The 131,996-nt window shown below is 42.6% G+C and overlaps 9 protein-coding genes across 16 annotated transcripts in view; 7 read left to right on the top strand and 2 right to left on the bottom strand.

Annotated features, from left to right (window-relative positions):
- The window catches only part of CUNH4orf54 (chromosome unknown C4orf54 homolog), a 12,512-nt gene extending 3,877 nt beyond the window's left edge, over window positions 1-8,635 (top strand). The window contains exons 2-4 of the mRNA XM_041484255.1: window positions 1-651; window positions 4,987-5,110; window positions 7,399-8,635. Coding sequence (XP_041340189.1) covers window positions 1-642 — 642 coding nt within the window. The 3' untranslated portion in view covers window positions 643-651; window positions 4,987-5,110; window positions 7,399-8,635. The remainder of the gene's footprint in view (window positions 652-4,986; window positions 5,111-7,398) is intronic.
- A 3,110-nt stretch (window positions 8,636-11,745) lies between these two features.
- Window positions 11,746-38,713, bottom strand: LOC121362604 (microsomal triglyceride transfer protein). Of its 2 annotated transcripts, XM_041484240.1 has the most exons (19): window positions 38,642-38,713; window positions 38,290-38,459; window positions 33,822-34,009; window positions 33,119-33,262; window positions 30,996-31,103; window positions 30,130-30,246; window positions 28,958-29,097; window positions 27,933-28,083; window positions 24,455-24,612; window positions 23,416-23,584; window positions 22,736-22,843; window positions 21,625-21,837; window positions 20,420-20,631; window positions 19,726-19,823; window positions 19,503-19,624; window positions 18,425-18,652; window positions 14,508-14,632; window positions 13,986-14,156; window positions 11,746-13,090 (listed from the first exon to the last, which is right to left on the bottom strand). In XM_041484240.1, exons 2-19 carry the CDS (start codon window positions 38,348-38,350, stop codon window positions 12,922-12,924), a joined length of 2,682 nt encoding a protein of 893 aa, XP_041340174.1. In that variant the 5' UTR covers window positions 38,351-38,459; window positions 38,642-38,713; the 3' UTR covers window positions 11,746-12,921. The 2 variants fall into 2 exon arrangements, with proteins under 2 accessions (XP_041340174.1, XP_041340173.1); XM_041484239.1 differs by having other exon boundaries at window positions 38,290-38,654.
- A 964-nt stretch (window positions 38,714-39,677) lies between these two features.
- TRMT10A (tRNA methyltransferase 10A) lies at window positions 39,678-48,058 on the top strand. 7 transcript variants are annotated; one of them, XM_041484281.1, is made up of 9 exons: window positions 39,695-39,721; window positions 40,789-40,795; window positions 40,894-41,092; window positions 42,079-42,241; window positions 42,658-42,729; window positions 43,171-43,245; window positions 44,219-44,368; window positions 44,924-45,029; window positions 46,330-48,058. In XM_041484281.1, exons 3-9 carry the CDS (start codon window positions 40,911-40,913, stop codon window positions 46,494-46,496), a joined length of 915 nt encoding a protein of 304 aa, XP_041340215.1. In that variant the 5' UTR covers window positions 39,695-39,721; window positions 40,789-40,795; window positions 40,894-40,910; the 3' UTR covers window positions 46,497-48,058. The 7 variants fall into 7 exon arrangements, with proteins under 7 accessions (XP_041340213.1, XP_041340215.1, XP_041340212.1 ...); XM_041484280.1 differs by lacking the exon at window positions 39,695-39,721 and adding an exon at window positions 39,927-40,156; XM_041484282.1 differs by lacking the exons at window positions 39,695-39,721; window positions 40,789-40,795 and adding exons at window positions 41,226-41,278; window positions 41,574-41,707 and having other exon boundaries at window positions 40,951-41,092.
- A 6,800-nt stretch (window positions 48,059-54,858) lies between these two features.
- On the top strand, window positions 54,859-67,126 carry LOC121362602 (alcohol dehydrogenase 1). The gene is made up of 9 exons (XM_041484237.1): window positions 54,859-54,988; window positions 57,865-57,966; window positions 59,148-59,286; window positions 61,366-61,453; window positions 61,562-61,781; window positions 62,517-62,777; window positions 63,265-63,400; window positions 64,662-64,800; window positions 66,195-67,126. Exons 1-9 carry the CDS (start codon window positions 54,971-54,973, stop codon window positions 66,217-66,219), a joined length of 1,128 nt encoding a protein of 375 aa, XP_041340171.1. The 5' UTR covers window positions 54,859-54,970; the 3' UTR covers window positions 66,220-67,126.
- A 2,578-nt stretch (window positions 67,127-69,704) lies between these two features.
- Window positions 69,705-72,863, top strand: LOC121362614 (alcohol dehydrogenase 1-like). The gene is made up of 6 exons (XM_041484254.1): window positions 69,705-69,852; window positions 71,073-71,174; window positions 71,377-71,518; window positions 71,842-71,929; window positions 72,042-72,261; window positions 72,405-72,863. Exons 1-6 carry the CDS (start codon window positions 69,835-69,837, stop codon window positions 72,861-72,863), a joined length of 1,029 nt encoding a protein of 342 aa, XP_041340188.1. The 5' UTR covers window positions 69,705-69,834.
- A 6,019-nt stretch (window positions 72,864-78,882) lies between these two features.
- LOC121362613 (alcohol dehydrogenase 1-like) lies at window positions 78,883-81,136 on the top strand. The gene is made up of 6 exons (XM_041484253.1): window positions 78,883-78,959; window positions 79,072-79,291; window positions 79,435-79,695; window positions 80,000-80,135; window positions 80,442-80,580; window positions 80,993-81,136. The coding sequence occupies exons 1-6, from the start codon at window positions 78,883-78,885 to the stop codon at window positions 81,015-81,017; spliced, it is 858 nt and encodes a 285-aa protein (XP_041340187.1). The 3' UTR covers window positions 81,018-81,136.
- A 4,554-nt stretch (window positions 81,137-85,690) lies between these two features.
- Window positions 85,691-95,184, top strand: LOC121362622 (alcohol dehydrogenase class-3). The gene is made up of 9 exons (XM_041484264.1): window positions 85,691-85,774; window positions 88,452-88,553; window positions 89,433-89,574; window positions 90,194-90,281; window positions 91,073-91,292; window positions 91,808-92,068; window positions 92,810-92,945; window positions 93,786-93,924; window positions 94,882-95,184. The coding sequence occupies exons 1-9, from the start codon at window positions 85,763-85,765 to the stop codon at window positions 94,904-94,906; spliced, it is 1,125 nt and encodes a 374-aa protein (XP_041340198.1). The 5' UTR covers window positions 85,691-85,762; the 3' UTR covers window positions 94,907-95,184.
- A 2,215-nt stretch (window positions 95,185-97,399) lies between these two features.
- METAP1 (methionyl aminopeptidase 1) lies at window positions 97,400-124,499 on the bottom strand. The gene is made up of 11 exons (XM_041484275.1): window positions 124,333-124,499; window positions 114,242-114,293; window positions 112,236-112,348; window positions 110,819-110,879; window positions 109,565-109,656; window positions 108,762-108,845; window positions 107,032-107,170; window positions 104,734-104,865; window positions 102,158-102,301; window positions 99,969-100,034; window positions 97,400-99,799 (listed from the first exon to the last, which is right to left on the bottom strand). The coding sequence occupies exons 1-11, from the start codon at window positions 124,450-124,452 to the stop codon at window positions 99,639-99,641; spliced, it is 1,164 nt and encodes a 387-aa protein (XP_041340209.1). The 5' UTR covers window positions 124,453-124,499; the 3' UTR covers window positions 97,400-99,638.
- A 7,270-nt stretch (window positions 124,500-131,769) lies between these two features.
- EIF4E (eukaryotic translation initiation factor 4E) overlaps window positions 131,770-131,996 on the top strand; it is a 24,227-nt gene continuing 24,000 nt past the window's right edge. Inside the window, exon 1 of the mRNA XM_041484225.1 lies at window positions 131,770-131,829. Coding sequence (XP_041340159.1) covers window positions 131,812-131,829 — 18 coding nt within the window. The 5' untranslated portion in view covers window positions 131,770-131,811. The remainder of the gene's footprint in view (window positions 131,830-131,996) is intronic.

Raw genomic sequence — 131,996 nt, 5'->3', positions numbered from 1 at the left:
GGTCCGCCCGCCGCCCTGTACCGCCCGCCGCTGCCCTTCGCCGCCCTGCCCGGCGCCGCGCCGCCGCCGCTGCTCTGCTTCTCGCCCTCCGTGCCCGCCGCGGCCACAGCGACCGAGCCCTTCCCGCAGACGCAGCGCAAGGTGCTGCTGGACGTGAGCACCGGGCAGTACTACCTGGTGGACACGCCTGTGCAGCAGCCCCTCAAGCGGCGCCTCTTCGACCCCGAGACCGGGCAGTACGTGGAGGTGCCGGTGCCCCAGCAGCCGGCCGTGGCTCCCGTCCCGCTGCCTCTCTCGCCCCTTGCTCTCAACGCCGGTGCCTATGGCACCACGTACATGCTCTACCCCGGGCTCCTGCCCGCCGCCACCGTGCTGCCCGCCGGCGCCCTGCAGCGCCCGCTGTCCCACTCGGGCAGCGACGGCAGCGCCCCGGCAGAGCCTGGCAGCCCCGCCGCGCCAGAGGCAGCTTTTGCCGAGAGCCCCTACTACGTGGCTACCAGCAAGGGGCCGCCGCCGCCGCGGCACGGGGCAGCCGAGGCCAAGCCGGTCATCAGCATCACAGCGCCGGCCACCGGCCCGCGGATCGTCGCGCCGCCCTCCTTCGACGGCACCACCATGCGCTTCGTGGTGGAGCACCGGTGAAGAGCGCGGGTGAGTGCGTGTGTGCTGCCTGTCGGGCCCGGCAGTCACCCGTGATGGGTCAGGGCAGAGCGGGTTAATGTGCAAATGACGGCCGCGCCGCAGCTTCTCCTCAGGGGAGAAAGGGTCCACAGGGGCCCTCACTAGGGTGTAAAATACAGAAAGGTTAGGCACACCACTCCGTGCAGTTCAGTAGTCCTTGGAGCTTCTTTTTTTGGCAGTTTCAGAGAAGCACACCGTAGCCACTCATCACACAACCTGTATTTGTGCAACCCCATGGCTGGGGCACCTCCCATTGCTCCCGGGAATGGCAGTGTGGTTGGGCATCTCTGGATTCATCATCTGGACTCATCTTGCAAGCCATGAAAGAGCCCCTTCACCTTGGCATCACATCTTCCTCTTGTCTCACCTCTTACCTCTTCCTCCCCAGGGGAGGTGAGCACCTCTCTCTTTCCCCTGTACCTATTTCTTCCCAACCTCAAGAAGAGTGGGAGAGGGGTCTAATGGAAGCAAACCCTTATTTTGGGTCCTTCTTGTTAGTGGGGTGAGAAAGCAGGATGCATGGAGCAGTCCCAGGTGTGCTCTCCGGGAGCCGTGGGGCTGCTGGCAGGGGCAGAGGTGCCCACAGCTGCCTGTGCTGTGCTGCAGGAGGGCTCCCCGGGGCTCTGCTGCAAAGCACAGTTTTACACAGCACCTCTGAGCTTGTAGTGCCAGAGTCCTGACAGTGTCCAGCTACCTGGGGCTGTACCCAGGGCCAGCCTCCAAACTCAGGGGTGTGCATGCAGGGACACTGAGCTCCTGTCCTTTCAGCATGCACTGAAACTGGTGTGGTGCAGCATGTCCTGTGCAAAATAACCAAGGAACATTTCATGTTAAAAGACCTAAAACATTGCAGAAGTGCCTTCAGGACTGGTGTCACTGCTCCTTCTGCCTCTTGCATTAGAATGCATGGCTCATCTTTATCACGTGCAGTATTAGGTAGAGCTGCCAAATCTTTTGTGGCTTACCAAGAATTCACAGAGTTGGTTTTTTGGTGTGTATGAAAAGGCAGAGAGAAAGAGTGGAAGAGTGGCGACAGCCAGAAGTTTGGGTTTGTCATCAGTTTGTGCTGAGCTTTGCCCCGTTGTATGCTTGAGGGTAAATTTTGTCTTCCAGCACTTGCGTTATTTATTTTGCATTAATTTTTTTTTGTTTGCATCACCTACTACACAGTAGATTATTTGTTGAATGAAACCTTAGCAATGTGATTTATACACTTACTTCTCTGTTTGTAATTATTTTATCTTGAAAGTTCCTTTCTTTTATCCTGGCTGTGGATGAAGTTGTTTTCATTGGCCCTTATGGGTCACTCAGGACAGGCAACGTGCCAGTTTAACTTGAGCTCTGCTGTGCTGCTTGAGTTCATCTTGCCAGTAAAGTCAGAGAACCTAGATGAAATGGCAGAAAGTAGTTCATTATTTTCCCTTTGGTCTGGAGGCTGAATTGAGATGGCTAGCAGAAGGGATTTGTTAGATTTCAGATGAGAGATTTGACATTTTTTAAAAGGTGGGATATATAGTAGATGTATTTGTAACACTAACTAAACAAAAACCTCCAGCTTTTCTTGTGTCTTTTTCACTCTTTAAAAGTGCAAAACATCATATTTCCTGGTGTGCCCTGTCCCTCAGTTCCCAAAGGATTGTCCTGTTATCATGTACTTAGCTTGCCTTCAGTGCCTGGTGAGGCAGGTGATGCTCTCACCAAATTGCTCTTTCTCACAGGTGGAGTTAAAACAGCAGCCCTGCTTTGTTGTGCTGTGTCAGAGCTCTACCACGGCAGAGCTGTGTGAAAGCTGCCCCAAAAGACTGGTGGTGCATGCTCAGTGCAGAAGGTCATTCAGCAGGGTGCAGACTTGAGTTTCATTTGCCATCCTTTCAACCTTGGATCATGCCAAGGCATTTGCTGTCTCATACAGACAGGGGTGTCTGGGCTGTCCCAGACCTGCTGAGGGAGGTGTCCTGCTGCTGGACAATGGATGCACTTTTTTTCCTTGACCTGTTCTGACAGTCTTAAAAGAAATAAATTTAACTGCATGGTGCAGGATGTGTTTAACTTGTCATTAGACTTTGGTTATTCCTGTATCTTATCTCTCTGTGGAAAATGAGGTAAATGCCAGAAGGGCATCACATCTGTAACCTTCTTCTTCCTGTTATTTTCATTCACCTACATGACTTTCATGTCCCTGTGGATAATTTTTCCTCTTTTTCTCTCTTTTATTATCTGCTTTATCTTTTGTTTTCCATTCTTTTCCTCTATCTGTTGGCATTCCATTCCTGATGAAAAGCATTTGTTTCCTCAGGGTAGTGTTTTTCCCCTAACAAGAACAGCAGTAAAATTTCATGTGAATCTAAGGGTGAACTGTTGCTAACATTTTTTAATTCCAGTTAATTGCTTTCACACCAGACCAGGGTTTTTTGATTGCAGCAATGCTGTGCAGATGCTAAAATGGATTTTAAAGCAGCCAGATTTCATCCTTTGAGTGTGAGAGTTGGATAACGTACTGTCCTTTCAGGTCCCTTTTTTTTGCTAGGCAAAATGAGCTGAATGGATGCTCTTTTTCTCCACTCCTGAATTCCTTTCTGCACTGCACATACTCTCTTCTTAATTTCTTTGCCCAATTTCTTTCACATCTTCATTCACAAACTGTACCACTGTGTAAAGGACTGCTCCATCTTGGTCTCTGTCACCTGTGGGGGTCAGTGTGACTTGAAGTTTTGCTGGTGGTGTGATGCCTGCGGTGGATTGACACCGAATCCCCTGCACATCTGCTGCTCTTCCAGCTCTTCCCTTTGTATCTGGTGCTCTTTTCTGCATAATCATTGGGATGAAATGGATCCCATCAGTTTGTGTTCTGACAAAATCCAAGCCGCCATTTCTGAACTATTCTTAAGTTCTTGATATGCAGAAAATAGTGGAAAATATGTGCATATTTCTGAGCAATATCTTATGCTTGCTTCTCTCCCTCCTCTTCTTCACTCCCAGTAAATGGGGAGCTTTAGCAACATCATCCTTGGCTGCTGCACTTCTTCCTTGATGCTAATTTTCAGTGCAAATAAACTTGCATCCAAGCCTAGACAGAAGCAGCCTGTAGAGAGTGAACTGCCTGACAGGAGCTCATTCCCAGTAGGAGTGAATGAAAATGTGTCTTTAACTTTTGTATCTCTTCCCATATTTTACTCTCTGGAGTTTCTGCCTCCTGTTAGGTAAATAAATGAGAAAAGAAAAGGTAGCAAAGTAGAAAGCAACTGTAGTAAACTGTACTGCCAATATTGGAAAGGTATTTTTTATTATTCTCTTTAAACCATGAGCATAAACACCTTACAGGTACAGGAATACATAAGCAAATATACTTATCAGTTGTGTTTTCTTCTTAATTGCTATCACATAATCTATGCTTTCCTTTGAAAATTAATTTTGTGTGGACAGTATATAAAAATGATTTTAAAGCCTCATAAATTGGTATTTTTACACTTTGTTTTAGTTGTTCCCTGTTCATGAGGATGTATGTTCCTCATTACTAAGTCAAGAAGTCAGCTTACAGCGTAATATGCAGTACAGAGGTACTTATGCTGATGCCTTTGCTGAGAATTTAGTAAAGAATTTATCCAGTTTTAGTGGGAAGTACTGGAATATTCCAAGAACCAAGCAGGCTCTAACACTTGATCTAGTAAATCAGTCTACAAATGGATATAGGTGTGACCTTGTGCTCAAAACTGTGGCTACTTAGGAAACATTTCAGTAATGCTGAGCCTTGGTACCAGTAAAAGTTCGTGGTGGCCTTAATGACTCCTCCTGCCCAGGATGATTTCCTGAGCCAGTATTTAAGAGCTAACTGCACAAATCTTAGAGCACGTGGGTGTGGGTTGTTTCCCTTTTCCTGATGTGTTCCATGCTGGATGCTGTGCTGGTGAGGAGAGCGCCCAGGTCTTGAACAGCGCGGGTGGATCGCTGAGATCCCGCATAGGTGACGTTGGCCTCTCTCCACCTGTGTCCCTGGGGCTCCCCAGGACCTGTGTGCTGGGAGCCGTGGGGTTGGGAGGCACAGCACGTTCCACACCTTGAGCAGCAAGGATGGGTTCTGCTCTAAACACCAGGGCTGCCCAGCAACTGGCTCGGTTTGCAAACCTGGGTGCCCTTGGCTGATTGCTGGCAGTAGCCTAGGAAATGAGGAGCAGGAACAGTGTGACGACAAAGGAGGTATTTATGCACTTCTCCAGAGGAGTAAAGATTGTTCAGATTGTTGTGGCAGTGCTCTAACAATCTGTATTAATGATGCTTTTCTGGTTTTGTTTGTTTGTTTTTCCACAGGGATAAGGAAGAAGAATTGTGCTTCTTTAATTTGAAATACACCTGGTAACTCTTCAACATTAATCCTAAAAACTGCTTCTACAGTTTTCTCAATTTTTTTTGCTTCATCATACAAAACAAGCATGTAAGTTTCTTGTTTTCTCCTAAATGCCCCCCTGTTTTGGAGTATGCCTACATTTAATTATGTGAGCAGCACTAAATTACTGCATTATTTTGTGCAAAGTTCTTTTTGTACTGAAGCCGATCTGCAGGCTTTAGGCATTGCCTCTGTGCTGGTAGCTAATGGTAGTGATGCCACTACAGCTGTTTGTAAAATGCAGGGTGAAAATGCAGCAGTGTTTCAGTGTGGATCACCACACAGCTTCGTTCAGGTCCCTGGAATGTGTTGTGATGATCCAGTGCAGCCCTGCAGCTCTTCAAAAATGAAATTAAGCCCTCAGTTCTCTCCTATTGCAGTAAATGAGGGTCTTCCATACAGGTTTTAGTCACAATTTGCAATCAGATGGTTTTTTGTACTCTCTGCTTCTCACTTGGAATTGCAAAGGAAGAGAGCTGTAGTGTTAAATTTATCCTTAGTGTTTATTTTTGCTATGGTTCAAAACAAACTGTGTAAGTGTCAGAAAACACATTTGATTGCTTTCATTTTTTGTTTGCTCCTCTGTACTGTGTTGAATATCACAAGTTGCCTTAATTAGGACAGAGTTTAAATACTGGGAAACCAGAAATTGAATGTAATATTTTAAAATCCTGGTTCTAAAGGTGAGAAAAGCATTTATTTTCCTTTAAGACCGCAGTCTGTTCTTCCTTAAATTGCAACATTGTTGAAAACATAATCCTAGTCACTGCCCTGTGAGATTCATTTTTAAATGTTACAGCCTCAATACTAAGGAGTTGTTTCTTTAGCTGTTTGACAGGTTCATCTGAGGGCTAAAATTACAATTTTCTAAGAAAATACTTACCTTTTGAACAAAAAAATATGCAATAAGGTTACTGACAGTGCAGTGATTTATATGTCCAACTCTGCTCAAACTGATTGTTTTGTTACCAGCAACTAGTTTGTCTCAGCAGCAGAGAATTGTTATTATGACAGTAAAACTGAAGTTCAATAGTCTGTTCCCTGCCCAAAATTTTGGTTTTGGGAAGCAAAGAAATTTGAGACCAAACCTAAATGATATAACATAAAGCTTTCTTGAGGTAACAGATTAGAATTTTGAAGTCTAAATGCAAATCCCAAAAGTCTTTATTTAAGCATTTGCCCACAGGCAGGATTTTTCTCCACCTGTTCTCAAGGCTTCCTGCAGCTAGGAAAGCTTCCCATTTTTAAAATAAGTCCTGGGTTTTCATTTTCCTGAGTAACTCACGAGGTACAGAAAACTCAGGTAGAACTGTCTTTAAGCACGTGTGTGAGATTGTATCTCAGTGCAATTTATTTGTTTACAGGCACAAATTGTAATTGCCCTCAGGATGAAATGCACTACAAGTGTGCAGATAGCGAGTGATTTCTCATGTACCTTCTCTCTCATTTTCACCCTTGTGGAAATCCAGTGACTATTCCAGCCCTTTCTGAAGAGCTTGGTGTGCCCAGCTAGAGCACAGCTCGTGTGAGGCTCATCCCTGTGCTCTTCAGCTGTGCAGCCTGCATCACAAGCTCTAACTGCCCTCTGGGATGGGGCTGAGTGCCTCTTAGAGGAGACGAATGCTTCTCCACCTTTCTCCTGACTGATAGGTGTTGTGATTAGAGTATCAGTGTTAGACACAACCGTACTTGGGACTGCAGGACAGTGCAGGTACCAGAGTGGATGGCTCCCTGTGACATACACGTTCAGTATAATACTAGCATCCCTGTTCCACAGTGTTCCTGTCCTACCTTTTCCTATATCGGTGCTCGGAGCGGAGTTTCCCGTTGCAGTTTACAAGATATAGGTTTGCACACACAACCTCAGGTTTACAGTTTCACCCGGTGTACTTGAAAGGAAAAAAAAAAAAAGCATAGAAAACAGCTGCCCAGGATTTGAACATGTGTTTGTTGGAGGTAAATTTTGCAGGGTTTTTTTTTCACTGCCTGTGGAGATGAAAGCAATGAAATGAGGGAATACCAACAGCTATTTATTTTCTCAGGGGAGTTTACTTCAGTGGAATGTGTCAATCCTAATGTCAAACAGTGTTTACTTGATTTTGTCTATTACTAAAAAGACTTCTTGTTTGTATCAAGGGGTCAGTTTTGCAAGGTGCTTCGCTTCGCTAACCCATCAAAGCCTTCACATGCATCTCCAACTTCAGACACTTAAGCAGACTCCTGGGGACTTCAGTGGAAGGATTTTTTCCTTCACCCATCTATGCAAAGCTTTGCTGAACTCATCCCAGAGTGCCGAATGCCTTGCAGACCTGAGCACCAGGTTCTTCTCTTTGCAGAACCCGATCTCTGGGCTTGAGTCAAGCCGGACCCAGCAGATAATGCCACAAAAGGTCACCAGAAAAAAGCTCTGGTAATATGGTGCTCCTCCCTGTATACGAGTGGTGAATTTCTCCAGTGCATGGGGTGATGTGTAACCACGTATCTTGGATTAGAGTCAAACCCTCCATGTCAGGGCTCACAAGCTGCTAGTATTATATGTTTCACGGTGCAGTCATAGTATGTTACAGCTGAAATTCACCCCATGTGCAAAGCAGGGCAAAATCCTGTGCACCACTCAAGTTCCCTCCCGCTCCTGCTCTCAGCCTTTTGAGGGCTGCGCCAGCCTACTGTCCATGCATTTTAGGTCAGGATCCAGTTAAAAGTTTGAGGGGAACTGGAGTGATGCACCAGGATGTTGTTCTGGTCTTTTGCAACAGGGTTGGTTTCACTCAGTATCAAATTCAGCCCTTGGTGAATCAACTGGTGAATGATTTGAAATGTATTTATGGGTTGTGTGGGGTGTTTTTCCCCCTTGTCTGTATTCAGTGCTACCTTGATTCTTTAGTGTTGATGGCCAAAGTGTCATTCCTTATGCTTATATATTGCCATTAACTTGTGGCTACCTGAGAACACATACTTCAAAAATGCTTGTGCTTTTTTTCACCTATTTCTTTTTTTTTTGTATTTCTTCTTTTTTCCCCCCTCCCCGCCCCTTTATTTTTCCTCTCATTTTTAAAGGGGTGGTAAGTTTTCAGTGTAAAGCTATTTAAAAGTGCAAGTGTGAAGTAAGGATAATGATTGTTAAGAGGATGTGGGTGGTATGTCTGATGAGAGAGGGGTGGGCTGCAAGGCAAAGGGGAAAACGCCGTGAACGCATCGTGTTGATGATTGTTGCCTGTGGAGGAAGAGTTAAGAAACAGAAGATGTCTAACTGGAGAGAAATGGACTCTTTGAGCTGCTCTCAATGGAGACAACACTGTGGCAAGTGTGTAGCTGAAATCCAGAGTGATCCCACTGCAGGGTGCCGCGGGCCTGGGATTGAAGGACGCGGCGTCGCTCTGGGAATTGCGGTGGGAGCACTTCGGAGCGTCACAGCCACGTGAGAACAGAGTGTCTGGAACTGCCAAGTACCAAAGTTTGTAACTGAATGAGTTGGCATTTGTATTATGTTGGGGTTTGTTTTTGTTTTTGTTTTTTTCTCTTGAATGTTATGATAAATAAAATGTATTTTTCAGTAAAAGACACACTGCAAGTAAGCCTGCAGTCCTGCTTGGTTGTATATTTGCAAAGTTACCTTGGCTGTTGTGCAGAACAAGTGAAAACAGAGGCACTACTTGATTTAACATGTAAACAGCAACAGGAGAAAGGATTACACCAGAGAGCACATCAAAAACCCTGCACTCAGAGTCTCCCTGAGTTTGTCCCCGCATTGAAAATCTCTTTCTGACCTGATCTCTCTTTATTCTTTCCTCTTACGACAAAGGGAAGTTGGCATTGCTTATTTTTTTACCCAATTATAATTTAAGAAAGAACTCCCCAGTTTCATTGAACTGTCTTTGACTGGTGAATGGGTTTGGGTATCCAAAGAACTGCAAATTTGTCTGTTGTAATGTGTTCAGAGAGAGCAGTTGGTGGGGTGAATAACTTTTGTATGCCCACTCTCTATGTTATCTTCACTGCCTAATATTGCAATACAAGCAAAGATAAGAGGAGTTTATTAGTGGATAGCATTGTTGCTTGAACTATTGCTAGGAAAAAGTCTTTTGCTGCTTTAGTGTGTTTCTTCTGTCTTCATGGAGATTGAAAAGGTTTCTGTTGTTAAGTCCAAGTGTTTAAAAGAGCATGAGTTAAACACCAAAAAATCCCCAAACAGACTTGAAAACAAAAGTATTACTTTTGCAGTTTAAAAGAACACTTTTGCTTAAAGGAAAACTGAAGCAAGTTGGGTTACCAGGAGATAAAGGGTGACCAAAACAGACACAAAATAATAGTGAGTGTGTAGAGCAGAGAGAAAGACCTTGGATCACTTTATTAAAATCAGAGAGGTCTGAAATTGCAAAGGGACCTGCAGTTGTGAACTGGAAAATTTGGGAACTCTGCTTTTCTTGAAGGAGAACTCCTGGAGCCTGATTTCAGTGGAGCTCTGTTGTAAGATTTTCACAGCACTGCTGGTTTCTCACAATAGATGGAAAATTGAAGCTGAAACCTCCACAAAAGAGAGGTGAAAAGCAAATAAACTGAGAGACATGAACTTGAACCTTTCCTTAAGAAGCCCAGTAATGCAACCAGTGTTTGTCCAGCCACAAAGTGCCTCACACCACACAAATCCACTGAAATTAAAGTATGAGGATTTTTTATGATACCTTAAATAAACTGAAAAGTGGAATATGTCTGGGATTTTCAAGGATTGTTGGAGAAAATCTTGTAAGTTTCTACATAGCCATTAAAATATCACTGGTAGGAGTGATGGTAAAAGTGCAACTGTATTGTGAAAAGGAGTAGGAACAAAGTAAAAATGAGAAGCAGATAATTCCCTGATTAAAACTTAGTCAGATCTAAACAAGCTATCCAAACATAGAACATAATACAAAAAAAAAAAAAAAAAAAAAAAAAAAAAAAAAAAAAAAAAAAAAAAAAGGCACCTATATTAAAATTGCTGACCCCTAGGCTTGTTGCTATTGAGAACTTGTAATCTGCCTGCCAAACCCAAACTCTATCCCTATATATATGAATATTTTTTAAGAGTAGATGAAAAACACTAAAAATTAGCACTCCTGGAAACCTGTAGGGGAAAGTTTCCAAGTCTCTGTTGCTCTATTGCAAGTGGCTTGATTTTTGGACTTAGCTGGATTATCATTGCACTGTTCCTTCTGTGGCTTCCAATTAGAAAGGACCAAGCATTTGTTTGCTTCTCTGAACTTCATGTATTAATTATTGTTTAATTGCTACCGCTGCTGGTTACTTAAAAGTAGATGTAATACCATTACTAAATACATATTGTACATCTTGATTAACCCCCACTGACTGGATTAACAGAGCATTTGCTTTGTTTGTAACCCTAAATGTGTTTTCCCTTCAAATGCAGGCTTGAGCAATGTATTCATTTCACCTTATTTTTAGAAGTTTGTTACTTTTGTTGTTTCCGTAGCTATGGAGCCCAAGTAAGGAAGCCATGGCCTTCCATTACCCAGCTGCTGGACTAAACCTCTCCTGGAATCCCCATTATGTCCAGCTGTTGGGGTCAGATGGCTTCAGAAGCATCTGCTGCCATGCCAGGGGGTATCCATGAAGACATGTATCCCTCCTGAAGGAGCGGTGTGGGTCTCAGGGGCTTGTTTAAGTGTCAAAGCTGTGGGAGGTCCAATTGCCCTTACAGGCTGGTTCTTCAATTTGACACAACTGAGAAGGGGTAAGCCTTGCTGGTAAGGTGTAAGGATTGCTGGTACCAGACAAAGATCTTACAGATATAAATTGCATTATCTAGAACCTTTTTATTCTGATCTTGGGTTGTAAATTGATAGGCAAGCCTGGCAGAGTGGGGCTGAGGTGTCATCTGTTGATATCTCGACTCTTTCCAAGTAAATGAGTGTTGGCAGATATTTCATTGTCCACCTTCTGTGTTTAGGGTGTCAGGTCACCTCAGGAGGAAACTGCCTCTTGCTGGTATGTGAGTAAGTATCTCTACTTTTATTTTTGTTTTGTGTGACACAAAGAGCAAGTATTAATAACAAATGCAAAAGCTTGTCTTCAGCTTGTTCCTGAAGCAGCAGTGGAGGCATCAGAGTGTCTGCAGCAGGGAGCAGACTGTGAGTGGATGCTGAGGGCAGTACTGACCCTGAGGAGCAGTGCCTGGGTCTTTCCTCTGGGCAGAGGGCTGGGGCAGGCACCTCCAGCCCATGGTGCATCCTCGTCTGAGCAGGAGGTCTCCTGATTAGAGAGGGAGCCCGGGATGTGAGTGCCAATTTAAGTTATTGCTTCATATTGTGAAGGTGAGTAAAATGGTTCCTCTTACTCCAATCAACAGCATTCCTTCCCCAATGAGAGGCTTTCCCTACCCAGAAATAACAGACAATAAGACTGGAAACAATTTCTTCACACTGTATTTTTAACCTGTTTTATTTAGGCTTTGACTAGAAATGTGCCAGCATTTTCAGGAAAGACAACAAGCAGACCATTTCATCCCACTGACAGTTTGATTTTTGCAGATTTCTGCACTCTTGGTTTTTTACAACACAAAAGAGTTTGGATTTTTTTCTTAATCTTGTAATAAAATTTTTTCATGACAATTTATGAGTTTTTCCTGCCTGCTTTTGGGTTTGGGTTTTTTAAAAATAATCAATTCTTCTTGGCTTTTAATTTTACTTCAGCATTTGCCCACCTTGTCCTATAAAAAATTAAATCAGATGGATCAGAGGTCAGCTGAGCTGGGATGGGGTATATTCTTTTTTAATCTGTAATGCTGATGTAAAACTTTTTTTTTTCCCACAGATCCTATGAAGACACTGTTTGAAGTGTCTAAGTAATTTTAATCAGAGGACTTCTCTGAGTAGTGATTATAATTTGCATTGAAATACAAGCCTAACTTACCTAGAAGAAAATGTTCTGGCTCAGCACAAGCTTTGCCAGACTGTGCATGCAAAATCTATTTCTTTGAAGATCCTTTCCTTCTTCATAGTTCAGAATTGCCTTAGTGCATGCTCATTTTTTGAAATGCCCCTGCCTTGATTACACACAGGGAGACAAATTTTTAGGAGGCAGCCTTGATGAGCTGCCAGTATTGGCTTAACTCTGCTCCTGCTTCTGGTAGCTACAGAAATTACACCATTGATTTCAATGAGAACAGAATTAAGGCAACTGTAAGTTCTTTCTGGAAACATAACCCCACACTGTTAATCAATTGTATTTAACTACAGCAGTTAATAAAAAAAAAACTCCAAAAGATAAATAATAATAATCAAGTTCTGCCTGCTTAAAAAAAACCCCACAAAATCCTTTAAAATCATGTCAAATAACACCTGCTTTTTTGTAAACAGGCAATACTGAGTAAGCAGGAATTCATGGTCCTATCTGGATGTTAATTGTACTTGGATATTTGAATGGGGTTAGGTCATAGGCCTAAAACACCCAAATACTTTAAAATACATTTATAAATAATCATTCTTTATACATCATAATTGTTCTTCCCACACATCAAAAACACAGACTTCTGTATTCCCCAAGGAAAAAAAAAAATGAAGGGTTACTTTTGCTTTTGGCCACAAGAATGTAAAAATGAAGAACAAGCACCACCCTTACGGGAGTGCACGGAATGCTATCAAATTGGTCTTTATTTGCCTTAGGGCTTTTTTTTTACAAAAGTTTTAAATATAGTTTGATATGTAAACACTGTGCACGCACTGAGAGCTTGATCCCGGCCCGTTGAAATCAATGGCAAATTTCCCATTAAGTGCAGCAGTGCAAGGTCAAGCTCCACGTTGGTAAGGTGTCTGCAGGCCTAAGTCATTGAGGGACTCAGGAAAGCAGGAGCCCAGGTGCTGCTTTCAAAACCAGCTGCCAGCAGAGTCAGACTTTGCTCCGAACACCTTCTTGCACATGTTGGAGTTTTCCTGGTGGAGAGGGTATTCATTCCCTGCCAGCGTGGCTGCCTTCCCCCTCCTGGCGGTGTAGCGCCTGCCAGAGGGCAGGCTCTCATACTTGGTCATGTGAGTCCTGCAAAGACACAGCAGCGCGCTCTGGCATCAGCAGCTCTGCGCAGAGCTTGCACCCCGTTACAAACACCTTGCACACAGCCTGGTGGCCCTTCCCCAGTGAGCAGATGTTCTAGTAGCTGCAGAATAGCAGACACTGTTTTCGTAGGATTTCCTGAAGGTTCTCAAAGTCTTTAAATCCTCTCAGGTTTTTAACCATTTCTTGGATGAGAAAAACCTGAATGGAAATCTGGCACAGGCTCTACAAATGTTATCTTCCTTAGGTCTTAGCAAATAGGGATTAGGAGAGAGCAGTATGCCCAATGAAGGCAATTTAATTACTATTATTTGGCTACTGAAGAGCATCTTTTAAACCTTACTACACAGTTGCTTAGTTTTCAGGAAAACTGATGCCTTAATAAAGCATGATGGAACACAATGGCTGCAGGAGTACCAGACCAGGTACTTTTGTTGACATGAGTAAATAGCAGATGATGAAGAGAACTTTCCACTTCAGCTCATGTATGGCTTTGCACTTCCTTTCTCAAAAGTATAATAGAGAACTACTGCTGGCAAAGCCTGAGATCACCATCAATCAACACTGATTGCACACAAGGGCACTACTGTCCTGCCACTTAAGTTAGTTCACTTGCAAAATCAAATTTAAAAATTGAACTGAAGTGCACATTCAGGGCTGATCAGTTGTGATCTTCAGAAAGGTTATTTCTGAATCTGAGGGGTGAGGGACAGGGAGGAATGGGTTAGCAGAGAGGTCAGTGTGTGTAACAGCCTGCACTGCACCTCATCGTGTTAGGCTGGAATTTGGCCTCAGTGGTTAATCTCGTGTCTGTGAAAACCAAAAGTTCCAGCACCTGGCTGGAAAGACACTTCAGAAAGTGTGTACTCTTAGTTCTTACCTGAATGGAGAGTCCACTCTATCCATCTGCATGCAGACCAAAAATGGGTACTGTGAAAACTGCACCGTGGAGATGAAGTCTAAAGCTGTTTCTGTTTCCAAAGTGGTATCCATACCAGTTTTTACAAAGAAGGAATCCACCTCGGTGTTACCAGCTATAAACACGGCTACCCTACAAAAAAAAGTAGGCATTACAATTGTTTCAAAACACATTAAAAAAGAGGAAATTGAATTATAAACAGTCCTAGCATACATGCATAAAAACTGCCCTCAAAAGAGCCTGTTCTTCACGTAAAGGCACATAAATTCACAGGAGACCAGTGGGAACTGGTATTATCCAGGTGGAAAGGAAAAGAGAAGTACAGACATTCTCCTATGCACATAACTATTTAATTATATTTATTTAATTGCTAAATTTTAACTCATTTACTAGGTCTTTTATATTTAAATTCGTCTCATTGGTGCTACCTTGGCTCAGAAGCCTGAGCTGTCTAAGCTCCAGCGTGTGCTGGGAGTATCTCACCGGTTCTTGACGTTGGTTTTGGATTCCCGGTACCACAGGCTGAACTCCATCCCTCCGGAGATGTCGATGGCCAGTCCACCCATGAACTCTGCACTGGCTGTGGGCCCAGACTGCAGCTGGATTTCCTGGAGACACGGGAAAGCACAGGTTACTGACTGCAGACCTCAGAGGTCTCCTCATTCCCTTTGGTCCTGCACTCACAGCACTTGCCATTTTGCAGGAACAAAAAGGAATAGAGGGATTTTCCGAAAGGATGGACAAAACATCCTGGTGCACCTCCCTCCCTCAAAAATGGGATGAAGCTACAGCAAGGCACCTTGCACCCTTCCCCTCTCCCTTGTGTGCCAGCTGGCATGATTTCTGCATGGAGTGTCACTGCAGGGAATATCATGTCTCCAAGAGGTACCACGCAAGCCCCACGGAGGCTGTGACGGCACTCCTGCTGAATCAGATTGAAGTCCTTGCTGGAAGCCCAGCACAGTGCAGTGCAGTGTGCCCAGCACCCCTGAGCAGTCCTGCACTGGCACAGTAGGATGCTGCCACTTGTGCAGTGGCTCCAAACCCACCATATGACAGGAATTATGTCTTCAGTGGCTGGGTGGCCAAACACATCAGCTAATGCGCCTTAATTCGCATTAAATGCATTTCCTGTCAAATATCAAATGTGCTCATGGCTTCATGAAACCTGTAAGGCTGGACTGGAAACACATCCATACAGTCAATTTCGGAAGTGGTAATACAGCTCAGGGTCATGGCAGTTCATTCCTTTTAAGGTTTGACACACAGCCAAGATTTCAAGGTTCACCCAGTTTGGCAATCTAGCTCCCTTTATATAGCTGTCCTGCTTCCCTAAGAACTAGTGGATTAATTCACCATTTTAAAAGAAATATTCATTTGGGAAAAGTTTATTTTGGTCATGTGCCTCACAGGACACCTTCTCCAGTCTCACAGATGGTTTTCTCTCTCCTCTCAGGTTTCTGTGCCTATGGCACCCTCAGCACCTGTAATGTTGCAGGCCTTTATAGGACACGTGGGAATGTGAATTTCCTGCCCATTTTTGATGTCCAGGCACCCTAGAAGTCTCTATTCTCCTCTTAGCTATTCAGTAGTTCAGTGGCTCCAACTAATGCTATTCCAAGATTTCAGAAAGAAGCAAGTAGAGAGTCAGCCTAGCTTCCTAATCCCTATAGCAAGGAGCAACACCAGGGAAGGTTTTTGTTCAGAATATTAAAGTTATCTGGCTGTAATAGAAGACTCGGATAATTATGGTAGCTGTACATGGTTACTTCACCTTTTAAGGTAAGTTAATTATCCTTGAAATTATTTCCTTGACAGAACCAGCTTGGCAGAGCCACCTTGGCAGTCAGTTGCTGCTAAAGTGGGCTTGAGATTTAAAGAATGCAGTGGGCTGGCTGTGGCTTATAAATCCAATGTGACCCCAGCAAGTGTGGTCATATGATGCTCTGATTTCTTATTTTCATCCAAGTTAAAATCATGGATTGAAATCAAAATCTTTCTGAAATCAAAGGGAGTTTTTATACTGACTGCAATGGGGCATAAAATACTTCCCTTGTTGGTCTGTTTAGGTGTGGACATAAAGCTTGTTTTACTTTATTTTACTTTGCTTTTAATTGGGACTGGATTGGTGGGCAGCTGCTAATGAGTGAGGAGGTAACAGTATACATGCTGGCAGAGATATGTACACACAACCAGAGGAGCAGATATTTTTAGGTGTATTGTCAAATAGCACCCAAGAATATTAAAGTAGGCTGGGTTTACAAAGGCTGCATGGTTCAAGACTTAAATGCTACCTAGAATTAAGCTGTATTTGTCACTGCAACCAGCAGAGAAGTTAAGGGGCACTGGTCTTGTGTTTTTACTAGCTCATCTATTTCCTTATTTATAGCTCAGCCCTGTCCCTCGTCTCATGTGCAAATCCAATCCAGGCTGATGGGAGGTGTAAATCACAGGGACCCAGCCTCCTAAGGAGAAGTATTTTCCTTTGCTTTCCTATTTTAAGCTTTGTGTTTCATTTGCAGAGGAAAACGTGACCCAAAAGATCAGAATCAGTCATTTGTTACTGTTTAAAATGCTGAAGTGTGCCATGTTTCAATAAGAAAGTGTCTTTATGTACTGCACTGCAATGCAACCTTATTGTAATGCAATGCAGAGATGGCTGCAACAAGCACTTCTCTGGGAACTGGCTACCTTCCACTGGGGTCTGGCTTTCAAGAGGCTTCTCTGACCTATCAATACAGTATTTAATTTCTCTGGGCTTCTGGCAGGTGGGTTGTCTAGGAGAACTGTTAACACTGCTGAACTTTACTGCAGGTGACTTAGGAGTCTCGAAAACAGTTTTATGAGAGCTGTTTATTTTGTAGCAGGAATACAACTTCTGGTTATTCTTAGCGCTCAAACAACACTGTGGCCACATGGAAGTGCCAAAACCATGTTGATGTGCTGTTGAGGTGGAGTGTAGCTATAAGACCACTCTGAGAAAGATGGGCTGTGCTTAAAAGGCAGCTCAGCCTGAAGCCGTGTTCTACAGTGCTTTAAACCATTCCTGCCCTTGTGGGGTGTGGAGGTAAGACACTGCTGCCAAGGCTTCCAAAAAGGCAGTGACTGACTGAAATCACTGCACCCTGATATTGTTAAAAATGGCACACAGTCCCAGCCCTGGCTGCCCCAGACTTTTGAGAGGTTCTCCAAAGGCAAGGAGTGGAGAATTTGCTGGCGGACAGAGCTCTAGGGGTGCCCAGCCAGCTGATTCAGCCAGAGTATGTCTGGAGCTTCGTGCATGCACAGCAGTTGGAAATATTTAGTTCTCTAAATGCTCCCTATGCTCAGGACTAGACATGATTATCTTTCTCACCTCTGCGGTCTGTTTGTTAAATAGGTCACAGTAAAGTTTTTGCCCATAATCTGCGTGTGAACTGTAAAGCACTGTTGGAATGAGCTTTAGTTAGCCAATTTGGGCACTACTTGGGTAGCCCTCTGGACTTAAAATACCATTAGAAGGAGCTGAGCTGGGTTCTGGATGGGGAAACCTGTTATGTGCAGAGGGTGTTTCTGTGTAAATTTGAGCACAGTGGATTGTCTCATCATATACTTGTGGCATTTTCTTTTGCCAAGAATTAAGTGGGAAAAGCCAAAAGTAAAGTTTGAGACCGCAGATGTTTTGTGAGCTGAGTATAGCTGTTAAATCCACAGGTTCTAAGGAGATCCCAGCTTGGGAAGAGCAAAAATATCAAACTAAGTGCTGACCCTGCACTTTGAGAGAGATGTCTAGATTCTTAGTCCTCCAATAACACATTATGTAGCCAGTTATATTTATATGTGAATCTATTTAAGCACAAAATTAGCAAATCATTTGGAGTGACCGTTGCATAAAAACTGTGTAATCCTCATTTTAATTTCTTGTTTTGCCTAGAAACAAACAGTTGAAATTTGGACCTCTTATCATTGTTCTTTGAAGGATAGTTATCTGATTCATTCACCTGACAATTATTACCTAACTGGACACAAGGTCCCTGGACAACTTGTGAAGAGGAAAACTTAGGTGGTCACATGGGACAATACTGTATTACAAGGAACTGTGGGAGGGGAGGTCATAGCTGAGTGCAATATGAGTTTTCAACAGGAAACTCAGCTGGATTTGCTTTTGTTAAGTTTCTGCTTTATTTTCCAAAATATCTGTTCTCACCTTTGTCCTAGGTTGCTTTTCATGTAATTTCATTCCGGTTTTTAATACCCATGACTTTTCTATTGCTCTCCTAGTAAAGGTAACCTGTGTGACACTGGTCAGGTTTATCAGCATTGAGAATAAAGAAAATAAGCTGTCCTACAATAGCAGTGTGGGGGAGGAACCATCTGTGCTTAAGAGACAGAAAAAGAAGCAAATAGTGTGCTGTTAGTACCTGTAAGAAATCTGTGAGGAGGACAAGTCCTTTCACCACATTCATGGGATCTCCAGTTGCTGAGAGCATTTTAGACATTAAATCACCATACCCTTGGAAAAATGTCACTGGCCTGAGCTGGAAATCGAACAGAATGGCTGACATGCCAGCAAAGGAGTCCAGGTTTTCCTCGCCTTCATCAGGAGTTGCAGCTATTATGGACTCCAGACCCTGAGCTTCGAGAACCACCTACGAAGGAACAGTGATAAAGAATCAATGAAAAAATCCTGCCTGACTCAGACTATTAACAACACCACATATTTTCTTAATGTCTAAATAACTAATTCTGTGTACTTGTCGTGGAAAAGGTATGAGGTTAAGACTTAATGGAACTAGGAAGTGCATATGGAAATATGGAAAATAAAATAATCTCCCGCCATGTTTTTGCCCTTTGGGTGCTGAGCAGAATTTATCCACATGCAGACCACAATCCTGAGACTAGTTTCCTTTCAAACACATTTTCCTTTATTTCTTATATAACTATATAGGAAATATATATTCCTATATATAACTTTACTTCTTATATTTCATAGATAACTATTTTTCAGGGAGAGCTGGGAGGAAAAGCCAGAGATGTTCCACTGTACAATTTTTTGTCCTGCATAAATTTAGGAGAATTACAATACTGAAGGTTCTTGCCAATATTAAGAAAAGTGTAAAACACAGACATGAAAATCTCTTTGATTTGTACATTTGACCTGCCCCTTGAAATTCCATTTTATGACATACCTTAACTGGCACCTGATTTTACAAACTCACAAAGCTTTTACTGATTACATCAGATAAACAGCATAGGCTTTATACAGACACAGACCACGATGTATGATGAAGGACAAAACACTTGTTTTGTTGTTTTGTTTATGGCAAACATATGCCACATTGTGGGATTTTCCCCTATTATTGGTTTTCCCCTGTTATTGGCTTCTTCTCTGCCCAGTGCAGCAAACCTTATGGTCTTAAGCATTAGCTGAATTCACTTAGAAGCTGTAAGAAAAGGACCACATACTGGCTAAGTGATTATGCACAGTGTGGCAGTTACCTGGATGGCATGAAGGTCAGTGCTTCTGTCAAAAACACGGATGTTCATGTTACTTCTCCGTAAAATGCCAGAGCCGGAGTAGAGGATGTCAAGGCTGTATGTGGACGATACATCAGGACCACCTTAATTAAAAAAGAAAGAAGGTACCTGTGACTACACTAGTGGATTAATGAAATGTTTGGGAATAGAAAGAGGGTTCAAGGGCAGCTTCATGGTTACATACGTGTGATATATCCAGTGTAGGCAGAGGAAGAGCCCATCTTGGAGAAACGATCGTAGTTGTGGGAACGCATGTCCTTCAGAACTTGCCGAACTGTTTTGCTGTGGGATTTCAAAACAAACAGACAAAACCACTGAGATACAAAAATGTTACAGTACTACATGTATTACTTTTTGGTAGAAAGATAAAATTTGAGAGAGGGTGAATTTCCCAGTAGGAAAGAGGGTCTTCAAAACCTTTACCTTTTCCCACTAAAAATCTGCCCTAACCCAGAGTCTCTCAATTTTAGGTACTCCCTCCAGGCATAACAAGAAAGGCGAAGGTCTTACTTGAAAATTAATGGTTTTAAGAAGAAGATATATATTGATTACTTTCATTCTCACACTGTGATGTTTAAAATTTTTCCGCATCACTAGTTCTGAAAATATAAAAGCAAGGGACCAACTGAGAGAAGGGAGATCAACAGAAGACATTTTTCACAGTAATGCAAGTCAGATGCCAAATTATTTTTTTGTACTTGTGAAAATGTGAATACCTATTAAAATAATTACATTGAAATTAAGGGATTTATTCTGAAATAACAAGTCAAGGGCCATAAAAATAAGTTATCCCTTTATACTCTCTTTTAGTAATTAATGAGAACCTGTGTGTTCTTTGTAAGGAAGGGCTGTGTTTATTTACACTGAACTTAATGTACCTTGAAGGCATTTCAAAGCGCAGTATATCTTGGATCATGGAGAGCATGTACTTGTTCATTTCCATAGGCAGCTCCCCAATGGAGAGCAGGATGTTTTTCACTTCCATGTAGGATGGGTTACTGTTTAAGATGATGGCAGCTGCTGTGGTTCTCACTGTCTTTTCGTGGATTTTGCGAGTCTGGTGGTATATCCTGTTCATTGTTTCCTTCACCTGGTCAGGAAACACATTATTCACGCAGTGCTCATGCAGATGACTGGGCAAAGTACAGGTTGGAATCTCGTTTATAATATCAGCTTAAGTTAGCTTAGTTAGCTCCATAGCTAAGGCTAATACATAAGGATATATTTTCAGCATCATGTTTTTCATGGTCCTTTTGGAATGTTGAGACATGTATAGCTCAGTGACCACAAGGACAAGTGGGACATCTGTTATGTTCTCTCAGCCACAGACCAAATACAGCCTTACACACTGGTTTTCAAAGCAGGGCTGTAAATAAGTAGCAGCACTAAGAACAAATGTGGCAGCGGTAAGACAGAGATTTTCTTGACTGTTAAGGAAAAATGTACTTTAAAAACCAAGAATTATTTAAATTTCCTAGTAGTGCCTGTGGTGGTGTGTCCCAGAGAAGATTGTGACACATCTTTTTTACAGGGGAGTCTATGGAAAGCCATGTAGTCCCACTGAATGGCTCCAACATGCTCATTGCAGAGCAGCACCCTGACAGCCTCAATCCTAATGGCCAGCAGCAGGTGAAATTGCATGAAATGAAATGCAAGGTAATGCAACAGAGGCAGGACCTCTTGTCCCACTATTTTCTATGTCTTTTCCTAGTCTTAGAGGCTGCAGGGTAAAATGCAGCTATTTTACCCTTCTCTTACTTTGTGTGTGAAAGCACAAGAAAGAAGAGGGGCTGCACAGGTGCCCAAGTGCTCCCTCTGGCGAGCAGAGCCCCGTTTTTCCTGCAGACTGCATGCGACCTTTGGTGGCTGTGTGTGACCCTGGAGCCGAGGGCTGACTAGCACGTGTCCACCAGTCCATTCCTTGCTTTCAGCATGGTGACTGCACCACACAGCTTGGTGCCATCGGCAAACTTACTGAGACTGTACTCATCCTCACTGTCCATGTTGGTGATGACAAGAAATTTACCCTCTGTCTTTAATACAGTCTCCTGCACCTCTTTTCTTGGGCAGTATATTTTCTTACCTCTTTGGTGAGAAAAGAAGGATCGTATCTCTGCAAGGCAGTGGCAGCAAGGCTGCTGATGGGCCCTTCTCCTGACTCAGCATACTTCAGGAGCACTGGAATTGCCTCGGGAAGGAGCGCGTTCTTCAGTGCCAGCAGGTACATCTGCACATTGTCATCTTTATTGGCCTTCTCCAGCCTATTTAGAATCAACCTTTTGGCCTCCACAACAGCCTAAGAAAATCAACAGCACATTAAGTGGTGATCATAAACCTCCCTTTTTCCCCTCGCAGGAGTAGAAGGGGCTGGGTTCTGGCATGTTTTTGTGGCACAGGGTTAGCAAAGGTTTAATTTGTACATTGGTGGCTCCCTTCAAGCATAACCAAAGTGACTGCAGCCACAGTGACACCTGATCCAGAGTTTTATCACTTGCCAGCTGCTCCTGACCTGATTCAGGGACTTCAGAAGTCTTCCTCGTAGGGCCAACAAGTCCCCACATAAAAAGGCAAGGGAAGTGTTCTTCAGTGCCTCATAACATAATGTTATAAAACTACTTGGCAATTAACAAGGGAGATTAAAAGGGCCTGTTCAGGTAATTAAAAGGGCTCTCTATCTTTTCAGCAGTGTGCTGCAGTGCTGAACAACACAGATCCAGCAGCCTTGTCTGATCGTTCTCATCCTCTAACACCAGTATCTACTCAGCTCATGCTCACAGTAAAAGTCTTCCTCCTTCTCTGCATGTTTAGGGCATAGATGAGTACTTGAATCAATGAATTTTCTTCACAGAGGTGAAATAACCTAAGGTTATTGCAAATAATAAACAGATCCTGAGTTTGCCAGTGTTTCTCTGAGGATATGCAAAGCTTTTGGACAAGGCAGCACAAGCACTGCTTCTGCTGACAGGTTCAGCCACAGAAATGGGAAGAGACAAGATTAAAGCCTAAATCTGACAAAGTAGAAGTCACTATTAAAAAAAAATACAATCCTCTATCAAACATAGGAGTTCATGGTCTTATTTTAAGTGGGAGAATCTGCTTCCCATGTCTGTCATGCTCCCCCAGTAATGTCACCAGGTATCAGCCCTGCGTGTTGCAGACCAGCATTTGGGCAGCAGTGACCATCAGATACTCACTGGCAGCTTGCAGCCTTCCCTGTCACACAGCTTTCTAATGAGTGCTCCCATGACAATGACGAGAGTTTCTCTGATTTCTTGACTGGCGACATCCCCCTTGAACTTCTCCTGTCATGCAAAAGCAAAGCTGTTTAGTGTCTCAGTAAACATGACAAGCCACACTGCTGTGGGTTCAACAGGCTCCCTTATTTTCTGTGAACATTAACACAGTGATTACCATGATGGCCGGGGCTCAGGTTAAGCACAGCACAGCTCTATCATTACATATATATTACCTATAATAACTCAGTGCCATTTTCACCTTGAGTTACATTCAGTGTCTCAAGTAGATTCATTTGGGGGAAAAAAAGAAAAAGGGATTTACAGTTCTGATTGCAGGACTTTCATAAGGCAACAATCAAACAATCCTCAAATTATTTTCCTAACATTCAGTATTATGTTTCTTTTTCAAGTAATGGATTTTGGTAATATTTCACAAAGTAAATAGACTTTTAGTCTGGGTATAGGAATGTTTGTTGTTTGCAGGCTCTACGTTAATAGCACACTTATAGGAAACCCTGGAAGGCATAAAGAAAGGAAAATTAGAAACAACAGCAGTTGTTTCTTCTTCTCTTCCCCTTTGACTGGGACAAGGCATAGGAGAATTAGCTCTGTTGTATTTGGTTTGTCCTTGGACTTACAGTTAATGACTTCAGGAGCGTTTCACTGGGGCGAGAAGCAAATCCACAGGCATACAGGAACCGCTCCTGCAGGATAAAAGTGCTTGCATCCTTAAAGTCAAGAAACTCCAGCACGGCCTCCAGTGATTCTGGGGTCTGAGCTGAGGTTACAGCATCCACTACCTGTGGACTACAAAGAAGTGCAAATTAAATGAACATATCCTTGCAATGAGCCAGTCAATACTGAAAAGACTTGGTTGCATACTGAGAGAAAGAAGCTAATGTACTGAAACAACTCTTCATTGCCAGCAAGAGAATCTTTTTACTCTTATTGGAAAAAGTGTCCCTGAACTTTCACCTCAAAATGGTACACAAACTCATATCCACGGATAGTATTTGAATTTATGCAAATAGGGGACCAAAAGAAGTTTAAAAACCCAACTATCACAAGTGTATTAAAGTTTACAGGAAAAGGTTGTAAATATAAAGAAGTGTTATAGTATTGCATGCACAATAACACATAGAGAAAAGGCTTCTTTCTGTGCTACCTGAGTGACTCTCAGGTTTGTCCTCATTGCTAACAACTGCTACAATTTATTTGAAAGATCCTGACCATATGACTCAGAAATGCTTTTCAACTCTCAAGTTTCAGTGTTCATGCTGCTCACAACCAAACTCTAATACTAGGACAATTCCCAGGCATCAATGTTCCCCTTTTTTGTTGTATTTCCTATTGAAGGAAACAAATGGAAGTCAAGAACAACTTATAGGGTGTTTGAGAACAACCATTTGGTTTGAGAACCTTTGGCTAAACTACAAAGCATGTGAGCCTTGCACTGTAGATACAACCCTGGTGGCTGAAGGGTGTGCTGAAAATTTATTATATTACAAGAACAAACATAATTTAAAAAAAAAAAATCCTTTTCCTGTAGACAGTACTGAACATTGGGTTTGCATTGCTATGACATCACTAGTAGAACTCAATCTCTTTGTATGCAATTTGCCCTTCTGCATTATTCAGTAACTTAAACCTTTTAAAAGCTTATTCATGGTAACTTACAGAAATTCTTTATTTTCACTTTTAATAATTTTCAGTATCTCCTCCTTTGTAGCTTTTCTAATGTTCTGAATGAAGGACAAAAAGCTTTTTGCTGCTTCAGGTTTGGAAAGTTTGTCAGGATGCATTTGTTCTCTGATGTTCTGCCAGTGCTCAGAAAGCTGCAAAACAATTCATATTATGTCAAATCTCTCAGACTGTGGTTTCAGTTCTCAAAATCAGACTATATAAATGCAGATATATAGGCCAGCTGTTGCTCAAAGTAGCTGAAATCCAACAGACTGATGATACTTTAGCTCAGTATTAGGTAATTTATGATATCCCAGCACAAATATCTTAGAAATCTTTCTATAGCTGTCTCTCTTCCAACTCCTTAGTATTTTCCTCATGTCATACATGACCTCAACCGCAATCTCTTTTGAAACAATAAAATTTATTTATACTGTAACTGGAATAAAGTGAATTCTCTTCTCTTGCAAATTTCCTGTGCTTTCTGATGAATATGGCACTTGCCTTATGTTCCAAATTTTTCCTAAGTAGATTTTTTTTTTAAAAAAAAGGGAGATGCACAATCCCCAAATCACCAATTAATCATGTTTTTTGAGAAGATGGTAATTTTGGGTTAGTATAGAACATGATTAAATGTCCAAGAAGTTATTCCCACTTTTTATTCATAAACTTTCATAAAAAGGGATTTGTAGCTATTGCACAAAATGAAAGGTAAGATGGTGGTTGCTGTATTTATTCCCACATCACATTTTTTACCTGAAGGAGTCAACATGGTAGCAAAGCACCCATATCTGTCCTTCCAGATACACTCCCATAAGAAACTGGTGCCAGTATTTTGACCTTTCTTCTCTCCCTCGCCTTTGCCTCTGTTATCTCAAGTTATCGAGAACATTCCTTGGTGAAAACTCAGCTGTTCTTTGCAGCAGTCTTTACTGCAGTTTTCCTGAGTGGGAAATAACAGTAGCACCCATCTGACCTTCACTAAAATAGTTCCCCTCTGTGGATTTTGTGTTGGGCAATAGCACTTGAACCTGCTGGCAATTAGAAGTATCATTCATCAGTACAGAGTGCAACTTCTATTGACTGTAACAAACAATAATTAGGCAACAATGATTGAGACATAGGATATTTCCTGAGGATTAATGACCAGCTGGGAGGAGCTCATGTTCTGAGGCACAGATGGGTCTTTTAACCTCAACTGGTAATTAGTTCTTAGCACCAAGGTCAATGTTGCTATTATTAACTGAAATCCGATAAATATATAGGTCACTTTTTATTCCCCCTGTTGAAGTTGCATCCAGCAAAAAAAAAAAAAAAAAAAAAAAAAAAACAAAAAAAAAACCTCTAACCTCATTACTCCTATATTTTCTCCTGTGCAGAGCCCAGCTGTGTGGGCTGCTCTTAGTCAGTTTGGCCCATACCCTACAGACAAGCAAGGTGGGAGATGCAAGCTGGACCCATCTCAAGAAAAAGAGAGTGGAGACCAAGCCTTCCTTTTGGGGGGTGCTCAGAAGCAGCTGCCATCTCCTGCAGTGACCATGGCATTGAAAACACCATTCACAGTTGACTTTTCTGAGTGCCCTCATTCGCCTGATGTGCATGTCAGGTAGTTTGGATTTAATAACTCAAACATTCAGGCACAAGATGCACACACTTCCACATGGTAGCTCAGCATGGACATGGACCTGTGTTTCTCTGACAGAGAGATCAGAACAGAGGTCTTATGGGCAAACTAGGAAAACTCCAGCCAAACCAAGAGGTTCTAAACTGAGCAGGAGTTGCTTTTGAATGTCAGTGCATGACAGTTTACCAATGTACAAAGGGTGGCTGCATAAGACAGAACAAACCCACCTCACCTTCAGAAGGGGCAAGAATCCTTCCCCGTAGGAACCATGAGCATAAAAGAGTGTAAGATGCATGAGCTCTTCTGAAAAGAGCATGCTTTATGTTGTCTAAACACAGAAATCTAGACCTGATTTTAAGTGCAAACATTTGCCATAACCTCAGAGAAGCTAGTGCTGCTAGGGTAGTAATGGTTATTTTACCAAATTCATCAAGATAGAGATAATACCTGTTACAATTTAAAAAGGGCTTTGAGAATGTAAAACTCTAAGGCATAGCATGTCAGCAGGGCATTAATGTATACTATGAAATATAAGTACCATATGCTATGTTGCTGCTTTGGATACAGTGTTCTGTTTATAGAGCCCATCTTTTCATAGCAGTTACTGAAAAATACAGTGAGAAAGCAGAACTTCATTCTCATCGTGCCATTAGGTTTATAATGACATAGCTCAGTCCCCAGGCAGTGCTCTGGAATTATACCCTCTGTTTGTTATCTTGGTCTGAAAATTGTAACTGTTATGACAAACTCAGTCCCAAGTGACAAATTGGTCAGCACAAACCCCGACAGGCAGAGTCAGGGAAAAACTTGTCCCTATTCTGTTTAGGATGCCTCGATATTCCCTGCTCAGGACTGCTCCAGCACACATGCAGCATCATTTCTATATTCCCCAAATATGTGGTTTTGGTCTTCCCTGTGGCTCAACAAGCATTAGACAAGAAAAATTATTACAGTGTAATGCTACTTCCAAATAACTAACGAAAGTTCCAATACAAGAACAGATTTGTGCTCATAAGGAGTATCTCTGGAGGACTAAAATTATGTGTGCTGAATAGAAGCTATATCTTGCTTATCAACCCCAGAGAATAAGGATCCTTAAATTAATGTTCCCATTGATTCCTCAGTGGTAAGAGCATTAATATTGTTTGCTAACAGTCACTGTAGTAATCTAGTTTATGATGAACATCATTAGTAAAAGAAAAGATAATGCATTTACAGTGCCCTGCTCTTAGCCTTCAGATGTCTTAAATATAAAAAAACAAGGCAATTTTTTTCCCAGGGAAAAATGAGAACATTATTGGACTCCCCAAGAATACTAAAGCCCCATTTTATACTTGTAAAATACCTATAAAATTTTTTAAACAAAAGACTTCCTTGGGGTCAGGTAGTAAGAAGAGGTTAAATATACTACCAACAAATGCTTAGCCTGCCTGAGAAATGGCTAATGAACTTGAATTCCTAGGAACAGTTCAGTTCCTCCATGACAAAACTGTTTACAAACAACAGTCAGCCATCTTAAAATTAATTTTCCACCCAGAGGAAATAAGGTGAACCCAGCTCAAGGCTGACAAAAGTGAGATAAAACAACAGGGAGTTGTATTTTCTAGTGATCTGGAGAAATATTGCAGTCTTTATAAGAGAGCAAAAAGGTTGGTACTTTTAGTGGTAGATCTTACTACACTCTTGTGGGGTGAGCACCATTGCAACACTTCCGTATTCCCTACTCCAGGGTGTATTTTTTATTGATATGCTGGACCTGTCCTAGTTCTGCTTAGACAGAAAATTTGCTTTCACACTTGTCCTGCTCAGCTAAGCAACCCAATGTCCAATGAACTTGTGTTTACTTACTGAAGGGCACTTTTTGCATTCAGATTTCACTGGCTCTGCTTCCAGGGGCATGGCAACATAATTGGGGTCCAAGGTCTTGATCACACCAGCGACTTGCTTTGCAGCGATCAGCCCCATCCCAGCTTGGACTGACTTCAGTTCCAGCCTCTGCCTGTACATCCACACAGTGAGGACACCATTGGAGCCCAACCATCAGCATAGCGATGCACACATCACACCAAGAGGAAACAAAAAAACCCCTCCACAGACAAAAAAATACAGAATACAGACTGACTGAAGTCTTATTTTAAAATGTTCAGAACATGGCATGTCTGTGTGGTTATTAAGGTAACAGAAATAGCTGATACCAGTAAAATTACTGCTATAGAGTTATGTGCAATAAAATACCTGTATGAGATACTTTCTAAAGCATAGATTTATAACACATGATAAGCAGCCTTCAGTATTCACATACATTCTGAAATGTTTCATATATTTGTTCTTAAAAAATCTGGAAAGTGAAATTTTTGAATGTACTTTTTCTTTTAAATATCTACTATTACTGAGATGCCTGAATAATTTATCTTGTATGAGTATCTCCACACTTTCAGTGCTTTGGAGTCTGGATCTAACACAGATCTAGGTTTCACGGTTGTTTCCTTTCTATGCAGTAGATTTTATTTTCTATACTTCCAAACTCTCACATGCTAGAAATGGAAATCCATCAGAAGTATTTCTTGAGAAATGAGAAGACAGAACACCTATAGCACTAATGGGTAGATTAAAAGGGTTTGGCCAATTCCTGCTGTTTCCTGTTAACTTCTTATGAATGCCATTATTTATTATTTGCGGTGTGGTAGAATCTTTAATCAAAGTTGGACCTGGTACCTGGCACAGCTGGAGCTGTATATGGATAAAAAAGAGACCTAAATCCTTACTTGGAGAGTTCACAGCCTTAGATCTCAATTCTGTAAGACCTCCACATGTAACCTGACTTGAACCACTACTCCTTTTACCATCAATGACAGTCCAATTGTCCAACTTACTTTGAAACTATTTTGGCACCTGTTTTTCGTCGGTAATTCAGAACGAAAACGAAATTTTCTTCTGCCTTAATGGATTTGATGAAACTGTCTTCCAGCACATAAACTGTAGCAGATGTAGCTTTTGTACTGACATCCAAGATCTGAAAAGAATTTAAAAATAAAATAGAAAGAGGGTTATTCAACAAACAACAAAATAGGAAAAGAGGTCACTGTTCCAAATGAGGGCAAGACCTGTAATGAAGTAGAGCCATATGAGGAAGGTGCATACAAGCTGGCATCTCAAATTAAGCCTATGAACCAGGTTTTCAAGTATTCCCTCTGCAGTAAGTAGTCACTCACTTCTACACCATGTGCTTCAGGTTCAGTATATACCAGGGTAAAAGACAGTAGGAGCAGGGCAGGAAGTTATGGAGCAGGCTGCAACTGAGAAAACACCCAGTACTACATTTAGTTTAAGATATGCTTTAAATAAGACAAGAATGTTTTCCAGAGAAATGTCTTGTAAATGAGATTGTCATGTTCACACTCAGATCAAACAAGGTGGCTGGCTTTGCTTCTTGTTTTGTAAACAAGATGATGTCTTTGTGGTAGGTGTGAAAATTGAGAACCCAGTCATAGTATTAAGGCAGTTTATTAAGAGAGTGTGTGCTGTCTTTGTACTTCTCTGAGCTGAGAAAGTTTCTGATGTGGAGAATCCCAGTGCCTTCAGCGGGTGTCCAGCCTGCCCTCAGCAGGGGCTACTTAGAAAGACATTTACTAACAGAGGAAGACACTAGGGCTGTAGTAGGGCTTCAGCTACCTTTACGACATATCTCCTGTATTACACCTGTGCATTAGGGAAGCCTTTGACCTTCCAGGCAAGCCTGACCAGGCTCCATTCAGGAGTCAGCATCTTGCCTGGCATTTACAGCAGATGGGGAAAAGGTTAGTATTATCACTATGACTGCATCTGTATCAACTGGGCCAAAGTGTTTTACACCACAGGAGAATCCATTTCCTGTTCTCTCCATGGGAACTACATATGACATTTGGGCTAGTAAAACTGCAAAATTTACTTATAGAATTTGCTTCCTCTAATACTAGAAGGACTTCTAAGAAGATGAGTAGTAGCTGCTAAGAATATATTTTATGTAGGAAGAATAGATTTTATCTTGTTAAAGAAATCATCATACCCTGTTCTGGCTGGTAAATCTTTTCCTTTCTATTTCACAGGAGTCCAGGTCTTTTACTTTAGTCACTTGATCTTGACGCACATGGTAAGTAGTATCGCATTTCCCAGAAATGTCCACCTTGGAAAAGAGAGTTAGATTAGGACAATTTCTTTAATTTATCTTTGGAACCCCCCAACACCTTCCAAAGATGAAGCATTTTCTCCATTGCTGGAATCCTGTACCTGAGACGCTGCACTGCTTGGGTTTATTTAACAGTTTTGAGGATGTCAGTGGTTCTAACTATCTGCTTTGGATTGGCAGGGGTACTGTTCATTAGATGGCTAAGAAGAAAAGTAACAATGGCTGTTTAAACAAAATAATTAGGAAATACCAAGTAGCTCACACTATACTCACAAATTTGAGTTAAATTTGAGCTTTGTTCAAGGGGACAGGTTTAGAAATTTAACAATGGAAGGCAACTTAAATGGATGCAGTTAAATCAGTGCTGGCTTTGTGTGGGTACTCAGATTTAGAATGGGACTCCACTGAATTGAATTTAGGAATCAACCAACTTTAATCAGCAGTATAATCACTTTTATAGTGACCTGGTTTAAGGTGGTTTATTACCAAATTGTGCTAAATTCATAAAGGCATTTTAAATCAAATAGATTGCACTACTTCTTTATGCTAATTGCAGCGATTTGATTTGTGTCACCAAATATGCAGAAGACTGTCTTTATGTCTCTAACCTCACACGTTATCAAAGGACTGATTTCTATCATAGTTTACTTTCTGAAGTCAGCAGGAGCACAGGTCTGCCTTCCAGAGCAGATCAGGCTCTGCCTGTTCCTCAGGTGATGATAATCTTGCCTGATAGAACACCATACCTCACGGGAAGAGCCAGAATGCAGCTGTAGCTGGAAAAGGCTAGCCAGACCTCTCTTAATGTTCTGAGTAAAACCAGGTTCATTTTGATATGAGTAGAAGGTTTTGACCTGTAGGAATGAAAAAAAAAGTATATAAAAACCATTCAAAAGTGTATAAGAAATCTGGGTAAATGAGAAAGGAATAGTGAGGAACCACTCTAGCAAAACTCCCTTTACTTTTTTTCTCATTAGGAAGTTGAATTTGTATCTGTTATTTGCTTATTTTGAGCAAACTACAGAGGCTACAGGAACTGACAATAACAGTACAAACACGTTTTGGCCTTCAGCTGAACCTAAGTACAGTTTCAGTGCAGTGAGCATCTCTCCTCCTGGAATTATAGAGAATTTAGATGGGAAATGGGAAAGTTTTCATACTTTCACAGGCGACTCATTTTTCTGCATAATCCTCAGGTAATTGCTCCCCACAGGGGCATAATATCTGCTGCACTTTAATCACAGGTTACAAAAACTCAGGATGAATCATAGATAAATCACAGATAGAATGAACAATGACGTGTCAAACATATCACAACCTTTGCACTTCATGGGTCAACTATTGTGCTTGAGCCTCTCCTCTGGTAAAAAGACTTTGCACCTCCACTTTGCATTCAAGGTGCTTTAAAAGTGCCCCTTTATCTGGAACTGTAAGTACAATCAGTCTGTTATCTTGGGGTAACCCTGAAAAGTGAAATTACTGTGCCAGGGATGAAATTGTCATACCACAAAGAAATCATAAAAGGAGCATATAGACCCTACTACCTGAGAAAAAGGCCAAGCTTCTAATACTACATCTTAGCCTTAGCATGTGAAAGTGTGCAATGTATGAGGAGCAGATGCATGCTGACTGTGTTCTTCTGGTACCTCTTCTGGTTCTCAAGTAGGGATGTGTACAGTTCACAGCCAGCGCTGTCCTGTTTCTTTTTATGTTGTGTAAAACTGATGACAAGGCTGAGTCTGAAAGTTACTGATAGCAGCTGCAATTCAGCAGGCTGAGCTGGCGGCCAGGGTATGTGCTCAGTGCCTATTTACAGCAGGAGGTAAAGATCCTGCTGGGATAGAGTGTCACAGCCCTCACTGCGCTCTGCAAACGGGAAAAGGGAGTGTGACCTTCAACCTTCCTCCTTTCTCACAGCCCCTCCTGCCCCACCTGCCGAGCATTGCTCGGGCTGCAGAGGGGAAAATGGGGCTCTTGGCCTAATGCCACAAGCAACAGGAGGATGAAGGACCAGGGGCAGGAGGCAGGAGCAGCCACGGCTTGAGCCTCACCACTCCCTGGCAGAAGAGTAGGCTGAGTACAAGGGCAGCTCTCATAAGCAGCTCTGCAGAGGAAAAGAGAGTGGGATGGATGTACTTGAATCCCCTTCTCAGAGAAAGTGTGTCAGAGAAAGGGGGACACTGAGAGCTACAAATGGACATGGGTGCTCCTGAGCTGGCACAGCGCTTTGGTGTTCTCTCAGGGCAGGATATAAAACCCAGGCATGTGTTGAGACATATCTGCTCTCTGACCCTTCTCTTCTGATTTTTGGAGACAGTCTCCCAGTGGAGGAAAAACATGTAAGGCTGTAGCTCTTTCAGCATCAAGCTCATTAACTTGGCATTACTGAAACTGCAGGTGACACAGAAGTAAATAAGAAAACCAAAGAGCTGGGAAAAGCCATCCTGGTAAAATACTTGATAAGGGTTTAAAGTGATTAACAATGTTCTTCACAGACTCGGTAGAACATCCCTCATAACAAATCGTATCTCCTTTTCTGCCTTTAGATCTTGGACAAAATCCTGCCCTCGCTGAAGTCAATAGCACAAATCCCACACAGCAATTGTGCATATATCCCCACGTGTACCTATCTTTGTGGACAATCTGCTCTTTGCTTCCTCATTGTGAGGTGTTCTCAACATACAATAGGCTTGGGCTAGAAGGAAAATTACAGTCTGTTCTAAACTACTGCATTTCACACAGAATGATAGGACACAATGTCTTGTTAAAAACACTGAGTGAACAGTGAACTGGTAAATTCTTCAAGTCTGTTACAAAAGATATGTGTCATGTTTCCTCAGGGACTGAATTTTAAAAGACAGGCTCTTACTTTTCCACGGACTAGCTCAACTATTATGGGCCTCTGTAAAGCCTCCAGATACTCTTTCCCGATGATCTTCTCTGTGCTTTTTCCCTTGAAGATGTTTTTAGCAGCTGGACGTTCATTCACATTTTCAACTTGAACATCTTTCATCTAGCAAAGTAAAAGCAGAGAAAATTAATGTAGACAGCAGTGTAGAATTGGCCTGGAGTAGACTAGATAGAGTAAATCACATAATAAATGTTCTTTATTTCTGCATTTCTGGTTCTGATTATTAATCTTCCATGATTACTATGTCAAAGTTTACAAGAAGCCAGTGCTCTCCCCTGGGGAAATAAGTCCCAGAAAATCTCACCAGAAAGCTGAGTACCAAACCCAGTTTCCACTTAGAAATATTTGCAGCTACAACTGAGAACAACATATTGCCCCTCAGGTAAGGGCTTGCACACCAGTTGTTTGAAGCTATAGATGCTGTATGAAGCAATTTCTAAATACAGGAGATATTCTGAAATTCTGGCTAATGATGTTAGATAGACACTTGTGAAACCTTATTCTATAGGAATTAAATCATCAAAGCAGCTGGGTTTAGTTGATGAGACTGGAGAATAAAAGGTTTACCTCATGTTCTGTGAGTTCTCTGAGATTAGATTAGCAGCTAGATAGGTGCAGAAAAGATTATGTATGTTTTAAGTTGTCTGATGGAAATAATTACCGCAATTTTGACCAGCTGGTCATCATCATTGTCAGGATTTCTCCATAAGAGGTTGACATCCACACCAGAAGAAATCCGATATCCTGCACTTTTTTGCAGCGATGCTTTCACCTGATCAACATAGACTTCAGCTGAGTAAGCAAACTTATATAGCTTGTCATTATTTAGGCTTGGCCCAGTAGTGTGCCCTGTTTGGAAAGCAAAAACAAACAGCATTTTAGAATTTACTAACTCTCATAATTTACCATTTTCTCTAAGAAACCTTTAAAAAAAAAAATTTAATTACAAGCAAAAGATTTATGAGACTGATCCTGCTACTTTTGATTACAGAGGCTGTCTCACTGAAGCGGCTGGGGTTTTTTTGTGATTAAATTGGCACTGATCATACATATTTAAGAATGGTGGCAAAATCCTTTGTTCTAGCTCTTCACTTTAAGACTGTCAGATTCTTTTCTTCACCTATATTAGCATTACAAATTAATTCAAAATTATTTGCAACTCAAAATACTGTTAATAATCACGCAATCTGTGTGCTTAGCAATGTGAAATGCACTGATGTGATTTTTTGGACCCAAATAATTCTCTGCATCTCTTGCACGTTTATTGGAAATCTTTCCATTGAGAGTCTTGCCCAAGAGTGACATGAATGTGATGAAAACATTAAGAATGTATGTTTTAGATAAAACAATTAAGCTCTTGTTCTTTCAACTAAATAATTGTCCCCATAGCTGTGTCTCTGCTGTTAATTTATATATTTTAAGCAATGTAAAAGGGAAGAGAAGGGAAAATAAGCTGGCTGTACACTAAGTGCTCTTAACATTTTCAAAGCAAACACACACAGAGTGACCTTAGGTGCTATCTGTAAGCAGCCCAGCACCAGCCTCACACCCCCAAATGCACTGGAAATTTCTTCATGGAGTTCAGGAGGTACAAAGCAGAAACAAGCTCACAACAGAGTTAATCTAAGAAACACAAAGTGCTGTCCTCAGGGAGATGCATCTCAGTCTTATGACAAGTGCAGGGAAGGGCAGGGGAAAGAAGAAAAATCTCTCACAACATCTCAGAAAAATTCTTAAGCATGCTGTAATGGAATCAGTGTCTTCAAAGTCCCCTGCAGAGATTCATCAGGCTATCCTCATTTTTGTTATATCCCTCTGTTTTATCTGACTCACTTGAATAAACTTCAAATCACTGCATTGATAGAAAGGAAAATCAGTCTTATTTCACTTTAATATTTTAAAGCCCATTTAGGTGGGTGCACAGGGTAGTTCCATCATGGCTGGGTGGATACATTCTGCAGTTCTTAAAGAGTCCAAAACCCCTGCTTCATTAAGACTTTGCTCACATTGTTTCCCTGTTCCCTCAGATACCATGGCAGTGGATTAAGGTCAGCTTCAAAGAACTTTTCCCTGAGCAAAATGGACACTCCAGCAAGTTTAATCTGCAAATTGTGTAAACTGGCAAAGTTACAGAACTAAACAGACTTTATGCCAGCTGGGGATGTGGTGGCAGCAAGTCTGGTGATCCCAGTGGGCTCAGCCTGGTTACATCTGAGAGGCCAAACCTGTAACTACTGATTTTTTCCCAGAGAGGTTGAAGGATTCATGTTGGCACAACGGGGCTTGTCTGGTTTTGCATGTCTTGTGTGTCTGTTTCAAAACAAAGTCACCAAGAGGCATGCAACCCTTCCTGGAGGTTTACTGTGAATTTCCTAGCCAATTTCCTTCCCCAGTTCCCTGCTTTGAAGCTACCTTACCCTTGAGAGCAGAGGGTGCTCAGTGCCAGCTCAGAGGTGGCTATGCCTTTCAGGGACACCCCAGGCTCCCTGCAGTCCCTTGGAGCCAGTTGCTTCCTGGTTCAAAATGTCCTTCATTTGCAGCAGAAACTGCAGTTCAAGGACATAGTATTGGCTGAGATTTTAGGAATACCACCCGCTAGGTGCACTCTAAACACAGTCCCATCTTATGAAAAAAAGTAGGGGAATAGCACATCCAAGAGAAATTACCTAGATGCTCAGAGACAAGTCTCTTATTAGTTAAGGTGCATGTCATGGTGTTGCTCCCTCCCTATTTTCAGTTAAAAGCACCTTTCACCTACCCTCTTTCCTTTCCCCACAGCTGAACACATACATGGTTTTATTATTTTTTGTAAGAGTTCCTTCCCTTCTCCTCCCTTTCAGCATTTGCTTGTCCCCACATACAATAGAGATGTTCCATCCTAAAGGAAACAGAGGAGCAAAAGATGCAGGAGCTTCTTGCAAGTGTCATGGAAGAAACTAAGAATTGCAAAGTATTCCTGGGAGCTAGAAGAACATGAGGTTTTGAAAACTTTCACCCATTCACACATAGAAAACACTGCAGGAGCCAGGGCAGAAGGCACCTTTGGTTGCCAGACTGGGAAAGGGTAGGTCAAGGAGTGGATCGTGATAAGAGAAGCAGCAGGAATGAGGCAGTATTGAAAGCAGTTCCAAAGAGTTAGCACTTATCCCTGAGGAAATGGGGAACCCCAGAGACAACTGAATAGCATGGTCAGGCTGAGAGGCAAGGGGGATCTTGACAGATGACAGCAGAGGCACAGGGTCACTGACCAGAACCAGTACTCAAAACAACACAACTAAATTGTCATGCCAACTTCCATGAAGAAAACACCAGTACTATTTTGAAAGGAATATTGCAACACCTTTCTGATAGAAACTTTTCCTAATAGCAAGTCACCCTTTTAGAAGCTCCTTCCTTTGTATTAAGCACAGCACTGGAATCCTTGCTGCCTGTGCAGCCATTGACATTTCAGATGATGGCAAGTGTCCCACCACCTGAGAAGGGAGGAGAGACGGACACACAGACTGCCACCAGCCCAGCCAAGCTCTCTGGGGGTCAGAAGTGCTGCTTCCAAGGTGGAGTGCATAACACATAGTTTGACTAGTAATGTTAAGTGTCTGTCATTAAGGGTAACATGCCAAGTCTATAATTAAATCATGATACTGTATAATACAGAAGGTTACACTGCATGAGTAGAGACAGCTGTCAAGTCCTGTGCCTTTTATTAATACATATGGCATGCACAGCATGTGTGTCTCTAACTACTTGCTAGCTCTACCTTCATAAATCATATTTGCCACTATCTCTGACACCACATAGCTTTAAAAAGCAAACCCCATCCGCTTATTTGAAAACATTTTTCAAGTGGAACTGCAGTAGGAAAGTTTTACTTGTGCTGACCTACCTGAATTGAACAGAATAATGTTTCAGTATTTCCAAAAGGCCATGTGACCTGATGAAAAGGTAAAACACTAATCCTAATCCCAGCTCTCGCACTGAGCCCTAAGTGGCCTTTGGGCCAGAAATTTAGCTCTCAATCTCTCGGCACAAGAGAGAAGAAACATGGCAGAGCTGAAGGGATGACTAATTAAAGAGAAAATGCTTGCTCAGTATCCTAGGGAATGTGACAAGCAAATATTACTTCACATCAAGAAGCTTTGTTTAATTGATATTAAGGGGAAGCTGGGAAGATCAGACACCAGAAATGTGGCACATTGGTACCTAGCCATAAACTGAATGTGGCAGTCTCATGAAATAAACTCACAGGTAAAGGCACTGCTTGCAACTTTCTCTCCTTTATAACTCCTGTCATGAGGGTGTATAGAGGCAGGGGAGAAGGAAGGTTGCTGCTCTGTGCTTTTACACAGTGTCTTGGATTCCCTGCAGGCAGCAGGAGGTGGCACCCATGAGAGCATCTCTACAGCCTTTTTAACAGCTGAACCCAGGATGGCGTGCTCCCCCTGCTTCCCCTCATGATGAAGACATCCTCATTAAACTAAAAACTCAGCTTATGTTATAAGGTTGCTGCTCCTCTAAATTTAATGTGAAGTTGTACATGAAGAGTCACTACTATAGGCACCTTTCCTTGCTTCACACATTGGCACTGCTGAAGCAGACAGTCTCCAAGATTTCATACCCTTGACTTTGTCAGGACACCAGAGTAAAGCTCTGCTCACAGGGTTTCTGCAGACATCCATATTTTCAAGACTTACTACAGAGCAACGTTCTCATGAAATTAACAGGATGCTTCTTACTGACTTCAGTGGTAGCTGAGTCAACTGCTCAGAGGCTGAAACCTGGACAGCCCTGAGCACTTCCTGGCTCTGCTCCACAGAGCACTCCCTGTGTTTAACTTCTGAGCGTCTCTTTGAAGTCAGTGCCCCCACAGTATGTCCTGATTAAGCAAGTTCAAGATCTCTGATCTCCTGGCCACACCACTGGCTCTGTGCACTTGAAAACATCATCTCCTCCAGCACCTCTGCTGAGACAAATGCCACAAGCACTTAAACCTAGCTAGTAAATGCATCTTGTATTACTCAAGCATGTCTGAGTAAAGCTGATAATTTTTGAGGCAAAACAGAGATCTGCATACACACACTGGTTTTGCCTCTGCTGAGGCAGAAGCTGAACCAAGCCCAGTACAGACCTACCTTTCACAGAGGCTGAGTAGGTGGAAATGATGCAAAGGAACAGCACGGTAAGAAGAATCATGCTGGACTCTGCCGAGCTCCTGACTGCAGCATGAAGTGCGAGAACCTCCAAGAAGTGAGCTGAGACTGGAGCTTGCAGAGAGAGCCACAGGCTTGGCCACACTGTTTATCTAGATGTAGTAAAGGTCAGATTCCAAATTCCACACTCAGGTACTAAGTTCATTAAAGGACTTCCAGTTAATTATTAAGAACTAAGGTAACTGGCAGCTTCTGCCCCATTTTATCAATCACCTCGGCTTTCATTTTTTAATACTGAGCCCACACATCCCCATTTCTGAGCAGCAGAGCCCACCTCCAGTGCTGGAAGAACCAGGAGATCCTGCCACCACTCCTCTCTCTGAACAAAAGGACCATCAGGTCTGTTTCTGCAGGGGCCAGATCCTGACCACTGTTTCCACTGTCTTGCATCATCTGTCATCATCTCTGAGCAACCACAGAAGCAGAGGTTTTTTAAGGGTCTTCCTGGAAGCAGAAGTACATGGGATTTATCAGTGCCATCCCAAAATCTGATCCTACTTCATTACAGACTCAGATGTGATGTCAGTGCCTGCTACATTGTACCATACTAAACCAATGTTCTTTCTTTCAGCATCCCCAGCCCCCACCTCACATCATTGCAGTGGCAGAGGTTAGAGCCTGAAAGATGAGATAAAACAAGACATTTTGTGTCTCTGTGAAGGGTACCTGCTTGGCAAGGTCTGGGAGCAGGGCAAACCAAGCCCTTCTCCCTTTCCTTGTGCTTACTTCACCACCTCCCTTGGAAAGGCCCTGGCTAAGCCAATGCTTCCCTTTTCCTCTGACAGTAAATCCCAGGCCCTCTCCCACTAACCTCATGGCCACAGGGCTGGTTAAAGGATGTCCTTCAGCTGTCCCTCAGGTGTCAGTGGGGCAGCAGGCCAACCCCCCGTGTTTCTTGGCACGCCCTGGCACACAGCCTGCAAGGCTGCCTGCCTCTCCCCCAGCACACAAAGCCCTCCCAGCTCCGTGAGGAGGCAGGATCTGCTCTGCCAGTAAAGGAAACACACAAGTGAGCCATCAACACAGTCATCCACTTCACTTCCACAGGTTGCTTTCATGCGACTGTGATCTACGAACACCCCAACCCAGCAAGGGCCAGCCCAGGCTGCAATTGCACGATCCCAGAGGGCCCCATCCTCTGTAAGGGATGGTAAAGTGAGAGCAGCCTTCACCTTGAGTGGTATAAATGCCTCCTATGGGCTTTTTTGTGGTAAAGAGAAGTTGACTGGGGAGCGCCATGCGCGGCGGCCTCACGCGACCGCCGCTCTGCGCTTCCCCGCCCGGCTGCGCGTGCGCGGCTCCGCCCCTTCCCCACGCCGGGCGGGCGGGCGGGCGCGCGCGGGGCGGCTCGCGGGTACGTTGCGGCCCCTGGGGGGCGGGGGGGAACATGGCGGCCCCCAGGGGCCCTCAGCGCGGGCCCGCACCGCGCCCGGCACTGCCGCCGGGCGGGACACGGCCCTCCGGGGGCCCGCCCCGGCCCTCTGCAGTCATGAGGGGCGTATGGCGTGTCCGTGTACAGATACACGTGTGCTTGCGTGTGTGTATATGTATATATATATATATATGTGTGTATGTGTGTCTGTCTGTGCGCCTGTATACGCGCACGCAGGGCTCGGTGTGTGAACGCCCTCAGACAGGGAAAGCGGGGTGTGCCAGCAAAACCTGCGCTGGATTTCTGGTGTCCTGTGAGTTTCCTGTCTCTGGTGCCGCTGCAGGCAGCCAGGGGGTTGCTGTTTCCTGCCTGTTGGAGATGCAGTGCTCTCCGGTGAAGTTGTCCTTGGGGAATTGTGTAGGTGTCGGGCACAAAGGAGCTGCTAGGGCGGAAAAATCGTGCTTGCCATTGGAAAGGAGTGGTTATAATTGTACTTGACTTGAACCGAGAGTGTTTTGCCGAATAGCAATTGTTCATCCTTTTACTTGTTGTGTTTGTCTACTGACAGTGGCCACTGTCTGTTACTGTCCAGTGTCTTCTGTTTCCAGGAGAAATAAAAATAAATTTTGAGGGAGTACAGCTCGTTCACACTGCTTTTTTTCCCCCCAAATGGCTTTAGTCACTTTAAAATTACATTTCTGTAATATGCTGCTGTAGTTATATTGCAAGATACGTCTTGAATTTTTTGCTAGTGCTTTTTTTCCTATTACATTTGATTCAGTATGATTCTCTAATTTTATGCTGTTGTTCTTTTGCAAAGTTTTTAATCAGAAACGATTCGCTACCTGCAGATCTAGCCGGCAGAATTTTAGGCTCTCAGAATACAGGTTATAACCTTTCTAGAATGTTCTATGTTACTATTTGCAGAGGCTTTAAACAAACAAAAAAGGCCTTCTCTTATTCTTTATTCAGGCTTATAGTAGGTGTGGAGTGGTGTTTGTTCTAGTTGAGCATCTTGTTAATGACACTCATATCACTTTGTTTCCTAGAGAACTGGTGAGCAGAAGACTTGCTTTTAATGAAATATCCAGCATGTGTTGAGAAACACATCAGAAAATCAAGCCAAAAGCCAATGTCATCTGAATCACCCACAGACAGTCCAGAGGTGCCAATGGAAAATACCCCGTTCCCTGAAGTTCCTGATGTGGAAGGAAAGGCAAAGTCAAATGACAATCCAGTAGAGAGACTGGAGGCAGGCCCAGGCAAGGAAGAATGCCTTGAGTCCATGTCCAAGAGGCAGAGGAAGAAGCTGTTGAAGCAGAAGCAGTGGGAAGAACAGAAAGATCTACGGAGGTATGGTTTGCAAAGCAGCTTCCCATGGTTCCCATGTAATATTTAGTGCTAATAATAACGACGTGCCAGCAGAATGTGTTTGTGAATTGCTTCATCAAATCAAGGCAGTTGAACCAGTTTTCTCCCACACCAGGTTTAAAGCAGTAGCCCCAGGCTACTTCGTCTGCACTTGAGGAGGCTGTAGAGGTAAGCATCCCCTCCTCATACTGGAATTGTTCCTCGGCTTCAGGAGGGATTCAAACGTGCATGTTGTTCATTTGTCAGGAGGGAGACAGAACGTGTGGCCTTGTTCCTCTTTTCCTGGTGCTGTCAGACTTGAGATTCCTACAAAGACACTCAATAAAAGCAGCTACATTTGACACATGAAGTGCTGTGCTACAAGTGACGCTGACTTATATAGAGCTTCTGTTTTGTTGTGTTGAGAGAAAGTGCATCTGCAAATGCACTGATGGTGGTTTATTCTTATCCCACTGACTGCCAGGTGCTCCTTCTCAAGACAGTGGTTGTTGCTGTCTCTGAAATTTGATCTGCCAAGTGCCTGCTCCTATCAGGAGGACAGGAGGATGGAACAATTTCTTCAGAAGCCTTTTGAAAAACTCTTCAGTGAAACAGGATGTGAATTGTCTTCCTGATTCTGATCCTGATACTGTGATTGCTGTTCATGTGTAAACTAACCACTTTTTGGCTAGTTCTGTTGCAAGACTTGACTTAGAGCACCTTTAAATGCATGAGACTCCCAGTGTTGAGTTAGTTGAGTGAATTTGTGTCAGGTGTCTGTCTTTGTAGGTATTTACATAACTTCACAAAGGTGGGTTGTTTTTTGTGCTGGCCTCAGTGTGGCACAAATGCAGGCAACAGGCTGAGTTTAAAGTATCACAGTCGCAGGACAACTGCTTTGGTCCTAGAAGTCTGCATTTGTGTGCGTAGCACAGTACCTCAGCAGACTTGGCAGCACTTTTTGAGGATTGATTTGTTTGTTTACTTAGGCAGAAACGAAAAGAAAAACGCCAGAAGAGAAAACTAGAACGTCAGTCAAAATTGGATTCCAGTAGTGAGGGGAATGACAGGAAGTGCATGCGCAGGGAAGTTGTTCCTAGCACACTTCGCCTCATCGTGGACTGCAGCTTTGATGACCTGATGGTGTTAAAGGTAAAAGGAACTTCAGATTAACTAGGTATATTTAATTTTCTTAAATACAGACTGTATGTTCGCAGGATTTTCCCATGGGTTCAGACCGAGTGTTGTCACAGTGATAAATCTGTTTGATTCCTCAGATTAATTTTGTATGTTAATTAAATGCCTGTGATTTTTTTTCCCTAGAATAATGTAAATCATGCACATGCATAGAGGTGTCTAAGTACACCTGTGTGGAAGATGTGTGTGCCTCCCAGTCAGCAAAGTCCCTTCACAATGGGTGTTTTTTCTCTGCCCATACTCTCTGAGTAGTCTCTTTAGCCAGTTGAAAGCTTCCTTTTTCTCTCTTTAGCTTCTGACTGGCTCATGATAAAGCGTTTTGTGATGGTCTGTGTGAAGGACTAAATAAAAACAAACTGTGTTGTGTACAGGATGTTAAGAAGCTTCACAAGCAGATTCAGAGATGTTACGCAGAAAACCGCAAGGCATTTCATCCTGTGCAGGTAAGTTTGAACACACTGAACACTGACTGTTGCCAAGTACCAAACATGAGAACTGTAGTAGGAAAAGAAGACATTTAAGCTGCCTCTTCCATAAGAAAATTACTTCTATTGAAACACCCACGTTATAAATATACTCCTGTATATGGAACAGTATGTGCATGCAGATGAAAAGATCCAGGTGTGCCAGTAAGAGGCTGTTGATACTCTTGGTTTTAGCTGTGGCAGATATTAAAAAAAGTCACTATAAGTCCAAATTTGTCTTTTAAACGTATCACTAAGTGATATATCACATTCATATCACATATGAATATGGTCCTAGTACCACTTCCATCTAAAAAATATTAAGTGTTTTAGCTAATAGTTAAGGATGGAAAGAGAGGAAACAGATTGTGGCAAATTGACATTTCTGTATTTTGTACCTCTTGTTTGTTCTGTTTGAAGTTTTACTTGACCAGCCATGGGGGACAGTTGAAGACCAACATGAACGAAAATGACAAAGGATGGGTGAATTGGAAGGTGAATAATTGAGTATTTCTGTAAAAAGTTAAAGGCTTGATTGTAATTGTTAACTATATTGTTAGTTGTGAAGAACATGATTTTTTTCCACGTGTGTTTTTGTAATGCATGTGAGCAATAGTATATTTGAAAAAGTGTAGCTTTTTGTCCTTGTAATTGATTTAACTTTAATAAGCCAAAGACTGCTTCTCTTGAATCTAGATTTGAATTTTGCTTGAAAAACTACACACAAGATCCATTTTCACTTATTTTTATTGAACAAATTCTATTCTTGATAGACTAAGCAGGACTCCTTGATTTAGGCAGTTCCAGTTGTCTGTCTTGACAGTGCTCTTTTATCCATGTCCAAGATAAGACTTACCAGTTGGGATGTGATTCTCTGGTGTGCACTTTCACTTTCATCACGTTGCCTCTCAGGTGTGAAGTGTTCTGGAGAGAAGTAGCTTCTCTTATGGTTAAGCTCATGTTGGTTTTCCTTGTGGCTCCCTGTTAAGCCACTATTCCAACAACTGCAAAGGAAGAGCACTTAGAACAAATAAAAGCAGTCCTGTTTCCAGCAGTTCTTGTGCAATAGCTGCTTCATGAGAGCTTAGCATAAATTTCTCTTACTGAACAATTAATGTTAACTAAGCGTTTGCTTCTGGGTTCACTTTTCTTAATGCATTTGAAAATTACTTGAATCCATAGGAGAAATATGACAACGTTTGAAGGGAATCACAAGAGCTTAAGGATTTGTAAAGTTCTTTTGGGGTTTCAGAAAATTTCTTGCTGATTTTAAAAGTCAGTGCTCTAGGGACTGGATTGTTCACACAGAAAATCAATCTGCACTGTGCTATGTATTTGAACATGAAGGGAGGAATGTGGAATGACCACATACTGTTGGATTTATTTTGCCAGTCCCATCTTGGTTCTGTAAAGCTTGGCCAGCAATTCATCAATTGAATGTAACTTCTTTTAACTACCTTTTTTTGAGGATATCCAAATTAGAACAGAGCACTATAGTGAACTAATAAAGAAAGAAGACCTAGTATATCTTACCTCAGATTCCCCAGATGTTCTCAGAGAGCTTGATGAGAAGAAAGCCTATGTGATTGGAGGACTGGTGGATCACAATCACCACAAGGTAAACTGTGGGTCTGTTTCTTTGCAGCTTTTTTTTGGCACCTTATTGAACATTATTGCTGTTCATGTGTAAACTAACATAATAATGAGAAATCTTCTTCAAAAAAGAATTCAAAAATGCTGAAGAAATGTGAAAAACACTTGTAGTGGTAGCAGTGGCTTGTGTTCCAGAGTTTTCTTATTCTTTACTCTTCCCCTGAAAAAATACTGAGTGACTGCAACCTGAATAACTTTGTACTTTAACATAAGCTCCTTTAAAACAGGCAGCAGCTGATGGTTCTAGAGCTGCAGCTGCATGAACAGGTTTCATTTACAATCCTTTTGACCACAGGTCGCAGTGTGACATATATAGAAAGTAGTGAGTTTTCTAGAGGTAGTAGCCCTTGAGGAAGGTGCTGTCCAGTGGGGTTAAGTTTTTTTTTGTAACCAACTTCTAAAGCAACATCATGGCAGCCTAGGCAAAACTCTTGCCAGAAAATGATACTTGTAGTGAATCTGTATGGGCTGATCTGAAACAGTAATTCTCAATCCACTTGTTTTGGTATCTTTTCCCCAGGGAATTACTTACAGAAAAGCTGTAGAGCAGGGAATTGGTCATGCACAGCTCCCACTTGGAAACTTTGTCAAAATGAACAGTCGGAAAGTGTTAGCTGTCAATCATGGTAAGTTCTGAATCATAAAATAATTATATTATTTTAGAATATACCTGTAATAGTCACCATTTGACTCTCTGCACTGTAGTGCAGATGCCTAAACCTTGTTTTATTATGTTGATATTTCTTGAATTTAGTTGCCTTCAGAATACACTAATTGCCCTGACCTTTAAATATTATAGATATGGTTAAATGTAAATGACGGTGTCTTAGCCATTTAGAAGTTCACATTGTATCCTGTTGGCTTCTCTGAGGATTACTTGTGGCTTTCTTACCATCCTGGTCTTGTTTCCAAGTTTACTGTATAAGTGAGTAAAATGCTGGAAACTATCCGACTTTGTATTTTATTGTAGGGTACACATTTTATGCCAAGGGAGGATGAATGTTTGTGATGTTTTCACCTCTTTCAACAGCTTTGCTCAGCAGTAACTGTCTCAGTACCTGTAAACTTTCCTCAGTTGGTATCAGCAGTGCTCCAACTACTGAACTTTCATAACTGTATTTTTACCTGATTTCCTGGTTCTGATTGAAGTATTCAATTGCTTAACCAAGCCTTGAATCCTGCTCCTTTAAAACTTTTAGCTTTATTATTAGATTGTCTTTCAGTGTCATTACACAAAAATACACGCAAAATGGAGCCTACTCAGACCTTCATGGAAATTTTTGACATGGTGTCAAAGTCTTTGTTGTGCCCCACTGCACATTCTTTAGCTTATCTTACCTTGCTTTATTTCAAGTGTATTTTTTTATGTAACACATTGTTCAATGATAACTTTATTTTCTGAAAGCACCATAATAATGAGGCTGGCATTTACATGATAATAAAGATTATTTAAGCATGGAGGAGAATATAGTATGGCACGGGACTTAACATTATCAAACACTATGTATTTGTACGATGTTACATGTTCCTAAAATTTGATCTTTCACTGTTGCCTTATATAGAAAGGAAGAGCTAATTATAGCAGGGGTCAAAACCTTTATTAAAGTGTATTCACAGCAGGATTCCTGTCCAACATGTGAAAGCATTGGTGCCTGTACAGAAGGCACTGGTGAGACTGAAGTATTTGTCTCAGTCCCTGAGAGAAATATTGTCATGCAGCTGGAAACTCGGGGTGTGCTTGACTTCAGGCTGCAGCAGTGGCAGAATTGCAGTGTCTGTTCCTGCCTGCATTTCATCAGCTCTGCTCTGAAGGTGCCACAAGAGAATGCACATAAACCTCTGTAAAGATGGATTTGGGGGTCTGTTGCTATCAGCAATTCACTTACCTCCCTGTAAAAGAGCTGATGGGCTTTTCTGATGTTGCAGTGTTTGAGATCATCCTTGCATACCTGGAGAAGAGAGACTGGAAGGAGGCCTTTTTCAGTGTCCTGCCACAGAGGAAAGGGGCTGTTCCTTTGGGAGAAGCCAATGATTCATCCAAACATGCTCTGTCTGGAAAAGAAGATGAAGACAATGACTCGGACAGCAACTAGGCTTCAGAATTGGATAATGGGAAGGACAAGACATGCAGTTCAGGGAATAAAACTGGGACATGAAGTAGTTTTACTTCAAAGACCACCTGCGGCCCTTGTAATGCTGAATTGTCTCGGTGCTTGGTAGTCCCAGAGCTGTTTCTGTGCATGAAGGGTTAAGTTAAATGCAGGTTTTTACCCTGAAACTTCAATATAATAGCTTTTTAAAAAGAAAAAAAAGAAATTAATGCAGCATTTATTTTTTTCCCAGGGAAGCTGTTTAATTTAATTTTTTAAATGTTGTTTTTTATACATATCAAGTTGGGTGTAAATGCCAAGAACATTAGTAGTTAATATTTTAATGTATACATTCTTGTCTCCATTTCTGTTCATAAGTTTTCTTAAAAGCAATGAATGACAAGTGTTCCTTTGGTTCCAAAACCTGTACCACTAGTGCCTGCTGCAAAGTTGTGCATGAACACTCAAAACAAAAATTCTGATTTTCCTGAGCATCTCAACAGACAATCACAAGCAACTGAACTGCCTGATTTCTGTATTGTGTTTAGTTAGCTGGGGTCAGTAGGTGAAGTATGAATGTGGGGTTAAGCCAGTGCTTTATACTTGAGCTCGAGAGGGATGGGTGTTAGCACAGATGCAAATCATGTGCCTTGGTGGGCACATGGTGCACACTGAGGTGACTCAATCTCTTTTTGATTATTTCTTTGTATTCTCAGCAAAATTTATCACACAGCCTCAAAACAACACCAGGAGAGAGGAACTCCTCCTTACAGGTCACTCAGATTCAGTATTACTGTGTAATCACAAGATCCTCTATGTATCGTATTGTCTATCAAATATTTTTCCTTTTAAAAAAAAGTCAGTCTTGGCTGGATGTTCTGATTCTGATTCATCAACTGACTTCACTGCTGTGGCAGAGTAGTGAAGTGGACGTCTTGGAAGTGAGGCTTTGCTTCAGCCCTGTGAGCCTGCCTATCCCTTTCTTCTCCAGGGAGTAGCCAGGTAGCTGCAGTGCCTGAATAAGTGCAGCTCTCACACAGGTTTCTCATGCCTGAAGAGCTTGAGGTCATGGCATCCGAAGTGTGCCTCTCTGCTGAGCTGCAGTCAGAGGGCTGATTCAAGTATGATTTGCCTTGTGCCCATTTTTCTTGTTCCCTTCGTTGTTACTGCTTTCAAGTGGAGACTGCAAGTGGGTCCCCATGGTCTGTAAAGGCTTGGCACCCAACTGGTCATGACTGACACACTTAGTGCACTTCTCTCTACACTTTCTAATAGAAAGGTTTCTTCTGTTAAAAGGATGGATTGTGGTTTGTTGCTGAAGTTCCATGGGGCTTTTCTTAGGCTTTACAAAACTGTGGTTGCTTTGTTGCAGAAACTAGATCAGCCTTTTCATAAAAACAGTGCTGGTTTTATTTCTGTAACAAAAAAGGCAGCATAAGTGTATCCAGCATGTATTACACTGATTCTCTAACTGAAATGTGTAAAATTTCAAGGAATTACACCATAACAGCTGAGAGCACCTCACATTACTGCATGTAGCACCTATTAAACCTGATCTAAGACTCCTCAGTGTGTCCAAGGTTTCCTTAAGACCATTTCATTCATGTGCCTCATTTACTCAGGCTTGAGAGTATAGGAGCAGATGGCTCAGACAAACTGGGGACTTTTAGAGACATGCTGAAAGGGTTCCAAAGCATCCTACAGAAGTGTTGTGCAACTTAAAACACAGCCTTACAACCTTACCAGTGAAATTAGATACACCCACACACATACAGGTGTTTCTAAATCCAGCTGTTTAAATCTGAAGCTTACCTGTCTATGGAGAAATAGAAGGAAAACATGGTCTGGGATGTGTTGCTGTTCAAAGGCTGCTCTTGCCAACTGCACTGTGTCACAACAGCTCAGTGGCTGCTGCCTGTTCATCCATGTTGCTTGTCTCACCCACACACTGGGGTCTTCCTGTCCCCCATCATAAGAAATGTGGCCAGCAGCTCAAGGGAGGTGATCCTCCTGCTCTGCTGATGAGACCCCACCTCGTCTGCTGTGGCCAGAGCTGGGGCTCACGACATATGAAGCTCATGGACCTGTTTGAGCATGTCCAGAGGAGGCCATGAAGATGCTCAGAGTGCTGGAGCACCTCTCCTGCAGACAGGCTGGGAGAGCTGAGGCTGTTCAGCCCAGGAGAAGAGAAGGCTCTGGGGAGACCTTAAAGCACCTTCCAGTACCTGAAGGGGGCCTACAGGAAAGCTGGAGAGGGGCTTTTAACTGACAGGGGTGGGTTTAGGTTAGATATTAGGAAGAAATTCTTCACTGTGAGGATGAGGACTTTTAATTGTTTCTCATTTTGGATTTACATATTGTGTACAAGTTATAGCCCTGTTTGGCACTCTGGTGTTCTAGCTTGTGGCATGCTACTTAAGAAAGCACATTTATTCTTCATTTTCAATCTACAGACCTGACTGCTCTCAATGTTTTCAAGATGGTCACTTGCATATTTCAGGCATGGCCTACTAATGCATTACACTGGAAGCAGAGATAAATCACTGTACTGTTTTATAAGAAATGACAAGGAATTTGTTTCTGATAACAGTAATAAATATTTACATACAGTGCTTTAGGCACTTCTTACAGAAAGATCTTTCTTTGAACCAGCTTTAGCTGTACGAAGTTAATGAAACTGTGGGAAAACACACTGAGAAGTTCTCTGCTTCACCGTGCTGTGCTCAGGGAAGATCAGCTCTGACCTGCTTGTCTGACCAAGACTTAGAGACCTCTGATGTGATTTGTTCCCAGGCCACGATGTTGAAGAACAGAACATTAAAAAAACAATCTGCACAGAAGCTCTAGAAGAACAGGATCCCTGTGTTTCACCACCAGGCGTCCTTGTTGAGCTTAAGAAAGCTCTGACTTTCATCACTAAGCTTTGTAAAGTTTCAGGTACTGCCAGAACTATTGCTCAGCCATGCTGGGCAGCAGACTACATCCAGAGATATTTAAACCTAGGAAAGCATTAAAAAGGCAATAAAGGTACGCCTCAAGGAACCTGAAAAGAAAGAAACAGAAAATAAGAAGGGGATATAGCAGAAAGTAAAACCTTCTCACTGAAATGGGCAAACTCGCTTTTAGTTGCATGCAGTGGGGAGGTCACAGCAAGGTGCCATAAGTAATCCTGTTGTTTTGTCCCCTTCCCACCGAGCCTCAATCTCCTTGGTTCAGATTTCTGAAGTCAGGAACCTCAGCAGTGTTTATCTGCATCCATGTTGTGACAATTTCCCAAACACTGTACTGCTACAGGTTACTGTACTTTCCCCCTTCTTGTCCATTTCCTGGATTCAGGTCAATTTGCCTTTGCTTTGGCTTCCACATGTCCCATATGCTCATTGACGCTATGTTTGCTTATAGAGCAGTAGTGTTTGACTCGAGACACGACTCTGCAGAAGAGCATCTGAGTAGAAACGAGCCTCTCTGAACTGCCCCATCTCAGAGGCTTTTGGTCACAAAGTTGACAACGATGGTGGGTTTTGCAGTGCACACTGGCACGCTGCACAGGGGTGTAGCTGTCCAAGGGGATCCACACTGATGGTTATTCCAAAATCCTGTGTGCATGACAAGGCACATGTACTCAGGGCAGTTTTGGGGCAATGTGACTGCCAGCTGCAGGAGTGCAGGATGTGGCATTCCTAAAATCCTTAGAGATTGAGGATAAGGTCAGGGAAGTTTGAAGAGTTCAGTGTTCCTCTGATTTAAACAGAACTTTTTATTGCTCAGGCTGTGCTGTAGATCACACTGAAGATCACAGGTTCACTGCATCATTATTGGTATTGGTTCATATTATTGTAAAGTATCCATTTATTCTGCAGGAGGATTTTAAAATAAGCTATCAGTAAGCACACATTCTTATCATAAGTTATTTTGAAAAGCAGAGATGGACTTCAGTGTGACTTCCAAATCTAAAGCTGAATAAAGTTGGCCCATCTTTGAAATGTGTACCTTAATTGTCTCTCTTCCAAGAAGGTGGCTTTGTTAGCTGGAACAACAGCATCTACTACTGACAATCCTAAAGCCAAATAATCAAATGTTTGATTCATATTTATTCCCTTTTGCTGCATTTTTACTTCAAGTACTGTAAGATATGCTTTTTAATTTCCTGTTTGCCTTGTTTGGCTATGATAAGAGACTTAAAATGAAGAAAAGGCATTATTTAAAAAAGGGTTGTTCATGCTTGACTGAGTACTCTCCTTGGACATTATTTTCCCTTTCAAATTCTTCTAATACTTGCTCAAAACCCACAAGCTAGTTTGCACCTTTCACCTTTAGCATTTCTTCAGCTTACTAAAATGAATAAGGCATTGTCCTGTGAGCAGTTGATTTACTTCCTCTGTGTGTTTGGAAAGGTGTTTATTTCTGGATGTCTTTGTTCACATTCTCACAAAACTGGACGTCATCCTGTATGTACTTAATTCAGCTCCATTGCCGTGCCATGCACATTTGTATAATCTTCAGATATGATCCCTAAACTTTTTGAAGGGCATAACGTGCCTTGCCTGCTAGTTCTGCTCAATCCCTGTGCTTCCATAATAATGAACACTTGCAGGGTTTGTATTTTTATATACCTAATCTTTTGGACATCCTTAAATGTGCAGGTGGAAAAATACAAAGGAAGCAGTCACAGCTTCTATACTGTGTAAGGTGTGACTGCAAAAATGTTGCTCTTTTTTCTATCTTCTACTAACGTGTGTCCCAGAGCTTTTGCGTTACCAACTTCTTCAGAAGTGACTCATAAGAGGGTAACTTGGAAATTGCCATTACACAGTAGGAAGAAATGCTGGATTTTCAATATAAACACCCTCCAGATGGTTTATTTTCTTAACAGCTAAGTTCACTGTCTGAAAGAAAGAAAGGTACCTTGGTGGGCTTAAAAATCAGCATGGTAGATAAGGAAGAAGTAACCTATTTTAAAAAATGCTAAAGTTTTAGCTAAAGCCAGTATGCATTTTATTATTTGTCAGTAAAATCTGTGATGTATAACTGCTATTAAAAGCTTTTTTTTTTTTTTTTCTCTCTAAACAGCTAGGTCACTTGAGCTGTGGTTAAAATAGTCTCCTGTTAAATAGATCCAGGTTCAGTGCAGAACTAACTCTTCGTTACAAAAAAGCTGTTTCAGAAAGCACTAGCTCTCTTCACCTGGAGTCAAACATCATGCACTGCTTCAGGCAAGCAAGCAGTGCAAGGTTTCTCAGCCCTGGCAGGAGTAAGGAGTGGGAAGCAAGCTGTGCTGCCTGTGAAGTGGCAGCAAAGAACCACTTTCCCCTACAAGTGCCTTGTAGGCAGAAACTGTAGCTATGGCTACAATCTGCTCAGCATGGTCAGTGTTTCATAACATTTGCCCAAGTTACGGTCCCCAAGTGAAGATAACCTGGGGTTGCAAGAACAGGCCTTTGCCCACTGCTTCTAACTTGTGTGTGCCGGCTCACCAGCCATGAACACCTCCAGTAGGTTCTTTGTCTTCAGCCTCTGACACACATTTCACTGAGGTTAATGTGTGGTTATCTGCTGAGGTTAATAAATCACTGGAGAGGGGATATTACTGCATCATTTTCAGTTGGATAAAGTGAGATAAAAAAACGATAAAGGAATTATGCATCATATTTTCCTAGAATTACAGGCTATCCCTGGAAGGGTCCTGCATCAAAGTCCAACTCCTGGCCCTGCACAGGGCAGCCCCAAGAGTCACACTCTGTGCCTGAGAGCATTGTCCAAACCCTTCTTGAATTCTGTCAGTCTGGTGCTGTGACCACTGCCTTGGGAAGCCTGTTCAAGTGCCCAACCATCCTCTAGGTGAAAAACCTTTTTCTAATATTCAACTTAAACCCCCAACACAACTTCATGCCATCCCCTTGGGTCATGTCACTGGTCACCAGAAAGAAGAGAATTGCACAACATATAGATAAACATAGAGAAAAATTCTCTTTACAGTGAACAGCCCTAGAAGTGGAGAGGTCTAGGGAGCAGCTAAGTATTTTCCGGCAAAGGGTTCAGCAGAGGGCCTGTGCAAGCAAGTTGTAAAGGGGTGACACTGTGGTTTCCCTGCATGCCAGGGCCACTGTATGCCCTGAGCTGGAGCCTCACCCTCATTTATCTTTAAGAATGAGGCAGAGCAAGGCAAATAAAGCAACTTCTGCAACATGGTTGTGCAAGTCTGCTTGTGCTTCACTGGAACCCTGTGCAGTCTCTTTTCTTGTCACCTTTTGCCTAAAGACCACGACACCTATCCCTGCACAGGCTGCAGACAGGAACCAGTGTCTGATCCAGTGTTCTCAGTTGGAGAAAAAAAAAAAAAAGTTATGGCCTGGATATGCATATAGCTAAAGATGTGAGGAAAGTTTTGAGGGGAAAGGAAACATAAAGGGATATGAGAAATAAACCAATAAGGAAAAGGGATGGGATTGGTTGGAAAAGACCTCTAAAATCATCAAGTACAAAAGAAGGGAGGAAAGGAGAAAGATAAATATCAAGGAATAGAGTGGACTAGAAATACTTCATTCTCACACAAGTTATTTTAGGAAGTGCAAATCACTAGGTTGTACCTCCTGAGAGGACTGGAGAGCTTTGGCTGGAGCTTGAAACAAAAAAGGAGAGTTTATGGCCTTTGGAAGAAAGGGCTGAGAGCTCAGGAGGATTACAAGGACGTGAGTTTTTGCAGGGAGAAAATTAGAAGGGCCAAAGCCCAACTAGAACTTAATCTGGTTACTGCCATTAAAGACAATTTAAAAATGTTTATATAAACACATTAACAGGAGCAGGCCCTATCATGTGTAATGGTGACTTCGGAAGACAAATGCCATCACTCCAAATGTCCACGCCTTCCTCCTTCTTCCCCCACTTTATATACTGAGCATGATTTCATGTGGTCTGCTACAGCCCTTTGGTCAGTTTGGGTCACCTGTCCGGGCAGTGTCTCCTCCCAGCCTCCCACGCATCCCCAATTTCCTCACCAGTGTGGCCATATGAAACACAGAAAAGGTCTTGGCTCTGTAAACCATGCTTAGCAATAATAAAAACATCCCTACATTATCAGCCCTATGTTCAGCACAAATCCAAAACCCAGTCCCAAACCAGCCACAGTGAAGAAAACTAACTCTGCAACAGCCCAAACCAGCAGAGAGCTTCCACTAGGCCAAGTGCCAAGTCCTGCCCTCAGTAACATCAACCCCAGGCAGCACCACAGGAAAAGCTGCCTGGAGGAAAAGGACCTGGGGTGCAGGTTGACAGCAGCTGAACATGAGCCAGCATGTGCTTAGGCGGCCAAGAAGGCCAGTGGCATCCTGGCCTGGATCAGAAATAGAGTAGCCAGCATGACTAGGGAAGAGAAGAATCTCTTGTTGAATTAATTACAGTCATACAGGTAAACATGAGAGAGTGCTATACTTAGTAATTACTAGTCAGGTTATATGCAGCATTTTATCTTTTTACTTGTTTATGAAGGAAAAATCTTGATTTCAGGATGCTGGGCATAAATTAAAAATAGATGGGGCTTGAGGTCCCCAGGAAAGACATGCAGTGCTGACTTCCACCCAATCCCTTGCACCAACGTGTAGTGCCAGGAGAGGGCAAGTGTGTGGGCATGTGAGCAGTGATGGGGGCTATGCTTGTGGGTATTGACAGAACCAACAGGTCAGGCACTCACAAAACAGGCAGGGTGTTGCATGTGATAAGAAACATTCTGTTGCAGCACTTCTGACTTACTGATTTTTGTTCTGCCATCAGCATGACTGGCACATTGTCCTTGGACACAGTGAAGTGAAAGCCATTCCAACAGATTAATGAGTAGCCAGACTGTAACACTAAGAATTCAGGAGCACATACAGCCACAGCCACAGTCACATACACAGTCAGTGTATGTTTCTTAAGCAGCTTGCATAATCCCATGTTTTAATAGATGAGCTGGGCTCTTACAAATGTCACCAAAGTTCATCAGCAATGCCTTCATGTTCGCACTGTGCTGTGAATTCAAGAGCCACTCTCTCCGTTTCTCTTTGAAACTACAGTGCCCCTGAGAGTAGTGGGTTGGGAGATCAGCTTCCAGGGAGGTGGAAAAAGGGAAACAGCTTCCAGCCAGGGCTGTTGCTTTTGTCCCATGATGTTAAGGGCAACCACAGGTGAGCTGCAAAAAAGGGAAGGGAGGAGCATGACAAAGGAGTCAGGAAGACGGAAGCACTGAAAGAGTGAGGTTTCATCAGATGAGTGATTCACTCTCATTCACTCTCATTCTAGCACTTTTTCTGATTAAGGGGTGGGACTCTGAGCTGGGAGGCTTGGCTAAAAGATCAGAGCAGTCCACTTGTGGGAGCACTTCACACAACCAGGTTGCAGTGTGCTGGAGAGGACTTGTGGTACCAGAAACCCAGCTGCTCTGGGGGTGACTGAGTTCTTGGTGCAAGAAACCAGCGGTGGCAAGATTCGAAACACCCGTCAACATGAGCACGGCAGGCAAAGTAAGCAACAGTTTGTATTAGGAAAATTTCTTTGCTGCAACTGAGTAATGCATTTTTAAAGGTGAATTATTTGCAGGGACACTGTAAGTCCTGGTGGTATAGCACAGATTAGAGTTTATGATGAAGCTGGTACAGAAGAGCTGCCTTTATTTGCAGGCTACTGTAGTTTCCTAGGAAATGGTTGTTAACTCTTCAAGGCAATAGTTTATTTGAGGCAACATAAGGTACCAGCACCGCAATAAGTATAACATCCTGTCTGAGTTAGCAAACTTTTCAATCTCTGATTGCATAGTTTAAAATATGATAGAATGTACTGAGTGTTTAGACCAATGTAATGATCTATCAGTTTCTATTCTGAGATCCTACTATTTAAACTATTTTTAAACTATTTTTAGCTTATTTATAATTCTATCAGCTTGTTTTCTAAAAAGAAGATATAGCTAATATTGTGTTAAATTTCAGGGTGAATTGTGCTGGCATTAGGACAGTCATTAAATTTGAATATGCATATAACAAGTCTCAAACTTTAGTTAATGAAGACCAGAAGTAAATTTCACATTCAATGCAATACTGAGCTGGGATTGAAGTTACACCTTTGCTAGAAATTAGATGACAAGAGAGATGGAGGTTGATACCAATACATGTTCCTTCTTGCACTGCTGGCAAGATGCTAACAGGCACCCAGGGACCTGCAAGAGGGATTAAGGGACAAGCAACTAGAAATGGAAAACAATTGAAAGCATGCACCTTGCTAGAATGTGCCTTAAGATAGTACCAAGATCATTTGCTGTTACTGCCAGCTGTCTTCACTATTCTAAAACCAAAAGAGAAAGGAAAAAAAATGCTCTTTTAGTTACTGCAAGTGCAAAATTAGTTGTAGTCCACTCTAGGTAGATTCACCAAGTTCAGTCCTCTACTCAGCATTAGATGGAGCACAGTAAATGCAGTGTTGTGATATAGCTTAACTGCTTTGATTTCACCATGTTTATCTTGGAATAACACGGGAGTTACAGGGCAATTTATGTAACCAAGCAGCATAATCCTTGTGTCCTGCAAAAGGGTGTGTTTCTACACCTGCCCTCCCCCACTGCAGTAACTCACACGGCTGGTAGAACGCACGAGCAGAGAAACAACTCTTAAGACAGTGCTTTTTTAGCAGATGAAGTGGGTGATAGTGTGCTGTTGCCGCCTCTGTGGGATCTTGTGGCAATCTGTAAAAGCTCACAGGGATTAAGCAGTCAGAAAATTACATAGTTAAGTAAGGTCTCATTATAGGAGAGATTTGTTTGTTCTTGGCAATGCACACTTCTTGGCCACCTTTGTTATTAGAAACACTACATGTGCTTTGCATGAGCAAGTCATGGAATCATCACTGTGTTACATGGGATACAATATAAATAAATATACTGCCTTTTTTTAAAGCAAGTTGGTGCCCTTAGAAATGTGATCTTTGACCACACTTGTGATTTTTTCACTAATCACACTTGCATCTAAACATTACATTGCAATTTAGTGCAAATATCTCTTGATGCACTTTTTTTTCAAACATTGTGCCCATCCCACTTCTGTGTCTAGCTGCTGGAAGTCTGCTGTTTTATTTCATATGTTTAGTATTTCCTAGTAATTATTTTCTTTGTTACCAGTTTTCAGTTTGTGGATAATCAGACATTATTTCTACTTCTACTTCAAAAGCTTTGATACTAAAAATTTCTTTGTTTTCTGTTTTTCCCTGTGACTTTGGCAGCATGCTGGTGTTAAGTTGTCCTGGTCACACAGGATAAATATGCATGTGCTAAACTTCTTGCATCCTGGATTTGATTCCCCTCCATTTCCTTCTCAAGATAATGCCATCTGAACACTTGCAGTCAGTAGACTTAACAGAAGGACTGAGGACTTTATAGCTTGTCACCCAAGAAAATCATATTTCAGGGACTGGGGTTATTTAAACACCCAGGATGAGATCTTTAAACACCTCCAAGGAGGATCAGCAATTATGGGGACAGAGAGGTCCCACTGCTTTTGAATACACTAGGATTGCAGGGAGGAAACCTGTTAGAGAGCCTGGGATGAGGTGTGAACAATGATCTTCTCTTTTCTGAGGGGATTTTTTTCGCCCAGTGGCAGATGGTCAAAGGAGCCCTAAGGCCTGCCATTACCAGGAACAAGCCTGAAGAGTTCATGGACAAACTTCAGTCTAAGAGATGAGAGAAAAACTGTCTTGGATAGTTGGGTAGTAAATCCATCTGAGTTATATATGCCTTCTGAGAAGGGGGGTACCTTAGCATGGATAATACTGCACTTAAAGGGACTGCTCAAGATTACCTCTGTGTAGTGCTACATCTATTTGCACAGGTGTCCTTTCAGCCTCACCTCATGGCTGAACTTGGGCTCTATTAGAAGGTTTATAAATCTGTACTAGGCTCGGAATCCCATTTTTAGCAATTTGTCAGTTCCCAACACAGTTCTAGGCAATGCAGACTTCATCACAGCCTGATAAGTGACATCATTTAGTGTGCCATCTTCAAGAAGATACAGACAAGTACTCCAACACAGCAAAAGAAATTGACCACGGGAATTAGCAAAGGGCAATGAGAATGGGTAGGGTATCCCATTACCTAGGACACTATTACACATGCAGCTGAAAACTTGATAAAAGCGACAGAATGATGAGCAAAGTCAGACATGATCTTGGTGGGGGGAAAACCAGGCTTACGCTGACCTTTGGTGTTGACTTTTTTGTTGTTTGGTTTTCTTCCCTGTAGTTTCCCTCTTGTCTCCACAAATATGAACAGGAGTTTCACATGAAGAAAGGGAAGAATCTGTGTGGTGACTTGAAAATGCAAGTGCCATTCCCATTTTCTTTGCTCTGTTTGCAGGTTATTAAATGCAAGGCAGCAGTGCTGTGGGAAGCCAATAAACCATTCAGTATTGAGGAAGTGGAAGTTGCCCCACCAAAAGAACATGAAGTTCGCATAAAGGTACTGAAAATAAAATTTGAAACAACTCCTATGACTTGCATTCTATCTTGCTTTTAATCAGAATTAGTTATATAAATTTTTAAGACCCAAGCAGAAAACATTCTACTAGAAAGTAGTTACTAATCAGTGAGCTCCTATGTAACATGTTTAAAATTCTTTAAACTTCCTTTTAAAAGGTTCTTTTAAAAAAACTTTTTCAGGGTTGTGTTTTTGGGTCACTAACATCTGTTTTTCTAATAGGCTGAAAAAAATTACAATACAAGGCAAAAATGAGAAGTCCCTGTAGTGTGGAGCAAGAACATGTCTTTTACTTTGTTTGAATCTTTGCTAGGAAATAGCTCATTAGGCCTGGGAGCTTCCTTTTTTACCTGGGTATTGGCCTCAGTTGAACTCAGCAGCTGCCTTAATTTTTGAATAGCTTCAAGTGTTACACACATGAGGAAAACCCTCTGTTGGGGTTGACAAATCCATTTGTCAGAATAAAAGTTGTAAACACATACCTGAATATTTCAAAAGAAACAATGCTGTTCTAGCTGGGAGAAAAGGCAAAATAAACCACTATTTAGCTTAATTTTTTTAATGTAATATATACAAATATTTTAAATATATACAGATCACAATAATGTAATTATTGTGTAATTATATGTAATAGAAAATAATTCTTTAATACATAATTTATATAAAATATCTATTATATATTGTCATATAATCTAAATGTAATAAATACAAAAAATACACAATATTTCTATGTTTATAATCTATGATGGTTAATTTGTATTTACATAATTTTATAATATTTATATAATATTTCACACTTCCTTTTTAAGTATTTGTATCTTAATATTAGGAATAATTTCATTTACCCTGTTCTCCCTATATAATTGTATTGCTAGAACATTGGTTCTACAGAAAAACTATCAGACTCCCTATAGAGCTCAGTACTGCATAGCAAACATTCACAAAGGAGCTTTGCCCTGTAGATTAAAGACTGAGAGACACCATGAAAATCTTAAATCAGACAACTAAATTTGTTTTACCTGTAGATTTATTCTGTGCAGATTGGATTTGGAGAGAAGCAAGTGGCTTCTCCAAATGTAGAATATAATTTCACTTCCACTTTCACTTCCATATGACGTGACACAGTTAAATGCAGAAATATTCTTGTCTTCCCTGTGAATCAGATCGTGGCCACTGGGATCTGCCGCTCTGATGACCATGTGGTAACTGGTGCAATGGTTATGCCTTTTCCAATAATTCTTGGGCATGAAGCAGCTGGTGTTGTGGAGAGTGTTGGGCAGGGAGTGACTGCAGTCAAGCCAGGTATGAAACAGCACTGAAAACAAATCCTGTGCTGAGTTTCCAGACTCCTCAAGTCAAAGATTATTTCTTTCATGAGTATTTTTACTGCACAGGAAAATATTCCAATTTCAGTTTTTTCAAGGATACCTCAAAGGATATAAACCTGTTGTTTACACCCTTCTGTGTCCCCAGTATACTTTCAGATTTTCTATTCAATTTCTTTTGGTTTTGGCAAAAAACATCTGCAGCTTGCTTCCCACCTACATAGTGTTTTTCCTGTTGTGGGACTAAGAACGTAGAGTCTTTGCTGTTGCTCATATGAAATCAGGCATTAGCTGCAGGTTCTCTGAACACAGTTTATACAGCTCACCTTTCTCAAGGATAAGGCAAAGCAAAGCACTAGATGACAAACAAGTCAAAGCACCTTTTAATTCTCTTAACAGATAAATAATCCATTGACTTCAGTTGACCAGAACTTAGGTCTTACTTCACTTTAAAAGCATCAGGGCACAACTGAGATGCCCACCCTGCTGCAGGCTTTGCATGTGGGCAGCACCAGTGCAGGTGAAGCAGCAGTGCTCCCTGAGGGCTGGATTGCTCTGAGGACACTCATCTGGACCAGCTGCTCCTCTCCCTATGTTCTCTTTGAGCCACAGTGCACAGATAGTCAGTGAAAGATGACAATTTTCAGCCAAGTGTTGCAAGATGAGATGGGATTCCTCCACACTTTCATAGGACCAAAAAAATTCTAACAAGGGGTAAATTCTTAAGAGAAAACATGCAGTGAAAAAAAACTACACAGAATCACTCAATTTCCAGGCAGTTTGTTATGATACCTGAGTAACCCACTTTTAACACCTCTGTACTTCCAGTGTCTTTGTCCATACTGACAAGTATGAAGTCTGTCCAAAGCAGGTTTGTATGTATAAAAAAAATTATTAGAGGTATCTGCTTTACCTCCAAACAAGTATGTATATTGCAAATTTCAGTGACAGCTCTAGCTGCTTTTTCTGTTATGTCTGGGTTCAAAGATCTCTCTGTTGTCTAATTCTAGCTGCCCTGTGTTTCCAGGTGAGCTGAAATAGCAGGCCTGAACACATACATGCACAAAATCACATTTCTCAGATGTTGCTTAATTTACATCTCCAAGTTCTGAAAAAGGGCTTCCACTTGTGCAACATTTCTTTAGCAACATGATTACTAAGACCATAACACAGTTCTAAGTTAACTCAGAATCGAGGCAGTGGGGGCATTTAATGTTCGGTAGGTATTTTTCATTTTTTGGTGGAAATCAAAAATTTCCCTTCACTTTCAATGTGTCAAGGATTAGCCACAGTCAGTTTTAAAACTGACAAATCATAAACTGATAGGTATTAGGAAATACCAGTTTAGAGATTATCAGGCATTTACCATATATCCTTGCTGTGGAAATTGCATAGGAGTAAAAAATTGCACTGGGGAGCTATGTGCTTCTTTGTTAATCACATAATTGTGCTAGAGAATTACATGAGAGAATGCTGGCTTAGACTGTGTGTGCCACTGCTTCTCAGACAAGTATTTTACCTACCTTTACTCAATGCAACAGTAATAGGACTGCTATATAGTAAAGATGCTCAAAAGGACTGGCAACTTAATGTTTAATTCCCCCTTCTTTGTATGCACAGTTTACAGCCCCGTTATCTTGGCACTCCAATCTACAGTCCTAGTGGATGTCAACTTTTATCTCCATTTCTTTACTGAAAGAAGGTGTATTACCACCTTATTTTTACACAGGAATATTCAGCAATAAACTGCTGAATAAGTACTTCAGAAGTGTCAGTAGGTAACATGGTTTTATGACATAGGTCTGACTCAATTCTGTGGGAAGACACCAGAAATTTTGCATATCAAAATTAGTTGTCATAACTTTGCCCTAATTATGTCTTTTATATAAAACACAAAGAGATGGTTCATCTTAAAAATGCAGCAGAAGGAAATAAAACCATGGCTGCATTCCTAGTGCATATTTGCCTGGGGATTAAATACACTTGCTTCATGTTTTTACCTGCATGCGTCTTGTTTGCCTTTTTCAATCCTCTGTCATTACTGCTTTATTTCTAGGAGACAAGGTTATTCCACTCTTTGTTCCACAGTGTGGGGAGTGCAAGAACTGCTTAAACACCAAGGGTAACTTGTGCAGTAAAACTGAGTGAGTTTTCCTGGATTACTTACAACCCCAATTTGATTTGACTTTATCCAAAACTGATTACAAACAACAAATTTCACTTGCCATTATTTCTGGTCATCTTTCAAACAGCCTTGGTGCAAGTCCTGGATTAATGTCTGATGGCACCACCAGATTCACCTGTAAAGGAAAAGCAATTTACCATTTTCTTGGTACAAGTACCTTCAGTGAATACACAGTACTGCATGAATCTGCTGTGACCAAAATTGATTCTGCTGCTCCTCTGGAAAAAGTCTGTCTAATTGGCTGTGGATTTTCAACTGGTTACGGGGCTGCTCTGCAGACTGCCAAGGTAAATATTGTGATGAGTGTTTCTGATATTTTATGCTGTCTGTTCAAGATTGTGTAGCCTTCAAGTGGGTTGTCAGCATGGCAGCCAGGAGGTACAGACTCTGTTCAGTTCAGTGTTGAAAGAAGATACTAGTTCTTTGCCTACTTCAGATTCTCTCTCTAGGGTACTCAGAAGTCTTCAATTCAAAATCCAGTAAAATTACTTATTACCATCTATATTGTTTTCCCTCATAGCTTTACCACCCCTAGAAAAATGTTACAATAGAGTTCATTTTTTTATTGTAACTGAAGTCTAGGAATAGATAGAAGCAACACATATAGGCAACACTCACAACTGTAACAATATATGAATGTGAGTTTTAGAGCTAGCAGTGTCAGGAGTTGAGTGACACTACAGAACTTAACACCACATAAATATAAAGCAATAAATATAAAGCATCATAATATAAAACATCATAAAAAAAGGTGAGTCTAAACATGAAGCTGAGACATATAATGAAAAGCTGGTCTCAGAAATGTATTTTAGGGAGAATTTCTCCTAGTCACATGTAGCATTATAACAGCATTATACAGCTGGCTACTGCACTAGCAGGTATCCATGTGCAAATTCCTTCTCAGAAGGTAATCTCTAAATTGCAAGAAGTGGCTTAAGTGAAATCCTGTTGATAATGAGGAAATGCATGGTACTTTCCCTAGCCCGTAACCATATGCCATATTTACATGGTTGTTATTATAGGTGGAACCAGGCTCCTCCTGTGCTGTCTTCGGCCTCGGAGGAGTTGGCCTCTCCGTTATCATAGGCTGCAAGGCAGCTGGAGCTTCCCGCATCATTGCCGTGGACATCAACAGCGACAAGTTTGCCAAGGCCAAGGAGCTGGGAGCCACCGACTGCATCAACCCTAAAGACTTCAATAAGCCCATCCACGAAGTGTTGATGGAAATGACTGGTGGGGGTGTGGACTACTCCTTCGAGGTCATCGGCCGTACGGATACCATGGTATGCAACCAGAAGATGGGGTGAGACTCCTTAGCACTCCCTTCACCAAGCCACCAAGCACTGAGGAGGAAGAGGAGCTGGGAGCCACTGGCAGAGTACCAAGCTAACTTCAAACCTGTTAAGTCCAGCTGTCGGCCACTGAGATGCCGGGACAGAAGCATGCTCAGAAATTTAGGAAAGGGAACTTGACTGTAGTGCCCTGGCCAAACCAGGGTGGTTACATGTCACATATTTCGCAGGCTCTCCACAAGTGGCTTATCACTAATAGTTTAGATAAAATGGGTGAGAAGAGCAAAGCTAGTATATACTTAACCAGTGAGAGCAGATACAATGGTGTGAGCAGATACAATGGACAATTTTTTATGTGGTTTCAGTTACAAAAAATTAATTGCAAGCAGAGCCCTGAGAGGAGGAGATGGAGTTCAAACTTCTGTGCCCCAAGGACAAATCTTGCCTGATTCTGGGTGTCCCTCTGTTTCTAATGCAGACTGCAGCCTTGGCCTGTTGTCAGTATAACTATGGAGTCAGTGTGATTGTGGGAGTGCCCCCTGCAGCACAAAAGATTACTTTTGATCCCATGCTCCTCTTCACTGGTCGCAGCTGGAAAGGCTCTGTCTTTGGAGGTAAGGACTTGGAAAGATGTGATTTAACTGGCTTGAGAAACTTGCAAATCATCTTGACATCCTTGAAACAGGATACATCAAATTAATTGCTGTGGCTGTGTTATTGGAAGCAGTATTGATGGCTGTTTTTTGCTGATAAAGAAGTTGAAAGGGAATTAATTATGGGAACTATAATGGCAAGTGAAGGAAGAAAAAAAAAACAGAAAGGGAGGGAGGGAGGGAAGAAGAGACAGAAAGAAAGAGGAGAGACAAAAAAAGAAAACAGAGAAAAAGAGGGAGGAAAAAGAAAGAAGAAAGAAGAAAGAAGGAAAATGAGAAAAAAGGGAGAGAAGCAAAAAAGAAATGAGGGGGAGGGGAGAGAGTACATTGGATAAAAATAAAGAGGAGGAAAAAAGATAAGGAGAGAGATAAGAGGAGACAGAAGGATAGAAGATAAAGCAAAAAAAAAAGAAAAAATCATAAAGAGGGAGAGAGGACAGAGAGGAGAAAAAGAGCAAGTGCAAAAAAGGAGAGTGAGAAGAATAGAAAGAGAGGAAGAGATAGCAGGAGAGATGGACAGTCAGGACTGTAAATGACATCAGGGCATACACTCAGCTGATTTCCACCAAGGTCAGATCTCAGCTTAGCCCCTGGCCAGCTGCCAACAGTCCCTTCCCATTCTTTCTCTTTTTGGAGCTCTCTCAGCAGTCCCACACTCAGCAAGTCCTAGCTCGCTCAACACAAAGGCCACAGAAAACTTGTTTCCAGTAACAGGTTTTCTCACTCGTAACCTGTTCCTCTCATGTATTCAAAAGACACCTGAATAAAATAGCACAGACAAATCAGGCTTCTCTGGAAGGGCATTCTACTGTTTATGACAGCTTTATCTAGTGGTGCTTATAAGAAAAGAGAGACACATCCACCACCCACTCCCCAGTTTTGAGCAGACAGTCACGTTTCAACTTACCAACATGGATGTCAGCACTCTGGCTTTTGTATGAAATGTGATTAAGTTGAAACAGTGTTTGATGTGGGGGAAAGTTTGGATTCTGTAAAGACTGACATTTGTACTGGTGTTCTGCATCTGTCATATGTGGAATAGCTGCACTTTGTCCCGTGTTTTCTGCTGGCACCCCGTGTTTCCAAGGTAAAGCCATGCTGCCACATTTCATCCTATTACTGTGCTATAGAAAGTTGATTTAAAAATTTAAGCTGCCCTGGGTTTTATGTATTTTCAGAAGCATTTAATTTCATTATGCATTTTCTATGGGGTTTTTTTCAGGCTGGAAGAGTAAAGATGCAGTTCCCAAACTGGTTGCTGACTACATGAAGAAAAAGTTTGTTCTGGATCCATTAATAACCCACACACTACCTTTCACAAAGATCAATGAAGGATTTGATCTTCTAAGGACAGGAAAGAGGTAAACATAATTTCATTGTAGAGGTTCTGTATAAATAACCTAAAGGAGATGTATGGGAAGACAAAGTCTGACTTCATGGCAGAGAATGGGCAAGGCAGCCCAGTACGCCCCTTAATCCCTCCCAGTGTGTTCCCATGAGCTGCAGCTGGAGTCATAAAGCCAGCAAACCTTCAGCCTCTGAAATGCAGCGGGCCCTTGCAGAGGAACTTTCAGATTCTAGTTTGAGCAGAGACACTGGGTGGCAGAGGGAGAAAAGACTACACAATTGAGGAAGTCCCAGTACTCAGTGGAAAAAAGCACACAACCAAGGGAGCATGGGAGTGCCAAGCTGTAGAGTGCCAAGTGTTAGCTACATCATATTCCAATAAACATATAAGGATGAGGAGCAGGAACACAGAAATAGCCCACTCCCTCTTGTGAGTTAGGAACAGAGTCCCAGTCCAATTGGTCCTAAAGTCGCTGGGTACTTTACCTTGAGCATCAGAGCTTTTAAAAAAGGAAAGCACTTGGTATAAATATGCATTGCAAACGCAGAATTTAGCTCTTGTGCTTTCCTCAAATATTGTGAAAATTCAGCTCAGACTGTTTTCACAGGGTAATGAAATTGGAAATATTTTTTGACAGAGACATTTAACAAGACTCACCATGGGAATTGAAAATTGTCCTTAGCAGAAGTAGAAAATACATTTGTATATCTTAGTATGTGTTAAAGTTCTAGATGTTTATAACTTACAGTCTGGAGAATTACATTCATATTTTCTTTTCATTGTCATTTGCTAGCAGTTATTTTAGATGTTCCTCACTCTGAATATAAAAAGCAAGTAACAAAAGGATTTCAGCCCCTGAGGTTTGTTCTCAGGTTCTAACGATGCAGCACACACTTAATTTTTTGATTGTCCTTAATTTACATAGGCTATAAATGTTAGTTTTAGTTTTTAGTACAACAAACAGGAAAGTGATGAGGACAGAGATGCCCGCAGCTTTGCTAAGATACTGATAGTCAGCCTGAAGAGGGAGGCATGTTGCAGCTGATCATTTTTATGGAGTATAACCCTTCAGTGTTTCAGAGCAGAATAAGCTGTCCCAGTTACTCTGTAATTGGAAAGATGTGTCTAAGCCCCTCTCTGAGGAACTTCTCTGGCTGTAGCTGGTAATTAATTACCAGGAGCCCTGGGCTTCATCAGTGAAGGCTTCGCAGTCTTCTGTGAATTTTGTTCTCTACATCTGCAGCAAAGTTTGCACATCTGTTCTGTCATTTTGCTGCAAGCTGGGGCAGGCAGGGAGGGGGTACCTGTTTGACAGCAATAGCACAGATTATCAGAGAAAACAGCAGTGTTCTGCTGATGCCAGCCCAGGGGATTTTCTAGTCACTAACTTGTCATTTTATATTGCAGCATCCGCAGTGTCCTGACATTTTAGGATTCCCAGACGTTAAGCAGCAGATGGCTCAGCACCAGTATGAACTTCACCATCCTCCAATACAACTCACATGAAATGCAAACCAAGGCTTTTCTGAAAGACCTACCACTACCCTGGAATAAAAGAATTAAGCTCAAACCCCACATTTCAAGCACAGAATTTATAAATTAAACCATCTTTTTCCTTCTACCTCTTTCTCCTCATTCTTATTTTAAATCCTTTATATTGTGCTGTAATTTTTCTTAATAGCTAGTTTTGAATTACAAGACTTGCTCCTGTTCTAAAACAGCTGTTCTAAAAAGCTTGGATTTTAAAAAATTACTTATAATATGCAATCTTTTAATACAATAAAAAGGAAGGAAACTGTTTCTTTAGGCTTCCATAACTCTGCAAGCTTAAGAAATTTATACATGCAGTTCAGCATAGTGAAACTCTAGGTTAGAACTGTGTATCCATCCTGAATGACTGTATCATTCCAGTGCCTAATAAGAAAGGAATGGTATAGCAGAAATTAAACTTTATGGTGACTATGTGTTTGAATTAATAATTTAAGTAAATCATAGACTTAGGTACTGGAGAATGTCTCACCACTCAGTATTTTACCAGATTAACACTCCCAAATATTGTATGTAGAATTGGTATATTGTTGTTCTGTGTCGTGGTTTGTATTTGGTACTTTGGGGTGTTTTTACCTTTATGCCTCTTCCTTGCGGTTGTTTTAGTTGTTGATCAGTGTGGTTTAAGACCTTTGGCTAATTTGTACAAATGCCTCTGATGTTTGGGAAGCAGTGTGAAGAAATACGAATGTGCATCAATATTGTTTTTTGTTTCCATTATACAAAGGGGAGGCTCCTTAATTTCTTAGGTATGAATACAGAATAAATGGGAAAAACCAGGTGACTGGTAACAGTTTGCAACAACACAAACATAAAGCATCTTACTGTTTTCTGAATTTGCAATGTGGAAACAGAAACAGAGGCTATTTCTATCTTGGCAAATATGGTCAACATTGACATATCTTTAGCATGGACTAATCAGAGCTCACAGGCACTCACACGCATGGCAGCTGGGTAGAAGGGCTGCCATGTGAAGCAAGGGGACTGTGCTATGGATGGCTTACCTGTTTGTGTCAGCAGAAAGAGTCTTTGAGTGGCCCAGCTAGTTTCATGATTTGAGGACAAGAGATCACAGTTTAATGATATGGGAATCAAGAGATTACAGTTTAACCTTACACACATATAAACTAAATTTACACAACAATTGAGAGCTGAACTTCAGTCGTCAGTGTAAAAGAGCTAAGGTACAACAAACCTCACTTCTATCCTCTTCAGGATGATGCAAAGCCCATTTTTGTGGTTGTCATCTGCCAAGCATAGTAAATGCCAGCTGTTAGTATCTTTAGTATGATAGTTGCTGGAGTCCAAAACAATAAACCCATGAAATAATTTTTATTAGGGACATTTTATAAGGCAGCCATCTAGATCTTTCTTCACATGGAGAAATGAAGTGTATTCTGACTGGGAAACAACAAAAAGTTCATACTTTCCTAGAGTATTTTGCCCTGCAGACCCTCATCAACACTCAGCTGAAGATGAATTTGTTTATGTGATTGTATAGCTCGGACAGGAGGTTTCTGATGGCCCTTCCTAATGACTCTCTGGCTCTGAGGTACTCCTGGGGGATCCAGAAGCATTGGACAGCTCTGGACAGCTCTTGCACAGCTCCGTGTAAGCCTCCATTTAGGAGCTTTCCTGGCAATGAGTAGAGACCACATGCCCCATAAGAGCACCAACTGTCCACTAGCACATGATGACACCACAAAAAATCTACCAAAAACATGAAAAATCCAGTAATTTCCCAAGAAGCAAACAAAGTACCAGACAAAGCACAAATGGTGTTTCCTCAGACCTTAAACTATGGTAGAGTTTGAACATGACTTGGCTTTGGACACAGCTGAGCACTCCCATGTTTCTGCCCTCCCACCAGACCCCACCCACCCAGACACTCCCCCAGGAAATGGCACATGCTCCAGTGTGCAGCTCTATTTTCACATGCTTTTAAGATCACGCTCCCTGACAGTTCATCAAAGCCAAATGATCATTCCCACACAACATAATTCCCTCCAATGCTTCCAGGTTATCAGATGGAGACCACAGATCGCAGTAATAAAAACTGTGCTACACAGATACCTGGAAGACAACAAGCCTATGAAAATTTTTTTCTCTAACAAGATACACACATCATACTAGAAGTCATGATAGATTTATTTCTTTTTTAATGCAACAGGTTGACCAGGCTGCATACTGAAAATCTTTAAAACTTTGTTCTAAAACTCCTTATTCCTGGGAAATTATACATCATCATCATTCATGGTCTGATTGAGGCTACCAGAGGTGTGCAAGCAAATGTATGAAAAAGTACAACTTCTGGGGGAAAAACTGTTAAACATCCCTGTTTACCTAAAATACAGATAAAAATGATCCACAAGTGCCCGTATGCTCTAGAGCCAGCTGCTCTCCTCCAAGACAGGAGCATGTCTTCACCTAGAGGTTGGGTTGACCAGCCGGGCTGGAGAGCTGCATGCCAAGAAGCACATCCATGTGGCTGGGACCACTGTCACACCACAGGGCTGCCATGCTCTGTGCAAGAGCTCAGACAGATGTTGGGGCAGGACTGCATCCTTGGAGCTAGAGATAGGTTAGGGAACTTGAGAGCTGGGGGCTTGGCCGGCCAACTCTGAGTCCTGCAGCTGCAACCAACCTCCCCCCCAGCCCATGAAACAGGGCTGGGACATTCAACAGCAAGCACCAACACAAACCTCTGTGGGCAGTCCACTGAACACGTAAATGTGGGGCTGACATCTTCCCAAACACAGAAAGAGCTCCCAAACACACACAGTGCTCATCTTAGCCTGCCCCTCCAATAAGCACTAACTCATCCTGTCTCTCCTACACATCACTTTTTCCAATGCCTCAGCAGAAAACAGCTCTGGAGGAACCTGAAAAGCCCAGGGGGGGTGAACCCACAAACTTGGCTACACCGGAGTGAAGCAAACCTGTCCGTGACAGAAGTTCCCCTTACTAATGAGGTGAAAATAGCTCCAATACCACAGACAGTAAAGCTTCAACACAGACAGTGATGTGTCTTTGTCATCCACACCACGTCTTCACTGTCTTTATTTCGTTTTTGTTTTTTTATTTTTTAAACTCTTTGCAAATATTGTGGTGTGAATGGCCACCAGGTCAAATGCTCCAACCTGACAAAAAGGGGACTCCGAGGAAGCCCCAGCAATGATGCAGATCTCATGCCTCCACATCTGCCAGTAGCAATTGGAAGGAAAAAAAGGATCTTTCTGAGCCTTTCAGGCAGGGAGGGCAGGGAATGACCCAAGGTCAGAGTCACTGATAAAAGCCTCTCTGGAGGATTTCTGCTCCCATCCAGCTCCTCCCCTCAGCACTCGGCATCCAGCACCCGGCACACATTAACCAGCGCTCTCCAGAGACGGCGTCGCACCGGGACTGCTCCCGCTCCACGCCTGGGGAATTCTGCAACACGCCGGGGCAGCAGCTTCCCTCCAGCCTGCGACAGCCACAGCCACAGCTCTGCTCAGACCACATGGCCACTGCGGGACAAGTAAGGACAAGGCACTGCCCATCCTCCTTTCCGAGGTGCCCTGCTCTTGGCCAAACCCGCTGCAAAAGGCTCAGCCTGCGCACCGCTCTGCGTGCCCTCTTTGCTCCGACCTTACTCCCCCAGCTCTGCCAAAGCCCTGTGCATTTCGCCAGACTCTGCTCTCAGACAACTGCACGTGTCCATAGCTGCATTCGCTGTGCATTGCCCCTCTGTGCTGCCCAGCTGCTCAGGAGACAAAGTATGGAATTGTGCTGCTCTGAAAAACACCCTCCTGCTCAACCCCACCCTGTGCTCCTGCGCTGGCAGCAAACGCAGCTCTTCAGTGGTGTCCTGTCGCCCTGATTTTTTAAGATTTTGTAAGCCTTCTGATGTTTGCATTCTTGTAGCAAACTTTCTCACACGCTTTCTGAAAACATCTTATATTTTTGCATTCTTTTATGGAGGAGGAGAAACTTGATGGACTGTTGGTTTGTCCAGTGTCATTGGAGAGGAGGCACTTTCACCCTCCAATCCACAGTCACCTTTGGAAATCTATAAATGTTGGAGTCAGAAAGGAAACTTCCCGTTTTTTCCCCTTGAGAGCAGCAGCGTGTCTGCGTCATGTTGTTTCGTATCCTATAGTGATAGCGCCCTCTTCAGCCGCTCACCTCCTGCACTCAACCTTGGCCATGGCAATTCCCTTTTCAAACTGCAAAACCCCCTTTTTGCTGGTGCCAAACTGCTTTGAGTTGATCGGGGAAGGGTTTGAGCAATGTCACACATAAATCATGCTTTTGGCAAGGAGAGAAATTATCCAGTCTCCAGCCAGGCTGTGACTGTTTTGCAACTGCTTTTTCGATACCGTCAGCTCACTAAAACAAAAGTTCTGTCTTGCTTGCCTTAAGCTGCAGAAGCGCTCATGCTGCTGTCACATCTGCCCCAATGAACCAGCCACTTCATTTGGTATTTCACACTTCACACAGGGCCAAGTGTTTACTGAACATTGTTTGGGTTTGTGTACAGCTGAGCACTCCAATGTTTCTGCTCTCCCACGGAATCCCACCCAACCAGCAACTCTCAGAAAACAGCACAGGACAGTTGTGTAGCTCCAGAAGCGTGTGCTGCAGTGTGCAGAGACATGTGCTGTGCAGCCCTGGCTTTGCTGATTGTAGGACAACTGTCCTGGGCTGCTGTCAAAGGTGAACCTTTGCCTCCAATGTATTCCTCTCACTTGTTTCCAGGTTATCAGGTGCAGGGCTGCTGTTGCCTGGGCCCCAGGCAAACCACTCTCTGTTGAGGAGGTGGAAGTTGCACCCCCAAAGGCAGGGGAAGTCCGGATCAAGGTAAAAATATATTTCAGTAACTTTTTCTCCCTTGAGAGAGCAGCTCTTCTTGTGGCTGTAGCTTGGATATAAGCATGTGATCTGTGTCCACCCATGTGCCTTAACTGTCCAGAGAAGGATTCTCTGTGGAGAATCCTTCCACAAACTGAAATAAACAGCAGCTGGACTATTTCTAGACATCACCTCTTTCCTCTCCAAACAGATTGTGGCCACGGGCATCTGTCACACAGATGATCACATTTTGAAAGGTTCCTTGCCTAATGTGGAATTCCCAGTTATCCCTGGCCATGAAGGAGCTGGGATTGTGGAAAGCATTGGAGAAGGAGTGACCTCTGTGAAACCAGGTAACCAACACACACTCAAATGCATGCCCAGGATTCAGGCCGCAAAGCTCTGCCAAGAGCTCAGAAACTTCCCCCTGCTACTGAATCACAGGTTAAAAAACTAAGTGCAGACTCAGTGCCGTGGATTCTCATGTCCATTCTTCCACTCTTCCAATCTGTCCCCATGTAGATGAATGAGGTCTGGAGCATTCATCCTCACAGGGAAAGCAGAGGGCTCGTGGTAGGTTTCTCCCATCAGAAAGCTCAGGAGAGGTGATTCAACAGGCAATGCCCTCAGGGACTGCGGAGCTAAAGGCACCTAACAGAGATCCACTTTGTTGCAGGAGACAAAGTCATCCCCCTTACCATCCCTCAGTGTGGGGAATGCAGCTTCTGCCAGAATCCTGAATCCAACTTCTGCCAGAAGTCCCAGTAAGTTTACTTTGCCTTCCCCTACACCTACATGGGATTGACTTTATGACAAATCTGACACCCCCATCAGTGCTTCACTCAATCAAATACAAATACTTGTGTCTCCCCACAGTTTCTATGAACCACAAAACCTGCTGCCGGACAAGACCAGCCGCTTCTCTTGCAAAGGGAAGCAGATCCACCACTTCCTGTGGATCAGCACCTTTGCAGAATACACCGTGGTCCCAGAATACGCTGTTGCCAAGATAGATGCTGCAGCACCTCTGGACAAAGTCTGCTTGTTTGGCTGTGGGTTTTCCACAGGCTATGGGGCTGCCATCAACACAGCCAAGGTTGGAATGTTTAGCACCCCACAGTTGCCCTCACAACCTCATCAATCCTGTGCAAAAGAAAACTTCTCCTCCTCCTTCTCCTCCCCCTCCCCCTCTTCCTTCTCCTATTCCTGCTGGAGACTCACAGGCCCCCATCTGTGCAGGTAAAACCAGGCTCCTCCTGTGCTGTCTTCGGCCTCGGAGGAGTTGGCCTCTCTGTTGTCATGGGCTGCAAGGCAGCTGGAGCTTCCCGCATCATTGCCGTGGACATCAACAAGGACAAGTTTGCCAAGGCCAAAGAGCTGGGAGCCACCGACTGCATCAACCCTCGAGACTTCAAGAAGCCCATCCAGGAGGTGCTCACTGAGATGACCGGGCAGGGCGTCGACTACTCCTTTGAGGCCATTGGGCTCGCGGACACCATGGTAGGTGGCACTTCAGCACCTCTGCTCCCTCCCAGATCACCACAGGCTCCTCTCAGGGCAAAATTCACCTCCATGGGAAGTTCCCTGCCTGCTACGTGCATTACTGGGCATATCTTTGTGAGAGAAAATAGCATGAATCTTAAAAGATTCTCCAAGCTGCCCAGGTCTCCTCCACAAGGGGGGATGTGCGGAGAATGAGCAACTCGTCTGTGCTGGTGGCACTGCTGCTCCTGCTCTGCCCAGACAGGACATAGAAGGATGTCTCTCCCAGGAAAATGCTTGTACTAATAAAGGTTTTTAAACCAACTCACCTGACACAGTGCACTCAATCAACAGAGACTCCAGGGCCTTGGGACAATTGCTTTACCGATCAGGAACACAGGTAGTGATTTCCTTGACCTCTCTGTAATGAGGAATCATACTGGTAGGAATAGGCAGATCCATGGGGTCAATGCATCGCTCCAAGGCTGCTGTGAGCAAAAAAGAATTGGGTTTTTGGCTTTGGAGTGATCCATTCACCACCTCGTCTGCAGACACCTGACAGGATGAGCCATTCTCAGAGGGGAAAAGGAGCTCTAGCACAGGAGCAAGAAGAGCTCATTGACAGAGCTTTAAACTAATCTGGGAAGGGGAATGGGAAAATACCAGGCTGGCCAGTGACGAACAGTGGGATTGTGGGCCAAAATGTGAGGAAAGGAGCAGTAAGAGGATCCCTCCATCTGCTTCACAAGTGTTGGCTACAAAGTACCACTCGTGGAAATCTTGCTGTACCAATGAATGCAGCTTGAGGAACAACCAATGATGACCTGGAAACTTTCGCCAGGTGCCAGAGACTTGATATCCTTGGCATGAGTGGAACTGGTGAGACAAGTCCTGTGACTGGAGTGCCCTGTTGGATGGTTACAGGCTCTTCGGGATGGAAAGGCAGGGCAGAAGAGGCAGGGAGGTGGCACTGTATGGAATAGAAGGGATGGAATGTATGGAGCTGAACTGACACAGTTCAGCGCCTCTGGGTGAGAATCAAGGGGCAAACAAATAACGTGGATGTCACCATGGATCTCTACTATAGACCCATCACTGTGCTCTGTATTATTCTCTCCTAATTTTTCCTTCTTTGATTCATATTTGTCCTCTTTAGAGCCTGATCTTAGTCTGGAGGCTTTTCTCCTGCTCTAGTTTTCATCTTGGAACAACCTCAGAGAAATGCACAGACTGTAATGGGGAAGAGACATTACGTGTGCAGTTGTGTCCCATCACACACAAATGTGGGTGCTAGAGGTGCTATCCCATGGCTATCAGAAACCATAAAGTAAAATTCCTCCTTGGCAATGAAATTGCAGTGTGAAATTCTGTAGGATGTACTATCCCAGCTAGACTAACAAAGGAATTTGTTCTGAGCAGAAAAAAAAATAATAATAATAATAGAAAAATAAAATAGGCAAGGCTATGATCTTAATGTGCCCTCCCCAAGCTGAGACATTCCATCATTCTATGATAGCATGGGCTCAAAATCAGCAATTGCTGTAAGAGTCCTGTTCTCTAGTTTAACATTTTTTTTTTTCCCTCAGCCATTCTCCTGCTCCACTAGGGTGGACAGAATCAATTGCCCATTTTAATAGATCTTTATCAGAATTTTTTTCTATATCACTGCTGGGTACAATATATTAGGGTGAATCCAGCTCCCACTTTCTGTACCTCATTTCCCTCCTACTGCTATCATTTTTGTAAGAGGGCCACAATATTTCTATTCTTATGGAAATTAAGGCACCAGGGCAACCTAAAGAATAGTGAATTATCAATACTGCTAACAAATCCTGCTAGAATATGATCTAGTTTGTCCTTCACAGTAGAGTGCAATAATTGACTCTGAAACAGGTGCCTACTTACACTGTGGACAGAAATTTAATGCTGGGTCATTAATAAGGGCACTCATATCAGACTTGTAATTAAAAGACTCTGACTTGTAATTAAAAATTATAGAAGCCTGCTGCAGGCAGCAGAAAAGATAAGATTTGTACTTAGCCCTCATAAGTGCATTTCAGCATCTGTTCCACAGAGATTTCTGTCAAACATTCCACCATCTTCCCACCTCTGATACAGGCAGCAAACAACCAGAACATAAAGAGGGGGACAGAAAAGTGTCTGCCAAGATGAAGACACACACCTTGAGGTCTGTGCCTGTGTGCACTAACATCTGACCTCACAGATCAGCTGTTAAAACCTATAAAATACATGACTCTATGCAGCAAGTCAGGATAGCACATATTGTAGAACCTAGATACACAGGATCTGCCATTAAAAAGTCAATCATTAAATCCATGCCTGCTGACATGCAAGTTTGATCTTATTTTCCCTCTCTTACCTGGATAAGATGAAAACAACAACCTCTTGTCTGAAACAGACACAAAAAGCTGTACAGCAACAGGATCTCAGAATCAACTCCCTACAACAACTGCATGCATTTCAAATGTTTGTCAAAGGTATCAGCTCCCCTCGGCCCTTACACAACTGCAAGCAGGAAAGACTGAAATTTGCATTTCACAACAGTGTGGGGGAAGCAAGTTTGGGGGACTAGAGCGTCACATTGATGTTCTAAGGAAAAATAAGAGCACACATTTGAAAGATCTTTTTACAACTATTGTGGAGGTTATACACTCAACAGCAGACACTGGACACACGTCTTCAGAGCCACAAAGTGCCGGCACAAGTAGCACGTTTATGTCCTTAGGTGTGAGATGAAATCATAAGCATCTGTATGGAATGCTATCTAGGAAGCAGGTGAATGAATTCATTCTTTGTTACAGGACTTCTGAAGTTTGTTGGTTTCAACTTTAAGCACTGCCATCCCTACGGGATATCAGCCATATAGCAGTTGTCCTCTGGAATTGCTTACCAGCCCTTGTGCAAGGCAGAAAACAGAATGGGAATCAAAGCCAACTAACCTATGTCCCAGGAGTTCTGTAAGGTGGGTCTGTCTGAACAGCCTACAGAGTATTTTTGGTTTTAGCTGAGCACTTCAATCAGCCCACATTCAGGCTGAAGTGAGGATTGCAAGGCACAGGGGAGTACATGAAAATCTTGGAGAAGAACCGTATTTTTGTTCCATGACATCTGGTAGGTGACCTGCTAGGACAACAGGCATGAGGGAAAACAGGTTTAAACCAGACATTAGGAAGAAATGCTTTACAGTGACAGTGCTGAGGCACTGGAACAGGCTGAGGAAAATTTGCCAATGGCCCATCCCTGGCAGCATTTGAGGCCACTCAGATGTGACTATGAGCAATTTCCTCTAGTCAGAGCTGTTCCTGCCCATGGTGGGGGTTTGGAAAGAAATGATCTTTAAGGGCCCTTCTAAGCAAGGCCATTCTGGGATTTTGTGGAAGGACATGTGAATCAACTGTACAGCTGAATGTGCCAAGATTGAGCCTACAGAGTAATGCCCTCCTAATTCATGAATGTTACATTTTTTCTGGTATCTGGCCCATTTTTGCTAATCCAAATGCCAGGAGATGTCTTCTGATGTAAGAAATATATGTATTTATTTATATACACACACATATAAACGTTCTCAATAGCCAAAGAGCTAACTTCTCCTCATTATAGCATTCTAAATGGCTAGTGACCCAAAAAAGGGGTTTCTGTCATTAGTGGCAGTCTTCAAGGAGATTATGCCATTCCTTAGGTTTGCAAAAGTGTCCTTTCAGAAGGAAGATTCCTTTTGAACTGTGGGGGTTACATCACACTCTGGCTGCTCATCTTAGCCTGGTCCTCCAACAAGCTCTTGCTCATCCAATCCCTGCAATACAGCACCTTGTCCAATGCCTCAGCAGAAAACAGCTGTGGAGGAACCTGAAAAGCCTGGGTGGACTGAACCCACATACAAACCTGGTTACACTGGAGGGAAGCAAATGGGTACTTGGGGAATAAAATCCTCTGCTGACACGTTCTGCCCTTACTCCTCTGGTGAAAATAGCTCCAATACCACGGAGATTAAAGCTTCAGCCCAGGAGGACATGTGTTTTTGTCCACCACACCACATTTTCACAGAATTTGGTTTTATTATTTAATTAATTTTTAATCCATCTGCAAATATTGTGGTGTGAATGGCCACCAGGACAAATGCTCCAACCTGGCAAAAACGGGACTCCAAGGAAGCCCCAGCAGTGATGCAGATCTCCTCCCTACACATGTGCCAGACAACTGGAAAAAATAAACCCATCTTTCTGAGAACTCTGAGCCTTTCAGGCAGGGAGGGCAGGGAATGACCCAAGGTCAGAGTCACTGATAAAAGCCTCTCTGGAGGATTTCTGCTCCCATCCAGCTCCTCCCCTCAGCACTCGGCATCCAGCACCCGGCACACATTAACCAGCGCTCTCCAGAGACGGCGTCGCACCGGGACTGCTCCCGCTCCACGCCTGGGGGATTCTGCAACACGCCAGGGCAGCAGCTTCCCTCCAGCCTGCGACAGCCACAGCCACAGCTCTGCTCAGACCACATGGCCACTGCGGGACAAGTAAGGACAAGGCACTGCCCATCCTCCTTTCCGAGGTGCCCTGCTCTTGGCCAAACCCGCTGCAAAAGGCTCAGCCTGCGCACCGCTCTGCGTGCCCTCTTTGCTCCGACCTTACTCCCCCAGCTCTGCCAAAGCCCTGTGCATTTCGCCAGACTCTGCTCTCAGACAACTGCACGTGTCCATAGCTGCATTCGCTGTGCATTGCCCCTCTGTGCTGCCCAGCTGCTCAGGAGACAAAGTATGGAATTGTGCTGCTCTGAAAAACACCCTCCTGCTCAACCCCACCCTGTGCTCCTGCGCTCCGTCGTTTGCGTCGAGAAGTCACCACATCTCTTCAGCCGCTCACCTCCTGCACTCATCCTTGGCCATGGCAATTCCCTTTTCAAGCTGCAAGCCCCATTTTGCTGGTGCCAAGGAGCTTTGAGTTGACATGGCCAGTTTGTGCCATGTCACACACAAAGCAAACCTTGGTAAAGGAAAAAACTATCCAGGTGCCTATCAGATGGGGACAATTCTATAACCCCTCTCACTCCCCATCAGACCAGTGTGTTACAAGGCTGATGTCAAAGCTCTCCAGAAGCATTTCCACTATGTAGGATCTGCAGTCCCCATGACAGCTCAGTCTGGCCAGTAACACTTGGGGATATTATGAAAAATCCACCAAAGCCATCAGAACCCAGTAATTTTCCAAGGCTACACCTGACACTCTTTGGGTCCCAAACCACAAATGGGGTTTCCTCAGAGCCCAAACTATGCCAGTGTTTATTGGACAGCACTTGGTTTCAGGTTCAGCTGAGCATCCCAGGTTTGAACACCTCTGGTTCCGTTGATTGCAGGATGACTTCCCCCAACCATGTGCTAAAGGCCAGTGTTCCCATGCAATGTATTCCTCTTGGTTGTTTCCAGGTTATCAGGTGCAGGGCTGCTGTTGCCTGGGCCCCAGGCAAACTCTCTGTTGAGGAGGTGGAAGTTGCACCCCCAAAGGCAGGGGAAGTCCGGATCAAGGTAAAAATACATTTCAATAACTTTTTCTTCCTTCCTAGTGGGAATTGCTCTTCTTGTGGTTATACCTTCAGTAAAACTCAGGGATCTTTGTCCTCCAAGAGGCTTTAATTGTCCAAAGCTGCCTTGGCTCAAATCTGTCAGGAGCTCCTTTTTGGACTAGTTCTTGTCTAAGCTGTCACAGAGGAATTCCTGTCTCCAGCCCTTGCTCTGCTGGATAGGGCTCTGGTACCCACAGTGTGGCCTCCCTTCAATTTCCACCTCCAGCTCAGTGCAGAGGAAAGCCATATGGAACAACCAGAGTAAGCAGAAGGGGAAAGCCCAGCCTGGGCTCTGTGTGCTGCCATAGAGTGCCAGCACTGACTGAGGGGCATCATAACACCCCTGAGAAAATTGCTTCCATAAACTGAGTAAGACAGAAGCAAGGACATCTACTTGTTCCTCTCCAAATAGCTTGTGGCCACAGGCATCTGTCGCACAGATGAGCACCTTCTGCAAGGCTGCTTTCCCAACGCAGAATTCCCAGTCATTCCTGGCCATGAAGGAGCCGGAATTGTGGAAAGCGTTGGAGAAGGAGTGACCTCTATGAAACCAGGTAACTGATACACACACACAAACACATGCCAGGAATCAGCTCTCACACAAGCAGCATCCTTACAGCCACCTAACACAGGATATTGTTTTCTTCCAGGTGACAAAGTCATGCCCCTTTGCCTCCCTCAGTGTGGGGAATGCAGCTTCTGCCAGAATCCTGAATCCAACTTCTGCCAGAAGTCCCAGTAAGTTTACTTTGCCTTCCCCTACACCTACATGGGATTGACTTTATGACAAATCTGACACCCCCATCAGTGCTTCACTCAATCAAATACAAATACTTGTGTCTCCCCACAGTTTCTATGAACCACAAAACCTGCTGCCGGACAAGACCAGCCGCTTCTCTTGCAAAGGGAAGCAGATCCACCACTTCCTGTGGATCAGCACCTTTGCAGAATACACCGTGGTCCCAGAATACGCTGTTGCCAAGATAGATGCTGCAGCACCTCTGGACAAAGTCTGCTTGTTTGGCTGTGGGTTTTCCACAGGCTATGGGGCTGCCATCAACACAGCCAAGGTTGGAATGTTTAGCACCCCACAGTTGCCCTCACAACCTCATCAATCCTGTGCAAAAGAAAACTTCTCCTCCTCCTTCTCCTCCCCCTCCCCCTCTTCCTTCTCCTATTCCTGCTGGAGACTCACAGGCCCCCATCTGTGCAGGTAAAACCAGGCTCCTCCTGTGCTGTCTTCGGCCTCGGAGGAGTTGGCCTCTCTGTTGTCATGGGCTGCAAGGCAGCTGGAGCTTCCCGCATCATTGCCGTGGACATCAACAAGGACAAGTTTGCCAAGGCCAAAGAGCTGGGAGCCACCGACTGCATCAACCCTCGAGACTTCAAGAAGCCCATCCAGGAGGTGCTCACTGAGATGACCGGGCAGGGCGTCGACTACTCCTTTGAGGCCATTGGGCTCGCGGACACCATGGTAGGTGGCACTTCAGCACCTCTGCTCCCTCCCAGATCACCACAGGCTCCTCTCAGGGCAAAATTCACCTCCATGGGAAGTTCCCTGCCTGCTGCCTGCACTGCTGGATGCACAATGGCAGGCTGCTGCCTTAGGCATAAAACAGTGTACAAATCTTAAAGAGGTCCCAAGCTATCCAGGTCTCCTCAACAAGGGGGGATGTGTTTTTTCAGATTAGCAGGGAGGAGCAGGAGATTGCACCAAAAGAGCACTCTCATGACTAACCCATAAGGTCTTTCTCTCACTCTCCTGCCTGTCCCATCAGATTGCTGCCTTGGCTTCCTGCAATATGAGCACTGGTGTCTGTGTGATGGTTGGAGAACTGGATTCTGGATCAGAGATTTCCATTGATCCCATGCTTCTGCTGATTGGGCGTACATGGAAGGGGACTGTGCTTGGAGGTAGTGAACTTAAGAAGGCTGTCTAAGTATTTCAGCTTTTCTTTTCATGGTAGTTGACAATCCATAGTAAAAGAGGGTTTTCACTAAAGAGGAGCACTGCATTGCCTATACTGAACATTAGCATTAGACATGCAAACAATCGTCTACCTGTTTCATAGAGTAACCCACTCATCCTAAAGAACAGAAAACATCTCACAAGTGTGTGGCACCAGCTCTGGTCACTCAGTCCTGACCCTCACAGTAACACTACCTTACCAAAACAACCTTTCTACCATTATTCATGCAGCTGGTCTTTCCTGTTTCTAGGCTGGAAGATGAGAGAATGTATCCCCAAATTAGTTTCCAGCTATTTGGAGAAGAAATTCAATTCAGACTCGCTGATCACGCACACGCTGCCATTCGCTAAAGTGAACGAGGGATTTGAGTTGTTACGTGCAGGAAAAAGGTGAGACCCTGACCAGCAGGAGGTTCAGCAAACCTCAACACCTCCTCCTAAAATTCCAACAGGCAGAGCATGCAACACTGGCTTCCCAAAGAGCACACCTGAGCCTTTTGAGGAAGCAGGGCCTCACAGCTCAGTGCGGGCAAGATCTGCCATAGCCCAGAGGGAAGAGCCCGTGTTCAGCACAGGGAACCCTCCTGCCCATGGTTCAGCTCTGCACAGATCCTGTGACCTTATCCCGTGAGGGGTTCCCCTCAGCAGGGATTTGAAGGATGCCCCGCTGCCGCACACCTCATGCAGCTCAGTCAGGAAGAGGCTGCATGACAAAGAAGGTGGCCGGTGCCCAGGCACACCTGCCTGCCACACTGCCTGCTCCTGAGCTGCAGCAAACCCTCCCTTCCCTTCCACTTTTCAGTATCCGCACTGTCCTGCTCTTCTGAAGGACACGGCCAAGGAAGCCGAGCAGAGGGAGCAGCGCAGCAGCACGTGCTCTCCTGGCCCGGGCCCTTCTCAGCCAGCAGCTCTCCTTGGGAGGCACCAGGAGAAGAGAATGAGCAACTCGCCTGTGCTGGTGGCACTGCTGCTCCTGCTGTCCGCGGACAAAATCCAGAAGGATTTCTCTCCCAAGAAAATGCTTTTACTAATAAAGGGTTTCTGTCAAACTTGTCCCATGCAGTGCATTCTATCAAAAGTGTTTCCAGAGGAGAGGGGGAGCTCCCCCTCACATCGAAGGCCCTTCCACCCCACCCTTGCTCTCAGCAGTGACCAACAGCCTTTGTCCCTCCTCTGCTGCCACCTCCCACCTCCATGTCCCTCAGTGAACTGGGCCCTCTCCTCTCTGCCCCATCTCAGCTGGGTGAATGCTGTAGATGCTATAGCTTCCAGCAAAGACCAGCAGGGAAACCATCCCTGATGCTGCTGCTCTGAAGCATATTATATAAAGCAGTAGATAACTTTCTTATAGTGATGTAACACTCGTACATGATCCATGGGTCCTGTTTCATTTTGGCATATGCTAGTGTACTTTCAATACATTTTTCACACCAAGTTCCAAGGTATGTTACAGTACACCTCTGAAAAATCTTCCCCAAAGAACAGGATTGTCAGTCCAAGATGGTCATTCTGCTAAACAGATCCTTCTTTCAGTGCTGAACATCGGACCCATAACACTACCATGCCTTTTGACCTCTTTTGTGCAACACTTATCACATCCCACAGCCCTTTGAACTTCTGGAAACCCCTCAGCAAAATCAGCAATTACACAGAATATCATGAACACACAAATGAGTTATCGAAGGTAAACAAATCCCATCCTGTCCACCAATTTTTAGTACCTTCTGCACATATCACTCTGCCACGACATAAAGTTAGCTATAATTCTCCTAACTACTTTTTAAACATATGACAACAAGAGTGATGGTAATGAGTCAACACCAATATAATTCAATAAATGTTAATTAACTGAGTTCTAGCACTTCCCTACTGATAAAACTCCAAAAACTTCCAATAAACCATGTTTCCCTAATACTGCACCTGCATTTGCACAGTCTTAACTTTATACAGGTGACAAGTCTCAAAAATGTAATCAATTTGCCAAGTATCTGTCTAACAAATATAAACACATAAATCTGTGCAGGATTGGGACAAAAGATAATAATTTTTTTTTCCTTTTTGGAAAAAATCTAGACCTAGATGAAAAAAAGTTCGATCCGTATAAAAAAAATCTGCCTAAAGTAAATTGTAACTTGCACTTTACCAATTCTTTTGATCTGCTGTTACGTGAAAAGTTGCATAAGCTCTTCCGAGTACTGAGGAGCTCTCTGCTACAGCAGGGCCACCTGGTGGTCATCGTTCCCTGCTCGCCGGGCATGCTGCCTTGGATCTCGGAGATCCTCCTGCCCCTTTGCCAACAATCGCTAACTGGGCAGGACTTCAGATTTTAGCAGATAATAAGAGAGCTCCTCAAATTCTGCTTGATTCCTAAAACGTCACTTGTTTCACAGCTGGCCAAATAATTACATTTGAAAGCAAAGACATTTATACAAACCAGAAGAAAATGCTGCCGAGTGCAAAGAAGGAGGTGACAGCACAATTCCTTCACCACTTTCATCTTTCAAATGTCCCTTGCATAGTTATTTTAATATTAAAATACTAAAATCACCACTTACTAGATCAGCTTTTTGTGTTTTATTTGGTTTTCAGTGAATGCAGATACCTGAGAGTATTTAATCACAAAACTCCCCAAAATACTTATTTCCATATCTAAAATATTAAACATCTTTCAGCATCCCAACTTCATGTGTCTCTACTGCAAAACTGTCATGGTCACTTTCACACTTATTTTGAATACACCAGATTTGTTTTGAAAAGTTATTTTACTCCAGTATCGTTTAGAATTATACTAGGATCAATTAGTGAAATTATTCCTAAAGTTTTTCCTTTGGAACCAACCATTTCTTGAATTACCTGATAATATTTATATTTATATTTATATTTATGTTTATAAAATATTGCAATTACCTAAGAATTATGCAAAGAAATACCAACCGGTTTTGAGCATTTTTGAGCATAAGTATTATCCTCCAGTACTTCACAGAAAAATGCAGGAAACTTAAATCAGAATTCAAAAGGATGGTTTTGAGAACAATGCCCAACAAAAAGAGAGTTCCACTCAAGCATCCACTGCAGGAACTAGTGCACAGGTTATCCCAGCTCTAAGAGGGTTGCTCTAATGAAATATTTCCATCAAAACTACTGGTTTGATTTGGAAAATTAAGAGTATTAATAGAGGGGAAATTACCTGTGGGTCAATGTAGGACCATATCTGCCTGGGGAAAACAAAGCAGGCAATGTTTGTATTAATGCACTTCAGTTTTGCTTCTGGGTAGACTTACCAGTCTGCTCCAGCCTCCCTGTGCCCTGCCAATCTGTTCACCAGCGTGTGAGGCTGCAGCCAGCAGCTCCAGTGCCAAAGCACCAGCTCCTCCTTCTGAGGGAGCCACACTGCCAGCTCCTGCCACTGGCACTCACACTGTCCCAGGATGGGCACCCTGGCACAGCACTTGCATCTTCATTCAGCCATCCACCGCCTGCCAAGCTTGCAAGTGATTTCTTCCCCCACATCTTCTTGTGCTTCAAAGTTAAACTAAGGCACAGAAAAAAACTTCACTAAAAAACTAATGCCTCCAGGGTAGGCATAATAATACAGTTTAATTTTTTTTTTTTTTAAGGAAAACAAAAGGAATACAGATCCCTAGTTGTTTTGGACTTTTCTCCCCACTTGACCACATCCACCAAACAAGAACATGATTGCCAGGTCTCCCTCCCACATGCTCAGAGTGCTTCCAAGCCCTCCTCTTTTCTCCATCCAAGCTGATGTTCCTGATTAACATATAACACCTGAAAGAACAACACCAAAACCAAAAAAATGTAAAATTCAGAGCAGCAGCGTTAGTCCTCTGCTACAGAACTTATCTACATAAACCTGAAACATGTGACAAAGCATGGATAGTTTAGTCAAGATCATAGAGTGGTAACTTGATTTGTTTGCATGGTGCTGAGAACAGAAAGAAAGTTGCAAAGCCACTTACAGTGTCCAGGGGCTTCCAAAAGTACACAGCAAGATTGGGGGCAGCATCACAAAACTGCAAGGGAAGGAAAGATGAAAAAATAAACATCATCTCTGAAACTGGATAGAGTGTTAAAGATGCCTGATTTATGTATCTGTCCCTTTGTCCACCAGAATCAGTGCCTACAATGTTCAGAATATCAAAGATACTAAAAAAAGCAGAGCATCTGTGGAGTTTATCTAAACATAAAATGCTTGGAGGCTTTTTGGAAGCACTGACAAACCAGGGGTGGCCAAGAGCATGAAATTAGCAGGAGAGGTTGGCAGAGCTGAATTTAACCAAGGAAATGGACAAGGCCTGTGTTGATTTCAACAGGGTGTGGAACCTGTATAGCACCCTCACTGGCCAAATTACCTTCCAGTTCCACGTCAGCTTTCATGATCCTACAGATTTAGTTTCTCATTTTAGTTTTGTTATTAAATGTTACTTTCATGTTATTTACTAAATGTCATAGTTCTTATGTCCTGTTATTAATTTTCCACACGCTTGTGCTGTTGTCTATCTGAGGTATTTGCTAAGCTTTTGTTAGCATGTCACTGGAAAATAAAAATTCCCTTTCTTACTGGGGGGGACTCAGTTACATCCTGCCATTTCTCAAGCACCATCACCTCTTGTGGAAAATCCCAACAGCTCACAGCAGAACTGTTCCCTTCATCTTACACAATCATGTCTGCAGACCTCACAAGAAGCCTTTCCTACCCTACCTGGAGAAAAATGGTTTTTTTGGAAAATGAAACAGCATGAACCAGTGAGCGATCCCATCTTGCAGCAATAGCTCCTTTGCTTCAAAGGCTGCTGGATGGAATGTCAAGAAGCCCAGTCATAATTTCCATCCCACTGCAGATCCCTTCACCTACCCTGGCAGCGGGCTGCCTTCACCCAGTCTGAAGTCACGTCTTCACACTGCACCCAGTAAAGCCTGCAGCACTGCAGTTTATCCAGCCAAGAACAGATTCAGGCACAAAGGACATGGCTCTGCAGACACGGTCAGCTTCCCCGTGCCCAGGTGGGACACAGGCGGTACTAACACCTCCAGAACGGGAGCCAGGGCGGCATTCCCGGGCCTGGGAAAGGCAGGCACATCCAGGCACTGCTGCGGCCCTCAGGAGCGGCGCAGAGGAGGCCGTGGAGTCCCGTTAGTTGGGAGGGAATCTGGGCAACCTGGTGTGGGCAGGAACAGGCCCATGGGCCGGGACAGCGGGCCTGCTCCCTCACGGGCACAGTAATATCCATCTGCCGGCCGGACTAGAGGAGCCGCGATGGAAGACACCGGTGCGGCCGTCAGCAGCCACAAACCGAGCCGCACGGCAAGGCAACACTGCGGGCACCCTCAGCAAACACAGAGACCCTGGCCAGCACCGCGCTCTGCGGGAAGAAAAGCGCCACAGCGAGCTTGGGACCAAGCCGGCCCACCTCTGCCCTGCAAGGGTGGGAGGTGAAAAAGGGAGGAAGGACCCAGTCCCTTCGCCCGCCCCTGAGAGGGAGGCGGGGAGAGAGGCAGCGGGGAAGGAGGCGGGCTGTCCTTCCCCTTCCGCTGGCAGCCGTAGGCGTGCGCGATGGCGAGCGGGGTGAGCGTCTGCGTTCCGCGGCGGGAAGGGCGCCCGGGGCCGGGCGGAGGGTCTCGCACCGGACAGGAGGAGGCGGGCGAGCCCGCCCCACCCTGCCCTGCCGTCGCTGCCGGGGCCGCGGGCCGGGGTCGCCGTGGCCGCTGTCGCCGTGGCCGCTGTCGCCCAGCGCTGGCGAGAGCCGAGGCACGGGGGCTGTCCGGGCGCCTCCGCGCTCCTGCCCCACGCGTGTGAGGCGTGGGAGGCTCCCGCTGTGAGTGTTTGCAGGATTAGGAAGGAAAACACGCGTTTGCTCCCCGCCCTGTGTTGCACTCGACCCCCGTGCGTGTCCTGTGGGTCTGAGGGCTGCGCTCCGGCCGCTCCTGGGTCGCGGCGGTGCGGGAACGAGCAGAACGCCTTGGGGTTTGCGTGGTTTCCTGTGGGCTTGGGGCAGGTGGCACTGAATCGGCTGGAAAGAAGGGGTAAAACGAGACCCTGCCTGCTCACAAAGCCATTGCTGGCACGTTTGCTGCATGGCTGTAGGAACAGAGCCATAGCCCAGACCTTCTGCCAATCTTTCCCCGAATTCTGCGCAGGCGGTCAGTGCCCGGGGCCCGAGCGGGGTCGGTGGCCGCGCTTGGCCGGACGCTGAAGCTGCTCCAGGCTGGCACTGGGTTTGGAGCAGCTTGTGTCACTGCCAGAGCTCGGTTTCATCGCCACTGGGATAGCTGATGGTGTGCATAGCCACAAGCAACCCAACAGCTGTGCTCCAGTGCTAGCATGGTAGCAGAGGAAATGAACTGCTGGAAGTTGGTGTTTTGGTTTTTATTTCCAGTTTTTTATTTCCAGCTGTTGGCTTCAAGATTTTCGGCAAAGCAACAGTGGAAAGCTGTGTGTAATAACAGAGCAGAAAAAGATGGGGCTTTCCTGAAACCCACTCTGAATAGTCCAGGGGCCTTTGTGGCTGTATGAACTGGATCAGAAATTACTATTTCAAAATGTGCTTCCAGATGCATACTGTTAGTTTTAGATGATCAGAGTTTATCCTGTAAGGAGACTTTTATTTCTCCTCTCTGTCTTTAATTTTGTGTTTAACTAAGCTTGTGGAAATCACATTTTAGGAATGCGCAGTCTCCCATGCAAGAACAAGTGATGACTTAATGAGGGGAGGATGAGGGGATGGATTGAAAACCAGTAAATGATTTACTGAATGATGGCTCCCCTTGCACTTTGTGCTTTGAATTTAGATTTTTTAGCAACATCTTTGGTAGATTTAGAGATTATGACCGATGGCTCACACTGTGATTCCACAGTTAGTTGCTATGGCACATTCCGTGCATTTGTGTAACATTTACCCTGGTATTAAAAAGCAGGACAAGAAGATTTCATGGTTGTAGTTCAGGGTGTTTCTGTCTAATTTAGACCGCTGCTGGCTGTTGGAATAGGTACCTGTTTTCTGTTACAAAAACAGGGTCTGTAGTATTTATTTTACCAAATTTAAGCCAAGGTAAGTATCTAAGTTCTGCTGTCACAGGTACAGTGAGGATTTTAACTGGCTCTGGCAAAGCCTAGTAATGTTTATAGTACAACAGAAATACTGCAGAAAGGCACAAACTAGCCATTATTTTCTCCTGATCGCAGGTGATGAAGGAGAGCTGGCAAGCTCAAAAGATGGTCTTGGCACTGTTACTTCTTCCAGCAAGTGACATTTCAAAAAGGCAGAGTGACTGTATTGCTGATCTTGGGAATTTACATTAATCCTCTCTTTCAAGCATTCCGTGGGAACACCACTATTTTGAACACACAAAAGCTATTTTGAACACACAAAATGTCATGTTCTTCTTTTGGTTTATATTTCTAATTGCAATGGCTTAGACCTTGCCATCTTCATGAAACCAACCTCTAAGGGTAATCCAGATGCTTATCCTGAAGCTGCTCTAGAGTGTATGGCTGTAATGCTTGCTGATTTTCTCAGTCAGTGGTGTGTATGTGCCTGTCAGCAGGGTTTACAGGTCCAGAAATCCTGCTCTCTTATCCAGGCACTCACCGTTGGGATTGAAAAGCTTCCCAGGAGGTTTAGGTGTGCTTGCAGAGCAGGATTTGTTGTGGCACTGGGAGCAGTGAGGGAAGACAGCGATCCCTGTGGCCACTGCAGAGGTGTTAGAGCCTTATAGCAAAGTCCCTCTGCATCCCTGGGGGCTCTGCATGTCAGCTGCATCTCCTTGCTGGAATCCTGCTTGGAAACCAGCCTGATGAGGAACAGGAAATTCAGTCTTGATGTGGGTCCCCACAGTTGCCTTTCTGAGCTTTCCAACTTCAAGCACTGTGTTTAGTGAACATACCTGAAATGAATGGCAGTCTTGGATTTTAAACCACCATTTTTATTATGCAGCCTTTCCATTCATGTTGCTCCCTTCACTGCAATGTGTCTCCCAAGTACTCCCAGGCTTATTATATTTTTTACACAGGAGAATGACATCCAAATTTCAGATCTTGGCTTGCTCATTATTGTTTAGCTTCCTGAAGCAAATGTGGGGCAATTAAACCTTTGTGTTGAAATTATGAATTTCAGATCTGGGATTCTTTCCAAAAGCCAGTAGTGCTGCTTTTATTTTCTCACTTGGCTGAACAAGAATTATTTTAAATGAACCATACAACAGATGTCCTCTTTTTTTTTTTTTTTTTTTTCCTTGTATTTTAGGTTATTAAATGCAAGGCTGCTGTTGCCTGGGAGGCAGGTAAACCTCTCTCTATTGAGGAGGTGGAGGTTGCTCCACCAAAAGCTCATGAAGTTCGTATCAAGGTAATTCCATCAATTTTTACTACATGTTTTCTATTTTAGGAGACTGAATATTAAAGATAAATAGTTTGTTTGCCAACAGAAGAAATGTTGAATAGATATCATTAGTTCGTTAGTATCTCAGCTGGCTTTACAGAGAAGAAAATGACAGTATTTAGATCTTCTGTTTTTGAAAAACACTTTTCATTTCTACTAGTCTCACTTCACAGTCTGGTCTGAAGATAATGGTTATTTTAAGGATCAATTCCAGTTGTTACAGACTAAGTTTCCTCAAAATGTCTGAGCTGGGAACATCTTTATCTTGTTTGAAGGACAATTTGTCATTTGTGACCATAAGTTACTGGCTGCTGAGCTGAGATTGGTCTCTTGCATTCGCCATACCCAAGTTTCTGATTTTGTCAGGACTTTCCAGGAGCCTGTATCTGCCAAAAAGTATACATTAATGCGAAATTTATTCCTGTGGAAAGGATTTCTGCGTGGTGCTAAAGACTTAAGCAGGATTTATGCAGTACTGAGAGTTCTGCATTGTCTCTCTGGAAATTTTACCTCTGAGTCTTAACTTATTTCAAAGCTGAGGTGCTAAACTATGATGAGATGACTCGGAGCACTAATTTCTAGCTATAGGAAAAGACAGATCATCTTTTACCCCTTTCAGTGTCACATTTTGGTTGATGAAAATTATAAAAATGTACTGTCGTGACTTTGCATTTTCGAAATAAGAAAAACTGCCTTGCCAGGAATTGAAAATATGTTGCCCATATCCCTAATGCTGCCAGAACTCTGACCTGGCAATTGTTCTTAATTTCTGACTAAAGGGAATTGTTTAGATATGTGCTAGTATTCTGTTCTTCAGGGTGTCTCAGATTATTTATTTCTTCACAGATAGTTGCCACTGCTGTCTGTCACACTGATGCCTATACTCTGAGTGGTGCTGATCCTGAAGGATGTTTCCCTGTGATCCTGGGACATGAAGGAGCTGGAATTGTAGAGAGTGTTGGGGAAGGAGTAACAAAAGTAAAGAAGGGTAAGGAAATCCCTTACAGTGAGGAGAAGTTTTCTGCCTTCCTTGAAAGTGTTACTTTATTTGAAGAGTAACTGTCAAATTGGGCCACTGAAATGCCATATTGCAGGAGTTAATACACTATTTTATTCTGGGGTGTATGCCTGTGTAGATTTCTGTGGTCTGTGAGACAAAACACAAATCTATTCAATGAATTCTTGATTTAAAGCTTGAAAGAGCCCAGAATAGCATTTTTTTACTTGAAATCAGATCAGTGTATAATTACAAGAAGGTTGGTTATAATTTTTTCAAATTAGTTTTTATCTGTTGGTTTAATGAAAAGGCTTAAAGTGTTTAGTCTTGTTGTTCACTGTTGATTTGGGGTTGTTTTGTTTCACATTAACATTGCTACTTGTTCTGGAATGATGAATTTCAGATGGGTTGTCTGCTCAGCCAGGATTAAAGTGGTTTGTTTGTCTAGCACTCTATAATACCTCTGTATACCATAAACAGCTTTTAGTACACAAAGGTTTTAAGTGAACTCAGGCTCACAGAAAAAACATGCAGAATCAAGTAACTTCATTTTTTTTTCAGAATGCCTTGCTTGACTCAATAACTAGACACAGAATATTTTTTTCCTTAGGGGACACTGTTATCCCTCTATACATCCCTCAGTGTGGAGAGTGCAAGTTCTGTAAGAATCCTAAAACAAACCTGTGCCAGAAGATAAGGTCTGTATAACTTTGACACGTGCCGTGGTATTTGTCCAATGTATACCTGCTGTAGTTAGCAAAAGTAATTGAGAAGAGTTTTCTTTGAAGAATAAATCTGTTGATGCATCATTTAATGACTTGGAAAGTCGGTGTTTCACTAGTCACTTATGCAAATTTTTTGCAGTCTTCCTTAAAATTACTATTCTTCCCTTAAATAAAACTGTTTCTCTCTTTTCAAATATGTGAAGGTGCAAACTACTACCTCGTGTCCACAGGCTGGAAAACATAAATGCTCTGACTCCATATTTAATCCATACTTAAGGGAACAACTCAGGGAATTTAGCTCTTGGGAGTGAACACCAAAGCTTTCAAGTGGTACAAAATCATACAGGCAGCTCTTTTTTCCTTTAACACCTGCTTCCCAGATAAACTTGCAGCTCCTGTTCTGAAAAAAAATCTCCCAAACTCAAAAATAGCCCCAGTGACATAACTGACAGGTGTCATTCAAGGGGAGGATACTGAAGGACACCAAGACAGTGGTGTGGTGCTGTGGCACAAGCAGTTAGCATTGGTAACTAACAAGGTCAGCACGTGAATAAACTCCATTTCTTTCAGTTGTTCCCTGGAGGAATTAACGGCATGAAGTTTTAGGAGTTTAGCATCTCACTTCTGTGAACTTCTAGGTTTATTGAAGTGGTCAAAATATAAAAGTGCAAATACACAGCTGCCTCTCTGTGCTGCTTAGTGGATTCTGTCTGGTGAGAATATTTGCTGCGTAAAACTCTGCACTTCCCTGTCTTTGCCTCAAGAATTACTCAAGGGAAAGGAGTCATGCCTGATGGTACCAGCAGATTCACCTGCAAGGGAAAGCAGATTTACCACTTCATGGGGACCAGCACCTTCTCTGAGTACACCGTGGTGGCTGATATCTCCGTAGCCAAGATTGATGCTGCAGCACCTCTGGATAAAGTGTGCCTGCTGGGCTGTGGCATCTCCACGGGCTATGGAGCTGCTGTCAACACCGCTAAGGTAAAGGCTGGGCTTGTGGCACACACAGCTCAGTGACTACACTAGGACTGTAAATGGGATGTACCAAATCTGTGTTCCTTCTTCCTCTTCAATTGATTAAGTTTAGCTAAGAATTTCTAACTTACCCATAAGAGGCCAGATCAGGTTAGAAGAACCCATTGCCCTTTGGAGGAAATTCAGGTGGAGTCTTCTGCATCCCTTTTGATAGTAGCTATATATGAATTACTTTTCTGGTTCATGTTCATCTTGCTGCAAGTCATTCTGATAATGTGAAGCTCAGGGTCAGACAGAGGTGGTAGGTGTGTGGGCATGAGTCTTCAGGCAAAAGAAAAGGCTTAGTGCCTAAAGAGCTTTTAGAATTAAATTTTTATATAGTTTCCCTTGTCTATAAAATCTCATAGCCATGTATATTTGCTTCCTTTTTTCCTTTATTACAGCCTCCTTAACCTGCATTTCCTCTTCCCCTGGAAGGATGAATTTTTTTCTGCTGCTCATGACTCCTTTCTTACTCCTAGGTGGAGCCTGGCTCTACATGTGCCGTATTTGGTTTGGGAGGAGTTGGGCTGGCGGTTATTATGGGCTGCAAAATAGCAGGAGCATCCCGGATCATTGGCGTCGACATTAACAAGGATAAGTATGCCAAAGCCAAAGAGTTTGGAGCTACTGAGTGCATCAGCCCCCAAGACTCCAAGAAGCCCATCCAGGAGGTTCTGGTTGAGATGACCGATGGTGGCGTGGATTACTCATTTGAGTGCATCGGAAATGTCGGAGTCATGGTGAGTGCTTGACCAACAGCAGCATGTGCAGGGAGGGACCCGTTCAGCTCAACAGCAACATCAGCTGCTTTCTTAACACAAAACATGCCACACTCACTAACCTTTTTTTTTTTCTTAATAGTAATGATAACTGCTATGACTCATAAGGACAATTTACACTCAATCCTAATTATATAATGGAAGCAGCTGCTACTTCTTGGATTGAAAAACATGTTTTGTCCCTAATCAGACTTTTTTGAGATCCTGAGTTTCTCTGTTGACAGTTGAAATTAACAAAACTCAGATAAAATGTATCGTGCAATGAGCAGTACAATCTTAGAGATCACTCAGCATTTCCCTAATTTCTCAAGTAATTAATTTCACCTTTGGAAATGCAGAAGTATTATTAAATGTAATACTAAGTTTTTTAGTATTACTAAATGTAATGCAAGGTTTTCAGGAATTACGGTAGCATTCCTAACTGTTGGTAATATGGACTGTGATTACAGTTTATCCCGACTCTCAGTGGGAGTTCAGAGTGACTTCTCTGAAAGCTAGATAGAATATAAAAAGTGCAAGGTGAACCTTTAACAGTGTAAGGGAATCTGAACCAATGGAAAATATAATGTAATTTTCAGTGTATTTACTGTTCCTTGAATGCTGATGTGGCGATTCATTAACTGGGGGAAAGGAAGTGCTACCAGTCCAGGCAGCGTAAACCTTAGCAATAAACACCCTGCTTTGTCCTGTCTGTCCATGAAGAGGGCTGCCTTGGAAGCCTGCCACAAAGGCTGGGGACTCAGTGTGATAGTTGGAGTGGCTGCTGCTGGCCAGGAGATCGCCACACGGCCATTCCAGCTCGTAACTGGGCGGACGTGGAAAGGAACTGCGTTTGGAGGTAACTCTCTCTTGCTGTGGGGATAAAAATAATTTACTCTGGGCTAAAGCTGGGAAGATCACACCCCCTTGGCTTTGCTTGTGCAAGAAATGTACTATTGACAGGCTATTCATAAATGCTACGTTGGCTTTTAAGATAAAGACTCTTAAAATCTGTTATTTCTACAGACAGGGTATGGATTGACACATTGGTATGAGATCTAACTTATTTTGAAGAGTGAATACATCTATATGCTACTCACTATGTAAGGAGTGGGATAGGGAGACTACTTTGCCACCAGTTGAATGTTTGGTCCAGTGAAAGGATCTAGTCTCTGGGGAGTGGGAACTCACATCAGTATGTTTGTGTTGCTTAACCACTAAGTAAATTGTAGGTCCAACATCATAATGTGCTATAAGGACCTTTAAAATAAAAAGGGAACAAGTTCTTGATACACGTTTTGTTCTGTGAACTCAAAACCACATTGAGTTCTTTTTTTGGGGAATTTAGTAATTGCTGAAGTTGATGGAAGTTCAGTTTCAGACTTTGAATTATTACTGCTCTTTGTCCAATACAAAACTTACTGGATTGGGGGGCCTGACAGAGATGCCTTGTGTATACTTTCCTAGGTGTGGGCTGCTGTTAATGTTGAATGCTGGAACAACTAGTGAAAGATTTTTCATCAACACTTGTGTGTGTTTGGATGATGTGCGCTTTTGCCAGCCCTCCGTAGGAGGGACAAACACGTCACTCATCTCTGCTCCTTTTCATATTGCTGATACAAGTTCTGTGTTAGGGCTGTGTTTTATATTTTCTGAGACGGGTGGGAAAGGGAAACAAGGCATGTTTTCCTTCTTTCAGGCTGGAAGAGTGTAGACAATGTACCAAAACTGGTGACAGAATACATGTCCAAAAAGATCAAGGTTGATGAATTTGTAACTCACACGCTGCCTTTCGACAAAATCAATGAGGCTTTTGAGCTGATGCATTCAGGAAAAAGGTAATGTTCACAGTACTGAAAGGTATACAAGACACTTCTTGATCAGACACTGTCAAAGTACAGGTTCCCTGCCCACTGCCATGTTTTAAACAGGGAAGCTAAAGGGTGACACATACCACATGCATTCATTCTGATAGAAACACACTTCTCTGAGCTTTCAGGCGTGTGCCAAAACACAGGCACACAGTAAAAGCAAGCAACAGTGTAGAAGAGAAATACAGATACAAAGCTGGTAAAGGGAATAGGTCAGTCTCAGGCTTTCACCATTGCTAAAACATTCTCCCTTATAATAAGGAATTTAAGGAGACTGAAGATTACATATTCAGTAATATTTAGGTTCCTCTGCAGACAGAGAATTACTTATGACCATTCTCTCCAGAAACCAGCATGGTCTTTGTTTTTGATCTCAGTCTATATCTATCTATTATATATAACTTTGGAGAAAGTACTAGCTCTATCTGCTTTAGCTCATACGGATTCTATTTTAGATAAATCAGTTGACTGTTTTTGTTACAGTTGGAATCACTGCATTTATGCAAATTTCATCCAGCAGTTGATCCCCCTCTCAATTACGAACTTCAGCATCATTTCAGCGTTTTATTCATACATGAGCTAGGAAACTAATAATCAAAGCTACCTAACATTTTCCAAATAGACAAAAGGGAGAATGCCTGTAAATATTACTGCTCCTGGTCAATCTTGGCTAGCTGCTGAAAGCTGACAACTAGTTTGAAAAAGAGTTCATTTGCAGTTTATTTTGCTGGAGGAGAGACAAAAATCTGAAGAGAACAAGCATTATCCTAGATTTTTAATAAACATTATAGGCATAAGCATGACTTCATTTGTTACAAAAGACAGAAGGTAGAAGTTAAAATATGTCTCAGCAATGAAAAGTGACGGGAGAGATGGGGAGAAAATTGACTTCTTGGTAATTTTTATTTTCTTTTTTATTGCAAGCATTCGAACTGTCCTGAAATTTTAGAGCCTAATGTGGATCTTCTAATTGGCCAGCACCATGCTAACTGCCTTTTTATAATGGAATTTTTGATAGAAGATAGAATCAAGCAATTGAAAACTCACTGGGACTAGGAAGACCATGTATTTTAGGGTGAGCATTCTGGGTACTAAGTAATAAAAAATTGTTAACCACTGAATAGCATTATGGAATTAGTCCTGATTATGGAACTTCTGTTTCTATACTCATTCTTCAAATTCAATAGTGGCTAACTCAAATCTACTTAATAAAAGCTTATTTCTAAACCCAGTGTTGGAATTATTTAGCATTAAGAGTGACTGTGATTGCTGTGTCTTACTTGTTTTCTTCAAGTGATTTCACAGTGTGTGTGTGACAGAGGGAGTGCTCTGCAGAGTCTGCAGCAAATGATGTGGGATTCACGGCACAAGGCACAGCTGAGCACAGGGGTGAGAAGCAGCATACATTTGCTGCAGCTGTGCTGAGAGAGGGGCCAGAACTTGCCAAGTTTCTGAGGCTGTTCTGGGACTACAGTGGATTGTAGCATCCAGCTCAACCTTGAAGCCACATGTGGAGCAGAGACTTTGTTGTCCAGAGGTACCCATGTTCACTGGGGTGCTCCGTGTTCTGCCTTATTTCTCACTGGTCTCTTTGGCAGCCTCTTGTAAAGATCATGGCACAAACTGCTCTGGTCACTTGCTCTAGTAGTGTCCTCCAAGGCTTCAGTAGGACAGTTGTCCCATTTCCTTAACTTACAAATGAAGCAAACTTTGCAGCCAACACTGCAAAAAAACAGCGTGGGATTGTCACGTCTAGTCAGAAACCTGATCATGCCATTGAAGCAGGAAATACAACTATTAGAGCAAGTCTGCTCTTGAGGGCTGCAGGGGAGCAGGAGAGAGCATTGCATGAAGATGGCTTCAGGGTTTTCTGGGATTTTTTTTGTTGGAGGAGGAGAGGTTAAGTCTCAGTTTTGGAGTTGCAGGTTTTCTTAACTCTAGGTGAAGTGAGCTGTCTGGATAAGGTTCTTTTTGCATTGAAACCTGCAATCAGTGCCTCACATCCAGAAAAACATAAATAGCAAAAACAGACTGCAAAGCAGAGACAGCCAGCCAATTAAAAGTTAGCTACATAGAAACTCAGTGTTTTTCAGTGAATCAAGGACACTGATTAAGAGAGAAGTTTTATGTTTTAAAGAACCCTGGTCAAAACAACTTCTAGCAGAAACACAGAATGCAAACAGTAATCTTACTCCCTCTCACCACCACCAATTACTCCAAGCCATTGCTATACAACTGGTACAATTACATCTTTTCCATCTCTCATTAAAAAATATCCCCTACAGCATTCTGAAAATAGTTGAGGTATGCATTTCTACTTCATTTCAGACAGTAAAGAATGAATGTGAATGTCATAAGAACTCAATTTTGAGCATCAGGAGGAAATAAAAACTGAATTGGTAACAAAACTGAGCCCTTTAGCCCAGCAATGAGTCTCAGTACCTTGTAGCTCCAGGAAGGCTGGCTGAACATCAGAAAATGCAGTAGAAAACTTGCTATTAAGCTATTCCAGTGAGAATACTCCATAATTAGAAGATGGTATCAATACAATGCTAGCTAACCTGGCAAACCACCCCTCAGCTGGATCTAACACACATAACATACTTACACTGGAGCAACTGTTCCTCTATGTTGCACAGACTAAATCAAGAACACACAATCTTGTCTGCATTACATTATTACTTCAGAGAATCTGCATCTCAGAGTGTTTGTGGGAAGCCAGGCTGTAATACCAACAACAAAGAAATGTAGTGATACCAGAGTGCTTGGGTCAAAGACTTGCAGCTTCTTCCCAGCCTGAGGAGTTGATGTCCCAGCCATTACTTCATCCTGCAAAGCTTTTGATTGAATGGAGCGTGTTTGAAATAGGGTTTTTTTTGAAGTTGTTCAGCAAACCAAGGGACTCAAAGCCAAGAGCTTCTGCCCCATTTTTGGTGATCAAGGTACTGTATTGAACTGCACATCCACTGTGAATGAAATGTGCTTGTCCTCTGCTGGCTGCCATGTAAACCATGCAGGCTGGCCAGTCCCCTGCCGCTGTTACTCAACACCATCTACCAAAACTTCTCTCCTTAAATATTCAAGTCAAGTTGCAGAAACAGCATGAAGAATTTCCACACTGACTTACAGTAAAGTAAGTCATTTTAATGTGTTTTCCCTTCACAACAGTAAAGGGAAAATACATTAGAGATTGATTCAGAACTAACTTCAGGATTGTGTTTTTGGTAAAAGTGCATACAATTGCTAAAAATGTAATTAAAAAGTAGATTTAACTTAGGATCTTTTAAGTGGATAGCAACTTAGGTAAGAATAAAAATAGTTAATTTCCACAATCCAGTCAGCACAAGTCTAGTATGTCATGTTCACGCAAAGACACAGCTAAAGACGTGAAAAAATAGTTTTCCTTAATATTTTTATTTAATAAATTTTGTTCTCAAGGCTGATGTGCCCTCTTACGTTGCAAGATCTGGTGAAGATGCCAGCTAAGCTTTCCACTCATTTAAAAATACTGCACTAGTATGAACTCACTACAAGCAGTTACCATGCTGTGATTTCAATTTATAGGCAGAAATGCATAGTGTCACAGATTACCTGCATTAAAAATGTACTAAATTTGGTTGTATCAGTGCAACAACAAAGAGGTATCCACGTGGCACATGTGTGGGTTGAGTTCTATCTGGGTGCATGCATCTACCAGTGGGGCTTGCACTACTGCAAGCAAACCTGGGTGTAATTGATAATTCTATGTCTGGGTTTGGATTAGAAGACAAAAAAAAAAAAAAAAAGTTATTTCTGTTAAAAGCAGCTGCAACTTTTATTTCGTAGACCAAAAATGAAGGCCCCCACCCCCCGCATCATACACACACACATAGAAAAGGCAAGACCATTGTAACCATTCAAGTGAAGGATAATGGTGGGCAAACCTCCAGGACAGGCATCTCCTCAACACAGCCCATTCAGCACAGGTAATCCCACTCAAGTACTACAGGCTGTTTTGTTAAAAATCTCTACACATACACGCATACGCACGCACACGCGCTCTCTGTGCATCGCTTCAGGTCACTTTACTGCATAATTAAAACAAGAATAAAGTAATGAAAACATTGCAGTGATACAGCAACAGAGGTCTGAGGCACTCAGGGCAGAGAAGACGTTTTCTGGCGAATTTGGAAGTAGACGAGTCCAGTTCTGTGAAGCACTAACCCCTTTCCCCCATCTAAATTCTGCAGTGCCAAGGGGAGCCAAGGGTATGCAGCACTTCTTATTCTTGGATCTGTGGCAACAAATTCACCAGACATTTTGTAAGAGGTGTATTTTATGCCCATGATTGTATGATTTTTAATGTCTGTGTTGGCTTGTGTTAACAGTGGTGTAAGATGAAGTCTACAATGGGGTCTGAAAAATGTTTCATTACAATTCAGAAGAAAAAATTAATTCCCTCAGCAGAGACACTAAAGATGATGGAAGGGAAATGGCCTCGGTAAAAAAAAGGGTAGAGAAAAAAGAGGCTTAATCAATCCACACTCTTTAACGTAACCATTTTCAGCTCGCCATGACCCACTAACAAAATATAAAGGGGTATATATACCAACTTTGCCCACTCTATACCCTGTCTGAGGAAAAAAAGATTAGTTTTCATAGCTGCCCCCCTAAGACTTTCCCAAAAGCCTGAAACTCACTCAACCAAGGGGGAAGAAAATGACCCGTTTAAAAATTACCAAAAGAAAATGAATACAGTGTTGAACGTGTTTCATTTTCACACACTCAGACTTGTTTTGAGATACTTCACTGTAAGTCTTGCAAATCCAATCCCCCACAGCTACTGTGGATGTACTTTTTAAAAATGCCCCACAGTTAACAGACGTAGGGATCCCATGAATCATGGGATCTTTTTGGTTCTTGTTGCATTCCTTTACCTAGGCAAGTCTGATACATCAGCTTCACCAAGCTTTTGGTGCAGGAGGCTGCCTGCAAGTACTGCTTTGCCAAAAAGCAGCTTATTCCAGGCAGTTGCATATAAGACAGACTTTGTTAACTTCCCATCCTGTCAAATCTCCAGCAAGAGAAACAAGTCCTGCCATTAACACAGTGTGCCACCCGCAGTGGCAATCACCACCAGCAGAGAGATGGGGGCAGAATTAAAGGTAGCCCGTTCTTGTACGTGCGTGTCTTTCTCCCTTCTGCCCCCTTCTAAGCTGAAACAAACAAGGCCCAAAATAGAATCTGCAGAAGTAAGAGCAAGTCTTTGGAATAAGAAATGCTTAAAATCTCAGGTGCCTCTCACAAAGCAAAAGTGACAGGTCACACTGAAATGATGAAAAAAACCTGGATCCCAAAATATCAAGTCCCAGTGGGAAAGCTTACCCACGCTTTTCTAGCTAATATCATGGCAGCAACAGAAGCAATTGTGGGTCTAATTGGAAGAAAGGTGCTAAAGAGATAATTGAAGAAAAAAGGAAAGTACAGCGTGAGTGTTGTAGGTAGGAGGAAAGCAGGAAATTCTTTAAATTCTTCTCTGCTTTTGCAGACATTGGGTCAGGTTCTTCGAGATATTCCTCTTATCTACAATCACCAAGAACAAACAAAATCTTTCTATTCTGTACTCTTAAAAAAATGCATAGTACAGGGGCAAAAAATAGATATATATTTCTTGTTCTGATGCACCTGCTCAGTGTGGACTATCACTGGGTCATGAAGTGGGGGCGAGTGCTGTCCAGGCGGCGGGTCAGGATCTCGCAGCCCGTGTCTGTGACCAGCAGCGTGTGTTCAAACTGCGCCGAGCGCTTCCCGTCCCTCGTCACCGCAGTCCAACCGTCGGGCCAGGTCTCGTCCTGCCAGCCACCTGGAAACAGAAAGCATCCCTTCTTGCCAGCTTTTAAATAACAGCTATCAGTCCCCCAAAGAGAAATGAAAAATCTATCAGCTCCACAGGATAGAACCAGCATCCTGTTCCATCCCTGCTTAGGAGCAAACGAGAGTAACCATTTTAACTCTAGTGCGAAACTGCTCACCTTCACAGATCATTGGCTCAATTGTAAATACGTGACCTGGCTTCATGACTCCAACTGCCTTGTTTTCTGCAATAAAATAAACACTCAAATTAGAAAAAGAATACCATCTTAGTAAATGACCGAATCCTTGTCCTAACAGAATACAACAGAAACACAGTACAGTCAAAGAAGCCCTTCTGAGATGATCTGTTCACTTCTCCACTTTTATGTATACATAAAGATTTCCCTTAGCTCTTTCCTTCTCCCCATCCACCAACACTGTAATACTTACTCAAACAGCTTAAAATTAATTGCTGTCTTTCTCTCCAACAACTGGAATTTCAACTCTAGTTCTATAAAACACTGAAAAAATATAATACAGGAATTTCTGCACACTTCTATAATGGAAAATCATAATTAAAAAACAGAAGTAAGAAGCACTTAAGATATTCAGAGAAGGCTTGGAATCTTATTTGTTTGCACTGAGCCATTAGCTCCAATAAATTGTCAGAATGTGACAATGGTTAAATAATCCCATGACTCCATTAATGAAAGACACACTGCCTCCTTATTACCTGGATAATGGGGTCATAGCAGTGTCAGTGATAATGCTGTGTTCATTAGCTAACATAAAATAGCAGAGCATTTTGAGCCATCCAGGACAATAACACAGGAACTATTTGATGTTAAATGCACCAAAAATGCTTATGTGGAGGCACATGAACTGAGGGACAGCATGACTCCAGGAGTGCAGTTTGACATGAGAAAGGCTTCAGCCCATTTCCTCTGTTCTGTTTCACATGGAAGGACAGACAGTGCAGCTCAGATGTAACTGAGCCTGAGAGCTGGAACAAACTCCAGAACTGCACAGGAGCCATTAGCTCCAAGCTACTTTGCTGCTGTAGACAATTTGCATTCATTTTACATCCCCCTATCTAACCTTAATTGTGTTAATTTATTACACTGCCTAAATCACCTAGAGGCTTTAAAAATCTCAGACATCAAGCTGCCACAACAGCAACAGAACATTTTTCTTAGAAAATTATCTTTTTGCTTTTCAAACTCCTTTCATAGTAGACTAGAAATAAGCAGCAGCATTCTTTTTTCTCCAAGAGGCTTTAAGTCCCTCAGATCTCTCCACTTAGCTTTTGCTGTGACTCTTATTTAAAAATACCAGGAAAAAGACCCAGCATCTTTCCTTCTGGGAACAGACATATTTGCCCAATAAAAAAAATTTCAAGGTTCCAAATAGCCAGGAAAGATAGAAATTTCCTTTGTCTTGGATTGGATTTTAATGGGTATAAAAAGCTTTCCACCGCCAAAGAACCCGTATTTTCTTCATTTTACACAACAAAAAGTACATACCAGGAATTGATACCCTTTTACCCTGCAATTAACAGATTTTCTCTGTTGTCAGAAAAAATAACTTGGGGAAATGATGGCATGGAAAGTCAGGAATTGCTAGACTATATTCTATAACCAGAACATGTGTTAAAGCTCATTAGGAGATGGGAAGATGAAGGCACCTGTCAGGCCTGAGGAAGTAAGTGTCCTTTATCAGGGCAGCTTTACAGCTGAAGTGAGTGTGAAGTGAGAAGCATCAATGCTTCACAATGTTTACTCTGCCCTTAGTTGTCCACTGGCACTTAAAATTCCATCTTCTACCTCTGTTTCTTAGTTTTGCTGGAAAAACTGTTATGGCCACCATGGACATTTCCAAAACCTACCACTACTGGGGGAATGTTCATTCCTCCTCTGCCACACACTAGGATGAAGTTTCCAGAAATACCTAAATCACAGCACTCAAATGAAGAAAAGTGAAATAAACAGGATTCATATTCAAGCACAACACCCATCTATACTATTCAAAGAGCTTTTTATTTGCATCTGTAAATGGCAGTAAGGTTTGGCATAGAACTTCTAAGGAGAGAAACATCTGGCAGTTCATGTCAGACAAGAATGTCTAAGGGAACTCAGCTGGGAATTCAGGCAAAATCTTTGAGCACTTACCCAGTACTGATGAGAGCTAAGACTAACCACGAGTGCAGGCAGATAATGCAAGCACAGGTTCATAAAGTATGCTACAGGCCAGAGTTAAAAAAATATTATTTCTCAAGTAGCAAAATGCCCACTTGATGGCCCAAGTAAATTGGGTGCACTGACTGCAATTCACTTGCGTACAGGATAGCACAAAGGGAATGAATACTCACTGGCATAATGGGGCACGTTGGGAGCTGTATGGAAAAGTTTGTGGATTCCATGCCCGCAGTAGCTCCGAACCACTGAAAATCCATTTGCTTGAGCGTGTTTCTGAATTATGTTCCCCAGTTCTCTGTACCGAACACCAGGTTTTACTGCAAAATTAATGAGATACAGAAAGGAATTCAGAGAGCTTGCCTTCAACACAACTAACCATCAAACACCATCTCTGCAGCACTCATGGCTTGTGTGTCCATCTGTTCCAGTATGCAACTTCCTATGATCACTTAATCCACTGAGTGTATGTATGTGAGTGCAATACTTGAGAGAGGGAGGAAACTATCTCATATTAAAAAAAAAAAAAAAAACAACACAAGAGAGACAGAAGAAAACGCCTTTTTCACAAGAATACTATTTTCTTCCTTTCATGGATGCAACTGCTCACATTAGAAGGATGCTAAAGTTTGAAATTAAAAGTAAACAATTTTCAAAGTACTTGGTGAGCTCTCACACCCTGAGATGCAGTGCTTTTTGCAATTAATGTAGGAACTATATTTTAATGTACACTTATCCCTCTACTATGTGAAAAAATGCACACAAAGGACTGATATTTAGAAAAATAAAGGAAAATGGGTATCTCTAGTCTTAGAGAAGATTCTCAGTGACAATTCTGCAGCAAATAAGAATGTTCATATTCAGGCTTAACTTTTTTGACAATCCCTTTAGGAAGCCTTACAAGTTAGAGAGTTTGAGACACATGAAAATGCTGTGAGAAATTCACTTTGAGCACTTGGGACAAGGGAGTAATAACACCATAAAAGCAACAATGTTTCATCATTCAGCTAATGAAGATTCATCCCAAAAACAACCTTGAGTCCCTTAAAACAAAGTATCAAGCTTTTCCAAGACTATTCCCAACTCCCTGAATACATGCTGTTCCTTCAGGAGCCAGATGTGTGGTTTTGTGGAGGCATCTTAAGCAGAGTTCACATAAAGCTAAAGCTTTATGTGAAGCAACCATTTAGTTCAATTCTCTGCTAATATAAGTGACTACAACTGAAACCCCGAAGCTGAATTTACAGAAAATAACAAAAAACTTATACTACTGGAATATACATGCTTCTCCAAAAATTAAAAAGGACATGGTGGGGAAGAGATTAATCTGTTGTGTTTGTGCTAAATAGCTGTGAAGTATGGGCCTGACAGCACAAGCAACTCATTTCAATGGAGCAAGGAGCCCTCTGCCTCTCTCTCATACAGCTCTCCCAGCTAGAGCTCTGCTGGTCCAACAACATGACATTAAGAGCATTTAAAGAGGGGAGAGGTGACCTCCTTTTAACAGCTGAGACACTTGCTGCCAGAATTCCTACTCACATGCAATGTCTAAAACCCTTTAAAACACATTACAGCATCTAAAAATTGGTAAAAAACACTTAAAGTGAGAATTCTAATCTTATTGTAATGAACACAGGGAAATTTCTGTCAGTTTCTACATCAAAGCCAGGATACAAAGGATAAGAGACAACACATGTAACATTTGCTATAAAAAAGTAGAGGACCAAAGATACACACTGTTCTGTTTTAGCTGTGAAAAACAAAGGGGTCATTTCAGAACAGCAATCCCACATAACCAAGAAATCTCTATTCTTTACAGCTCAACCTGGCAGTATTTTCTCGATCACACAACAGATACACAAGACATCAACCTTATGGATTTTTGTCTTTTCAGCTGCACTAGCTATCTCCAAATTATTAACCCAAATTGTGTTAATTTTAATTTCTTTCATTTACATTTACTTTTCATTAAATGCAAGTTTAAAGCATATATATATATGCTTTAAACTTACTATATATAGCACTTTAACTTCAATCTTTAGAGGCCAAGCAGTGATTAAATTATAATGGAGACTTTAAGAAGCTGCAGGGTATAAAAGATACAGATGGTACAAGTACTTCCAGGGACTTAAGAAATACTTTTGTTTTCGGAAGTTAAACATGCAGCTACCTTTCTATCTCATTGTATATCTTGATGCAGCTGCCCTGACTGTTAACTAAGCAAGGTAATTAAAGTTCTCTAGGTACTGGAAGATATGGATCTGTCTTCTCTGGCACACTCCCAAAGAAAATCAAGAGCTCATAACTAGCTTTATGAAATAACCATCAGGTTTGGCAGGGCTGAAGAGACATGTTTAGGTGCTCACACAGTGTTTTACCTTACCAGTTCACTGTGTAACACCATACAAATTATAAAAGTAGGGATTTCCAAAACATAATTTGCTTGTTGCATTCTCTTAAGTTACTCAGATCAAGGATGTCTTACTCATCAATGGTCAAAAAAAGGATGTTTCCATGTCAATATCATCCACAGATCGGCTCAGCATCAAATCCATTTTCCTCATCAGCCCACATTTAAAAAGAAGTTGCAGCCACCACTCACAGAAGCATCACTGCATTACACAGCACCCATCATCAGCTGGTGACAACACACCAGTGCTTCTGCGTGCTGCACCAGAAGTCACCCTGAGCAGTGGCAATAGGAACAAACACGTTTGAGAACCAAAGGCTTCATGCTGCAGGCGAGACTCACCTGCATCGATGGCTTGCATTAGGCACTCATAGGTTGTCTGGACAAGCCTCCTGGCACCCTCGTCCACCTCCCCGACATAGAAGGTCTCGTTCAGATCTCCGTGGTAGCCATTGCGATAGACGGTGATATCCACTGCAAACAACAGCAGACAGGGAAATTAGCGCTCTGCTCCTCACCTGCTGCCTCTCCACTGGTCAGAGAACACGTACAAATGGGGGATTCCAATTGTGAAGTGACTACTTCACAGGAATTCCCTAAGAAAACTCTTCCAACTTATCCTATAGATTCTATACAATAATTTATAAGTTAGTGTTGAACTGGTAAGCAGTTTGATTTAATGAAATAAAAGGAGGAGGGGGAGGAAAAAAAATCCCCCAACAACGCAACACAGCAAGCTAGCATTGGTTTTTTAAATATAAAAATGGGAAAGAGAAGCTCTTTGCTCCATGGGGATTTACCTGGTTGCAGTACTTTCTCAGAATTAATTCCAGCACTTATAGGGAGAAATTAAATTTTAAAAGATATGTAATCATGGTTTTGCATATCAAGTTGTCTTGCTATGGCAGAATGGGAACTCTTGATTCTAAGTCTTTGTTGGTCATCTGGTAGGTCTAATATCTGCTAGATCACCAAACCCTCTAGAAAAGTTATTGATCTTCTATTCATGAAGAAACCCACACCCAAATCCTCTCACAGGTAAACAGTCTTGAAGGGAACTGTAGTGATCAATAATGCTTTAGGAATATCATACATGAGCTGCTGAGAGAGACCAATACGATCTTGATAGGAAGATGTGGGAAAACAGACTTTGGTAACAACTAGACATCCCTTGCTAGTACCCTCTGGATTACATGTGCCTGTGATTAAAAAAAAAACTGTTTTGGACTTTGGCATGGCTTCCAGGCTAAAAAGTTTTAAATAAAATAAAAAATGGACAATTCCTTTTAGTCGTTCATTGGGTACATGCCCTCCAAGGTACCTTTTCTATCCCTCCTTGTAAACTGTTTTCGTCTTCCTTTTCAAGAGGCTTTTGAGCTTCTACTTTACAGAAAGAAGCCCAGTTCTTTCTCATCACAACAAAGCAGAAGGCTCCAAGCTCGATCAAGTGCAGGAATGTGGGCAAAGGTAGGACCAAAGCCTCTTCCAGAAGGTGTTATCTAGGGCTGAGGTACAGCCTTGGCATGCAAATAGCAGAGAGGTAAGGCACCATGTAGATGAAGGCAAACACGTTGATTAGAAGGCTGGAGTACCTCTTGAATTAGAAAAAGCTGAGAGAATTCAGATTGTTCAGCCTGGAAAAGGCTTTGGGGTGACTTAATTTGTGGCTTTCCAGCACCTGAAGGGAGCCAAGAAGAAAGATGGAGAGTAACTTTTACAAGAGCATGTAGGGACAGGACAAGGAGGAATGAATTCAAACTGAAAGGTTTAGATTAGATACTAAACGAAAATTCTTTCGGTGAGAGTAGTGAAGCACTGGAAGAGGTTGCCCAGAGAAATTGTAGATGCTCCATCCCTGGAAATGTTCCAGGCCAGGCTGGATGGGGCTTTGAGCAACCTGGTTCATACTGAAAGTGTCCCTGAGACAGCACAAGGGTTGAAGCCAAATGATCTTTAAGGTCCCTTTCAACCCAAACCGTGATTCTATGATTAGGCTGGACTCCAGCAATGCCAGAAGAGCTGGCAACAATAAAGATCTGCACAAAGGCATCATCTTTGAAATTAAAGTAAGATAAAGAAGCTTTGGCATACATTGTTACATGTACCCTACAAGTTCAGAGCTTTCAACCAGACCACACCTTACCTAAACGGGGCAGCAATCATGAGACTTGTACTGAAAAGGCTGGTACCCACAGCACTGAGCTGTGTGCAAATTGTACAGTTCTTACAATAGCAAAATTGTAAGAATCTAGAGCCATCTAATCAAGAATTCACACGGAACTAATCCAGTTGAATAATTCAATATACACTCTATTCACTATATATACACAGTCTGGAACAACTGGAATCTAGCCCACGAGTGGAATACTCAGGCACTGTACTAATGCACAGATCAGCGCAGAGAACTATAAAGCTCTTAAAGTGGACTGAACTTTTGAAATCATTTTATTAAAGAAATACATTAATTAAAGTATGTAAAGAGCAGAGGTAAATGAAAACAAGCTAACTGGTCAATGAGAACAAAAGCCCCTCTTAAGAAGCTATTCTAATGATGTTGCCTGCTTCTGAAACCTCACCTTACTGCATCGTTTAAGTGCACACAAGGTAAAAATGCTGAAGGTTAATTTTCACAGCACTTACCATTAACAATATCTCCCTCCTGCAATGGCCTCCTGTCAGGAATTCCATGACAGATCACTTCATTCACTGATGTACAACACGACTTGGGGAAATTATAATAATTCAAAGGGGAAGGATAACAATTCCTTGCAATACAAGCCTAAATAGACAAAATACAATTTACACTAGTAAGTTTTGTACCAAGAAAAAACACCATAAAAAACGTATGTGCAACAGCTGTACAGTAAGAATGACAGGCTGAAAAGCAGTGACTCCAAAAAACAAGATTCTTCAGCATTTCTTGGCAATGTTTTTGTTATATCTTGCATTTTTTACCAGGAAGAAATTAAAGCTACTTTAATTTTGTTTCTACTCATTTTCATGTTTGACTGTGAACGCTGAGATATTCAGGTTTGAAACAATACATGGCAATATTTACTCAGTCTTAAAAGTAATTTTCAATTACCGCTTTTAAGAGCCCAGTCCGAGATTTCTGCAAGACACACAAACTAAACAAAATAATATTTAGCACTATTTTTCCCCCAGCATTAAAACCTTAAGCTGCTTCCCTTGAAATGCAATAACCTTTCTGTATTTTTGCAAAACTGACACATTTCATATATACTTACACATACAGACATACACATACTTTGTGACATACTGAGCAAAGTACCAGAAAAAACCTATTGTGTTACCTTTTTAATTATTTTATATTATATAGTATTATTACATATTATTAATATTATATAATATATTAGATATATTATATTATATAATTCATTTTATTATTTTTCGAAAAATAATACTGTTTTTGAAACTGCAACATATCAATTAGGGATATCAGTCAGTACCAACAACTTGCCAAAGTTTCCATAAACTGTTGAGGAGGGGTAACTCCATGTTACCTACTAGCTGTTCATACTACACATTATGCCTAAGCAAGTAGTTTGGTGTTTAATGTAGTAGTTTGTGTTTAACAGTTTTGAACTGTTCAGTGCAGTTCAACAGAAGTCTCCAGAAAGCAGACAATCTTCGTTCAACAGCTGCAGATGCAGATAAAAAAAAAGCTCTCTAACAAACTTAACTATACCAAAACTGTTTCCTTTCCCACAACGCACAGAAGTAGCCTCAAGTACCAGATTACATGATTCATAGAGAAGACAGCAAAGCAAAAAAATTACACAATATCTATGGAAAGTTAAGGCAGGAAGCATTCTGGAACAGGTTTTTTAAACACTTCACTGGACTGTGGCTTTATTTTGTCAGACTGCATCAAACATCTTGTTTCAGTTTTCTCTGAGGCACCTCAGTTCTGATTCCCAATCATAAATAATTTATTTCTCCTCTACATGTCCTAGCCAACCACAAAGTACAAGAAGTCCATGGCCTACAAATGTTGTGCTTTATATAATGGTATCTGTGGAGCAAAAAGGGTTTAGAAGAAAGAAAACATAATATTAACTGAGAAAGCAAAAGAAGAAACTTAGAAGAAATCTGAAGCCAGAAATATGGAAGCAACTGATACAGAGAGAGGCCCAGGAGTTCCTGAATCACGTTGAACCTACCAGTGCACTGTAGCACGTTTCTCCCATCTGCACTACCCACCAGCTTCAAAGTGGGAAACAGTTTGACACAAAGAAATGGAATTCATGCAACAAAGAAAACCAAGAAAACCACACAATAATAATTTAAAAATAAAGAGATAGAATAAAACACTTATAAACACCAGAAGAATAATAAACTAATCTTACTAAATGGACAGCATGATCAATTTCTTCAGTAGTTACTCCTGGTTTCACCATCATGGCAGCAACATCCAATACTTCTCTAGCAAGCTGCAAATGAAGCAATTTAAAACAGATTTAAAATTGATCTATTGACTTAATTTAAGTTGATTTAAAATAGGCCAGGACTACTCTCTACAAGATTTGTAACCCATTTTTTTGACAGCTACACTGAGATCACCAGAAAAGCTGTGTGGAGTTGGGCTCTAGAAAGACTCTGAGATACCTCCAGGTCATGTAGTCAGCCACCTCTGTGAGAGCTGAAAATACTCCAGTTAAGGTTTGGACCACATTTTCCTTGAATGCCATCATCTTAAATCAGACTACCTAAATGCATTTCAAAGTTTGACTCTATGCACAAGGAAGTGGCTACAGTTGAACAGCTTTTTTTCAAAAGCTGTTTAGGGCTTTGTTTTGCTTTTTAGTTTTTACTTAGTACCAACTCCAGGAGAGGAAAAAGTTCTCATTTCTGCACTGTAAAACATATTCTTAACAAACAACATGTCAGGCACAGATTGTCTTACTACTAATAACAAATGCAGGAAACAGATAAAAGTCATACTTCTGCTTGTAAAATACTTTACTGGGCATTGGAGTCACAAGAAGAGAAAAAAACAGAAGATATAAAGCTTCCCAAACTATTTTTCAGTGCTTTAAAGTGGTTTGAAAGTTTGTACTCTCAAATGTGGTATGACAAAGTGGTAAAATCATTACAGCTTTTTTTTAAATACTATAAAGGCACCTTGCAAGAAAAATCAAAACCCCCTTACCCTACACACTACTCGCATCCCTTCTATATCCTCAGATGACAGTATTTTTATTTGAGAGGTTCCTTTTAAAGCTTGTTCTGATTCAGACATTCCTGAAAAGAGAAAAGGAAGAGTATTAAAAAAACAAAGAAAAAAAAAAACATGTTATACAGAATGATGATCGCTACACATATCCAATCCAGGAATTTCCTTAGCTTATCAAGGGCAATAGAAGTACAGACTTTCTCACCACAGCCTAAAGAAAGAAACCCACCAAGCCATAGTATTATTATCATTATTCAGATTAATTGGAATTCATAAGCCTTCCACAATACCATAATGTCCCATGTGCTCAGGAAGCCCATTCACTTACTGCATAAAACCATCATGTCCAGTTAGTCAAAACACAGCCTTAAATACCAGGTTGACAAGGAAGTTGTTTTATTCATAGAGAAGCATTTTTCAGCTGCTCTTAGAAAATACTTAGTGAGAATTACATTCATAAAGGGTTACATGAGCTTGGGAATATATCTGGTTATACTACTGCAATAATCAGCTGACAAAAACACATAAATTCTTCCTACCAAATTCTGTGCAATCTCAGCTTTAAAGATGAGCAACCCCATAAAATCCAGTATTTTGTGTTGTTTTAATATTTACACTTTTTAAAAAATAACTACGGAATATCTTAAGATTAAAAAATAATGCTAACAGACTTTATAGCAGCCTTTTGGGGAAATGCAATGCCCCAATACTGGTATAAAAAGAGGAAAATATCAAAAGTAATTTTGAATGCATTCCCTCTCTGTCCAGAAACAGCTGAAACTCATACCCCAGTTTTCTTTTGGGGGTTGCATACTACAAGGTTTTCTTGGTTTTGTTATAAAATAATACATTTTCAACAGATACACTGATGCCATAGAGAATGGTTTAGTAGAATTCATCTGCAACAGTCAACTCATTGCTGTTTGTTATCAAATTAGCAACAGAACTAGGACTTGTATGTTTGAGATTAAAAAAAAAAAACCCAAACCAAATAAACTCACTCTTAATTTCCTGTACACCTTCGAAAGACAATCCATTACAAACTTTGGACTCCCAAAAAATATTTGCAACTGTGATTTTTTTAAAAATATGTAAGTTACTGTGGAGAAGTAGTAAAGTGAGAACAGATAAAAGAGGTTCCCTTCTCCAGTACCTCCTTCATGCTTTTTCAATGGAAAGGAAAATAGAGAGCATGCATAACACTCATAATTGTGATTTGTTTCATGTTACCTAGTGGGTGATCAGCATAATCCGGTCTCTGAATATAACTTGGCACAGGTCTTGTGGGCGTCTAAATAAATCACAGGCAAAACTGGTTAGGTTGCAACACCACTTATTACAGTCACAAAAACAGTCACACAGCAAAATTAAATACAATATTAAACATTTCATGTGAAATATGGCCAAGTCCATTTAGAAAAAGTTGCAAAGTATGTAAACACTCCAAAAGTTCCAAGTTTCAATCCCAGACACTCTGCTGTTACCCTCTATTGCTATCATATTATACAACTTTTAATAGCCAACTGTACAGCTTTGTAAAAATCAAATTTTTATTGTCAAGTGAATCAAACTGGTTTTATAATGTATTATGCCTTATTGTAGCATTTTTTTTCTGCTGCTTTCCAGACTGCAAGTGCACTGGTTCCAAATGCATCCCTCTTCTCTTTAGCAAGACTGCTACTTCTAATCACCACCTTAGTCAAAATCTCTAATTTAATTTCCATCAGTCTCCCAGCAGTCACAAGACAAAAAATAAACATGTTCAGAGGTTACACAACTAATTACTTAGCCAGTGAAATGTCCCAAACACCTTTTTCTCCAACAACACTAACAAACACACATGGGCTCAGGCTCAGCTAATCTGCTCTCTAGTGAGCCTGTAACATGGACAAGACTTAGAGAGAGGATGCCACTGGGGCACCTTTTCTAGCACAGGCCAATTAGAAAAGACAAATGTAAAGAAAATGCCATTACTGCTGTAAAAAAAAACTTCAGCTTACTCCATGTACAAACTTGTACCAATTGAAAAATACACCTATGTCTGTATGTCTGTGTGTGTATATATATATATATATATATACACACACACACAGAGTTATATATCATCATCTTCTAAACCCACCTTTCACAACCAAAGATCTTACTGACCTCTGCTGTTCTTCACCATTCCAGTGCAGGAGATTACTGTAACCTCTGTTCTTTCAGCTGTTCACCAGTTCACTCACCAGGTTATTTTAAACCATTTACATAATATAATATAAAATAATTTATTTAAATTCTAAATTAATTCACCTGAACATTTAGAAACAGACTGCTCCATAATGGGTGAGGACAAAAAACAGCAGGGAGACAGCATCTGAACTAGCAGTAGCTTTTTTGCAGAATAAATGTCACAGTGTACATCCAAAGGTATAAGCCTGTTACTGATGCTCACAGGCACTCCCTTAATTATAAATATACCAGAAGATAGAACAAGTCAAACTAAAATGAACCACGATAAGGACAGCCATGCATGTCCTTGCCACTGGGTTCAGATCAAGAAGCTCTTTTCTCTCAGCAAAACTGTGGGAGGTCATCAGGTCAGGAGTGGTGCATTAGCTGCTACAGAATGTAGCAGCTCTGGAGTGGAGTGGCACCTCTTGCTTACCAGTGGATAGTGCGGCCGGAGCTTCCCAGTGTATCGATAACCAGACCAGGGATTTGTGTTAACATCGCCTTCCAGGCTCCAGGAGGAAACTTCACGCTTAGCTTTTTCATCTTCTGAAAAGAGAAGAAAAAGGGGGAAAAAAAGTTGCAGCAGCAAAATCTGTCCTACTAAGAATGAGGACTGTGGGGTCTAGAAAGTGACTTACAAGTGTGTAAGTCTAGACCTGACTCCTTCTGGAATTTCAGATACTGATATAGTAAAGTGTAAGTAGCAATTATCATTTTGTATTGTCCATTCCAAATTCATATTCTTCCCGCCCTATTCAATAGCAAACTGGGGAATGTCAGGACTGAATGCACAAAGGAAGTGTAGTAATTAAGTTGTTCTTCATTTGTAGTTTTATAACACAGCGCTTGTTTTCATTCCTGGGAAAAAAGCCTGTTTCTACAGAGGCACTCAGGATCCCTTCAATTAATTCCCTTGCACTGCAGGGGAACATTCCGTCCTTGTGATCTCCTTTAGCACCCAGTGACCAAAATGACCTGAGGTGGGAAGGAGACCATGCAAAGGTGGAAGGGAGGGCATCCTACTGTCAGCCTCAACACAGGAAGCTGCTACCCCTCCAGAGCTGATGGAGAGAGTGCAGGTCCTGCTACTTCTGCAGATCAGGACAAGCAGTGCTCACACCTTAGGAGATGGTCCCAAACTGCTGGAGCTTCCCAGCTCTCTGAACCTTGTGAAATTAATGTCTGACATGGTCCAATGACTGACTTCATTCACAAATAACACATTCCTATGAGGGCAAATTGAAGGTGTTTACACAAAGGATTGAAACACGCAGATCCTGAGCAATACCAAAAGGAGAAGTACTTACTCAGAAAGAGAAGGCAAGGGTTAAGAAAGAGCACAGTAACATTAATCTTTAACTCATAAGTGGATAAGTTGTTTGTTTTCTCTTTTTATATCTCAGAAGGATGAAGAGGTAGCAAAAGGTCTGCCATTGCAAGCCCTAATGTCAATTCCTCAGAGCCTCTGTGGCTGACATCTAAGCCATCTGCTCAAATGGCATTCAGTTCAGATGAAACTGAGAAATAACAATTTAAAAGTCCAAAGCTGTTCATATTTACACAAATTAATAGGATGCAGAATGCAAGTGTGAACTATTAGATCCCTACACTGGGAAGGCAGAAAGAAGGAAAACATTTGTAATTATCTGTACTACTCCAACCTATTTACCATTCAACATTTATCATAGAAAAAGAAGCCTTATTGGGTTTTAGGAAAAGAGGTAAATTATTTGAGGATAAGGTAGAATCTACCAGTCTCACAGTATTTCTGTACCAGAGCTATCAGCTGTCACTAGGGCACACAGATACTCTTACTACCCTGAACTGAACTCAGCAAAATCCTAGCTATGATACATCCTCCCTCAGTGGCTGTACCATGGACACAAGCATTCTCCCTTTTTTCCCAAAAATGTACAGAACAGCTGCACTCTGACTCACTTGTGTTCCAGCAAGTGTCTAATCACAAAGACTTTGCAAGAACCTTTCCCACTGTACTGCCTTTGACTGCATTAGACATCAAAATGCTATGAAGGAACACTACCTTACAATAGTGATTTATTATTCTCTTTGCCCTTTATTTCAGCACCCCTCTTTCTGTGTTCATATACCTGGCAATGTAGCTCAAGCAGTAATTCATGCAAATAGAAAAGTGAACAGAAACAAACACTTCTGTGAACCTTTGCCTCTAAAATTTTACACAGCACTTTAGATTGTTAGAGAACTGGATTTCAGATACGCATCACCCAGTGCAAGGTATCTTGGAAAAAACCCCACTACCACTCCTAGGCAGAGAAGCACAGAGCAGTTGAGGTTGGAAGGGACATCTGGAGGTCATCTGGTCCAATCTCCAGCTCAAGCAAGACTACCTACAGCTCACTGCACAGGACCAAACAAATTCAAAGAAATATGAAAATGCATTTTAAAAAGTAATGTACTTACTTGCTTTCTTGTGTAATAACTTGTGAGTGGCCCAGCTTCCTTTAAAGCATTCCTAGAATTGCAAACAAAAATGTATAAATACATGTTTTAAGCATTATTTATGTGGACAGACATGCCAAGCTGACAAAACAGAGAAGTAAATATATTTTAAAAGAAAACTGGAAGACTGTTTTTATTAACCCTTGAGGCAATATGCACTAAATGCTACTGGTAACTGCTAGTCTTAGCAATAGAAAATATCACATTCAAAAGTTTATGAATCAGAATAGGCAGAAAAAGCACAACTAAACAGACAACACCCATGGCAATGAAATACACTGACATAATCCTATATATTGACTATTAATCATTTCAATGAGTAACTAAACTCCGTGGTGGCTGCAGGTTGGCTGAAGCAGAGTCTATCTCTGTACCTGATCTTACAGCACTGCAGTGAGCAGCAAGGTTCTCCCTTGACTCCTACATGGAGCCATCTCCCTGCTAATTGCATCCCTTTTGCCTCCTGCTCCAGCACAGGAAAGCAACAGAGGCCAATTAGCACAACCACAGGGGAACTAATGAAGTAGAATAAAGGTCGGAAATGAGGGCTGCTGAGTGAAAATAAGAAATTGAAAAAAAAAAATTGAGAAAGTTGAAATGGAAATCAACAAAAGAGTGACTGTGGAGGAGATTGGTCTTTCCTCTTCCTCCCAAGCACAAATAGAGCAGTTCATGCAACGAACAAAGAACCAGCAAAGGGGCAGATGGAAACGACCAGCAGCTGGAGAATAAAGAAGGACTAAGATGAAGAAAAGACGTGAAAGAAAAGAGATTTTAGTAGAAAAACCGCAGAAGGCAGCATTAAAGGTGATCCTTTAAGGTGCTAATTGGCAAATTACTTAGGTTTGTAGCAGAAATTCTAAATCAATGCCTATGTGCACTCAAAACATCCATTAAGAAACTGCTAATTCCAATCATTGACAATTACAGCTGAATTTCTGAACAAAGAGGCAGGAAGCAAACTGGTTTTCTTTTTAAGGAGAAACAATACTAATGCTGAATCATCACTGTAAAACTACCATCCAGAGCCAACAACTGATTCAACATAAAGTATACAACACTCAACCAGCCCAAGACAACACATCTGCAAACTGAGCCCAGCTTGTAACATTCTACCCTTGCTTCAGGGTTGCTCTTGAGCGCTCTTGAGCAGCCTGCTCCTGTTGAGCCACCTTCTCCCTCCTCCCTCATTAGTCTTGCAACCAGTAAGTACCAAATTGCACTCACAAACACACAGTGCAGTGGTACACAAGCACACCTATGTTCAAAGAGACCCTGCCGTGTGTGTGCTGTTCCTCTCATGACCAGAACCAGCTGCTCGCTGTGTTGTGCTGCCTCACACACCAAGAGTGACTGCACTGCCAGGAGCTCTGAAACCAACACTTACACGATGACCGGAGAGAACGTCACTTCCAACAGCAGCCCAAGTTTACTGTCACACTTATATAACCCACTGCACACACAGACCTTTGCACTGCACTGTTCTCTGCTGGGGAGCTGGGAGAGAAGGAACAGGTTTTAACTGAGGCCTGCTTTAGGGAAAAGAAAATTTTTAAAAAATCTAAAGATGCTATTTCAAGGACATTGGAAGAACCAGTAAGGTTTTAATCCCCTTTCAAACACGAGGTCTTTGTTCTGAAGCATAAAAGAAGGACTAAGCAGCTAAGGACTTAGAGCAGCTACCAAGTCTGCAAGCCTAGAATCCACTTTTTTGAATATAAAGGAGTATTTGGGGAAGGAAGACATACACCAGCTGTGGCAATTACTGATTGTAGTTCATTCTCTGCTTCCTATGAAATTTTGGGGGATGTTCTCCAATGCCCTTGCTTTGTCCTACACCAACAGCTTTTCCTCTCTCCTGGCCCCTAACCATCAAAAAACAGGCACACAGCACCAGGGACAGTAGCATAACTCGAGAGGCTCCATTTTTGGCTTCTCATTTCCTACAACCTAAGATGATTCTGCATAATGCTGCTGTGTGCCTAAGTTCTCCCAAACATCTTTCCCAGATTTTACTTGTCCTCTTATCTCCACAAGAGCAGCAGCTCTGCCAGAACTCCTGGGGCTCAGCTCCAAAGCTGCTGTAGCCCGGGACAACCAGACACCCGCACCATGTGTGCATCCATCAACTGCAACAGGCACGCACAGTACATCGAAGCATTTTGGTGAGCAGGGGCTGTCACAAGAGCACTGAACATTCCATCAATCTCTCTGCCTTGGTCTGACACTTCTGGAAGGCACTCAGAGGACATGCTGCACATCCACCTACAGCCCATCTATTTTGTGTAGGATCAGTCACATGCTTCCTGCGAGCACTGGACTGACCGGGTACATACAAATTATTTATGTTCAACAACCTACTGCACAAGCACCACATTGCACATAACTGCAGAGCTCTGCCTTGGCACTTCCACATAAAAATACGGCAGCTGTCATCTCACAGGGTGGAGAATCAGAGCTCTGGCAACAAAGCACTCCCAAAGTACCACTGCACATTGCAAACACCCTCACCCTCTATACTGCAGACTTCCCAACAAGCTAAGGAAGAAACCTACTCTTTCTCTCCATCTGGACCACTTTTTGGAGTATTTTCTGGAGAAAATTATGCTTTTCACTGAGCTTTCTACTGACACATCTACTTCAATCTGGCTATTACCATTCCTGTCTCTTAACAATTCCTCTGTGCTCCTATGCCCTACCCAGGTCAGGATAGAAAATTTTCAATGACTAAATAAACAAAATCCAGGGAAAAAAATTCCAGGGTGACTTTTAATATTAAAATGAAGACAATAAAGGTGGGGGTTTTCTTCAGATACAGTGAAAAAAGGAACATGTAACACTGCACAGCTATATTTTAAAACATTAAATAGCTTCAGGGGGAAAGTACACAAGAACAATATGAATTTGGCTTCAAGTTCCTTGGAAGGCTTCCTAGGTTTCATTTCAAGCACTACATAATCCATTAACATGCCTGATATTAATAACCCCACCCTTCTCACCTAAAGCGTGTTTCTTTTTTATTGCACATGACTTTTACACCTCAATCAAGACAGACATGGAAACACTGAAGAAGACTGTACAAGAAGAGAGGTCAAATATATGAGGAAAAAAAAAAAAAGCAGAGGGGTAGGGTAATCCTTGACTTGTTTTAGAGCAATCCTTGACTTGTTTAGAGCAATAGAATACAACTATTCTATCGGTAAGAAAAATATAACAGAGGCTGCCAACATACTGAAACCTTCATCAACATTTCTAGCTTCAGGACATTCTTAAGCCAATCCCACTGGTTTTGTGTTTAGAGACAGATTCAACCCAGTGTTCATCAGAATATATCAAAAGGTAACCAAAGGCACAACCAGCATTACCATTTGAAAAGATTCCTGTTGGATGCCCTTGTGGAAGCTGTGTTATTTCTGAAAATGATATTTACCTTAAGGACTCGCCCAATATCAAGAGAATCGTGTGGCACAGCAGCGTTTGTTTTATAGTAGGTGCATTTTCACTATGAACACAGGGATCACTACCAAATACCTCAAGGGTTTTTTTTTAATCAACCATTGAAAGAACAAAGCCCTTTAAAATAGTTATTGAAGTAATTAGGAAAAAAAAATCTGCTATGTTTATTGTCATCTTTACAATAATAACAGAAAGCTTCTTATTCATTCAGTTCATGTATGCATACAATCTGATTAAGAGGTAGAAAAGTACAGCCAACTGCAAATTCCACAGGAAAAAAGGATGCTCAATCAATATTAGGATATTACTACACTACAAACCTCTGTATAGCACAGATATAACAAACTAGATCTAAATCAGCTACCCAGAGACATGGATGCCCCATCCCTGGATGTGTTCACAACCAGGATGGATGGGGCTCTGAACAACCTGGTCTAGTGGAAGGTGTCCCTGCCCGTGGCAGAGGATTGGAACTGGATAGTCTTTAGAGTCTGTTCCAAGCCAGGCCACTCTATGACAGCCAAGCCCAGGAAGCTATGCAGGCACCACAGCACAGAATCCAAGACATGCTGACAGACTGTGTTTCTGAACGGCCTTTGCATGGGAAAGGCTCATTTCAAGTTAGCTCTGGCAAGCCCTCTGTCAGCACTCCAACTTGTGTCCAACTTCCACAGAATTACCCCTTCCTCCATCCTCTATGGTCCTCATTTAGAGCCACTGCAATGAATTTCAAAAAATATCTACTTTACAGAAAATTTAAAAAAATATAGTCAGAATCAAGACTATGAGGACAGACTGTGTCTTTGCATGTCATTATATCCTGAACTGCAATGGACAAACTGCAAGTGCCAAGCAGCACACTGCAGCTAAAAATATTCTGAGCAATCTTTTTAACAGAATTTACAAATGTCCTTCAGAACGTAAAACTGTCTGGGGCTTAACCTGAGACCATGTCATTTTGCATAATGAGAACTCATTTTTAACCAAATACCTTAAAGGTATGCAAAACAGAAGACAAAAAAAACCTCTGAAGTACAACATTTAGTTTAATACCAGGTTATCAATTATATATACATATTAAATACAGCACAGATTAACTCATATTTTACCCATAAGTACAAGTATGTTGAAGTGTTAATCCATTTGATGTTAAATGAAACAGTTGACTCTTTTCAGCATGCTGAAATCCTTCTAGAGCAGTACAAGCCCACAGAGGCAGCCTGCAGTCTGAAAAGCTCTGTACAAAATTCCCAAAGTAGTCTAAGCAGAACACATGAATAGTCAGTTTTTCAGAAGAGTTGGATATGTGTTTTCAGAATATGTTTTCAACTCCAAGGGAAGCACCTACATGCAGAACCTTGGTGACAGCTGGGTTGATTGACTTTCTCCTTCATCTAAGACCTCATCTTACCCTGAGACTCCTGGGTCCCTCATGACCAAGCCCTTCCTTTGAGGAAGGGACTGCATTTTGCAGCTCTTCAGATTTACAGAAACATACAACTGATTTTTGAGTGTAGTGACGGAACAATGGACCAGAGGAATTCCAGCTGGACTATCCTGTCAGTACATGGAACACTAGCTCAGCAAGTATGCCTACAGGAGTCTGAAGTTTTACTTTCAGAAAATCATGAAGGCTCAGCCTTCCTATCTCACCAACAATCAGGTGCTTACCTCCGACACGTATTCATCGTGATTTATAGGCTATTGAGAATGTCAGCTTCCTGATGAAGGAAATCTGATTTTCTAGAAGACGGTATCAGCTGAGTGCCATTTATGCCTGAGGAAACTCAGCTGGATCCAAGCAGCTGGTTTCAGCCTATTTCAGGCACAAAGAACAGTGAACCAAGGATGAAATACTGCACTGATGTCCTATGGGCTGATGTGAGAGAGGACAAAAAATAGTTTCATCCAGGTCTATTGCTCCCTGCTCCCCATCCCCAGCACATTGACAGTAAAAGGAAAACAGCAAAGCAGCAGATGGGACAACAATCTTCTCTTCAGGTCCCCAATTTTTCACAAATTACTGTCACCTTGAGCATCCAAAGCTGTCAAGGGCCCAGAGCTGAGTGTCAGTGAAAAATGTGCCTTCCAGAATGCAGTAAATTGTATATAAACTCACTGAGAGAACGTAGCAGCATTTCTTTCCTGAACAAGTCATAACCCCACCTCAGATATCAAAAGGCATCACGAGATATTGGGAGGCACCTACCAGTGCAAGAGAGACACTGGCCCTGACTGTACAGTTCAGAGAAACTGCTACCCCTTCAAACACCTAAAACACACATGGCAGAGTCACCAGATAACCCCAGTCCTCACTTCTGACTCCAGAACCAGACCACTTCATACACCTTGTGACAACACAAGGGCACACAAAACAGGAAGGGGCAACACTTCTCCTTGAGTAAGTTATGACTACTATTAGCATACAACCCATGGCCACCAGCTCTCAGAGAAACAAAAATGGCAAAGGCCACTGACTTCAGAGTAAGAGAGTGTTTCCAGAACGTGTCTACAAGTAGATATTTCTGAATTTGGCTGGAGAAATGGCCCTGTACCAGCATCTAGTCCACACCACAGTAAACCTATTATGTTTTGTCCAAGACACTTACATAAGTAGTATGAAAGAGGAAGTTTTTCACGAAAGCAACACAAAATCACCAATAAGTCATCCATTCGCAATTAGAAGGCTCATATAAAAATGGTAACTGGAGTTCTCAAGAACAGTCACTACTCTCCCCTTCTTTATCCTTCAGCCACTTGTAGAAGACATAAAAGAAATGCAAAGTGTCTATTTAAACACAAACTCCTTATGTATACTACACACAATGTACATGCAAATGACTGTATCTGTAAGGCAGATTTCACAATAACAAACTCATCTTAGCAAGAGAAACTCTACACCTGAGATGTGATGCTGGACATCTGTGTGATTTCCACATTCAGAAGATAGACTGAATTACTGTATCTCACCATAGGATGATAAACACAACCAACAGTGCAATAAGTCCCTAAATAAAAGAAACCAAGATGGTGAAAAAAGGCAGGTGGTAGTGACAGTACTTGATTTACTAGCCTAAAATATTACTAAGGGTTAACAGCAGACAGCATCCCTCAAAAGAACAGTTCCTCTTGTTACAGCTTGAAGTTAAAGGGGGAAAAAAAAGCCAGGGTTCAACACACCACCTCAAGAGCTTCTCTGCTGCTAAAAGCCATTTTTTGAACTGGTCTCCATGACCAGTTCAAAACCTCCCTGCTAGGCCAGAACCTGGCCACATGGCCCCGTTCCATCCATGATCCACAAGCACAACAATTATTTAGCAACTGTACTCAGTTTCCAAGGTGCCCAACAGCCAGAGAGGAAACAGTGTTGGCTCAAAGAATCCCAGAGAATGTCAAATTACTCCAGCCTAAGCACTTTCAGGGCATGTTGCTGAGGCATACGTTTAGATACAGAGAAAGAGAAAAAAATAAGTGACCAGAATAACACCCTTTCTCCCAGAAAGGAGAAACACAAATGATAAATCCACCAGGGAAATCATTGTCTTGATGCAATCTACTTGGAAAGTTCACTTCAATTCTCTATGTGCAGTCATGAAAAATAATTTTTAATCAATCTCCACACTACACTGGGATTCTCAGCCCTATACTTACTATACTTACTTCCTATACCTTTCAGTCCTATATCAATTTTTTCTTAGCAAATGTTAGTAACTTATAATCCAAACACATGGCTTCACAGGGTTACCATCCTACAGCAGTTCACAATTTTCTGTTGTTTAATCTTAGCACTAGAGAAAATAAATTCCTACAAATTTGGTTTTAGCTCTGATTGGAGTTTTGGCTGTACGAAAAAGTCATTGTAGGCTTCCAAGCAGATTAATTACCAGGTGTCCATGCCCATACAGATGCTTTTACCTGTCAAGGAGACGCCAGATAGCTTGTGGCTCCCAATCCATCCTCAGCCCAAAGGAAGCGCCCACACACCTGCCCAACACCAGTGCATTCCATAAGGACAGGCTGACTTTATAGCTGGGCTAAACTGGGCCACAGTGGGCAAGGCTGCTCTTCAGCAGCACACTCCTGAAGTGTTTCATGACCCTGCAGTGCTAAACCAGCAAAACAACCCCAAACAATTAATGCAACTGCTTTTCCTCCATTTAAAAGAAAACTCTGAAGACCTCAGAAGTGGCTCACCAAGGAATCAGGGACAGCCTAAGGCAAAGGGTAGAAGCCTGCATCCTTAGAGGGAGGGAGCAGCACCAAGCCAGCTACAAGACAGGCTGTGCTGTGAGGTGGAATAACACCCTAGGTCCACTCACTAGCTTATCTAGGAGTTATTTATGCATGTAAGACCAGAATGGAAAGAAAACCACCAAAGAGAGAACTCCACAAAAGTTTCACCCATGCTAAACAGCGCACTGCTGTCAGCTGAAACTTGCTGGAAGTTCAGAGAAAATAATAATCCTTCATCGGCCATGTGCTTATTTGAAGAGGCAGCCAGGTTGTCAGCAGTACCTCACCTACCCCCCTGACTGTGCCAGCCAGACACTGGGGCAGCAGCCAGTCTCTCCATGGCACACACCAGGGGACAGCCAGTCTCTCCATGGCACACACCAGGGGACAGCCAGTCTCTCCATGGCACACACAAGGTGACAGCAAGTCTCCTCCATGGCACCAGGTGATGAGGAGAGCTGGAGCCTTGGGAAAATTCCATGCTGGGCCCCACTCAGGGTACTAAGGGGGGCTAAGGGTCTTTGCTACAGGAAGAACACGGGGACTCTTCTCTCTGTACATGACATTTCTTGCACATCTTTACAACAGGCTGTCACTCATGTCCTTCTCTGCAACACCTCGCCACAAAACCTCCAAAGCACCTTCAGTGTGCTTACCCACATTCCTGATTGGCACAGCAAGGGACAACACGCCTCAAGTCACTCAGAAATGGGATGACTGGGATTCCCAGTTCAGTACTTAATCTTCTAGGCAGGACAGCTTTACAAGCATGTAGTCAGTTATCCAGCAGCCTATTTTAACAAGCCAAGAAGTATTTCCAGTAATTCCCCTTTTTCCTAACAACAGCAGCAGATATTTCCAAATAATTAAAACTCAGTATATAGAAAACAAGAATCTCTGCATCCCATATGGAATTAGATGAGTTAGAGATGGGAAGGAGGGGAGTGAAGATGTAACTGGAACTCTGCACATTGGCCTGTTCGTTCTCTTAACAAATGGTTTTGTCATCACCAACCAATATTTGAATATACCAATGATGCATTTATGATGAGTTTTGTATCAGACATGTCAAAACACGCAGTAAAACCTAGAGCAAATCCTAGAAGTTAACCACAAGCACCATGTGGGAACTAGAGATACAGAATTGTCAGAACAATTCTGAGCTACAGTCGCTCTAATTTGGCATCGACTTCCAGCACAGGGCACAGAGATTTCAGGGGAAAGTACCAGAAGCTGTGCAGCAGGTGTGTCACAAGCACGTGAGAAATTTTCCCCTAGTCCTATGCAAACCATAACTATCAGCTTACATCCTGACTCTGAAAAAAATTCTTCCCAATTAATAAATTAATCTAGCTGATGTGACTGAATTATTTTGTTATGTTTAACTACAAAAGTTCAAAGACTTTACTCTGAGTTATAATTTTGACAAGGAAAGCCAGTGTTAATGTCTGAACTAAACACATACATCCTCACTGATTTTGACAGAATTACACATACAAAAAGTTCAAAGGGTTAGGCTATGTACTTCAGTGCACATTTGAAAGTTAATTAAAAAAAAACAAACAAAACCAAAACAAACCCCACAAACAAAAAACACTCATCAGACAGTTCTTTCTATTGAAGGACCACGCTCTGTTACCACTGCGGCCCATAGAACACGTTCAATTCTCACATTTCTCCTGGGAGCTGACTGCTCTGTGACATGTGGCCTAACCTGAACCTTCCTGTCTGGCACCCTCAGAGCACAACACCAAAGGACTTAGTGGAAAAAAAAAATAGGAACAAAAAGGGAATAATACAAAAAAGGAAGAGTATCAAACAGTTTTTACAGAAACTCATAACTTAAAGAAAATCTGTTTTCAGAGCAACAAGTCTCCTGGTGTCTATCAAAGCCGAGCAACTCCAGAGCTGACGCCGGCAGGGAACCGCAGCCGCTGGAATTTGATGAGCACGTCCTTACTTTGTCCCACTAAGCCTTTATTTTTAAGGGGAGCACACGGACCACCCACACCTTCAGGCAGCGGAACATCCGTGCACCTCTCACGAGCGCTCCGGCTGCGCTTTAGTGCCGCCGAGGTCCCGCATCGCCCGCGGCCACGAGGAGAAACGGGGCTCCCGCCCGGCCGGGGGCCGCCAGCCCGGCTCCCCCGGCTCCAACAACCGAGGAACCGAGGGCGAACTTCGTGCGGGGTCCCTGGCCGGGCGCTGCTGGCCCAGGCTGGGCGGGAGCGGGCGGGCACAGAGGCAGAGCCGGGCACGCCGGGCCGGGCCCGGGCGGCCGGGAGCCGGCGCGGGGAGCTGGATCCTGCGCCCGCCGCACGCCCGGAGCGCCGAGCGAGGGGCTGGGCCGCGGGGAACCTCACCTGCGAGCAGAAGTAGGAGCCCTGGATGCCCAGCTTGAGGCAGGTGGGGCACTGCAGCTTGGCCTCGCTGCTGCAGCCGGCGGTCTCGCAGACTCTGCGGGTCTCCACCGCCGCCGCCATGCTGCCGGGCGGCCACGGGGGAGGAGCCGCCGCCCGGAGCTGCCGCCGGCTGGGGCGGGCGGGGAGAGCAGGACGGACGGAGGGAGGGACGGAGGGAGGGGGAGAGGGAGGAGGCTCCGGGGACTCAAAGCCGCATGTAAACCCGCCTTGAACGCTCCCAGCCATGGGCCATCCACAGCTTCCCTGGGCGACGTGTGCCAGCGCCTCGCCGCCCTCACGGTAAAGAGGGGGTTTAGCCTATTGAGCCCAGAGGACTGAGAGGGGATCTCGTAAATGTCTCAAAGGTGGGTGTCAAGAGGATGGTGCCAGACTCTTTTCGGTGGTGCCCAGTGACAGGATGAGGAGTTGACGGCCATAAACTAAAGCACAAGAAGTTTCACCTCAACATGAGGAAGAACTTCTTTACAACGAGGGTAACAGGCTGCCCAGGGAGGTCATGGATTCTCCCTCTCTGGAGACAGTCCAGACCCACATGGACGCACTCCCGTGTCACCTGCTCTGGGTGACCCTGCCTGGATGATCTCCAGAGGTCCCCTCCAACCTAATTGATTCCGTGAAGAATTTCTCGTAGTTTTCATCTGCGAGGCTGTACAAAAAATTTTTCAAGCATATCTTTATTATGGAGTGTGGGCTGTGGTATGTAGGTCTGTCTATGTGGTTTATAACAATTCGTTTGCTCTATTTTTAGCCCATGAAAAACCATCACAAATTCAATATTCAGTAAGGCAGTAACTCAAATTAGAGAAACAGGCTGCAGAGTCAAGGTGGCATTGTCACACGAAGGACGCTGATTGTCTTCTGGAAAGAGAAAGATTAGAAACCAATGATCTGTCATAAAAATAAATGTGATTAATGCACATATTATATTTCTTCCACTTGCATGAATTAGAGAGTGAAAAAAAGATACTACCTGTGTCTGTAAGGTGACTGCTTATGTTCTCTGTGTGTTGTCAAACTTAGTGTCAATGTAGAATGATAGAGTTGGTAAGGTTGGAAAACATCAAGTCCAACTGTCACCATTGCTCCACCACCATGGTTAGCAGCAAATCATGCCCTTTAGTGCCATATCCATGTTTTTTGAACACTTCCAGGGATAGTGACTCTACCACCTCCCTGGGCCACCTGTTCTAATGCTTTACAACCCTTTCCATGAAGAAAAGTCTTCCTAATATCCAATCTAAACCTCCCCTGGCACAACCTGAGGCCATTTCCTCTTGTCCTGTCACTTGTTACCTGGGAGAAGAGACCAACCCCCACGTGGCTTACAGCCTCCTTTCAGGCTCTTGTAGAGAAAAGTAAGATCCTTCCTGAGTTTCTTTTTCACCAGGCTAAACATCCCAGCTCCCTCGGCTGCCTCTCACCAGAGTTGTGCTCCTTCCTCTGCTCCATTGCTCTTCTCTGGACACGCTGCAACACCTGAATGTCCTTCTTGTAGTGAGGGGCTCAGAACTGAACGCAGGATTTGAGATGCAGCCTCAACGGTATCACAGAGGAACGATCACTATCCTATGCACTAAAACACCTCTGACTTAATATCAGTGCAAGATGCTTTTTACTGGTTCATGTCAATAAGCAGTTGCTTTCAGAGCACAGGGAGATAGATGCCTGTTGAGTGGGAGAATAGCTGCAAAACACTTCAGAGCATGTATCTGCAAGATCCAGCCCCTAGTACTGGGATCCCACTCCTTGTTTAAATTTCATCTGTCTTCCCACTGCTGGCAAGTACAGACTATGATTTCAGTTAAAACTTTGCAGGATGAGATTCTGTCTGTCTTTCTACTTCAGTGCCATTTACTTCAATGAAACTACACCAATCCTTATTCTGATCTTAGTACACAAAATATTCTCCTGATTTCCCAGCATCCAGATGACTCCCCAGAGAGTGTGTTTCAAAATCCAAACTATAATCTCAGAACTTTCTGCAACTGTCTTATTCCCTGTGGTCTTCTGTCCCCATCTTTAATAAAGAATAACAATAATTTTACAAGTCTTTATCTCCTAGGCTTAGGCTTATCTATCTCCTATGCTAGAGGTTAGGTGAAAATTTCTGCTTTCCCAGAGCAGAAAAGCATAGATCCTATTTTTTCAGAATAAGTGTATTTATATAAATCTACTTGATGCATTATGATAGCATTAATTGGCAAAAAGTGGCTAAGTAGCCCAGCCAACCAGAGGACAAGGGCAGCAGATACAGTGCACGATCCAGGTTTGCTGTGTGATAAGCTGTTTCACTTAGCATGGCAAATTTACCAAAGGAATTTGATGCCATGCTATTATTGAGGTGTAGTTGCAGGTGGACACCTGTGTTTCTGACAGTTCTCACCTTCATTTCTCCAGTACTGATAACACTTGTATCAGCCTATCATTTGTAGAAAGTGTGAATTCACCGTCAGAGCAAATTAGGAATGTTTCTAGGGTGCCTGCAAAACACAAAGATTACAATAATTATTTTCTTAAACAAGTGAAAATAGCTATGTTCTGATTCATGCAGCTCACGCTGTGACAGTTTTTATGTCCCCATTCTGAAGACAGGCAACCAACTGCCAACCAACATCATGAAATATCTTTAAAGGACACATAATTGAGTGCTTATTTTAACCTTCTTAAAGGAAAATGTTACTGAACAGGCAGAATCGATCCTTAATGACCCATGTGCTAGCAGGTACTGTACTGTGAAAAATCAGTGCTGCTTTTCCAAGTAAGCAACAAACCAAGCTATCAAGCAAAGCAGGACAGATACCTTCATACACTTCAGTTGCCTCTTTGTTCCATTTAAGGAACCCTAAGGAGTTGCAGACATCATTTACCTGGTTAAGCAGGGTTTGCAAGTACCTGTTGTTACTGACATGGTATAAAAAACCTGAAGTATACTGGCTGATCTAGTTTCAGCGTCTCCTGCTCAGGTGTCATCATGTGCTTCTTGATGAGATTTCAGTACAATCATTATTAATAATTTCGGATACTTTACTAAATTTTATGATCACCTAATTCACATTCTAATCCATATCTGAATATAAATTTCACAATTTATTCCTATTTTTGTCTTTCATCCTTACTGGGACAATGTCAGTATATGCCTGTGCTCATTTTGTAGTGGTCAACAAGGAGGCATGTAATGAAAAAAGAGGATTCCTGCTCTAACTAGTAGACGGGGTTCCTTCTGTTATTCGGTTTCATTTATTTGCTGTATTTCTGAAGTGCAAATTAAAGGCATGCTGTTTCCCTGCTTCCTTAGAGAAGCCAAGGACGCATGTATTAATTAAACAATTTAAATGTATGTGTAATTTAAAGAACAACAAGCCTCCTAATTGAGGAATTTGCAAACTTGTGTACTTGTCCTCCACAGTCTTTGGAAAGAACACAGACTGCAGTGGCAGATCACCTAGAATAACAAACCCTGAAAGATTTGGCCTAGGGTTTGCTGTTGAAATGGTTTTTAAACAGCCCTACATCATCATCCCCATATTAAAAGTTATGTGGTTTCTGTGGTATTTCAAAGCTTTTGTTTTCCAATTTGGCCTTGATGTTCTGATTTACAAAGTGAACTGGCTCCTGCATCTGAAGGTCCATCCACTGTCATTTCCCATTATTTGGTGGCACACTCATTCTCGCTGGGGAAGTTCACTGACCTTTGCTATGACCTTACCTGAGCAGAGGTCTTTTTTCTCTGTCAGGCTTTTCACGTCCCTTTCTGGCTGCCTGTCCCCCTGTGTTACAGACCAACCACACAGAGACCAGTGCATGAGTCGCTAATTTTATAGCCCATTCATGATGCTTGATTTGTGTCCACTGCTGTCCTCCCAGCTTCTCCAAAGTGATGCAAGGCTGGGAGAACGTGAGGGCAGCAAAGAGGGCAAAAGGGGAGGTCAGCGATGTCTCATGGGTCAGAGAGCAGCTGCAGAAAAGCGAGAGCAGCTGGCAGATGAGACAGCTGCTGCTTAGGGAGAAAATGGCCACTGAATTTGACATTACTTAATTAAGAGAGCACCTTAGGTTGGGTCCCCCCTCCTCTCTTTGCTTCTCTGCATTGCAGCAGTGGGGGCTGGGCAGTCCCCCTTTCCCAGTGAAGCTCTTGGTAGCTGTCTCCTGTTCAGGCTCATTGAAGACACAATTAAATGCCTCTTTGTCTAGGGAGGGCTGAAACAATGCAAAAATGCCACCCAGGAGCCAGACCACATGCAAATGTGCACTGTTGTGGCTTGGCCAGATGGTACAGGCACTTATTGAGCTTCTCATACCAAATGCAACAGTTATGTAGTTTGTGTGTGTCTGTGTGCATGCAAAAAAGAGAAATTGCAAACCCATCACAAACACCTCAAAGATGGCTACAAAAGCATGATCTTAAAAAGTGAATGGAAACCAGCCCTATAGGAAACATTACTCAGAGGAAAAGACAAACCTGTGCTCAAAGCAAAATAGTCTTTCTAAGAGCATAGGGGGAAAAATAATTGTAAACAACCTTTGTAAATGAACAGAGTTGCATTAAAGAAATACGTGTCTCCATTTTTATTCTTTAAGGGAAGATCATGTGGGATTTCAAGTTGTGTCCAATTGTCTAAGTTGAAAGAGGCTGCAATGCATTTTAAGCCCCTGCATCACTTTTTTCCCCTCCATTGGTGCAGATGTAAACTACTGAAAGGCCCATACCAGCCACAATCCAGGCTGGAGGAGCCTTACTCAAAGCTAATTCCAAGCAAGCTTTAATTGTGGTGAAAAGGAAGGTCCTGCATCCTTTTGTTTTGTTTTGCTTTGATTTGATTGTTCAAGCTGTACTGCCTCTTGCAGAGCCTGTATTAATGTAGGGCATCAAATTTGCACTATGATGTAAGAATGGTTCTCTCTGCATTCAAGAACACTCTTCTGGTATCCAAGAATTCTAGCATTTTCCAATGTATGCATATGAAACTGGTTGCTTTATCATGGGACAAGATCAAAGGGAAACAAGCTGCATCTTTGTAAAAAAACAAAAGGGTGTTTTTGTAAAAAGCATTCCTCTTTAACCAGTAAGTTGCAAGCTTTAAAGGGAGAAACTACACTGCTGGAAATATTTGGAAGAATCCATGAATATGTCTGGAGATGAGAAAAAATTTATTATTTGCTATGGAAACAGAGTAGAAGTCATGCAGTGAAGTTCTGGCCCAATGAATTCAACAGGAATGTTACTGATATCCAAAGAGATTTCACTCTGTGTCATCAGAGGGCCATAAAAATAGACTTAGTAGTAGTAAAATACAGTCACTGTTTTATTTCCACTTTAGATACCATGGACAATACTGTGTGACATTAAAAATTATTTTTATTTTCAGATTTCAAAATCAAGATGATCAGATTTTTAATCACATACAACATGGTGATTCTAAAAGTGTTATTTCATTCAAATCACTGAGATACAGGCATGCAGATCAATTAGAGACCATACCTACACACCTCTGACTTGGATGCCACACTTTGCAGAATGAAGATGTTCCCAGCAACTACCTGTATTCACACTGGAAACTGATAAATCCCTGAAGGATTGCTAAAGATGAGACACTCAGCATTTCTTTACTTCAGCCCCTTCTTTTTTCCACTATAACTTCAAAAGGTGGGGTTTCCTGGCTGTATCTATGATACCTCTTTGCCTTCTACCTTACATTTCCTTGTAGTTTGAAGATTATACCACTTGCAAGGCAGCCACATCACTTCTGAGCATCTTGTCTATGATGTGTGCTAGCCACTTGAAAGGATTACACTGGCTCATAATCCTCTCATTGCTGCTGTAAGTTGTTGGATAACTTCTGATGTCATCTTTAGAGGCTTTTTGCCTCCAAAACTCAACAAATCAAAGAAAAACATATCCCAAACCACAACATGTGCTTGTTTCCCATTTGTGTTGCAATGAGGTAGGCCGTGTTCTGACCTCAGCTGTGCTATATTCATCTAGCTAATTAAACAATGTTAATAAGCATAGCTGTCTTATAGAGGGCTTCGTGCTGTTCTCCCTGCCTTGCATGAGAGAAGTGAAATAGCCAAATGCTGTATGACATTCAATACAATTTGGTGGTTAACACTCCCTTATAGTTCTTCTCAGTAAAATGACCTTCAGGGCTATAAAATGTAGGTCTGCACACTTGGCTCTTTGAGAATAAAAGTACAAAGTTGAACACAGAAGAAGATGAAGAAAAAATTATCAGGGAGGGAGATGATTCTGGGTGGATTATCTTTATTTATGTTAAGAGACTTAAAGGCAGGATTAAAACAGGCAGTCAAAGAATGTGCTTGGCTGCCAAACAAGTAAAGTGAAATATAAGATCCATATGGCAGCATTATTAGGTAAATAAATAGGAAGATTTATTAATTACTGTTTTGCATCAAATCATATATAAAGAATTGCCAGAAGTCAAATTTTATGAAATAGGTAAAATGAACTGTATACCACTGGACAAAAAAAAAAAAAAAAAAAAAAAAAAAAAAAAAAAAAATGTACTTTCTGAATGTACAAATTTCAGGGATTATGTTCTTGTTTTGCCATCATAGTGTGATTTAAAATTAGATGGTTTCTTTTTCAATTTCTGTTTTGTCCCTGGGATAAAGATATGCCCCAGTTCTTTTACTTTTAAAACTGTTATGGTATTCTCATCATCAAGCACTATTACAAAAGGTTAAGAAATTAATTATATTTTTGTTGTGCTTTTCTTTATTGAACCTTTTGCCTTTGATAAGTACTAATCAAATGACAGCACTGAAATGAATCCCATGGCAGGGTTTACCTGGTTTAACAGGCTGACAGTGTTCAGAAAAACGTGTGGATGTGACGCACATGGACACGGTTTAGAGCTGGCCTTGGAAGTGCTGGGTTAACAGTTGGGCTCAGTGTTAGCTTTCTCAAAGCTCTTTTCCAATCTAAATGATCCTCTGATTCTGTTCCTGGGACAGGGGACTACACACCGCTGTGTTCTGGGGACAGGGGGCCACAGAGCGCTGTGTTCTGGGGACAGGAGGCCACAGAGCGCTGTGTTCAAAGAACAAGGGGTTACACAGCGCTGTGCTCGGGGCGCAGGAGGCCGCAGAGCGCGGTGCTCGGGCCCAAGTGCCTCTGGAGCCCGGGCCCGCTCCGTGCGCTCAGCGCGGGCGGGCGCTGCTGCTCCCGCAGCGGCCGCCAGAGGGCGCTCCCGCCCCCGCCCGCCTCTTCCTGCCCGGGACCCAGTAGGAGGGGTTCCCGGCGGCCCCCGCGCTTGAAGACTACGTCTCCCGGCGGGCACCGCGCCCCAAACGGCCGCCGGGCCCTCGTGACCACCGGGCGGCCAATCGCGCGCGGCCCGGGGCCTTTACCCGCCCCCGCCCCGCCCCGCGGTGCGTCCGCGATCCGAGCGCTCTAAGATGGCGGCGGTAGAGCCGGTGAGTGCCGCGTTCCCGTCTCCCGCCCGCCTTTCCTTTGCCTTCCTCCCACCGCATCCTTATCTCTTCCTCCTCGTCGAGGCGCCGCTCCGCCGGCCGCGACGAGCGGGGGCGCGGCGGGCAGGAGGGCGGGCAGGAGGCGGCCGGCCGGGGAGGCCGGAAACTAC

This window comes from Pyrgilauda ruficollis, unplaced genomic scaffold, assembly GCF_017590135.1.
Source record: "Pyrgilauda ruficollis isolate IOZ18807 unplaced genomic scaffold, ASM1759013v1 scaffold65, whole genome shotgun sequence".
NCBI lineage: Eukaryota > Metazoa > Chordata > Aves > Passeriformes > Passeridae > Pyrgilauda > Pyrgilauda ruficollis.
This window is presented reverse-complemented; position numbering and strand designations above follow the sequence as displayed.

Excerpts from the sequence above, each read along its gene's own strand:
- LOC121362614 (XM_041484254.1), top strand. Across the intron at positions 71,930-72,041 it reads AACTTCTGCCAGAAGTCCCA|TTTCTATGAACCACAAAACC; the intron begins GTAAGTTTACTT and ends GTCTCCCCACAG. Across the intron at positions 72,262-72,404 it reads CTGCCATCAACACAGCCAAG|GTAAAACCAGGCTCCTCCTG; the intron begins GTTGGAATGTTT and ends CCATCTGTGCAG.
- METAP1 (XM_041484275.1), bottom strand. The coding sequence starts at position 124,452 with ATGGCGGCGGCGGTGGAGACCCGCAGAGTCTGCGAGACCGCCGGCTGC. Across the intron at positions 114,294-124,332 it reads GCTCCTACTTCTGCTCGCAG|GAATGCTTTAAAGGAAGCTG; the intron begins GTGAGGTTCCCC and ends TTGCAATTCTAG. Across the intron at positions 99,800-99,968 it reads TGAGCCAATGATCTGTGAAG|GTGGCTGGCAGGACGAGACC; the intron begins GTGAGCAGTTTC and ends TTCTGTTTCCAG.
- TRMT10A (XM_041484279.1), top strand. The coding sequence starts at position 40,818 with ATGAAATATCCAGCATGTGTTGAGAAACACATCAGAAAATCAAGCCAA. Across the intron at positions 42,242-42,657 it reads ATGACCTGATGGTGTTAAAG|GATGTTAAGAAGCTTCACAA; the intron begins GTAAAAGGAACT and ends TGTTGTGTACAG. Across the intron at positions 45,030-46,329 it reads AGTGTTAGCTGTCAATCATG|TGTTTGAGATCATCCTTGCA; the intron begins GTAAGTTCTGAA and ends CTGATGTTGCAG.
- LOC121362613 (XM_041484253.1), top strand. The coding sequence starts at position 78,883 with ATGCCCCTTTGCCTCCCTCAGTGTGGGGAATGCAGCTTCTGCCAGAAT. Across the intron at positions 79,696-79,999 it reads TTGGGCTCGCGGACACCATG|ATTGCTGCCTTGGCTTCCTG; the intron begins GTAGGTGGCACT and ends CTGTCCCATCAG. Across the intron at positions 80,581-80,992 it reads TTGTTACGTGCAGGAAAAAG|TATCCGCACTGTCCTGCTCT; the intron begins GTGAGACCCTGA and ends TCCACTTTTCAG.
- LOC121362622 (XM_041484264.1), top strand. Across the intron at positions 88,554-89,432 it reads CTCATGAAGTTCGTATCAAG|ATAGTTGCCACTGCTGTCTG; the intron begins GTAATTCCATCA and ends ATTTCTTCACAG. Across the intron at positions 90,282-91,072 it reads AACCTGTGCCAGAAGATAAG|AATTACTCAAGGGAAAGGAG; the intron begins GTCTGTATAACT and ends CTTTGCCTCAAG.
- LOC121362602 (XM_041484237.1), top strand. Across the intron at positions 59,287-61,365 it reads AGTGACTGCAGTCAAGCCAG|GAGACAAGGTTATTCCACTC; the intron begins GTATGAAACAGC and ends CTTTATTTCTAG. Across the intron at positions 61,454-61,561 it reads AACTTGTGCAGTAAAACTGA|CCTTGGTGCAAGTCCTGGAT; the intron begins GTGAGTTTTCCT and ends TCTTTCAAACAG.
- LOC121362604 (XM_041484240.1), bottom strand. The coding sequence starts at position 38,350 with ATGATTCTTCTTACCGTGCTGTTCCTTTGCATCATTTCCACCTACTCA. Across the intron at positions 24,613-27,932 it reads AATGCAAAAAGTGCCCTTCA|CTTTCTGAGCACTGGCAGAA; the intron begins GTAAGTAAACAC and ends ATTGTTTTGCAG. Across the intron at positions 19,824-20,419 it reads CGCTTTGAAATGCCTTCAAG|CAAAACAGTTCGGCAAGTTC; the intron begins GTACATTAAGTT and ends GAAATCCCACAG.